At 33.0% G+C, this 130,271-nt stretch overlaps 5 protein-coding genes across 8 annotated transcripts; 4 read left to right on the forward strand and 1 right to left on the reverse strand.

Annotated features, from left to right (window-relative positions):
* The first annotated feature begins 4,546 nt into the window (after nt 1–4,546).
* Nucleotides 4,547–73,444, forward strand: LOC124368092 (oxidative stress-induced growth inhibitor 2-like). Of its 3 annotated transcripts, none has more exons than XM_046825368.1 (9): nt 4,547–4,804; nt 58,632–58,800; nt 60,755–60,912; nt 65,061–65,231; nt 65,421–65,657; nt 67,631–67,910; nt 69,180–69,346; nt 69,484–69,708; nt 70,970–73,444. In XM_046825368.1, the coding sequence occupies exons 2-9, from the start codon at nt 58,728–58,730 to the stop codon at nt 71,177–71,179; spliced, it is 1,521 nt and encodes a 506-aa protein (XP_046681324.1). In that variant the 5' UTR covers nt 4,547–4,804; nt 58,632–58,727; the 3' UTR covers nt 71,180–73,444. The 3 variants fall into 3 exon arrangements, with proteins under 3 accessions (XP_046681324.1, XP_046681335.1, XP_046681330.1); XM_046825379.1 differs by having other exon boundaries at nt 67,631–67,898; XM_046825374.1 differs by lacking the exon at nt 4,547–4,804 and adding an exon at nt 58,399–58,538.
* Nucleotides 31,638–35,482, forward strand: LOC124368085. The gene is made up of 2 exons (XM_046825362.1): nt 31,638–33,082; nt 33,329–35,482. The coding sequence occupies exons 1-2, from the start codon at nt 32,767–32,769 to the stop codon at nt 35,113–35,115; spliced, it is 2,103 nt and encodes a 700-aa protein (XP_046681318.1). The 5' UTR covers nt 31,638–32,766; the 3' UTR covers nt 35,116–35,482.
* A 3,511-nt stretch (nt 73,445–76,955) lies between the features above and the next one.
* LOC124368112 (syntaxin-16) lies at nt 76,956–96,995 on the reverse strand. The gene is made up of 5 exons (XM_046825387.1): nt 96,520–96,995; nt 93,197–93,445; nt 90,845–91,010; nt 82,704–82,996; nt 76,956–81,279 (listed from the first exon to the last, which is right to left on the reverse strand). Exons 1-5 carry the CDS (start codon nt 96,598–96,600, stop codon nt 81,097–81,099), a joined length of 972 nt encoding a protein of 323 aa, XP_046681343.1. The 5' UTR covers nt 96,601–96,995; the 3' UTR covers nt 76,956–81,096.
* Nucleotides 96,996–98,385: 1,390 nt separating this feature from the next.
* On the forward strand, nt 98,386–101,185 carry LOC124373690. The gene is made up of 2 exons (XM_046832068.1): nt 98,386–98,537; nt 100,612–101,185. Exons 1-2 carry the CDS (start codon nt 98,386–98,388, stop codon nt 101,183–101,185), a joined length of 726 nt encoding a protein of 241 aa, XP_046688024.1.
* Nucleotides 101,186–114,079: 12,894 nt separating this feature from the next.
* LOC124368120 (DNA-directed RNA polymerases I, II, and III subunit RPABC5) lies at nt 114,080–120,728 on the forward strand. Of its 2 annotated transcripts, none has more exons than XM_046825404.1 (3): nt 114,080–114,230; nt 117,329–117,431; nt 120,470–120,728. In XM_046825404.1, exons 2-3 carry the CDS (start codon nt 117,337–117,339, stop codon nt 120,576–120,578), a joined length of 204 nt encoding a protein of 67 aa, XP_046681360.1. In that variant the 5' UTR covers nt 114,080–114,230; nt 117,329–117,336; the 3' UTR covers nt 120,579–120,728. The 2 variants fall into 2 exon arrangements, with proteins under 2 accessions (XP_046681360.1, XP_046681353.1); XM_046825397.1 differs by lacking the exon at nt 114,080–114,230 and adding an exon at nt 114,329–114,504.
* The last annotated feature ends 9,543 nt before the right edge of the window (nt 120,729–130,271 follow it).

The following is a 130,271-nucleotide window of genomic DNA, read 5'->3' on the forward strand; positions in this document are numbered from 1 at the left end:
ACTCACTTTAACACTTACTTGACCTGGGGACCAACAGCATAAATACGGCTTACGAACCACCACCAATGGCCGAGCAGGCGGGCTGCTTCCCTCAGCGGTCACCCAGCAACAGCCACGCTCGACGTTGCTTGATTCGGGTTTATCATGATAACCGCCGTTGCTAGCCACTACACTGCGCCGTTGACATTTATAAATATTATAAATATAGTGGTTAGTGTTAGGTTTAAATGTTCTAAGAACTATTCTGCTCTGTTGCCATGGTGAAGTTCTGGTTTATGTCTTAATACAGTTTTAAGATATTTGTTGAACAGGTTTAACTGACTTCAATTTCCGTTCAAAACTGTAATTGTGTCGCCCTCTTATCTTTTAATTATTATTGCGTTGGTAAATTTATTTTTATCAGATGGAATAGATTCATTTTTGAAACGGATGAGGTACACTTCTGAATGGATGCTGGACATTGGTAAGCCCATAGCTAGACCTCTGCCCGTAAATCACAATTTTCGTTGAAGGTAAAATAATTTACATCAAGTATATGGAGTAGATTGGTGAGGTCATTAAAAGCGTCAATGCTCAAATCAGAGCAATCAAATTTTCTCCGATGATTTCCAAAGTCTAGCATGAGCCTTAAAATACCAATTACTATACAAATCTTAAGATTGAATGTGCGCCTTCATACAAGTATGTGGCAATTCATAAACACTTGTTGCTTCTGTACCTACACGGGTGTTGGAAGGAGCTTTAGAATAAGCACAACCCTTGATCATAAATCTTTCTCAGGAGGATTCATGATCAAGAAGAAAACACACTATTGTATAAGATTTATCAATTAACCCTAAAGTGATTACAGTATTACAAAACATTTCAGAATTTGTAATAGATAGCTTATGAGTATACTTTGATCTCTGATAAGGAAATTGACATTATATATCTTACTCCGACGTACTTTTTTCCGTCCTAGTACTTTTTGATGATATCCTATTGTGTTGTGTTTTTATCTTTTTCATAAGTAAAACTAAATGACATGAATTATATTGAGTAGAGTTCGCGTTATTTTGAATTGCGGTCTTAACTTAGCCGTTCAGAATTGTCTGAGAATTTGAGTCATAATAATCACAATTCCAAATGTTGTAGTAATCTATGATTAGGCGTGCCTGTAGATTTTATAAAATTTATCGGTATGTGGTAAAGTGTCAAACTACCCATTTCAAATATTTAAGACGGGTGTAAAAGGTCAGAAGATTGCTCCGAAAGATATTCTTATAAGTGTTTACAACAAAATCTCAAGTGAAGAACATTTAAAAGATGGTTAAGAACCCAAAAAGCACCTGGTTTTTGTATGTATTCCTTACCATGAAATTATATAATATGAATAATTTTTCTTTTACAACTCTTCATAACGGTACGAAGATTTCTCTCCATTTTAAAGTTACGGTACGAATATTAAGGATTTGCATATGTGTGTGAGGGAAATGAACCACCTGAAATTATCCATTAGAAATTAATTGTGGTTTAAATTTCAAAATACTTGAACAATTTAACTAATGTGTAAATAAAAATACACTTAATCTGCTGTGCGCATTATTATATGTACACAATATATTATAAAACAGTTCCAATAATGAAAAACATTTGAACAGTAGCTAACGGAACACTTTCAATCAGAAACCTATTTCAGATATTAAATCATATTTTACATACATTTTGAGATAAAACATATCTGTCCTAACATGACAACCTCGTGTTCAAGACAAGACCATAAACGCAGCAAATGACAATACCATCCATCTACGTGCCATATTATAATGACAATCAAAAATGTTATGAGATTGGTGTTTTTGGAATCACGTAAGTAAGTATTTGAAATTGACATTATGTTTATATCAAAACGTTTATGAACTCTAAAAAAATGATTTCGCAAAACCAACCAATTTGATTGAAAATAAAAAACTGAGGGATGTTTACGATTAGCTCACCTATTGGCTTAATTCTTAAAAATAACAATTTATTTTGTTTATGAGTACATTAATTAATGTCTCAGCTAACTCTTTAACCTGCTGAATAGAGCGGACGTACTGCCACGTCCACCGTTGCCTGACGTGCCCCAACCCCAAAAAAGTTAATAGAGAAGGTCATTCATCAGGTTTCGTTATTTTTGTAATATGCTATTTATTACATAATAACATGTTTATATAAACATTTCTGCTAAAAAAGTTCAATTAATGTCTTTTTAATACAATAAGAATAGTACGTTTTATGAATAGAAACACACAAAAAAGTAAAATTGTAATAACAATTTTAAATTTTAAATACTTATTACATAGTTGTGTCAATTAAGATTTTTAAAATACAAAGTTGAATATGTACAGCATATTTTATATTTTGACGAATCCTAAATGCACAATAAATGAGATTTAAATCTACATCAAGATCACAACTCAATTCAAAATTAAAAGTCTCCATTTTTTGACTAAAATTTTGTAGAATTAAGGGTAAATTTTACAACACTATTTTCTCTATGTAAAAGGAAAATAAATGGCATAGTATACCTGGACATATGCAGCACTTACCTGAAGTTGAAGTTTCCCTTTTAAACATTATGAAGTTATTACAATTACAGGTCTGAGAACCACGTTTGGTGGTTGTGCAACATAACAATACTGACCCTCTCTATAATGGTTACGACTGGTAGGATTTATCAGATTAGGGGTAGAGAAGTCGATCGAAAAAATATTTAAATTATACTATTGGACTGTTGATAACTACTCTAAGAGGGTAATAGAGAAGATTGTAATCGGCTTTCATTTTTAAAACAGCACCGTCAGTAACATACGGATACTTGAGTATGAACCCTTAGGAGGTTTCATAATACAGCGTAATAGGTTCTTACATTGTTTACTCGCCAAGAATAATGGGCCACGCGCCTTAATCTAATTTAACAAGACAAAGATAGTTGATTTGACTACGTATGACGTGCTGTGCTCAATTTTAGAAAAACTTCATAATACACGTCAACAGCTTTGGAATGTGCAATAAAAATTAATGATGTGTTACTTACATAATGGTTTTTTAAAGTAATTCTTGAATTAAAATGTGTTAAGACACAAACAGCCCGAGAGTAGTTCCCTGTGGAACACCATGATTTAGTTGTTTTTGAATACTCTTACATAATGAATTTTCAATCTTATGTTGCGGAGTCAATTCATAGTAAATACAATTAATCTAATTAAAAGATTAAATATTACATAAAAATTAAATTGTTACTCACTATACGATCCACCCTTGCATCCCAGTATCTCAAAGTTTGCGGTTAGTAATGTGCCACTCCTAAACATCTATAGGATTGTCCATATGTTTTAAGGGTTTTGTCTGTACTCAGTAAAGGTTCAACTGTTATATTTTTTGTAAAACTAGAAACTGATTTCATGCTGTAAACTGAAATCTCGTAATTCCACAATAGAACGCTCAGAACACAGCGCACTTGTAAATGTTGTAAGATGCATTCGATCGTCACAAGAACCGAGCTCTTCTGAAGAAAAGGAGATTGGCTTATCAGGAAAATAGATCTGCTGAATCAACTGTAACAATGAGATAACAAGATGAACCTCATCAGTCACAAACGTAAATCATATTACTACAATCATTGTCTTTGGTCAGGAGAAGAAATTAATACAGCTTCTGATATATGATAAATTTCGAGATATCTCGCCATTCAAATGAGGCTACCCGTAGTTATTTCATTAGCTGCCCTTTGTTATCCAGGCCAAACCAAGCAGAGATTGAGCATATGCCCTCTTATACAGAAGAGCAAACAGATTTATACAATCAGAAGTCAAAGATAAGGAATAGAAATAAGACCATCAGTATATTGTGAAAAAAATTAAGAATTATTGACATAAGCTAGGGACCAATATTGTACCTACAACTACGCATTTTTATATTTTTGTGAGAGTTATTATTACAGATCACTCTGTTCACGTTTTCGTTCGCGAACAACCACGCTCCACTTCTCTTTTCTTCTTTTTGGAAGAGGTTGAGCTAACTCCTATATTTTGTGATACTGATGTCAATATTGGTAGTTCAAGATTGTCCAAAAATCTCTTCCTAGATCTGGTTGACCTACTAAGGCAATAGTATCCTTGGTGCCACTGCTGGTATGATATGGTGATTTTTTTAAACTATATTTTCCTAACATTTTGCTTCGGTTCGTAAGTGCTTCATAACAGCACTATTTATTTAGATCCTTTATGGATATTAAATTTATTTTAAACTGATTCTATGTTATATTCATAGATCAGAAAATTACACGACAGAAAAATGTTAACCAAGCAACGGTAGTAAATATATTTTTAAGTGTCGTTTGTTTAGTGCGTAATGTTAATGAAAATTGCTGCAATTGAAAATATTGTCTGTCTGTTAGCAAGGATCCAGTTAGTTACAAATCAGTTGCTGTTATTTTTCCGCTAAATTGTCAGTCCGAGCATACGATAATTTAGTTTTTTAGAGTTGGCAACGAGCTAGGTTGGTAGCAATGAAACTTCGATCGCAGACAGACACCGGCTCAGTCGTCTGGTAGCGTTTGTGAGGAGTTTGAGGAATTTGCGTGGTATACAGTTTTTGTTTCACGATACTCTGCAATTTTGCACGCTTTTGTACTCACCAGATATAAGCACAACAGTTTTTATTTTAGCTTATTTACTGTCGTGACACAATTTATCAAAAAGATCCCAGGAATTCTGAATTTCTTAGTGCGAAAGATCTGAACGATTTTATTTTCTGATTTGTTTATATTTTTATAAAAAAGGTAAGTCTTTATATTGTAACGGTATAAATAAATAATTAGGTTATTAAGAATTGCTTTCACCTAAATTGTAAGTTTATATTTAGAATTTTAAATATTCACTGTACTCGTATTATATATACCGACCATGTATTGCTTTTAGATAACATTTTTGTACTATGCAGAATACATTTGTTGCTAACAGCTTATTTGTCGAACAAATATTTTATTTAAAACACACCTATTCCAAAACAGGTAATTACATAATTATCGTTACAATTCATAATTATATTTCAAGCCTGGAGTCAAGCCATCTTGTATAACACGTCCGACGAACTAAATTTAATTCCATGAAAATGAATTGAATTAATGATAATTGCAATTTAGTGATTTGCAATAATATCAATATCTGGAAACATATCCGAAAGTATTCTTTATGTTTTGGTTTTTAATCCAAGAATAAGCATAAGAATAAGAAGTGTCGTGCGTAGAACAAGTTATTGATGTCTGTTTAATGTACTACATATACGTATAAATTGAATGAATACATTATAATGTATTAGATATAGAACATTAGCCTATTTTAAATAATACGATTGATAACAAATTGTATTACTATAAATTAATTGTTATTAATTGGCAATTTATGGTTTTGTCACGTTTGAAATGAAGTATGCACTATTTTTAGTACTTATAAGCATCTCAATTATATTATATATTATTTTAGTTTGTTATTGTTGTTCAGATATGCGAATTATAGTGATAAAATATCTTTAACAGCCAACTAACGAGATGCTAAACTTGCAGTCACAGGGGAAATAGTAAAATACTACCTTATCATCGCATGCTATAATGTCTATTGACTATCTTGCATGCCTTGCCTGGCATTTTACCAGATCCCAACTAGCTTTCTAGTTGTTGTTCCTCTTTTTCTCCTCATTTGTGTAGTAAAGACAGTTGATAGGAACTTTCACAATCAGGGACGGGTAGGAAGCGCCAAATATTGCATCCCACAAAAATGTTTGTGTTCTAAAAATGTAACACTATAGTCTTACACCTTTCTTCCTTCTATTTTATCATAAATCCAGTCAAGTATATCACTTTAAACAATGTATTCTTCCGTTATATGGTGCAATATTTGTTTAGATATAAAAACTCAAGTTATTATAAACGTAATCATACAAATACATACTACGAGAAGCCACTGTAGTTCATATATCAAAGTAATGCAAAAACTTTCATTGTGATATTTCCAATTCAAAACTCTAAAGACAAAAAAATTAGGTGACATTTTGTATGATTTTTCCACGACTAATTACATACTTTTTAAGTAAATAGTTTTCCAATTCTGCAAAAAAAAATTTAAAGACCCAAGTAAAAATGCCTGAAGAGAAAAATGTGAAATTTGTGCAGTACGTACGTGCCAAGGAAGTGGAATGTTTTTTTATTAATTTTTGATATAAGGAAATTATATTTTTTAAAGTAAATTTGAGAAAATAATCTTTTAATAATTTTTTCTTGAACAAAGTAAAACCCTTATAAATAAAACATAACTTCATCCAGTGATATTTCATGTAAATGTTTGTAAAAATGTCTAATTCTTATATTTGACCATTTTTCTTTGGACATGATTATAAAATTTCGTACGATTCTGTTTCAATTTCCTGTCACTCTTGAAATAATAAATAAAAGTAAAGTAAAGATGTCTTATTTTACCAGGCGAAAAAATAAGAAAATACTTCCATATTTCCTATCTTCAGAAATAGTATATTTAAGGGCTGTGACTAAATATTCTAAAACCGATTGCAACATAAAACTTAAAGCCTACTCTCCATACTCTCCTGTGCATTTGCAGTATACCTAAATACTTAAATATGTATAAACATGTAATTTGTCAAAGACGTTTTATATATTTGTCAGAATACTTGTTTTACAACTCACCCGAAGCTTATCTTGCTCGGTTAACTTCGGCAGTAAACAACTAAACATAAAAATTATCAGAGTTTCTACAGATAACCCATTGCTTAATTTTAATGGATTACGTTAACAAGTTGAGAGACTATATTTATGTACGAACTGTACTCTGTGGTTATCCATATCCAGATTAGTAAACAGTATAAGCATAATCTCGTTTTTATGGTTGAACTGTAGGTCTACTATTCCAAGAGACTATATTTATGTACGAACTGTACTCTGTGGTTATCCATATCCAGATTAGTAAACAGTATAAGCATAATCTCGTTTTTATGGTTGAACTGTAGGTCTACTATTCCAAGAGACTATATTTATGTACGAACTGTACTCTGTGGTTATCCATATCCAGATTAGTAAACAGTATAAGCATAATCTCGTTTTTATGGTTGAACTGTAGGTCTACTATTCCAAGAGACTATATTTATGTACGAACTGTACTCTGTGGTTATCCATATCCAGATTAGTAAACAGTATAAGCATAATCTCGTTTTTATGGTTGAACTGTAGGTCTACTATTCCAAGAGACTATAGTTATGTACGAACTGTACTCTGTGGTTATCCATATCCAGATTAGTAAACAGTATAAGCATAATCTCGTTTTTATGGTTGAACTGTAGGTCTACTATTCCAAGAGACTATATTTATGTACGAACTGTACTCTGTGGTTATCCATATCCAGATTAGTAAACAGTATAAGCATAATCTCGTTTTTATGGTTGAACTGTAGGTCTACTATTCCAAGAGACTATATTTATGTACGAACTGTACTCTGTGGTTATCCATATCCAGATTAGTAAACAGTATAAGCATAATCTCGTTTTTATGGTTGAACTGTAGGTCTACTATTCCAAGAGACTATATTTATGTACGAACTGTACTCTGTGGTTATCCATATCCAGATTAGTAAACAGTATAAGCATAATCTCGTTTTTATGGTTGAACTGTAGGTCTACTATTCCAAGAGACTATATTTATGTACGAACTGTACTCTGTGGTTATCCATATCCAGATTAGTAAACAGTATAAGCATAATCTCGTTTTTATGGTTGAACTGTAGGTCTACTATTCCAAGAGACTATATTTATGTACGAACTGTACTCTGTGGTTATCCATATCCAGATTAGTAAACAGTATAAGCATAATCTCGTTTTTATGGTTGAACTGTAGGTCTACTATTCCAAGAGACTATATTTATGTACGAACTGTACTCTGTGGTTATCCATATCCAGATTAGTAAACAGTATAAGCATAATCTCGTTTTTATGGTTGAACTGTAGGTCTACTATTACTATCAATACGAAGAAAATTGTTCCACAAACTACGCCACGCACAAGGTTGAATTTTATCAGAATATTTTAGGATAAAACATTTATAGATTATTTTTAATTTTGTTCATATTTGTTCTTTTTGTTCATGTCTCATTTCGCACTGTGCCCACAATTGCAAATTTAAATGCTCTTTCTTAAAAGAAGAAAGAATCTAAGAATCTTTCTTAAGATTCTAAAGCTCTTAAGCTTTAGAATCAATCGAATAAAAAAACACTATTATTATAAAATTGGTAATTAATGCGGACATCTTAATTTAATTCAAACACGATTCCTTATAGTAAATATTTCTACAGCCGCAAAATAATGTTTTGTATGGCGAATATTACAAATACAATTTACATTGTAACAATTTTAGCAAGGAAATAGATAATATATTCAATATTTTCCGTGAGATAAGTAGTAGATAACCTTTTGGGGCTTAAGCGAAATTCTTTAAATGAACCGTTTAAAAATCTCAAAGTTTAATTACATACATTTTGTCAACATTTCTTTCTATTCATACTAAATTTGCAGTAAATTAAAAAATCTTAATTGCATAAAATTCGGTTTCCTTATTTTTTTAAACCTTGTTTTCCCGTTCCTTGACATTGTTATAACCAAGCACGCTTGAGTTGGTTGGAGCGTGTTGGAGTTGTCAGATCTTAAGAACGTCACTGCATTTTTCTAAACCTGCTTAGTTTGAAGCTTATTCAAGTTTCGTGTATGTAGTACTTTTGTAAATACAGCACACTAGAGGAAATCTTAGCTTCTTACAATTACTCTTTTATTTAAGTAGTTATTTGGGTTACTTAAGTAATAAATGATTTTTTTTTTTATTAAAATCAATTTGTTTCTTACAAAACATTTATAGTATACTCTAAAGGAGAAGAAATCCCTGGATTCAACTAATTAAAATGTAACTTTTCGTAAGAAAGTTAGGGTTTTGTTAAATAACTTTTTCTTGGCCAATGCCAATTGGAATGGACAACTTAAATACGTGTTTCTATTCAACATTATGAGCAACAACACTCTGTGAGTGTAAATTTGACTCTCTAACTTTGTAGTTTGTTACTCTACCACGTATGTACCAGATGTTCACTGCAAGTATGATTTGCAGATGTAATAAATAGATTAAATTTATATACTCAGAATACCGAGTATATAATATATTATTATATAATATATTATTATATAATATATTATTATATAATATATTATTAATATAGTATATTACAATAGTAATGAAAAATCATTAATTTTTGTTTTGAAGAATAACGCTTAATTATATTGGATATCAACCTTTATTATTTCATGAGGTTTGAATACAATTTGAACCAATCGTACCATTTATATTTAAATCCCCTTAATTGTCGGGGATCGTAGAATATACTTGCCTAAACCATCGCAGGTAGTTCGTTACCATGCACGTAATCCGTGTAGATAGTGTCGAATTTTGTGATTTGTGTGTAGGATCTAACAATCTATACATTTATATGGTTTTGGCTATTGATATTTTACTGCGCCAGAAATGAAATCATGATTTGCACATTATCATTGATATCCGGAACTATCCGTCTCGGAGCCACAGGAAGTGATGGATAGTTCCAATTGGAAACTTTCCACGATTCATATAAAATATTCAACAACTTGCGTAACACATGTTAACATCAGCGTGAAAGGACCACCCTTTAGTTTTCAGCGAGTAACCTAAGCCCAAGGCTTCCCTTCATTATTACTGGTATGGACCGATTACTCGAAACACAAAGAAGCCTTACTACAGCCCTTGTAACCAAAATAAATCCTTCATTGTAGCGCCTCAACGCGAATAAGGGTTTGTTTGTACTTAAACATCAATACATCACTTGATCGTCAGAGGACTAGTCTCTGATAGCTGCAGGATAAAAATTAGTAGTGTTAAACTCTGTGTATTTATTAGTAAATAAATAAAAATAATTGTTATGCTTTTAGTATCTTTGAAGCTTGAGCCTTTTGTGTCTTTTCAGACAGACTCGGAACAGAAACCCCTATCAGTAAATTGCACCCGAAAGATTATTTTACTTCTATGGTTTTCATAATCCAACAACAACTACTGTCACTATTACATATGATATTAACATGGCATAAATGATGAAAGTTTACAATTTAGCAGAAAAAAAATATTCAGATTTAAGTATTTCCTGTCTGATACAATATTCTCTGATCGATTCTATATAAAGGCCGTGTGACAACTATTTCCCATATCATACATACGTCAATAACTTATCCGAGTGTTCAATCCGGTTTAATTCAAGTCTTGAAATATTTCTCCATTTCCAAACTATTTTTTTTATTCCAAAAATCCCGATTCGTTAGGTTTTGGTTTTCACGCTAAAGAAAGCAATAGACTGGGCATTCTCATTCTAGGGGCATTACAGTAGTTGAAGACGAACCACGCCGGCTTATTGGAGAAAACTTTGAACCGATGCCTATGTCTAAAGCTGAGGCTTTCATCGCATTTCTTTAACACTGCCGTGAAGCATAGTTACAATGGCGATAACATTCTGAAATGTTGTACTCGTGAAGTATACTGGCATAATAATAAGCATTTTAGAAAGTCTAGTTTGCTTTTCATTTTTATTAAAATAGGTTGTAAATGTTAGTAATAAAACTTTCGTAATTACAAAATATCAAGATGTCTTTTTGTGAGAGAAAGTTATTGTTTAACCAGGCGATTTTTGTCAGCGAGAAAGTAGGTGGATAACCCTTATATATTTGTACAAACTCCGTAGTTTGGCTAGAAATGAAATCGGAAGTAAGTTGGTCACCCGTGCCATTCTATAATGCCACATCACTAGTATTGTAGGCCTACGTCTATAAAATTGTTATCAAACTAGCCCATAAATTCTTATGAAATATTTTTTTAATAATTCCATTTGCCATTTAAGTTAAATATAAAATCTTTAAATGCTAATGTGGTATATATAGTTGTATAAGACTACATAAATTACCGATACAATAATAAATCTGTTGAAAGAGAAATTATATGATGAGAGTATTGTTTTACTTAACGTACTAAACAAATAAGTGTATGCATTTTCATGTTTTGAAGAAGGACAGAACAAATTATATTACGTCCAACAACATTACAAATTAACAAATTGTCTCTTGTTGTATAAAATAGTTAAAATAAAGCCATGGATTTGGCATGCACTTCCTCCCCACTTCTCATTTGCCGTTCAATATGTTTCTTTCTTTGGTCTCTCGTTTGTTAGTGTCCACAATCGAATGATCATCAAACGCTCCCACTATACAAAACTGTGAGTAGGTGTATACTATTAGAGTAGATGTTCTGGAATACATGAAATAATGATTTAATCAAGGACAGTAAAAGATCGATCAAGATTCTGACTATTTAAATGAGTAGAACTTTCGAAAGAGTTCACTACATCGTCTGCAGGTCCTTGGCACCGTGTCACGGACCTGGCGACATACCAGACCTCCTCTGTCTCTGCCAGTCGTAGAACCAGCCTACATTTACATACACAATCCCATCTGCAATTCCTATGTGTCACTCGCCCGTGTTGTAAGTTGATTCAGTGAATTTCCAAGTGATGAATGCAAATAATACTTCCGCGCAAACGTTTGTTTTCTGACGAGCAGATTAGGTCCAATGATAATTTTAGATTTCTTATTTTTAAGGAGGTTCAATCGATTATGGGTTGGAAAAAAATTGTATGTTAAATTCAAAACCCTTTTTAATTTCCCTTACTATGAAAAGTATTAAACAAGTTTTTTTTTATCAAATTACGTGACATTGCACGCATTGAAAGTAGAATATTTAAGACAAGGTGTAACATTTCTTTTGTTATAAACTGTTAATTTACTTAAGAAAACGTTTAAAACAGATAGTTAAAACAATTTAATTTAATTAAAACACATTATTTATCTCCAAAATACGATTGCACCGCCTAAAATGGTTCCCGCAACAGTTACGGTACTCGCTGTTTGTCTGCACGAAAGTTTTGATTGAATGTTCTCTAAATGTTACACGATTCCAAAACTTAGTCTCTTCGTGTCTGATTATTAACCCGTAACCGAGCCCACGTACTGAACTGAAGCCCTCGTTTATAACCGGGAACACAAGAATTCAAAATTACAATCAGTCTTTTACACACAAGAGTCCCTGTCGTGGTTGATTTAATAGTGATAAGGGAACGGTTTAAATTATAGAGGCTAAGTTCAATAACAAATTTCAACAAAGTTCTCATTCAAACAAGGATATCATTTTATCGTATATTGAATGGTATACGATAATTTTTCAATTTCTTTTCGGTACAGAATAATGTACATCCTAAACATTGATTTGTAACTGATACCTGACGAGTTTGTGACAACAATCGTAATCAATTTTTAAATTCTCGAAAGATTTCCAGATTCTAATCGTATCTAAAAAGTGAATTTCTAATAACTTGTTCACTTCCCAACCAACTTAAAGTTGGTACATATAATGAAGTGATTTTTCATGTTCTCAAAACTTTGTAGTCTTGAGAGGTACATTACACTTTGTGTAATCATATTAAAACAGTTTCAAGAGTATTTAAAAACTTTTCCAACAACAAAGCTAAACCTCGCGCGCTTTTACAACCTTATTTTTAATCGTAGCGGGATGATATGTGTCTTTGAAGATCTTATCCAAACGCTTAGTGTTATCCATTACCCATCCAAACGCTTTTTAATATGTCTTGTAAAGTGTATACTTTGTTATTGAAGAAGTTTAATTGAAGAAGTACAAACAAGTTTGTACTGTATTCTCGAAAATACTAAAAAGCGATCAAGACAAGAAATCAATATTAAGAGACATAAATTTATATAAGACATCTCTCATAAATAACTGACTAAAAGTTAGGTTGTGAATATGGATATGTTTTGCATTGTTCTTATGGGGTCAAATAAAACGGTTGCCACTACAGTTGCCTCATAATGTGTGCGATTCCATTATAAGATTGTAATTAAAAATATAGTAAATCTGATTTTGAGTGTTGTTTCAATAGTAACTTTTTGATCCAGAATTAACTTGCAAATTATATTTCGAGTAAGTGTCATTATGTCGTGTGTTGAAATATTAAATCATATGTTACATAATGGAGGTATTTGATTGTAAAATGGTTTCTTTAGATTATGAAATCCTATTGATGCAGTAAGTAGTTTGTAGTGTGAACTTAATAATAAATTGCAATGTTGCTGTATGTTTTTAAACGTTATTTTTTTATCGTTTTTTCATATTTAAAGTGTAACAAAATGCATATAGACATTTCATAAACTCGTCTTTTAAAACTTTTCCAAATCAACCACTAAAATAATAATAGCCATTTTTATTGATAAATAAAAGGAAGGTGTGTAACCAAGGTTGTACATCAAACATTTTTAATATGCCAATTTCATATAAAATGAAAAATGAAAATAACTATATAAACGTTTTGCTTTCAGAGTTTATACATTGAGAGAGTTATTGTATAAATCCGACTCATCTTTATGACATATGGTGTATATCTAAATAAATTTAGTTTGCGTTTTTAATAAGGTATAAAATATATAAAAGCAGATTTAATGGCTCTCTACTGAATTCTTTTCTCTAACGACGGAGTTTTTTTTTAAACGACAAGCAGTATCTTTAACCAATTTTTAATATAGTTGTGTAATGGGTTTCTCATTGCTTACTGCGTATATGCCAGAAGAAACTTTTAAACTCTCTGTGATGAGGTGTTCCTTAAAATGTAGATCGCAGCGAGTGTTAAAGGAAGTATATCAAACTTGAGTATAAAGAAGTACTATACAGTATTGCACAATACCGGGCTGCGTGTTGAGTACCGGGTGCGATATCACCACGACGCGACGCGACGCTTCACAAGTTATCAGCTGTTTTCTCAATTCTCTATTTTCGCCAGATAATTTTAACTCTTGATATTTGACCTGACCCTAATCGCGGGAAAATTACCAGCAACATTTTGTTATCTGGACCCCCAAGTCAGCGTTGGCACCGGAATAAAAAACTCTGACCTTTTGTAACTGATAAAGTCCAGCGATTTAATTATTGTGTAATGCAAATATATAGTTGACTGTGTCCTCGTATTTTTGAAGGAACGAGCTTTCAACTTTGTTTCCTCAGTTTTTAGCTCTTACAATGAAGGTAATGACATATTTATGAGGTAGCACATAATAAAAAAAATGCTAATTTACTTTGCAATCAATATTAAAAACAACTCTCAATACTAAATTATTAAATTGTTTAGTTCAGTGTTTAATACCTGTATTTTAACTTCTGCGAGTACATCATCTATCGTCAATTTTAGAATTGACAATTGACATATAATTTACATGTTACAACATCTTGTAGTTGTCGGATTCACGGAATCGGATTTACGTACGCACTACTCAATTTCGGTTTGTTGTAGACGTGTATCAAATTTAGTACAATGTAAGAATATTTTACTTAAGAATATTCAATGATAGAAGCATTGTTACAATTCACACATTTTCATAAGATGAACATATTGCAACAATTGTTTGAACCTTATAATGGCGGTTCGTTTAAGTCAGTATAACAATTTTCCAGCGTTTTAATTGTCCCTTTAAATACATTAAAACTCAAACTAAAGATATGAGAATTTGATATTACTGCTGAAATAGAATTTTAATAAACATATATTATGTTACGTTTGAATTTTTGTGCGCGAGTTCCCCCACACAATAAACATTTATCAGAAAGTCGGGGTAAATAAGTACTTGTTAAACTCCTTGTGGTTTTAAAAATATGTTTTCAGCTTTTGAACACATATCTCGACACTATTTAGAATATTCACAGGTATTTTGCTACTAAAAATTATATAATATTTGTTGATTAGTCAACGTCTCTAGTGATTCTGATTATCAACAACTGCGGTTTGAGCTTCGCTTCTTTATATATAAAGAATAACAGTGGACCGAGTACAGTCATGAGGAAGTCCTCCGGTGACAGGTTTCCCCAGAGAGTCATTATTGTTTGATATATTGACGACGTCTATAGAGATATGTTCAGCCAGTTACACATATTGATTGGACTAATTTGCTGTTATTTAGACAGAACAGAATTGTGAACAATCTTAATTTTCATTTAATCAAAGGCTTTTAAAAGTAAAATGTTGGGGCATTTTTGTGTTATGATTTGTGTACGAATTCGGCCTAACTACTTGGGTAGAGATCTGTTCATTGGGTTAAAAGAGGGAGTAAACCCTTTCATGAAATTTTCCTTTTTTTATATATTATGACAGCGAAATAATAAAATACCGATTTTTCTAATTGTACATGAGAAGAGTTTGTCTGTGGTGTAAGAAAAGAATATAAGGAAAGATAAAGAGGCCGAAAGTGATCTGAACGGCATATCTGAACGGTCTCGTGATTTTTTAACAGATGCTGATGTGATTGTTATTTAAGTGGCTAACTACTAATAACTTTTAGGCTAAGTGTCATGTTACACAAAAATGACCTGTAAAATCATTTCATCAGTTGATATTTGTTAACTAAATTCGCTATCCTTCCATTTCGACATCTACCAACATTATTGAGCTGGCGGTCGATTCCTTTTTTGGAGGAAATTTCTTTGCCGATTTCTGGAATAACAACTAGACTTTGTTTTTTTAAATCCAACCGAGTTATTGTCATACATTTGACATACGCGGATTTTCACATAATAGGAAATAATGTATGCAGATGTATCAGTCCTAAATCCTTACTTTTAGGTTTTTAATTTTAAAACAGAAAATATATGAAACATGCAATATGATTTAATACTGAGATTGTAGTATCCCCAGACGATTTTGGTACAAATAGATTTTTAACTGCCAACCTTATTTACTATTGTTAGTATAATATTTTACAACGTAACACAATGTCAAGCATTTCTGAACTTTTGCATCTTTTATTGTTGCAGTTACACTTTCCCTGAAATTGCTATTAACCACACATGTGCAGAACTAATAAACCAATTATTATCTAGAGTGTAGGTGAGCACTATCATGTTTTATAGGTTTTCTGTCACAGTAAGTTTGTGTGGGTGTGGAGGTATTACATTCTGATAAGAAACCTAATTCGCGTGCAAAACCACGAGAATTTACTATTAGGCTACAGTGGTCTTCTTTATTGAAGTTAAGTAGTTTTTATAGTTTAAAAATTGTCAAGTAATTCGTGTTTAGTTTTAAAATTGCAGAAGTATTCACACTTTTCTATTATCAGACAACAAAACTCTACCTATATTATTATAATATTGTGATATTGATTGAGAGGTAAGTCAAGAACGTGATTGCAGACAAACGGGGACGTGAAAGAACTATGCGCGTAAGCTACCTTTTCAGAAAATTGATATTAGTCGTATGTCATTACATTTGTTGTAAAAGTTGTTCGAGCTTAAGGAAGTGGGGCTATTAAAAAGCGGAGTTTTATTGATAACAAAATGGCGATCCTCTTGTCGTAGTAGTTATGGTTTAGGTAAGTGGCTAGCGTGATTAAAATAAAACATTCATAAAACGTTATAAAAAAAAATAAAATTACACCAACAAGTACAAAAATTGAGGAATTGATTAATTGTAGGCTACAGTTTAGTTTTTGTTTAGTTCTAACATAAATTCCCGTGCATATTAATCTGTATAGCCTACGTCAGCTAGGAATCCCGACTTCCCGGAACAAAACATCAACCTCCGTGAGTCAGGTTAGTCATTGAGTTGTGATACTGTTAGAATCAGATGTGAAACATTTACGTGGCCACTTTTCTTTGGAATTTCAATGTCTACACCATCGTAAGTAAAACTCATTTGTAAGATATAAATGAAAGGCTAACTACAAATTAACTTTTAACTATTTGTAAGTTAATAAAATATGTAATTAACATGCGGCGATCATTGTGGCGTTTTAAATAGAACTACAGTCTGTTTTGGTATTGTTTCCCGTACTGTTTTCAAAAGGTTTTGAAAAGTCATAAAATATGGAAATATCCTACTAAAAACTGTTAGCTAATCCTTTACTAATCCTATAAGTAAAGGAAAGGTAAAGGATAGGCCGAGCCAGCCTCTGAAATTAGACGCCAGTTCGTGTCCCCAGATACTCCGTTGTATCGTTTTATTATGAAGTAATCTTAGTTATTAAAAATAATTTATTCAACTTTATTAGGGTGGCGCAATCGGTTTTCGTTGGCCATATTTTTAACATCTCACAATTTCTGAAGACAGGAAAATAGGAAAATTCTGTTTGATCATTACAGATGGAGTCGTATAAATTACAAGAAGAGTTTTTAGGGACGTCTGTAACGCCCTAAGAAAAAATGTTTATGCAAAATATAAAAAGTATTTACTATATGGGCATGGAAGATGGCTGGAAGGTATGATGTATTTCTATCTATAACAAATTAATTTTTCAAAGTAACGTTCTACTAAAACATGTAATTTCCTTAAATATAATTTAATTAATCATAATTCAAAACACTTGCGTGAAGCTATAACTCGTGTACACACTGTTAAAAATTCACATTTTTATCCTCAATCGTGTGCATTTGGGTCTTGTTACAAAATTCCCTACATTCCCATTTTAAATGCCCTTAATTCCTCTTAGAGTGCCGAAAACTATTTCTGTCTTCTGGGAAGTTCTTTTAAAGGCCAATACGTTAAAATAAATAAAAATATTCCAATCAAGGATCGATTGCTCTGCCTTAAGGTTTTAAATCACTTCCAATGCCCAATATGTGTTTGAAATGACGTTGAATGTTGTTTTAAAATCCCTATCAACAACTATTTTATTGACTATTCATATAAAACTATAACAATGTTAATGACCGCATTAAAATATGACGGAAGAATTCTCCTTCCGATTTTGCCAAAAAGAATAACATTGTGTCTTAAAATACATCATTAGATAATGCGTATTTTCGCAGGAGTGTTATTATAAAATTGTGGTAGATAAGGGGACGGCCCTCACCTTCCTGATAACTCGGCAGTGATAAGGGCCGCACAAGTCGCAAGTCACTCTGTGGAGATGTGTGGTGCAACTCGTTCGTCACCACTCGACACTAACAGCACGATACTACGTCTGTGTACCGATTGGATCGTGCCACTCGTGTGCAAATATTCGGGTTTATGCAGATTATTGAACTTTTCAGTACAAATACGCGAAGTTCCGTCATAATCATGGGAATTGCTAAATAAACCGATACAGCGTATCGAAGGACTCGACAGGAGGTTACGTAAGAGTTATCGGATAGACGCACGGACTGCCCTTTGAACTTGAAAATCAATGGAGTTCTTCGTTAGGCCAAGAGGACCATTTTATTCCAGCGACAAGAGGTTCTTCCATATATCAAGTTCCAACTTATGATAACCTTTGTATCAAAAGTCATCACACAGACAGATAGATTGTCCTTGAACTTCTGGCCCCAATATCAGTAGGATTCTTCCTTGGATAAACCTTCTTTTTCAATTAATTACAATTTAATTTAAGGTAATTTTTATTACGTTGAAATCTCCCTCCATGTTTTGTTAACATGTGTTTATGTTTTTGCATGGATAATTAACTTATAAGTTATAGATCATATATATCTCTTTAGTGGGTTAAACACCTCTTTAAATATGTCCAAGAACGTTAAAAATCAATTTTGAGATGTTACCCCTACCTGCATTAGGTAGGAATAGGACTATTGGCGGCCATCTTGATTTTAGTCTCATAAGAACAATGTTAAATTCAAACATTTTACGATTTTATTTTAAGTGGTATACTCATTTTCAAGATATAATAAAATTAATACGCATCCAAAAGGTTTTTAATTTTTGTGATGTTGTTATTGTTCGGCCTACTTAGAGAAAATCTCAAACTTGTTTGCAAGTCCAACGTTAAGATAATAAAAAATTTATATATATATTATAACAGAAACGAAAAAGCGTTTGGATGTGTATTATTACTCATATCTTTAAAATGAAATCCCTTTCAAACTACAAAAAGGACGTAAAAACCTTATGGGCAAAATTTATGATCGTTTCGCAACAGCTTAGAATTAACCACAATTTTGAAAATTTCTGAACATATTATCTTTATTCTATAATTCGACGTACATATGTGTAGCATTCATTATTTTGCTTGGCAGATCTTTTTCAGTAGTGATCCCACATATCCAACTCCCAGTAAATGATATCGTGTAGACTGGTTCCACAATGTAGCATGTCTAGACAATAATCTGTATCGATGTTTGACATGAATATGACTTGCTGGACAGTTTTAGTTCAGGTACCACCATCCTCGCCGTTTATTCGACTAACCACAACATGGTGTTTGTTTACTTTTACATTCCCTCAATGTTTGTCTATCTATGTTTGCGCTTGTTCCATCATTTGCATGGTAATGAATATATCGATGTACTGACGTCAAAACTCGATTCTGTTGGAATGCACCCACTAATGCATTTGTATACTTATGTAATGCGCTCAAGTACATTTGTAATTATAATTAGTTCAGAAATGTCTATTTCCTTCTGTTTCTAAATAGCATTCTCAGTCCTGTCCAGACTATTCCTGTAGCAAAATTATTTATGTAACTGTCAAGTATCTCACCAATATTCAACGTAAATGGATTGCCAAATTGTATCAATATGTAGGCCTAGTATATTACGCTAGTTAGTATAAGACGTTCATAATATTTTGTTATTTTGTATTTTTGTATTAAGATGAATCTTTTATTTTAAACTAATTATTTTAACATACGAGAATTTCAAAATATTGGTAAAAAATAAATAATACAGTCTACAAAGTAAATATATGTTTATACAATCCAATTACAATAATTTATAAAAACACTGAGTATAAAATAACCTTCTTGATTATCTAAAATAAGCGTGATGTGACTAAAATGTAGAGAAATGATAACTCAGGTGGTTTGACAAATTTGTCTGCACCTGTTTATTATAACTAAGAACTAGAATGTCAGAGCGATTTCTCTCAAACCGTGTAAGCTTAACTTTCAAATTCTGTATGCTTGTAGTATGTTATATGTACAGACAATCACCTTATACGACCCTTCCGCACAAAAATTCCTGCAGGGAGATAATAAGGAAAAGTATGTCAGGAATGAATATAATCATGTCAAATTATGCATGTGATGGAGTTTAAAACAAAACAGTTGGAAACAAAACCACTATCAGAAGCAAAATGTGGACAGTCTCGAAGAAAATAATACAGCAATATCAATTGTAAGCCTACCTAATAAAAACCAACTTCTATCAAAGTATGACTTATAATTGACCATAAGAAAGTAATCTAGCGGGTGGTTATCTCATGTTTGTACTAAAATGCTAAATGCAATTTACTTTAAATTGTAATGTAACGTGTTTTAAAGATCTTTATAAAAAGTAACCTTATTTAGGTGTTTGAGTGCATATAACAATAAATCTAATAAAGATAAAAAATATATAAGCTTAATTTATGTTATACCATATTTAACTCAATTACGGAACACTGGAAGTATTTACAAATTAATCACGATATCGTGGAGCTGGGAATCACATACCATTATGCTTTAAATGTAATTTTCTCTCTGGACACTATCGTTAGTAAAATGAATACTATATTTGTTAAAATGTTGATTATATCAAGCTTGTGTAGACAGCGGAGTGTAGCAACCTGGAGCACTGTTAAAAATAGCCAAGATATATGATGTTGGTAAATAGTGCCTTGTATGAATTTTATAAAACCTACAATATTTGTTATGAAAGATATAAAAAATAAATAGTAGGAACAAAAAGCGTAAGGAATGGATATCTAATAACTTAATAAATCTTATACACTGGAAGAACGTCTTATATATAAAAATTATTGTAAAAATAAACTTAATGTGAAACTGAAGGAGGAGTACAGTAATTTGGCTAGGTTTGTAAATGGATGTATAACTCTCATGTAACTCTCAATTAAAAATGGGGATTCCACGTAACATAACTGGCAAGGAAGCTGATGAAAATAAATTATGCGTTGTACCACATGAAACAGTTTTTGAGTACATATTATTAATACAGTTATACATGTCATGCTTCGAGAACACAATGGGATATGGGATCGTACACTATGGTGGTACCTTTAGCACGGTGTTGCAGCCTGTGGTAATGAGTAAGACGCATGCTTTGCGAACGGTATTTGGCCTTCGGCGTACGGACAGAGCTAGTTACTTGTTCACTGATAACCATATCCTAACTTTCAAACAATTGTATGAGTTAAACGTATTGATGTATGTTTATAAACAGTTGCAGGATTATCCCATTAAAATGACGTACAGGGAAACAAGTGCTGTTAAAATCACATCTCTCGATGTACCAAATTATTTCAAAGAAATTTCCAGACATCAGTTTTTCTACACTGGTCCAAAATTTTTCAATAAATTTGTTGAGAGATATGGCAATGGTATATATTTTGAACGAAATCCTAAATTTAAGATGAAATGTTTAAAATTTATAATGGAGAATGAATTGAAGTTTAATGAAATGAAGTTTGTATCGGGAGTAAATCTGGAATTTGATCTGTTTTCTGTCCAGAGACAGTAAACAAATATGTCAAAAATAAAAAATAAATATGTCAATAACAGATTATTGACTTATTTTTTTTTTTTTATTCATTGCCATGTGTAAAAAATGTGTGTGTATGTGTTAGATTATTATTATTATTAAAGCCATTTGATTTTCTATAAAATTATATATACTGTTATTGTTATTATGTCAATTTATTGCTGTTATTTGTTGATTTGTTTCTATGTTTATACCTTGTTACTTGCTTATATTATTTATTCCTTGTTATATGTAAATGTGTGCATGTAGGTGTGTATATGTATGTAGATTTATATACATATATAACCTTGTTACTAATGTATATATGTATGTATTTATACGTGTTAGGTGTTAGTTGTTAGGTTGTTAGCAGTAGCATATTGGAAAACATGGTGGGCTCAATTACTTTATATTATGATTAGATTACTATAGTAAGTTTCAAACATGCATGCATGTAACTGGAATAATACATTTCTCTCGAATATCTATTTGTAATGTTTAAATAGAATAATTGTGAGTAACTTGTGCATATAGAAGATCTAAAATGAACTATTACAAGTAAAGGGATGACTGTCAAAATAAGTAATGTAAATACTGTAGCCTACCTTAGTAAGCCAACTTTACTTCCCGCACGCGCCATTATAGGGGCATTGCGAATGTACGGCAAAAAATGCATGTAATAATAGAAATAGAAATTGCGTGTAATGTTAATGTTTTGCATGTATTCAACTTTGTAATTCTCAGAATAAAGATCTTTTCAACTTGAACTTTGAACTATATGTAATGGTTTGAAATGCTCATCTTTTTACGGAGTAAATACAAAAAGTTGTGTAAGCAAAAATTATCAACACTTGCTAAAGCCACACAAGTACGATAGCATTTTTTTTGTAAAGTTTTATTACCAAAAATCACGGTTGAAAACCAGATCAAAGTTTAAACAAGATGCGTTCAATTAGTGTTTATAATATTTAAATACATAAAAACGCCTTTTATTTAAGCGTTGCTCATTACATTTTAACTGGTTTACAAATAGGGTGACCAAACGTCCCGGAAAACCGGGATTGTCCCTTTCATATGGCTGCATGACATAGGGCGTCCTGAAAAATTGTCTTCCTGGATAAATAATCTAAATATGTTAATATTTCATAATTATGTTAACATCGCATTATTATGATTGTACTCAGCTTGTCTACAAATTGATTGATTCTGCTATTTTATCATTGCTGTCATTGTTACCCATAAGGCCAATGTAAATTTATTGGCTGAACATGTAATACCCTCTCTTACAATCAAAATTGAAAATAGAAACATTACCGGAAACGCACATTCGCCTTACCAGAAATTAGCCCTCAAACTGTGGAAGGTGTTAGGTACAACTTGCGACTATAATATAATATAGAGGGATGTGTCTGGTGCTATTTATAGATTCAGACGTTTTGCTGGATGTGTCTGGGTGCTATTTATAGTTTCAAACGTTTTGCTGGATGTGTCTGGGTGCTATTTATAGTCTCAAACTTTTTGCTGGATGTGTCTGGAGTCTTAAAGTCTAATAATAGATTCAATAGACCAACATTACAACGAAATATGGAATACCAGGCTGTTCCATTGTGTACACGTTGAATGGTTTGATATATTTAACACCAGTTTACTTCTGTAAGTTTCTCATGAAATAATTTAACTACGGTAAACCTACTTCTTAAGGGGTGGACAGTGGGTCCACGGTCCCGGCCTGGGACCCACTGTCCGATTCACGGGTTTCTTTTGACGAGGGGTTGACAAGGGATCGTCGTACTCACACTGCAGCACTTGAATGTATGTTTCGAGATCTAAAAATGATATCTGCTAAATAGTTTTCAGTGCACTACATAAGACAGCTGCAAAAAGAATGAAACGAAATTATATACATAAAAAAAAATGGATGGTTGCCTGTAAAGTCGGTTTTTACGGGCGAAGATTTTACGTGACAACGTCTTTTTCTCGGTAGAATATTTATTGATATGAATATTATTAAATTGCACAATAGGAACAAGGAATTGAATGAAAATAAGAATTGCACAAATTTTAACTATAGAAATATATTTTGTTTACTAAAACATTGTACATAATTTGAAATTAATTAAAATTTGTTATTGTAAATGGTAAAGTTGAATAAAACATTTACTAAAATTGGAATTTGAAATTCTTGCTAAACACAGTTAAATTCTAACTTCACGCGTGGTGATTGGTCGGTTTAGTTCGTTTGTTTGGTCGCACTGTTATGACAGGTTAGAGGTTATAATTTGTTATTTTAAATGTTTGACTAGCAATACGCGCTGTTTCTTCTCAAGCGACTGAATTACGATTGATTGCAGAGTGATTTAAACTAATAATTTACTTAACACTATCAACATTTGTCAATAGTATGACATAACCTATAAACTCAGTTTCTCAACTTTTGTGTCAATCTAACAATTAATCAATCAATCATAGTTTACGATAATGAAATATCAGTGTACAATTATTTACCTTTATTGTTGTAGTTGTTGTAAATGACGAATCTAAGCACTCCACATTTTCACGAATAAACATAGTTATCTGCTTTATCCCGTGCGGCGGACCCACAGTTATCTGCTTTATCCCGTGCGGATCCCGTGCGGCAGACCCACTGAACGGGCATCGTAACGTTACCGGGCGTTACACTTTTTCATGAGTGACTCCGAGCCGCAACCTAATTTAAGACGTTGTCACGTCAATAAAGTCAGGTTAGTTACGCCATTTCTAACTTAAGAATGTCTGTAACGATTAAAGTGGTCTTTGTTTTATTGGATACGTTTTCGCTCCGACTAGGAGGGCAACGATTAAAATATCGTAAGAATGCACAAAAAATCAGGTAAAGAGAACAAGTCATTTATATAATACTGTAAGAGCCTGTTAACTTTAGTCAATTGTTCTGTGTAGACATTGTTTTATAGTAGCACAATCATAAATTACCTTACATTTAGTCGTAAAAGCATAGAGTACGCTTGATAATAACAACACTTCTTATTTCAAACTTTTTTGCGACCACTGTTGAGTACAAGTAAGACAAATATTTGTAGATAGGAAAACTAAAAGTTTTATTAAAAGTCTACTTTTAACTGTACACTTTTGTAAATATTGAGTATGCATGATGAGTACTGTATGCAGACATCAAAGGAATGTACTATATAACTTTTATATAGTTATAAAATGCATAGTTTATTTGACTTTTGACAGAAGTAGGCTTCTCAGAAGTTTATATGTACCTTATTCGAGAAAACAAAGCAATATTAACTAGAGCTTTTTTATTAACTAAACACCAAATTTTAAAACTTTTAACGGTTAACGGTTTATTTTAAAGGGGAATAAACTAATAGGGTTTAAGAATAAATTTAAGAATTTGGAGCGTTCTAAGTCGTTATAACTGCTAGTAATTAAACATGTTATCTCCTGTCGTTCCGGGATCACTATTTGAAATAACGTTAAATTTTTTCGCAGTAGGATAAAGCGATGAATAGCAATGGGAAGTTTGAATGAAACTAGACAAATTTTTTAGCAGTTCATCGAATTCCTGTTCGAGTGATATTTACAACGTATCGTTAGCGGCATAAGGTCACTATTATGTAAGTTAGTATGTCTGTGTAGGCAGATATTTTGTTTACTGTTTAGATTATATGCCAAGAGCCACTATTTAAGGTAATAAAATATTTTGTCTTCGTATCTATTTAACTTAATTTGGTAAAACTTTAAAAATGATATATTAGATATGAACTAAATGGTTATTTTAACTATTAACAATGTTAATAAAACAATAAACCATCAATTTCAATTAACGTGTACTACGAGTAACGTGTCTACTGGTATATACAGTATTATACAAACGATGGTCCAATAAAAGGAATAACTAATACTAACTTTCTGTAGATGTTTGTGATTCATTAGGACAATGCGAAATTAATCAGATAGTAATATAATGCTATATGGAATTCGTTAAGATATAATCCCTATTATTAATCCACTTCATATGTGATAGCTTGAGTAAACTATTGTTAATATTTGCTGCTTTAGCAGTACGCTGTGCGAATGTAGTGGAAGCATCACTGACCAGAATAAAGAATAAGTGCAGGTAGAAAAACTAATGCACGGCCAGATCAGTTTTGAAAAGTAGGACAGTTAGTCCACAGGTGTCGGCGTGGACTAACTGTCCTACCCTGCAGAAAAGTGACGTCAGCCACCCTCGTCAAACTAGGCGTGGACCTACAGTCCTACAATATTTAACAATTTAACTACAGTACTCTTGTATCAGCGCACCTTCAGATTCACATACTTACAGCACCATACGTTATCAACACACCTGTATTGACACCGTATGACGACTACATTTATTTAATTATATTATACTTGAATATTCTACACAAACAGGAGCTTATAATTGAAGTATTGCTTGTGAACCACATTTATATAGGAGTGGAATATGTTTTTAGAACGGCTTATCACTATCAATGCGATGAAAATGCGGGAATTTCAGTAAAATAATTCCCTATGTTACAGCAGGGCTGCAAGTGTTCACCTTTAGGAACACAGATTCCTGTGTCTCCCTGCATTTTTCTGACAAACGATTTGGCACCGTCAAGGTCAAAACATGACAAAGCTGAGGAAATCCAGCAGGAAACGGAAATGCGGTCATCCACACAATATAGTATCAAATACATTTCCTTGGATAACAGTTATCATTATCATAAAGCCAAGCCCTATCTGTTACTATCAGTTAAAGAGAGCAGAGAAGATTTCCTTACTTCTTGGTGGGGATTTATCCCGCAGAGGAAGACAATTCCCTTCTAACTGCACAGGTAACTTTATTCACGACGCTGACGCCATGACTAGTGAATAAATTATCGAAACTCATTTTAATTAAATGGTTATTGCTTTTTTTTATTAATCATTACGCCTAAGGGAGTTTACCAAGGGGACCCAACCAGTAAATGTGGTGTTTTTAAACATAATGCTTCATCTGTTTATTATATTATATTATTTCCATTAGGCCTATCTTAATTTTTCTTATAAAGTCGTACACGTAATAGTTTATTACAAATTATAGCTGAACAAATATCTGCACTGTGCTATAAAAATCAATCATGCATATATTAAGGTATATTAGGGTGTAATTTTCCGTTGTTTTGTACCTATTTTCCTTGTACGACCGAACAATACTTAAAATGAACTCATTTATGTTACCTGGAATCTCTTCATCCCCGATTCTCATGTAGCCTTTAATATCCACAGTATTATATCACAACTTTTCGCTTTTGCTCATAGTAATTTATATTTGTTCATCAATAGCCGAGACGTGGGCTACAAAATTTACAATTTTTATCTACAAACAATATAATCTGTAGGCCAATTTTATTGATATGCTGAGATATACACATAAAGCTTTAACAATTGTTCATTTAAAATATGAACTTAAAGATTAAAGTAGCTTGTTCTTTACCGGCTACCTTCTACAACTGAAGATCAAAGTGTTTACTTATATTAAAAAGCTCTGTAGTAACTAAAAACTTCACAAACATCGTGTACGCCAGTAATACAATGTGTAATTAATATACTAAACGTTGCAAACATTCACTTGCAGGTACGAAAGAATTTATTTCCATATACAGTATAAATAAGGGAACTGACCTTGATGCATATTTTGTAGTATTCCGGGATGATTCTGTAATGTGACGAGGAAAACAAATAGCGCAGTATAATGACAACGTGTTCAAGTTTCCAAGTAAAGGTTGCGCGATAATTCAGACCAGGACAGTCAGGTGAGACAACGCGAAGGACGACAGTTCAAGGTCAACCGATTGTCCTCAACAATGAACCAACCCAGCCAATGAGAGCTTACTATTCGTGAGCTCCACGAATCTCCTGTTAGCATTCCTGCCTATGAATTTATTGATATTCTTAGAAAAGTAAACGTGTTAATTTGACTAGGTGCCGATTTCCTTACTGTAGTAATTTTAGTATACAAGGGCACTTAAAATACAAATTTATTGCAAATATGCAGCAGATAGATTAGTTAACAAAGATTCTAATAGCAATCATTATGTCACATATAAGTATGAAATTCTGTTAAGGCTTACAGAACTTAATAGGTATTAAGTATTAATTTAATACCTTGCACATTTTGGCTCCAAATTAATAATTATGTAAACATAATTTCGAATTGCTAATACTATTTTTTGGTTCTATAAATATTTATGAACTCGTTTCAAAACACATTTTTTTGACAACTTTGCTAATTTATTTGTACAGTATTGATAGACGGAATCCTAGCAAACACCTAGTATCAGTTAGACCTGCTATAATTAATTAGTTTAACATCTGGTTTAGTAGATTGTGTATACATAATTGGGCTAGGGCAATAAATCCTACTCATGGTAGCACCTACGTATAATTACTACCGAAATTTATATAACGTAACTCCCAGTTCCACATTTTTATATCTATCTATATCATCTCTCTTATTAACGCAGCTTGTTGAAACGGTAGCTGTCCCTCATATATATATATATATATATATATATATATATATATATATATATATATATATCGTGGCTAAGTTCGTCTGCCTGATATGCCATTTCGTTTTGGTATAGCGCCCGTTCAAACTAAAAACTGACGATTGCGTTATTTACCAACGTAGAGAAACAAAATAAATAGTATTCTGTAATGCGTATAACATTCCTAAAATTTCCTAAACAAGCCTAAACAATTCTTTTTATATCTCAAACGGTTTTCTAGACCTCGATTACATGTAAATCCCCAAAGAAGTGGCGAAATAAATGCTAAAACAAATTTGGTATAAAAAGTAATCTTATAAAATAAAATATGTCAGATAACTCATTGGCGAGCTTGGTAGTAGGGCATTTCGTTCCAACAGGAGGCCTTTCCAACTTACAACATCTCAACTCCGTTATTCATGGGTTTAGTAAATTATTGCTTATGTATAAATAAAATTGGGACCCTGTATTTATACAATAAACCATATTAATATTTGGTTGTAACACAATATATCTACTTCTGACTTAGCCGGAAGGACATTTTCATCTATAATAACATATTCTAGGTATTTTTATGCATCACGTATTCCCACTTTTAGGTCCTAATTTCGTTGCGGAACTGGGGAGAGAATGTCGTGAAAGTATAGGAGTAACTTCGCTCAACTGTACTTAAGCTAAAATAGTGCAAAAATATCTAATTCCAAAAATAAATACAATTAAGAAGTACTTACAAATTAAAGATTGGTGGTTAGGTGCTTTGAAATTCGTGGGAAATGGTTAATGCGACAGTTCAAACATACAATACCGATTTCTAAAAAAAATCTTAGGCTGGACCTAGCATGTTTTAACAGACATTTATACATGATATACAACAAAATCTACCAGATTTAAACGACGTTAAAGTTCGTTTCATTAAAAAAACAGTCTAGAGTTGTAAATGAATCGCTGTAATAAAAACATACGACGGTTTTATATAAGTGAAGGCCTTACGGCATATAGAAGACTGGCTATCCGAAAGTTTATCAGAAGATAAGTATTTTTGTTCACTACTACGGTTACCAGAGTGGAGGGCACTTGTACGAAGGCGTTTCCGTTTCCGTCCACCCTTGGAGCCTTTGCCAACTAGAGCACCAGTCTCACACTGCAGGGCGATGGTGGGCGGAGGCTGTTTACAATTAGCATCCTAACAAGAAACACTTGTTGTTACAGTATGTATGGATGACGCACAACATAGCATAGTAAATGAATAGAACAGATTTATCTTACAGTTATATTTAACTGCATTCACCGGTGGTATACCGGAGCTGGGCGGAGGCTGTTTACAATTAGCATCCTAGCAAGAAACACTTGTTGTTACAGTATGTATGGATGACGCACAACATAGCATAGTAAATGAATAGAACAGATTTATCTTACAGTTATATTTAACTGCATTCACCGGTGGTATACCGGAGCTGGGCGGAGGCTGTTTACAATTAGCATTCTAGCAAGAAACACTTGTTGTTACAGTATGTATGGATGACGCACAACATAGCATAGTAAATGAATAGAACAGATTTATCTTACAGTTATATTTAACTGCATTCACCGGTGATCTACCGGAGCTGGACGGAGGCTGTTTACAATTAGCATCCTAGCAAGAAACACTTGTTGTTACAGTATGTATGGATGACGCACAACATAGCATAGTAAATGAATAGAACAGATTTATCTTACAGTTATATTTAACTGCATTCACCGGTGATCTACCGGAGCTGGACGGAGGCTGTTTACAATTAGCATTCTAGCAAGAAACACTTGTTGTTACAGTATGTATGGATGACGCACAACATAGCATAGTAAATGAATAGAACAGATTTATCTTACAGTTATATTTAACTGCATTCACCGGTGATCTACCGGAGCTGGACGGTGGCTGTTTACAATTAGCATTCTAGCAAGAAACACTTGTTGTTACAGTATGTATGGATGACGCACAACATAGCATAGTAAATGAATAGAACAGATTTATCTTACAGTTATATTTAACTGCATTCACCGGTGATCTACCGGAGCTGGACGGTGGCTGTTTACAATTAGCATTCTAGCAAGAAACACTTGTTGTTACAGTATGTATGGATGACGCACATAGCATAGTAAATGAATAGAACAGATTTATCTTACAGTTATATTTAACTGCATTCACCGGTGATCTACCGGAGCTGGACGGAGGCTGTTTACAATTAGCATCCTAGCAAGAAACACTTGTTGTTACAGTATGTATGGATGACGCACAACATAGCATAGTAAATGAATAGAACAGATTTATCTTACAGTTATATTTAACTGCATTCACCGGTGATCTACCGGAGCTGGACGGAGGCTGTTTACAATTAGCATTCTAGCAAGAAACACTTGTTGTTACAGTATGTATGGATGACGCACAACATAGCATAGTAAATGAATAGAACAGATTTATCTTACAGTTATATTTAACTGCATTCACCGGTGATCTACCGGAGCTGGACGGTGGCTGTTTACAATTAGCATTCTAGCAAGAAACACTTGTTGTTACAGTATGTATGGATGACGCACAACATAGCATAGTAAATGAATAGAACAGATTTATCTTACAGTTATATTTAACTGCATTCACCGGTGATCTACCGGAGCTGGGCGGAGGCTGTTTACAATTAGCATCCTAGCAAGAAACGCTTGATGTTACAGTATGTATGGATGACGCACAACATAGCATAGTAAATGAATAGAACAGATTTATCTTACAGTTATATTTAACTGCATTCACCGGTGATCTACCGGAGCTGGACGGTGGCTGTTTACAATTAGCATTCTAGCAAGAAACACTTGTTGTTACAGTATGTATGGATGACGCACAACATAGCATAGTAAATGAATAGAACAGATTTATCTTACAGTTATATTTAACTGCATTCACCGGTGATCTACCGGAGCTGGGCGGAGGCTGTTTACAATTAGCATCCTAGCAAGAAACACTTGTAACAGTGTGTATGGATGACGCACGACACAGCATAGTAAAGTAGTAGGACGGACTCATCTTACAGTTATATTTAACTGTATTAGCCGGTGGTATACCGGGAGCTGGGCGGAGGCTGTTTACAATTAGCACCCTAGTAAGAAACGCTTGATGTAACAGTGTGTATGGATGACGTGTGTCACAGCATAGTAAGAGAGTGGGACGGATTCATCTTAGGGTTATATTTAACTCCATTTACCACTGGTCTTCCAAACGGTCTGCTGACGGAGCGGAGTGGCGGCGATAGTCATACAATAGATCTTACACGTGGTCGCTCCCTTCAGACAACTGTTGACCCACATTGTTGTAACTGTTTGTAATTGTTTTGCAAACATTGTAGTTTTTTAATAGTTAAAAATTAAAATAATCCGTACAAATTAAGAGATTTTAAAGGTTTATATTATTAGAAGGTTACTAATAATTTAACAACTAATTAATTACATAACACACATTGGTAATTACCTAATAATAATAAAAATAACACTAATTGAAATGACCTAATTAGGTTATCGCACGAGAATAGACCTGAAATAGTGCTAAAATATAAAAATCAAAACCATTGTTAACATTAAGAGATTGTTTTTGAGTAAAATACAGACATATTGATATATTTGGGACAAAGTATTATTTTCTTACAACAACCAACAGTAATACTTATCATCCATACATAGTTGTAATCGGAAGTTCAGTTTGTAATATCAGTTAGTATCAAATAATAACTTTTGAAAACCTTTCCTAATTAATAATTAATGTTAATTGTCAGCAGTGCGGAATAAGTCATTTTTAGTTAACAAACTATATAACATTTGGTACAACTAAAAATGTCATTCGTAATTGCAAATAGATAAACGATATCTAAATTAAACTATTCAAAGATACAATTCTCCATTTATTACTCGGGCCGGCCATGGCGCGTTTATTTATGAACCAATCTGCCAAGTTTATCAACAGTAATTTAATAATGGATAACATAATGGATCACATACAAGTGACGATGTGCACAGACTATCGTACAGTAAAGTTAAGTAGGTGCACAGATTATGGTGGTATACAATCCCTTTTATAGTTGTCAGTAATTTTATGATTACAGTAATACACATTTATTTTGAGTTTACACTGCGCCTGTATTTTTTTATGATGTAGTAAGCTATCTCACTGATTCTTATTTCCAAACTAGTATGTTTTGACTTTAAACTCGGAAAGTTGGCAACACTATAAGCAGAGTATTTCGCAAAAACTATTTGTGTTTAAAATAGTACATCGCAACGGAGTCATGTTTCCTGACATTGAAAACTATTATTAATTATAAAGAGAATTCAAAATAGGTAAAAATCTAGGGCTATGAAATATACGAATTACGATTTTTTAATGATAGAGCGTACAAGGCACTGCCGGCAGGACGTTACGTTCTCATTTGAGGACGTAATTCAACTGCTTACACGAGGACGAAAAATCCTGCTGGCAGGACCGTTCTTGGTCCCATTAGAAAGAGGGAAATGTAATGAATTAGCGCATGCAAGTCTGAAGTTGGTAGCTCTGACCGTTCAGAAATGGCGGCGATTATAGGAAAGGGTGACCGTGTGTATGTTTTCGCTACTTATTTTGATACTCCAAATAGTGGAAATGCATGGAGTCGCTCGTTATTTGGTAGTAGTTATGATACCACTAAGTGTAATGGTACTGTAATTAAAGTTACGTGTAGTTGTGCAACAGTTCTGTGGGACATTGACAAAAACACAACTAGATGTTTGCTAAAAGACTTGTTCTCGAGTGATGGTCGAGCTGTCATCGCTGTCGGTGTGACGCCTGCTGCCAGCGCCGCTATAGGCCTACCCCGCCAGCTCATATCACCTGCAACGCTATCAGGTAAGAGAATACTTTTCACTTTCTACCATTTATAATAGTTGATAAATTAAAACTGGGTTTCTTAGTATATTTTGGTCGTACTTGAATAGTAACGGTATTCATTACCAGGATAGTTTCAAAGGGGACAAGTATAGATGACGGACTTTTGGCACACGTAAAACTCGTAATATTTGTCACATTAAAAGTTCGGATAAATGTTTGTTTATTATTAAAAAGGCATCATGTGAAACAATTTATTTGTTTCAGATGATGCCCAGAAAAGTAAAAGGAGGAAGACTACCGTTCAACTGACCAGTGCTGAAAACAGTTCGTCGTCATCATCATCCGATGAATCTAATGATGAAGATGAAGACCTTGATAGCGGATCAAACAATATTATTGATTTACCTGCAGATGCAGAGGAAATCTATAATAATTCAAACTTAGTTTTAGTTAATGACACTGAATGGGACATTGGTAAACATGTAAATATTGATCAATTCAAGGACCATCAATACAAACCTCGTTTTCACTTGCTCAATACTAATCGAGAAATTCTATCCCTCAATGAAATGGATTTTTGGCTAATTTTTTCCCCCATTGATGATATAAACCATATTTTAGTTTGTTCAAATGCTCATTTGAGGGATAGAAGAAAACCAATTTCGAGACATGAGTTTTTCAAGTCAATTGGTATTTTGTACGCCATGAGTATAAATATGTTAGCGGTCCGCCGCAACTACTGGTCTACGGAAACCGACGGCCTCTTTCCTGCTTCAGCTTTTGGTTCTAGGTTTGAAGAAATTTTAATGGCAATGGCATTTGCCATGCCTGAAGATAAAAGGAATGGAGATAGGTGGTATCAAGTTAGGCCTCTCATCAACATGTCCGTAACACATTGGAGGCAGAGTTTTCCCCCAGGTTTCAAATTAACTGTAGATGAATCCATGTTTGCTTGGTACGGGAAAGGCAACTACCGTGAAAATGGCATGCCTGCTGTGATGAAAATTAAAAGGAAACCTAAAGGAGTTGGTTGTGAAGTAAAAACTATTTGTGATAGCACATCAAGAATCATGATTGGGTTGGAAATCAATGAGGGGAAAGAAGAAATGAAAAATAAAAAATGGCAAAAGGACTTTGGTGCCGGAACTGCAACAACGCTACGATTGACTGAACCGTGGCATGGAACTGGTCGAATAGTTGTAGGAGATTCTTGGTTTTCTTCTGTAAAGACCAGTATTCAGTTAAAGGAAAGAGGTTTGTATTTTTTAGGGATGGTTAAAACCGCCTATAGAAACTATCCTCTAAAGCAAACTGTCCTGAGGTCCCTTAAGGAAAAGGGGTCTTTTATATCAGCTACAGCAAGCTCGGAAAATGTAGATCTTATTTGTGTAGGATGGAGAGACCGTAAGGTTCATACGTTTGTAGGTACCTGCTCTCCAACTTTACCTGGAAAACCATGTACAAAAAAAAGATATGATGACGACGGAAAACCTTACACCAAAGAAGTAGCACGTCCAAAACTAGTAGAAGATTACTTCATGGGAGCTCCTGCCATAGACATACATAACCACATTCGCCAAGATGGACTAGCACTAGAAACAGTGTGGCAAACTCAACAGTGGCATCATAGAATGTTTGCTTGTATATTTGGTATTATGGAAACTAATGCCTTTTTAGCATATAACCTTCACAGACCTGCCCTTGAAAAGAAGTCTCACACAGACTTCACTAAGGCACTAGCCTTGCAATTAATAAAAAACCAATTTGGCCTTCCACCAGAAACAAGACCTGCAGAACCTTTGTTAATCGATGAGGTGAATTTACCTGTGGAGGTAATCTCGCACGTCCTTGTTAACCTTTCTAAAGAAGACGAACGGAAGCAAGTTCAAAGGAAGTGTCTAATCTGCTCGAGAGTGCACGGAAAGCAAATGAAAGCAAGCTACTTTTGCAAGAAATGCGGACCTAATGCTGTCATGTGTAGCCCACAAACTGGCAGAAATTGTTTTGAATACCATATAAAAAATGGTATACCCTTACGTCGTAAGAACTAGATGTGTATTGAAAAAGATGACTATGTAGCTATCAAGATAGAAATCATACTTTTTTGAATTTAGTTCTTTGAGATAGCTAAACATATTAGAAAATAAGTCCCAAGATTTTCAATATCTTTCCTAAGTATATGAATACATAATGAATTTTACTAATTAGTTGAAATACTTAATAAAGTTTTCTTGGGTAGATCTTAATTTTTATTACTTATTATATACTTTTAATTTATTCATGTATTCTCTCTCTGTTGTGTAACGGAACAAGTTTATACTTCGTATGTTTATACATTTATTTTACATTTATAAAATAGATTACAAGGCAGTTGTTGTATTAGTCAGTAAGAGTCATATTAAACAGTTTTACAAAATTTACAGTAGTTTATTGTTCGCCCAACACCATATCTGAAGTATTACTGCCACTAATGCGCTCTGGTTACCAAAAGTACTGCCGGAAGGACGCGTCCTGCTGGAAGGACAGTTCAAACATTCGCCATAAGTGCCTTAAATCCTGCTGGCAGGACGCAACGCTGCGTACAAAAGTACTTCCGGAAGGTCCTTCCAGCAGGACGTGGGACTGTACGCTCTATCATTAAGCCACAGTTATAACAGTCTGAATATTTTTTCTTAAGTTGTATACACATATTCGTACATAACTATTTTAGAGTATATATTCGTTGCTAATTTGATATGTCTCAAAAAGTAATCAGATACAACGATCAAAACACATACGTTACTTTTAGTGTAGTTTATGCATTTCTGTAACTTCATGTACAGGGGGCTTCATATAAGGTGTATAAAATCGACTATAAAACAGACTGTCGTATAATAATTAACTAAATGGCCCAAATAACAAAAATCGAAATGATGACATATCAAAATTTTCAAGTGCAAATATAAGGTATTTTTACAACATTTTGTTTGTATATGCTAACCAAATATTGCATTTGCACTTTCTAAAGCTCTTGTAGTATTCACATTAAAATAAAAATATGTTTTTGCTCAAATAGTTTTAGCTCATGTCTTTCCTTTCTTTCAATCTGTGTTTTTCATTTTATAAGAAAATGATATGGCGATTAAAATTTGGTAAATTAAGCCAAAGTAGTTCAAAATCAAAGTAATGTTTATTTGAGATAAATATTACTTTTATTTTTTATATAATTAATTGTACTCCAATACAAAATTGCTTGTGTCATTTAGCCGCTACGAATAAACAGATAATTAATTCCTTAGAGTTTTATGAACGTATTTAAGAATTGTTGAATCTGTTTCAAAATACTAATTATCTTATTAATTAAGGGGACCCGGAAACCCAAAAAATGATTTTTTTCAATTTTTATTTTATATTTTTTTATATGGCTCATTCTGAGTTCATTGATATATAATACTTCTAATTATAATAACATATTTACCTCACAATAATTAGTTAAAATATGTTTGCACAAGACGTTTTGCTCAAATATAAGGGTGCGCATCAAATTATTGCCTGTGTAAACTATTAATAATGTTAAATAATAAATATTAATGGCATAATGCTATGCCAGAGGCTATAATGGCTGCAATAAAGCTAACCTTCAGGGCACTCGTTGACCAAAACCTACTAAAAAAATATTTACATGGTAAGACGCAAAATGTCAACGAGAGTGTTAATAGTGTCATATGGGCTAGGATTCCAAAAAATAATGTTGCTACTCTAAAAATTCTTGAATTTGGAGTGTATGAAGCAGTTTCCAGTTACAATTATGGACACATTACAAAATGCAGAGTCCTACATGAAATGGGTCTTCAACCAGGTATTCGCACAATAACCGCGTTGAAATTATTGGACTCTGAACGTATCCGAAGTGCTGAAAAAGCAGTGTAAGACTTTGTTTGGCAAGCTAGAAGGAAGAACAAGCTAAATAAAAGAAAACTTGGACAAGATAAAGAAGAAACACCAGCTTATATGGCTGGAATGTATTAAGGTCATGAATAAAATAAGTATTTTCAGTTTTTTGCCGTTTTCCGAAAATTTAATTTTTTTAACATAAAAGGAACATAATCTCATAAACTATTGCAGATATTAATTTAAAATTTTTACACAGCGTGTAGGTTGCTATGATACATATACTGAGTTTTTTTCACTGGATATAGTTAATATTTGTGTATTTAAAAAAAATATAATACAAAAAAAATTTCAAAAGCGATATTATGAAATAATTTTTTTTCAGTTATGCTAGCACATACACACCTATAAAAACTCAACATATGTATCAAGAGTTACTTAAACAGTGCTAAAAAATTCAAGTCTGTACTACATACAGTTTCTGAGAAAATGTTCCTTATATTAACATTACGAAGATGGGCGTTCCAGGTCCCCTTAAAATCAGCTTCTCATAAAACTACAATAATTAATATTATTTGGTGATTATTTAAGAAGTGTTATTTTGTCTTTCAAAACAGTTTTAATTGTTCTTCAATCGTTTCCCGTTAGTCCTAGACTCAAAACTACCTCAAGTTTCTACTACAAATCTTCGTAATTTCTCGTTCAGTTTCTATTTTTATAACGCCGAAGGTTCATTTGTACTTCTGATCTTCTGGTTCTGGTTTAATTGTTCTTCAATCGTTTCCCGTTAGTCCTAGACTCAAAACTACCTCAAGTTTCTACTACAAATCTTCGTAATTTCTCGTTCAGTTTCTATTTTTATAACGCCGAAGGTTCATTTGTACTTCTGATCTTCTGGTTCGGTGACATGTTTCAGAAATCCGTTATTAAAGAAGGCTTGTATAAAGTTCCGTATCAAGTTTTCAAATAAAAAGTCCTGTTATTCTCTTGCTGCTAAAACTGTTGTTCGTTTATTGTGAGCACATGACAAAAATAGAGTAGAATCTGGGTAACCAACACACAATGGAAGGTTTGAATATATTTTCTTTGAAGGACACGAAAAAGTGGTTGCCATAAGACACGACAATCACAGTAATAGTCGATTTAAAGGGAGCAACAAATTGAGGACTAGAATTTCAAGATAAATTAATGCCCGTATAATCAATCCGGTCCAGGTGGTGATAATCAGTGTAATATATAACCGGTTCGGACTCCGGTCGCGGAAATCTGGGAAAGCCAGCAAGGAAACCGGACCAAGGTTTACCACCGCTCTTTCTTCGGACTGAGGAACGTATTGTAGCTACGAGCGGGGAATTCACTGTGACGCCGAAGAGCTTGCAGAAAGGATATTAAGGCACATTGTTTTTTCTAGAACTCAAATAATCTTGCAATTTAAAATGCGAATTATGTTAGTTTTACTCGTGCAGTTATGTTTTGCTAGTTGTTTTGTTCAGTCTTTATTGAGTCACAACAAATTCACCAGGAACCAAAAAGGAATTTACGAGTAGGCACCTTTTCAGAAAGTGTAGACAATCTGCTCCAACGTAGGCCTCAAGGGACACAGCAATGATATAAATAAAATGGACCTGCATAAAAACCTTGTCTGGACGGCCTCTCTCTTTTTATAAGAATATATCACAACCGTTTACTGTATTATCCGCAGCTGTGTGGTTATTGGAAGAAATTTAACACGAGAATAAAAGCCAGATTTACGAATCACTCGTAGACTAAAATTCAGTTTCCGATGTACTCGCGCTATCCAAGAATATCTCAACTAGGTTTTATCGTGTCTTAAATTTAGCCGAGTTAGATTTACTTTCGCGCCTCAATCATAATTTGCGTCAAGTAGATGGAATATGTTGATGCGTTCGAAAATAGCTACCACTCCCATCAGCTGAGTAACCCGCCGAGTGATCCGTCCTGACACCCTGTGGGTTGTGCTCTTCCACCCTACTACACTACTGTTCATTGTCAGTTCTGGGGACTTCTGGACAGGTTGAAATACATGTTCGATTAAATGCCTTTCGGTTTATGTGAAGGTTTATGTTTACGTGAATGATTGTGAAGCCCTTTCCAAAAATAAGTCATCTGGAATTAGATTTAAAATCTTTAAATGTGAATGGTACCAAATCAAAACCAATGATTTAAATTTTTGGGGAGGACAGATCTCGCAGAGGGTGGAGGGAGGTATAGGATATCTCACATTGCAGTGGTTTCCACACTATAAGTGCGACTCCAATTAAGCTCTCTTCCAAACTATATCAGCTTCTAACATTTTTTTAAAATAAAAATTCTTATCAAATTAAATAAAGTAACTGTTGTATTATTATAAGGGACACATTATAAGTGAACAAAAATTAAACATATTTACAATAAATTCTTGGAGTCTATTCAGTGGAGACGCATTTTGATTCGATGTTATAAATCTTACGCAGTGGTCCAAATGGTCTGTTGTTTAACTCCATGTTTGAGTAGCTTCCATTTGGGTTGTGTCAGAAATTGGTTAAACTGTTTGGTTAGTTTTGCCTTATGGAGTTTTTTAATATGTGGTACTCGATAGGTATTCATTCTCATTTATTCTTATGGGTGTATTGAGTTTGTGTACCAATTTATTTATTCTTCAGTTTTTTACATCGTGGTTATCTATAAGAACAATGTAAAACTATTCGCTAACGCACAGCCAAATCCCATGCAGCGATGTACCATCATCGAATCTAGTGTTCCACTATATAAAATAAGCTTCATGCACTATTTCAAATCTATAAATCAGTTCTTTTCGAGATATCGTACGCACATGCAGATAGAAAGCCAGAAATTACATTTTTCAATCCCCACGAGTTGCTTCGCGATATTTGGGCCGATAACTTAAACAACCTTGTGTTATAGTTATTTTTATTATATTATTTAAATTGTTACATTACTTTAACTATTAAAAACTGTTATAGATTTTGGAATTATCTTTTAATTAGGTTCTCATAAAAACTACTGAAGATAATAATTATACGATTTTTTACAATATCTAAAGTGTAAGCACTCCCATAATCCGTGATTTAAACAAAGTTGATCGTATAACAACTATAGGAAACTTGTATCGGTGATTCCGAAACAATTATTCAAAATATTTTAATGTACTTACAGTCTACCCTATACAGGGAATATTTGCTGTTGTTAATAAAGAAAATAATAGCTATTTTAATCGAACTAATCGAATTCGAATTGATGCATGCACGTCTAAATTAATATAACACTCATATTGGCCATAATTGATATAATATTTTCAAATTTGCACGGGAACGATGATGACGTAACGCCGGGCGGTGCGGTATATCTGTGACGTCATTTGACCGCCCAGTTCTCCGAAGTGCGTCATTTCCCTACACACGAGTAGAAAGGTATCTACTGTAGGCTTTTAACAAGGGTCAGATAAAAATAGAGGACTCGGTTCGTCGCGGGCTCGGAGACACAGGTCGGTCGATGGCCTGAGACACAGTTTACCGAGGCCTAGACTAATTACGTAACAGAAAGTCTCAATGATAAAGGACTAATGTAGCCTTGACACGTTACGTAAGGTACAGGTGGATGTGATTGCAATAAGTACATGTTATAGCAACACGACTTCAAGGCTGCAGAGGCGTGATCAACAGATCCTCGAAAATTAATATTCTCCGCAAAGTCAAATTAAACATACTGTATCAATATAAATACTATATTAACAAGGGGTTTCAATAATTACAATTTTCGTACAATTTTGTTATACAGAGCAAGTTTTACACCTCCCTCTACGTTTTCCCAATATTCAGATGCCGCCGATCATTGTTTGGAAATAAATAGTGGGATTTTTCTAATTTTACTTTTTCTGGCACCATTTTATATTTGATATGTAGGAACTAACTTTTCAAAAGTAATTATCGTGTTGCAACTAACAGTTAGGACTACTGTTCTTCTTTATAGCTGAAAACGTTGATGCAAACAATTTTTGTTTATATTATTCATTCTAAAGATAGGGCTTGTAAATGTTTAAGAACCAACTGAAAAGAGTCGAGTATTTTGTAACTTTGTACTTTTAAGGTAAACTTGTATGCAATTTTGTACATATAATTTCTGATTTAAAAAAAATATTATTTTAAATAATGCAAGGTAGAAATACGTCACACCACAACACGTGTCGTAATAGACTTTACTGAGTTGCATGCTAAATGATAAATGTCAATTGCTCATTGTCTCCATATGAAATCTTTCTCGTCATATTTCACATGATATATTCAGATTTTTGTTCATTAAATTGGGTAATTGGGTTTCATATCATTGTTACCTATAAGACCGTTGTAAAATATTTGCTAACGAACAGCCAAATCCCACGGAGTACCATAATCGAACTCAGTGTTCCTCGGATATACACGAATCTTCATGCACTATTTCAAGTCTATAGATCTGTTCGTTTTCAAGATATAGTGTGTACAGACAGACAGATAGACATAATGAAATTTATCAACCCCCACGAGTTGTTTCGCTAAATCTGGACTAATAACATACACTTCTTAAAGTTATTGTTATTATATTATTTTAATTGTTACATTATTTTAACAATTTTAAAACACTGTTATATATTTTAGATGCATCAGAAAAACTACCAAAGTTTTTGTAGTATATTATTTTTACAGTAGCCTATAATTTAAACATAACTGGTTGACATGGTTTTATTGTCAAGCATTTAATAAAAACTTAAGTGCCTAATATTTTATAAAAATGTATAATTTTCTAAATTACATTTATTTATAAACACAATTTCTTTAAATCATACATCACTAACACGTAACATTCCCATAAGTCATAACTCGTTTACATTCAATAAAAATATCAATTCATATCTTCAGACGTTTTCCCTTGATACTGATTACAAAATCCTTAATTTAAATGCTTATAAATATCGTAGTGTGGTATAAAAACTTGTTGTATTTTCAAAAGTTATTTAACAGGGAAATTATTTCAAAATAAAAAATAATACACTCAAAAGCCAATTAGGAGCAATAACTAATCTTGATTTAACTTATTGTTGATACGTTGTTATACATCTAATTGGAATTTACTACTCCAGTGGAAAGTTATTTGCCCGTTAACGACCTTGTTGAATAAGTGACTCGCCGGTTGCTGATGACCTGGCCTTGAATTTGATGAACGAGTTGAGTTTGAACTGGGTATATCAGTAATTGCAAGTCATCCTATAAATCTTCCACGGCCAACGAAATAGTTGCTCACTCACATCTGTGTATAAGTCCTGCGCAAGCGAGGCGGGCTTTATTGTAAAAAAATAAGAGTAATATAAATATTCTATTTCGTGATATCTCGACTGTGTCCACAACATAAGGATTTCGTCACATAAATAAACTTATTGAAAAATATTACATTTTGGATCTCCAATTCGGGTAAAGGCAAGAAAGCCTACTACAATATTTTTAACTTTATGTTCTTCAAGACATCAGAAACTAAAAATGATCACAATTAGATCAAAAATTGCGGACTGAGCATTTTGTAAACATAACAACAAACGAGAATAAAAGATAAGCATGTAGGCTAATTTTTGTTACATAATTCTGTTTTCAAACTTTTGGTGGCAATTATTATCTGTAAGGACACAAACAAAAACAAAGCAATGCGAAACAGTTCAACACATCCAAAGTCAAATGTTAGTCTGTTGTACTTTTTTTACTCATACTAGATTTGTTTTCTAGTTAGATTTTGTTAACTCTTTCTACAAAAAGAGTTGTGATGTGTAGTATTAAATTTTAAAACGATCTTAAAATTGTTCTATTGTGTCATAATTGTTAATGTTGTGTTTTAAATTATTAATCTTATCTCATCAAAATCTTTAAAGTTATATCAAAGTTTATAAACTTACGCTTGCATTTGAGACGTTTTCAAAGAATCCTTATGATGATGGTACAAACAATTTGCAAGTCATACTATGAACGTTCGAGTAGCTATTAATGTACTATTTTTTTAAATATTAATCTACTCTTGCTACCCCTAACTTTGAGTAGAAATTAATCTATTAAAATATGAGATCTTCGAAACTATCATTGTAAGTAATCAATACAAAATCGTTCAGGTACTTGTACACGAACTTAACAGTGAGGGAGATGCGATGTCTGTATCTGTCGACAGTTCCATTCAAACAGTAAGTGACCTTACAGGAAATATTGTTGTGGTTGTGGTGTCGCCGCGACAACCGCTATTATTGTGAGGTATTCCACCCGAGGTCTGCTATGGGTAATGGTAATAGCGCTGGGAATGGAAAGTTGTAAACAGTGATTTGTCACGCGTTCGTACAGTAGGCGGAGTTGCTAGGAGACTTGACCTAGCCTACTACCACCACACCACAGAGCAGTGCTGCCCCTGTACAGCTCCGCGTGTGGCCGAGGTCAAGGTCTGACGCGACCACGACTCTTGCCGTGCTCTGCAACATTGGCGTGTTGGTATCATCGTGTTGCTCATGAGATACACGCCAGTGAGCCGAAACCACGATATAATTACTATTCGATGTTAAGGCAAAACTGTCCATTTCTATCTACAAGCATAGACGTCATAGTCGAACGTTCTTTATATTGACGTGACAACGTATATGTTGTACACAGCACTACAAAGCGTGCCACTCACACTCTCAATCGGCCATACAAATCTTAACTTATACAAATATGTATAGACTTTCTGCACAACCCCCTCTAGTTGGGCCAGATGTATTACCCATCTCCCAGTTGTAGAAGGTCGGAGAAGCTGATTGACGTTTTAACCAAGCTTTGAACGCTTTCGGCGTATGAGAGTCGGGAGACTGGTGATAAAAACAACACCGGCCGGAGAGGGCAAGCGTGTAAAAACTACCGTCTTGTGTTGTCAACTTCTTATGTTATCCCTACCTCTAGTATCGTGAGTGAGTACGTCTTGCCCTCGTACGAAACTATCTTTTCTCACACAGTAGAGCTCTCTGCAAGCTGGCTTGCACGACTCAGGAAGCCAATAATATTCAAATTTGTAATATTATACAGTGGGTAGTGACTGTCGAGCTGATTAAATTCAACACGTGGGGAGTGCTCTATAGAAAACTATTCATCCGGACTAGAAGAATTAAGAAATCACTAATTGTTATTGATCTCACGGTAATAGTATACCTTAATAAGGTGAGCAAAAGGCATGACGGTCTTGACATTTCGATCAACTTATTCATTATAATCTAGTTTTGAAAGAGAGGTTTAAAATTACTGCAGAGTTTAAATATTAGATAAAAATGCAATACTTTACAAACAATCTAATAAACAATTTTCCACAACAGAGCTTATATATCTGTACTTGAAATCTGTATATAAACATAGACTTTTAGTAGATTGATCATATTTTCAAGATTATACATTTTATGAGATAATTCTAAGTGTTTATTGGACCGTATTTAGTTTGGTTTGTGCTTTTAAATAAGCTTATTTGAAAAGTATTTACCGAATTGAAGTTAGTAGTAGCTCAGAATTACAGAAACATATATAATTGCATAAATCGTAAACGTAATATGAGTGCAAAACAGACGGTTTCAAGTAAGTAAACCAGTTATAACGAGATTTTCTAAGTGTTTATTGGACCGTATTTAGTTTGGTTTATGCTTTTAAATAAGCTTATTTGAAAAGTATTTACCGAATTGAAGTTAGTAGTAGCTCAGAATTACAGAAACATATATAATTGCATAAATCGTAAACGTAATATGAGTGCAAAACAGACGGTTTCAAGTAAGTAAACCGGTAGTAACGAGATTTTCTAAGTGTTTATTGGACCGTATTTAGTTTGGTTTATGCTTTTAAATAAGCTTATTTGAAAAGTATTTACCGAATTGAAGTTAGTAGTAGCTCAGAATTACAGAAACATATAATGATTGCATAAATCGTAAACGTAATATGAGTGCAAAACAGACGGTTTCAAGTAAGTAAACCGGTAGTAACGAGATTTTCTAAGTGTTTATTGGACCGTATTTAGTTTGGTTTATGCTTTTAAATAAGCTTATTTGAAAAGTATTTACCGAATTGAAGTTAGTAGTAGCTCAGAATTACAGAAACATATATAATTGCATAAATCGTAAACGTAATATGAGTGCAAAACAGACGGTTTCAAGTAAGTAAACCGGTAGTAACGAGATTTTCTAAGTGTTTATTGGACCGTATTTAGTTTGGTTTATGCTTTTAAATAAGCTTATTTGAAAAGTATTTACCGAATTGAAGTTAGTAGTAGCTCAGAATTACAGAAACATATAATGATTGCATAAATCGTAAACGTAATATGAGTGCAAAACAGACGGTTTCAAGTAAGTAAACCAGTTATAACGAGATTTTCTAAGTGTTTATTGGACCGTATTTAGTTTGGTTTATGCTTTTAAATAAGCTTATTTGAAAAGTATTTACCGAATTGAAGTTAGTAGTAGCTCAGAATTACAGAAACATATATAATTGCATAAATCGTAAACGTAATATGAGTGCAAAACAGACGGTTTCAAGTAAGTAAACCGGTAGTAACGAGATTTTCTAAGTGTTTATTGGACCGTATTTAGTTTGGTTTATGCTTTTAAATAAGCTTATTTGAAAAGTATTTACCGAATTGAAGTTAGTAGTAGCTCAGAATTACAGAAACATATAATGATTGCATAAATCGTAAACGTAATATGAGTGCAAAACAGACGGTTTCAAGTAAGTAAACCGGTAGTAACGAGATTTTCTAAGTGTTTATTGGACCGTATTTAGTTTGGTTTATGCTTTTAAATAAGCTTATTTGAAAAGTATTTACCGAATTGAAGTTAGTAGTAGCTCAGAATTACAGAAACATATATAATTGCATAAATCGTAAACGTAATATGAGTGCAAAACAGACGGTTTCAAGTAAGTAAACCGGTAGTAACGAGATTTTCTAAGTGTTTATTGGACCGTATTTAGTTTGGTTTATGCTTTTAAATAAGCTTATTTGAAAAGTATTTACCGAATTGAAGTTAGTAGTAGCTCAGAATTACAGAAACATATAATGATTGCATAAATCGTAAACGTAATATGAGTGCAAAACAGACGGTTTCAAGTAAGTAAACCGGTAGTAACGAGATTTTCTAAGTGTTTATTGGACCGTATTTAGTTTGGTTTATGCTTTTAAATAAGCTTATTTGAAAAGTATTTACCGAATTGAAGTTAGTAGTAGCTCAGAATTACAGAAACATATATAATTGCATAAATCGTAAACGTAATATGAGTGCAAAACAGACGGTTTCAAGTAAGTAAACCGGTAGTAACGAGATTTTCTAAGTGTTTATTGGACCGTATTTAGTTTGGTTTATGCTTTTAAATAAGCTTATTTGAAAAGTATTTACCGAATTGAAGTTAGTAGTAGCTCAGAATTACAGAAACATATAATGATTGCATAAATCGTAAACGTAATATGAGTGCAAAACAGACGGTTTCAAGTAAGTAAACCGGTAGTAACGAGATTTTCTAAGTGTTTATTGGACCGTATTTAGTTTGGTTTATGCTTTTAAATAAGCTTATTTGAAAAGTATTTACCGAATTGAAGTTAGTAGTAGCTCAGAATTACAGAAACATATATAATTGCATAAATCGTAAACGTAATATGAGTGCAAAACAGACGGTTTCAAGTAAGTAAACCGGTAGTAACGAGATTTTCTAAGTGTTTATTGGACCGTATTTAGTTTGGTTTATGCTTTTAAATAAGCTTATTTGAAAAGTATTTACCGAATTGAAGTTAGTAGTAGCTCAGAATTACAGAAACATATAATGATTGCATAAATCGTAAACGTAATATGAGTGCAAAACAGACGGTTTCAAGTAAGTAAACCGGTAGTAACGAGATTTTCTAAGTGTTTATTGGACCGTATTTAGTTTGGTTTATGCTTTTAAATAAGCTTATTTGAAAAGTATTTACCGAATTGAAGTTAGTAGTAGCTCAGAATTACAGAAACATATATAATTGCATAAATCGTAAACGTAATATGAGTGCAAAACAGACGGTTTCAAGTAAGTAAACCGGTAGTAACGAGATTTTCTAAGTGTTTATTGGACCGTATTTAGTTTGGTTTATGCTTTTAAATAAGCTTATTTGAAAAGTATTTACCGAATTGAAGTTAGTAGTAGCTCAGAATTACAGAAACATATAATGATTGCATAAATCGTAAACGTAATATGAGTGCAAAACAGACGGTTTCAAGTAAGTAAACCGGTAGTAACGAGATTTTCTAAGTGTTTATTGGACCGTATTTAGTTTGGTTTATGCTTTTAAATAAGCTTATTTGAAAAGTATTTACCGAATTGAAGTTAGTAGTAGCTCAGAATTACAGAAACATATATAATTGCATAAATCGTAAACGTAATATGAGTGCAAAACAGACGGTTTCAAGTAAGTAAACCGGTAGTAACGAGATTTTCTAAGTGTTTATTGGACCGTATTTAGTTTGGTTTATGCTTTTAAATAAGCTTATTTGAAAAGTATTTACCGAATTGAAGTTAGTAGTAGCTCAGAATTACAGAAACATATATAATTGCATAAATCGTAAACGTAATATGAGTGCAAAACAGACGGTTTCAAGTAAGTAAACCGGTAGTAACGAGATTTTCTAAGTGTTTATTGGACCGTATTTAGTTTGGTTTATGCTTTTAAATAAGCTTATTTGAAAAGTATTTACCGAATTGAAGTTAGTAGTAGCTCAGAATTACAGAAACATATAATTGCATAAATCGTAAACGTAATATGAGTGCAAAACAGACGGTTTCAAGTAAGTAAACCGGTAGTAACGAGATTTTCTAAGTGTTTATTGGACCGTATTTAGTTTGGTTTATGCTTTTAAATAAGCTTATTTGAAAAGTATTTACCGAATTGAAGTTAGTAGTAGCTCAGAATTACAGAAACATATATAATTGCATAAATCGTAAACGTAATATGAGTGCAAAACAGACGGTTTCAAGTAAGTAAACCAGTTATAACGAGATTTTCTAAGTGTTTATTGGACCGTATTTAGTTTGGTTTATGATTTTAAATAAGCTTATTTGAAAAGTATTTACCGAATTGAAGTTAGTAGTAGCTCAGAATTACAGAAACATATATAATTGCATAAATCGTAAACGTAATATGAGTGCAAAACAGACGGTTTCAAGTAAGTAAACCGGTAGTAACGAGATTTTCTAAGTGTTTATTGGACCGTATTTAGTTTGGTTTATGCTTTTAAATAAGCTTATTTGAAAAGTATTTACCGAATTGAAGTTAGTAGTAGCTCAGAATTACAGAAACATATATAATTGCATAAATCGTAAACGTAATATGAGTGCAAAACAGACGGTTTCAAGTAAGTAAACCGGTAGTAACGAGATTTTCTAAGTGTTTATTGGACCGTATTTAGTTTGGTTTATGCTTTTAAATAAGCTTATTTGAAAAGTATTTACCGAATTGAAGTTAGTAGTAGCTCAGAATTACAGAAACATATATAATTGCATAAATCGTAAACGTAATATGAGTGCAAAACAGACGGTTTCAAGTAAGTAAACCGGTAGTAACGAGATTTTCTAAGTGTTTATTGGACCGTATTTAGTTTGGTTTATGCTTTTAAATAAGCTTATTTGAAAAGTATTTACCGAATTGAAGTTAGTAGTAGCTCAGAATTACAGAAACATATATAATTGCATAAATCGTAAACGTAATATGAGTGCAAAACAGACGGTTTCAAGTAAGTAAACCGGTAATAACGAGATTTTCTAAGTGTTTATTGGACCGTATTTAGTTTGGTTTATGCTTTTAAATAAGCTTATTTGAAAAGTATTTACCGAATTGAAGTTAGTAGTAGCTCAGAATTACAGAAACATATAATGATTGCATAAATCGTAAACGTAATATGAGTGCAAAACAGACGGTTTCAAGTAAGTAAACCGGTAGTAACGAGATTTTCTAAGTGTTTATTGGACCGTATTTAGTTTGGTTTATGCTTTTAAATAAGCTTATTTGAAAAGTATTTACCGAATTGAAGTTAGTAGTAGCTCAGAATTACAGAAACATATATAATTGCATAAATCGTAAACGTAATATGAGTGCAAAACAGACGGTTTCAAGTAAGTAAACCGGTAGTAACGAGATTTTCTGAGAACTAGGAAGCTGCTTATTCCACATAGACCTGTTAGTTTCTTGTTATATGTAAAAAAGTATACTCACTGTATAAATTGAGTTAATAAAAAAATAAAGGAATATATCTAATTAAATAAAAACAATATTGTGAAGGATAATTTGTAACCGGTTTCGGTAGAGGGAAGAGAGTGAGAACATAAGTCAGGAAATGACTTGACCTACCAAGGTCATCCGTAAGCTATTTGCTATAATCGTGTTGGATAAACTGTAGATAGACGCGTGGTAAAAGGGTTAACTAGGAGATTTTTACTATAGTACATAATTAAAGATAAGGCGGTTGTTTACTATTGTAAAAAACTTTCCATTCAACACAAGGTTATTGAGCGTTATAGCGTGTGTGCGAATTAATTGTTACTTGGAATACCAACCACGACTCGCATTAATTTTGTGTATCTCGATTTTGGTAGCTAAAGTTTCTTGCGTGTGGTAGTCAATTATTATTTGGAGATGTCATACAAATATTTTGGAATAGGGTAGGCCTATATCTCATTTCTGGTTATTAATTTTATCTCTCTAAATGTTTTACTAAAACAAAAGAGTCTACAGTTTCTCGGTTAATTATTTTTAATGTAACCATTTAATGCCAATTTTAAAGATTCTTTATCCATTGGTGAAGTGGAAAAATGGGTGGGTGATTTGTGAAACACCATGAAATTATACCGAACTTAACGGTGTGCATCAAGACAAGGCTTGCAGTTATTGACAAATATACTTGTAAATTGATTGCGCAGATGTTCCATTTGACGACATATGTTCAAGAATTAACATTGTAGTTTCGTGTGTTCAAAAGTCTTACCCCATCCGTAACTATTTAATTGTTTAGAGTTTTCAGACCTTTGGAAATATGTAAAAACATCACCTGAGAGTTATTGATGGATTTCATAATTACTTCCTTAAAATAGAGTGTGGCGGCCTACTCAGACATTTTAAATATACTGGCCTATCGGGTAACCGCAAATAAAGTTTTGACAAGATAACACTAACGCCTCAAAAACTCCTATTTCTTACCACTCTGTCCAAAATGGCAGCCGTGAACACAGGTAAAAGTCTAACTTCAGTTGGACGCTTTGTTGATTTGAACTGACCCACATAATCAGTACTCTTCTTCTTGTCTCAAGACCTCTTAAATAGGATATCACTCGATGTGGAGTTGCTGTTGAGAATCTGTTACCCCTCCCCAATGATAAGTGTTTGTAGTGGTGTGTAGAATGTGTTTAACAGTAACTGCATCGAGTAACATAGATATTGATAGAAAGATATGAATGGTGATAATTAGACATCTTTAAGTTGACTTCATCCTACATAACGTCCATTGATGTCAGAATTTTATATTTATTAAAACGTTTCTCATTTTGGATACAGTCTTTGGGAACTGGATTCCGGTGTCTTTAGTTTTCTCTCACGAGGATGATAATCCGTTGTGAGTTACTCTACTACCTCATTATAAGGGAAAGATAGGGATGAGATTTTGAAATTCGTCAAAAACGTTCTCAGGTGATATCACAAGTTCCCAAGTCTGTTTTTAATAACTATTACCCATTCAAAAATTAAGGTGGGGGAGTGAACTTTAGGGAAATCTGGTTATATACTTACATCGCCGTATACAAGCGATATCATATAAAAGCTAAACATGATTATTAAGTGTAAAATAATAGTAATATATCAGGGATTAAAATGTGAGTAGACATAGAATTTGAAGCAGCCTACGGTTTGTTGACTTAGATATCGACTAGGCAAAGAAAAAAGTAACATGTGAGTTTGAGTCAACACTTTTATTTGCTAAGCTATGTACATCCCTGTAATTAAAGCTAACAGACCTACACCAACTGAGACAAGTCAAGGTCAATTAATTGAACCAACAAGTCCTCATTTGACTACTCAGTGCAATTAAAGTCAATTAGGGGTCACCGAACTAACAAATTAGTGAACGTGTTTAATTGAGTTACTAGGGCCAGTGTGTTATCTTAAGGTTTGAAACTGAGAGCACATGATGGCCATGGTTCAGAATGTCAAGGGGTTACATATTACAATTTTATTAGTTTACAGATTCTTGTATATTTCTGATGCTTTTGGGTAGAATAACCTAACTGTAATAAAAAATGCCTTCGAAAAGCATCATTCCTTAATTGAAAAATCAATAACAACCCAACGTGTTATCAAAAAGAGATGACGAATTGATAATTTAACTCTTCTAACCGCGACGAATCTACTGGTTCCCACCGATGAAAAATTAATGTAGCCTAAATTATTCATATTTATCAGAAACTAACTTTGACTTCGTGACAGTACTACACGTCCATGTCATGCCTGGTTCCCACCGATGAAAAATTAATGTAGCCTAAATTATTCATATTTATCAGAAACTAACTTTGACTTCGTGACAGTACTACACGTCCATGTCATGCCTGGTTCCCACCGATGAAAAATTAATGTAGCCTAAATTATTCATATTTATCAGAAACTAACTTTGACTTCGTGACAGTACTACACGTCCATGTCATGCCTGGTTCCCACCGATGAAAAATTAATGTAGCCTAAATTATTCATATTTATCAGAAACTAACTTTGACTTCGTGACAGTACTACACGTCCATGTCATGCCTGGTTCCCACCGATGAAAAATTAATGTAGCCTAAATATTCATATTTATCAGAAACTAACTTTGACTTCGTGACAGTACTACACGTCCATGTCATGCCTGGTTCCCACCGATGAAAAATTAATGTAGCCTAAATTATTCATATTTATCAGAAACTAACTTTGACTTCGTGACAGTACTACACGTCCATGTCATGCCTACTAGGCTACTTGTGTTATGACTAGTCATGCCTCCATTAGCCCAGGACACTCTGCGGTCACCCATCCCCGCGCTTATCTTTGCTTGACTTGTGATAGCTACCGATAACCGCGGTACCCACCAGATTAAATAAAGCCATTTGCAATTGAATCGTTCCTGGCTACAGTTATCAAAATGGCATTGAGCTGTGGCGCGTCGCTTTATCAAAATGTGTACAGTGTTTATCAATCAGAAGCCCACGATGCTCTCTCATGACTTATAGCACCAAACAGCGAGACTCTCGCAGATCAATTTACATCCTTGACGCACTTCCTGTTGCATTAGCATGATTTATTTCGTATTCAGTTACCAGATCACACGTTGGCGCCTGCTCCGAGTTTTGTGGCCTGTTCAGAGTAATGGTAGTGTCACTCCATTTGCGATTCAATGTCAATTTTCTAACAAACGAAACGCATACTGGATACCTAACCTCACACATTGTTTGATTAAGGTAATAGATACAACGCCAAGCCGATGTTGGAGTGTTAAGTACCCATTGTAACGTGGTAAGAATAATGTCAATCGGAAGTCACAAAAGCGGAGTTGTTAAACAAAGCGCGGCTTGTAGTCACTGCCACCTCAGTAAACACTTAAATCCGTTATACATCAATTTCTATAATTTTAAAGCTCTGACACGGGATATATTGGCTATCCGAAGATTGAGAAAATGCGTTATTATTGCTATGATGGCTTATCTATGTGTTATGAATCTAATGTGCTTCTTAAATTAATTTACAATGAACAATGAATGATTTTAGATTCGGAAATTAATTGTTTTTTATCACGAGCTAATTTTTCCTAATAAATATGTAATCTCTGTAAAAGATCAGTATCATTCAAATTTAACTGCCAAATAGTACGCGGCAAGATCGGTAAGCGGGAGTTATCGTGTACCACAAACAGCTGATTATTACATGTAAGACTTAAAATAATTAATAAAACAAAAGATAAGTCAACTTTATACTGGAATTCATTCGAGTTATAGTATAATTACAATGATCACTGAAGAAATTGAAAATGTATTGGAGATATTAACTAACATCAAGTTAAAACTTATTAGTTTGGGTCGGAGGTTGAAAGAGCTCACAATTTCCCATCTGTGGACCAGGGCGGTTGTAGCGCATTGCTGAGCTTTCTCCTTGCCTGGTCTGTTAATGGGAGAGGACGTGTGTCGGTGGTCCTCGTGCTAAAAAGCACATGTTTGTATAAAATGTTATTTCATTTTCTGTCAGACCTTCTTTGATCTGATCATAATGTTGTATAGAACAGTAATCCCTCCTCGCCAATCACACGGCCTCATCCCACTAACGTTGAATGTGCTGATTGTACATCTTCCGTCAACAGTAGATATAAGAGTGCTAATCGAACCTGTGATGCTATTGTGGATTAGCACTCATCTAAACTTGAAAGTTGCTTAAAAAATAAAGATTTAACGACAGCTCGATACTCGATTTTGTCCATTTTCACAAAACAACTCACATCACCAATCTCTCACTCGTTCTGAATGTCCATCGATTTGTTCATCCATATTTCAAGCTAATGTTACAAATTAAAAGTTATAAATGGTATGTCTTGGAGTTTAGATGTCTTTGGCGATAAATGTCCAACCACCTACATGATACCTAACAATAACTGCACAAATCGCACTCTCCCACCTGCGTGTTTGCTATCACCGTACATCTTGCATGAATTATTAGGTCCACGTTTAAGTTTACGTTTGATCTAACAGTACCTTATGCAAAATTTAAGTTTGGGTTTGATCATGTCACACTTTCATGAAAGAAGAGGGGGAGGCAAATGTAGATTAAACCATTAAATAAAAGTTACTTACATTTAAATAAAGTATTTTTAACATTACATGTTCACGCACGACCGTACATTCCTCCCTGCTATGTTGTACGAATAATGTGAACTAATTATCATATTTACTTTATTTTATACTCAACTAGTGGTGAATGTGTCCGGGGAAACTCAGGATTCGGGTCCAGCAGGAATAACAATTCTTAACTTAAACGTATTTTACGTTACTAGAGTAAACTTATAGAGAACTGGAGGGTCAATTTCAAGTTTTGAAACGATTTAGCTAATCACAATATTATGCATGTTAAGAAAATCCTTTAATTTTCAAATTAGTACAATGAAAGGACATCATACTTGGTGTGTATGGTTTTTCTTGATCTTGTTTCAAATAGGCTTAATGACCGTGTTTGTATTATATTGAAGAAGTTTCAAAATGCGGTTCGTGTAAAATATTATTACTAAATGTCCACAGAAAGTGTTCCTAACTACGAAAACAATTTGGAAGACATGAAGGATAATAGTACGGATTCATAATTAAATCAAAAAAATAATTCGCTAGTATTCTTGTATGTACTGTATTTTGATAATAATATATGTAAAAAGTTACTTTTCTTACAATTTGTTATATATACAACATCATAATTTTGTGTGTACTGATTTGTGAGAAGTTGAATATTCATAAGACTGGTAAATGATGTTTTATTGGTGGACTGTTAGCGAAGCCTATTCCTAAAAGAACTGAAAAAATCATTCTGTATCTCTATTTGTATGTCTGCACACGATATCTCGATTAAGAACTAATCTATACATTTGAAAATTCGCATGAAGCTTTATTTGTATATAAGCAACATCTAGATCGATGGTGATGCATGCTGGGATTTGGCGGAGCGTTTGCGAACATCTTTGCATTGGTCTTATTGGTAACCATGGTAACAACAAGAACATCGCAACATCGCAGAATAAATAAATTTGTAAACAAAACTTGAGTACACTCACATGACATTTTAACATGTGACATAGTTAGAGAAAGAATTTATCAGTAGACTCTAAAACTGTTCATGAAACTCTTTTTCTATGATGGTGCAAGTCCATCCATCAGATTGGCTGACTTAATTGAAACTTATCACTCAGTAGGCTGGCACAAGTTTGCCGTGGGGATGTATCGACTCCTATTATGTCTGATTGTCTGTCCGCAGGATACCTCAAGAATGTTATAAGCTATAGACTTGACAGTTTGTATACAACTCAGCGACGTTTGCTACGCCACACGTGGTACGGCGTACCTTGTTTAAATAATTTGTGTATAAATAACGTAAATAATAACACAGAACACAACAGACTTGTAATATTAAACGGAAAAGTTTTTTGTACCACTCATTGTCCACTGACTTTAATGAACTGACATTATTTAGGCTGTTTACATTTTACAACAGGGTGTTACAACCAAGCAATTCTCCTTTTATGACATTACCACTTGAGTCAGTAATCAGTCTAGAATGCAGTATGGAGATGTTTATATGACCCGCGTATAATAGTTATAGTGGTAATATAGTAGTTGTGATACATACCTTTGATAATCACAGCTCGTGATAAATTAATAAACTAATTATCACCTAGAGAGGAAGCGAGCTTTATCGTGGTTTACGGGTTTGTCACTATCGCAGTAAATTACTGTGGGCGTGGTGGCTGTACCCTCTGATAAGAAAATGTTATTCACACACAATAACGCGGGGTCTACTAAGATAGTTTCTATATTTATATTTGGAATTGTTCAGAAATTTTTGTTTACTTGTTAATATTTTGAAGTCTACACTTTATTATTATAAGTACGAGTATATTATACGAGCAAGCAATGGGCAACATCATATTACTATCTAATTGTATTTCTACATTTGATATAATATCGTGTTAGAATGTTTATAGAAAGAATAAATAGGGGTCTGACAGAATCATTTAATTTATTATACTGTATTAGTACTACTATGATTGCTTCCAAGTGCCACGTTTCGACGCAGGGACTAACTATCATGTTGATAGAGTGTTAGTCCTGATCTTAAGGTCGTATGGATAATAATAACCAAGGCAAATCTACCACTCAAAATCGAGTTGTAAAACTGGAAAGGCACAAATATTGTATGTGACATCGTCTTTAATTCAAATAAAAGACAGCTACATCCATACTTGAAGCAGCTTTCTCTTTTTTCTGAATAGTTTTTCATCAAACTCGTAATCTACCACAGATTTTTTCTACCCCTTTAGGTGTTATTCTTGAGCTTACATAACCTGCTAAATGCAATTTCTTTAGAAAATTTTTTAGTCCCAAATTGATTGTTATTGAAGTTAGAACTTATTAGTAAAAGTGTACCCTTGTTATGAGATAGGAGATATTATATTTCTCGTGCGATTTACTCCGCTGAATATTAAAATAAATAATTTCCATCAACTTCACAAGTTGAAGCTCGATCTGCTATTGATACTCGTATTCTCACAGTTCCGACAATGACATGTCGATTTTCTCGATCCCCAAATAAGTCTCTACCCGTATCTGTCCTCATGTCTGCAGTATCTCATTGCTGAAATTACAATAAAACGTGCTTTATGAATTAGCCGAGATACATTTTGGCAACATACAATAATTCCTTTCATTTCAATGTGTATTAATTTAATCTAAAAATAAACACACTCTAAATGAATCCACTGTACGAGCTAGGTTAGAAAAAAAGAACAAACATCTAGTATATCTGCGCCAAAATAATTATTTAGCTTGACCACACACAGACAAATCTATTATCTTACAGATTTCTTAAGTTTTTTTAACGTAATGATACTTGTCAGCCAGTTTTACGTACATCTAACCGAGAACTTACGTTCGGTTAGCCTACTCTACGTATTTACAGTAATCTTAGTTGAAATTAAATGTAAGTTTACTTTCACAATTCTCATATCGATACATTGGTGCATACAAACATGTCTGCAAAAAATTAATTTGTCAGCAAAGATATTAAAACATTGTAATTTCTGAATGTATATTTTATCGGAAATTAGCCTACATGGGCAAGCAGCTTGTGTGTAGGCTAGAGACGATGTCCTTTACAGAAACTAATTTCAGTTTGTTTTGCACGCTAAGGTATAGAGACAAACGAAATAATAACAATAATTTAATTAACAACTTAAATTAAACTATCCGGCACGCGAAATATATTTAATTGGCTCGAACTACTAATTTGAAAATGGAGATGACAGGTGGTGTGGTGGAAGGGGGGAAAGGAGAAAGTTATTTCTAATTAGTTTGATAAAATCAAATAAGTCTGTCGTGTCGTATAAAAAATTTAAAAAGCCAAAGTATATTTTAAGAAATTTGTCTTAATCAAGTTTTAACTTAGTAATAAACCCCAAAATAGGACACTGATTGCCAAAATGTACCTACAAGTAGGCGTGCTTGTCAGTTTCACGTGAGGCGTCATTAAGTGAAAGAATAATTGGCACCAACACACAAAAAACCTTTCAGATAAGATTGAATACGTAGGTTACTGTACACGTAAGTGGAATTTTCCGATAGGTGTGTAGAGAAGCGGTCATAAGTTTACTTTAAAACGGTACAGTCATATCGCGGTCACGTGTCAAAACAAGTGTTTTGTTTTGACAGTTTCGTGAAAATATTCAACCTCAAAATTATTTTTCCTTATTTGGTCTTGGTTGTGAACGTATTAAGATTTATGGATAAGTTCAAATAGATTTCTTATCCAAATAAATTATGTAGATAAATTAAATATATAACATATCGATTATAGTTTTTATGTGCTACAATGTGTTTGTTGTTAACAGTAGCAGGCATGCGGAAAGTTTTGTGTGATTATAACTCATTACTTTAATTAGCTATACCTGCTAATGTTCCTTTTGATTGTTTTACTAACAATGTAGCTGCACTTTACAAATAAGCTGTACATATTTACTTATTTCTTCTTATATTAAGATCTCTTGTATCCTGTCTATAAGTTACTTATGTTCTTGGGCGTGAAAAGATTACTTATCAGATTTACGAATAACCTGTCATCCAACCTGTAGTACATAATTATTTATGTAGTGAATTATCCAATGGAATATATAATTTGTTTTAAAATTAATCATCTCCCTCTAACCTTTTTATGTACACTCGAATGTCAAAATTTTAATTGAGAATACTCGTATATAATAACATAACCTGGAACAATTTTAAAGTTACCCTTCCCCGAATTTCCCAACATGGTAGATAATAGATCAACTCATAAAGGATGGCCCATCTTTAATTTTGATATTACTAGTTTAACTTTGATGCAACATAACATCGACGCCAGCAAAACCTAACAATACTGCCCTTATTTGGTATGTTATAAACATAGGTACAACTCTAACATTGATTGGACGCTAAGTTTGATAGAGTCAGCTTAAAGACCCATAATTTTAATCATTGTACTTGGTATTGTTTTGTTATTCTTGAATTAACAGAAGTAAACAATCTCGAGGTGAGAAAATACAATACGATCAAGGAAGCATTCGCGTGCCACAGGCCTTCAAACACATGTCAAACTAAATAAATAACGCACGTCAATATAGCCAACGTTTGTTTACAAACCAGCCACCAAGTCACAAGACAAGACAATCCCAGTGATCACATATCTGCAGTAAATTACAATGATGTCATCAAATACATATCTACGTGATTGAAGCACCGGACCCCCACCCCAGGACGCGATATGAGTGGGGATATAGCAATTGCACAGATAAGATTAGCAGTAGTTTTTAGTAGCTTACTGCTGATATATGCTCATTCCGCCTTTCTCTCTGTTACAGGTTTGCTCTATACCCACTCGCTCATCCCGAACCCTTGACTTATTTGAAAGCATCTGTGATATTTTTTACATATAATTTTAAGTAAAGTAACAAAAAATGAGAGACTTGAACGGTTGCGCTCACTCTACCATTTCCTCCGATGCCATCTACAAGGAGGTCGTCGTCGTCGGTAAGTAGGATAGGCAGTCAACTCAGGATTGCACAACAAGGCCTAAATGACTTGCACAATACTTAATAATACCTGCCTATATATTAGTAGTCATGTCTTCTTTACTGACCGTTTACTTTAATCATCAGTTTTTTTTTAATCATAAAAAACCTTTAAAAAGTACAGTTGATGGTGTGGATATTAAATTTTATTTTGCATTTCCTCCAATACTTAGACTAATGCAGGGATAGGATTTTTTTTAATGTGGAACTTTACATAAATGTCCTAATATCTTTTTTTACACAGTAAAGCTATTTAAAAAGTTCAGGGAGTTTGCATTGTGTAATTCCTGTATTTATTTATGTCTTACAAACAACAGCTTTATAAGCCAGATAATATACCACTTAAGTTGTGTATTAAGTGAAGTATTGGAACAATATGTAATCAATTTTATCCAAGCAGAACACATAATTTCATATTGTAATATACTTTTGAATTTAAAGAATTGTTGATTATTAACAAATTCTTTCAGAGATGATTTATAAATGTGTAAATTTTCTTTAAGTAGAGTATTAAATTATTTTCTTTCCGTGTACTGTAGAAATTCTTCTTCATATGAGATAAGTAATACTGAATTGCAAAAATGGTTATTTCAATGACTTGTACTGTGTTAATTAGCTAGTTAATTGGTATTGAAATACAAAATATTTTGTTTTACAAAAAGTAAAAGATACAATATGGTATAGTAAAGAATTTTTTTGTATCTTACATTTAAATATTCAAAACTTTAATTTATACTCTTATTCTTGAGAAAAGTAGAAACATTACATGTCACAAAACATAGTCCCAACATTTTCAAATATTTCTACCAGTGTTCAAAATAATCAAACTCCACCTATAAATATCAATGTATACAATTAAAGAAGGTTTAACTTTTAACAGACTTTTTTATTTTCTTTTAGAGTAATAGCTAACAGCTAAAACATATTCATATCAATACCAGTTACTGAAAAGCCACATGGAAAATGACCTGCAGAATATGTTTTGAGTTTTCATTCACTTGTAAGTTTGCAAAAACAAACAAGAAAAAATTACAATATTAATATATTTTATTGTATTTAATTTTTTCATCATAAAGTAAAACAAAAATAATAATAAATTTAAGGTATAAAATATAAATTTACAAATATTTAAATTGGAATTTATATCAAGTACAATATACAGGATGTAAAAATATTCCTTGATAAAGGCTTGATAATTCCCAAGCGATTACAGGTAAAGCAATAAGACTTGGTAAATCATTACTGCACCTATAAGTCTACTTATTGAAGTAATTATTATTTTTTGTCATGTCAGGGGGATGGCTCGTTAGGAGTCAGAAGAAAATCTTAAATGAAGCATGGGTCCAGTAGTACATCAAATTAAAGGTGTCTATTAGTAGAGTACAATGCCACAAATCCGATCTCAAAAGGTTCACTCTTTAAAAAATTATGTTGGTTTAAAGTTCGAAACATATACAATGTACGTCCTGTTCTAAATGGTTTAATATTCTTGTCTTGGCTGAAGTTGTGAAACTTAGTAAATGTATACTGGACTAAAGAAATAATTTTTAAGGTAGTTAGTGACTCTTCACACCTAATGGAGGATAATCTACAAGGAGCTGGGGGGAAATTTAACGTAAGCATAGCTCAAGATGTAAATTATTTTAAAATTGTTAGACTAGTACATTAGAACAATTGAACCAGTATGATATTTATCTGTTCACACATGGACTTTGATTATCAAAATGGATATGTGATAAGAAATTATCTAAATTTTAGTAAAATAATTTATGAATATAAAGTGAGGATTTTGTAATATAATGGTTTGCATGCTTAGTGGTCCAGTGAAAGCCTGGTTTAAAGGCCCACTAGCAAATATTCATAATTTTCTGTATCAGATATTATTTGATTCTGTGAATAGTGAATGCTCGCAGGTAATGGACCATCTGGCCTGGGCCTGTCATACATGCTGGCAGGAAACTGGCCCTACTACAATAATCTTGCCCACCCTGACGAGATGTTGACTGCCCGTCTTCACTCTTCACGACACACTCGCTCTCTCATTCACCAGGATCTCAAGTTTTTATCTCAGGTTGGTATTTGTTAACAAATGTTCATTTCAGTCACTAAAATATTTTAAATTTTATAACAAAAACTATAATAAAATGAGTACTGTTACCCTTTGAGTGCCACAGCGTCGCTAATTTTGACGGTATGAAAAGTGCATAAAGTGCCAGCGTCGCCAATTTTGACGTTTCGTATTTCGATAATATTTTATATAGTACAAGATTATTTTGGCCAAATAATCAGGCGGCTGTATTCAATAGGTTTCAAACTATCAATAAATACGAGTTTTATGTTGTTTCTCTACTATTTTATCTGTAAAACTTATGTTGTTTGGGTACTTATCAAGAAGCCACTATTTTTGGACGAGTTTTCCTTATCGGGGACAAAATAAATTATAGTATTAAGAACAACTTACTTTATTTAATCTATTTTGGAATTTACAAGTTATTACGACAATCAATTAAATCAAAAACTATAAGAACAACGTTTCATTATTCGAAAATGTCAGGTAATTCCTGTGTTTATTTGAAGACGATTTGGAGATAGGAAGTATGACTCATCGAGTATTTTTAGATTCTTTATGGAAGAAGGAACGTATAATGAAGTTTATTTTGATCTCTGATAAGGAAAACTCGTCCAAAAATAGTGGGCTGTGATAATTACCTGTGCGATGATTCTGTCTTCCAGTCACGCGACGCGACGTAGCGGACGAGTACCGTGTTGCGTAACGGCATTTCTTGTTGTTTATGTGCCGATAACCAAGCATTTGAGTAAATACAAAATAAAATAGTAAATTATACAGTATTTTACTGTATTTCTTTACAAAAGTAATGTATGATTTGAGTTGTGTTCAAGCGAAAAAACGTGAGTTTTCAGTGTAAATATTATTAGTTTTATTATTTAGTAAATGTAAACTTTTACGTAAATATGTTAGGAAGTATTTCTTTTTAAATTTACTAATCATATTTATTTGTGTTGTATTAATGATTTATTAGATTTATTGGGAAAACTAGATCATTACTAAGTAATTTCTGAACTCTGACAAATGAAATACAGTTTATAAAATGTCGGTACCTGGCAGCATTTTGTTAATACATATAATGCCATGTTTTAAAAATTCTAGAATAAGATATTACACATGGGTTTTATTTAGAATCATATGGCCTTTATCATGGTATAAAGAAAAAAAATCTTAAAAATACAGTATACACGCAAATTAGGTCGAAACTTAACTTTTTATACAAAAGTAAAAAACTTTTTTTATAAATACTGAAATTTTTATATTTTTATAAATCAAATTTTATTTGTAACGATATGTATCATATTCTGCATTTTAATAAGAAAAACAACAACAAAAAAATTATGGAAATCTGTTTGGTAGTTATTTTACAACAGCTTTTTTCCCAAAAGCTTACAAATATGCGAAAAACAGCGTGGCACTTTATGCATATGCCTTCGGAAAATACCCGTGGCACTCAAAGGGTTAAGAAAAAATTACAAAAACCATTACAGTATTTTTGTTTAATTATGCAAAGTACAGAACAGCAATTAAAATACACTAGGATAACTAATAAAAATACTTTGTTTAATGACTGTTGTTGACAATAAATAGTTTTAAAAGATAGGATTTTGTATGACAAATATAAAAAATCCTGTTATATTAATAAAAACAACTAGCAAGGCATTTGGTATTCCAGAGACAGCTGGAGAGTTTTTATTCAATGTAATATGTTATGTGTTATAAAGCAATTAATACAGTAAAGTTTTGATTTTTAGTTGTTGGTCTGCAACATAATATTTCCAATAGTTACCAAATTAACTCTGATGATACAAGCATCTGCTTCAACGACAGCTATCTTATGACCCAATTTCCTGATTCTGCACTGACTTTTTCCAATGTCTTTGGGAATTTCCTCTAATTTTCTGTACTAATTTTTATTCCAATGGAAAATTCCTAAAATATAGTTTTTGTTTATTTTAAAAGTAGTCTTTGTACCTGGGTGTGTTAATATTGTTTATTGCAATAGATCTAATACTTTACAAACTGTGCTGTTCAAATAAAATACATACACACTAGTTATCAGTAGAAAATACCAGTAGAGTAAAACTTTGAATTTTTACATATAGATTTACATACAATGTATAAGAATATTAATACCTAGTATAGTGTAATATTTCATAATACAATAATTGGATTTAAAATAAACTTACAGAAACTATTATTATTTGATATTTTTCATGCTAAAGCAATTTCAATTGCTAAGTACAAAATCAAATGAAAGTTTTCTATCAGTTGAACCGCTGATAATACAAATCATGCACCTCACCAAGGGTTAACAATCTTGGTTTGTGTATCTTGGGTGCTATATATGTTTAATCAAGATGTGTGTTAAACAGGTACATAACCACTTTAGAGATAAGCAATCTATCTGTCTCATACTGTAAGTGAGATATGGTTATATAATTGTCTAGATTACAGCTGAAATTGGTCTATGTAGTTTCCGTTTCACAATCAAAACCCAAAAGATAGATTAGATTAATTTGGTCAGAGTCATTTTAAATTTCTTTGCATTTACAGAAGACTGAGGATTCAGTATTAGTGGTATTAGTATTAGATGTGACGACTTTCACCACCCCTGTTATGCTCATTGTCACATGAGTCCTAATAAAATGAGACTTAATTTTATTTCATGTACATTTTTCAAGAAGACAAATTTTATAGCTAAGACCACACTTTTCAAAAGAGTCAGCACACCCAAAAAGAAATTAAGAAAAGTAATTTAAAATATTAAATTAAAGCATATATGCAAGTTGTGAGATTTTAAGAAAATGTAAACAATTCGACCTTAGAGTAACATATTCGTATTATACCATTTGTAAAACACACACACACACACACACACACACACACACACACACACACACACACACACACACACACACACATACACACACATACAGAGAGTTCACAAAAGGGTGTCACAAACTTCTGTTACTGATAGTACTCATCATTGCAAACAATAAATGTCACATAAACATGGTCAAGAAATACCTCGTTTAGCCGCCATTTTGTGTCTTTTATTTAAAAAATTATTATCTCATAAGATAGATAAGCTTTGACACATAGGTATAAATAAATAAGAGGAAAATTAAAAAAATGTTGTGTTATTTTCTTTAATAACAAAGTCAACTAACATAATAAAAAACCAGTATAGTTATAAAAAATTTACTAAATGCTAACTATTTCAGCAATTTTATTACAAATCCAAAGGTATTTATTTCAACAAAATCCGTCAATGCATAGGTGAACACAATCACTTTAAATGTATGCTTGCACAAGCTGGAAGCAGCAAACATTTTGTCTTTTTATAGGCATCAGGTGTTTTACTTAGGTTATACACATTTTTAAAGATACCAACTATTTTGAAATTTGTATAACAATTCCAACTGTACTTATTTCAACAAAATCCCTTTACCCATAAGCGAGCATGACCACTTTAAAGATACACTTCCACAAGCCGAGAGCGCCAATCATCTCACACACAGAGAGAGGTATCAATTATTTGTTGCAAAAAATCCTGTTTTGAGGGACGGATAAACATAGTTTAAAAATAACACCATTACATGGCATATCATTTTAAATTTCTTGATAAAAAAGAATTTGAAAACTAAAGGTTTTAAAAGCATACACAGTGGCTTCAACAATAAAGTCCAGATACCGTACATTGTTGTATTAAGTGAAAGGTCAACTAAATACATAATGTTTACCACCGTAACATACTGTAAGCGTTTGTCTGACTTTATCAAACATAACGTTTAATTAAATTTTAAATTTGTTTAAATGGTGCTTATTTTGAACAGGGTGATCAAAAGACTGATTTCTCAAGTTGGTCTCAGCAAGATATTTAATTTGGTGCCTCACTTGATGGGTCATCCCGTTTCAAATTTTTTAGTTAATTCCTCACATCTATTTTGTATGATATGCATGTCTGAAGTCCACCAAATATATTCTGATTTAATGTTATTACATAACCTACAAATTTTTTAATTCTCAACTTTAGGGTTATTAACGTAATGTTGATGGACTGCCTAATTCACCTGTTATCTGAAGCAGGACTGGACACGCCACAGTTGTTGACGTGCTGGTATAAACGTGTATGTGGCATGTTACAGGGTCTAGAGGGACGCTCTAATAACCCAGTATCAGTGCTGGTGGACTGTCTAACTCACCCAGGTGCTGATGCAGGACTGGACACGCCACAACTGCTGAGGTGGCGCCCTCATGCTGATAAGGCTGTAGATCACATTGTATTGGGCAAGGGTCCTCCTGGTGGTGCCTGGCAGGTAACCTCATTTTCTTTTATTTCTGTGCATATATGCTATAAAGTTCAAAGTGACGTAATGTTATATTTCAGTTGGTAGCGTTTCATATGAATTTAAGCTAGCTTTGAATCCATTTAACTATGGTAACAAATTTTATATAGTTCCTATCAGAACAAGATTTACTTTCCTTACACGCTGTCTCTCTTACAGGCAATGGATGGGAATGTGTTGACGATAAGTCTCAATTCATGGATGGAACTCCCTGGATTGGAGTTCCGGCGTTGGGAGGCTCGCAACGGCAGCCCCGTGACATCCACTCGCCGTGTACCTGTGGCCTCAGTTGCTGCCTACTACAGAGACTATGTTAGGCTCATGAGACTCTCCAAGTACTTCCGCAGTGGAGTGGTTGTTACCTCTGTTCGCCCAATTGGAGGGCTTGCCTCTCAGGTGTATATACTATCCAAACCACGTATTGACTACCACTGTGTATTATTAAAATACTCAATTAGTCTACATTTATTCTGCTCAATACTTAAATAGGCTTAAGTTGTAATATCCAATTATAAACAATAAACAGTACCTAATCGCATCACTCTACTGCGTTACTCTGTATATTCAATTTTATTTGTTCTTTGGGCATTCTTTGCAAAGATTGTTATCTTTAGTAAGAGGGGTAAGATGAATTAGAGGATAGTTTAGATAAAAGTTTAATTATGAAGAGATTAGGTCTAACCTGAAGAGATTGGTCAATAACCTGTCTCAGATTTATTATTGCTTTAGTCTCTTTATTATGGTTTCGCTGATCAGTCAAGTAAGGTACTGGAATGGTAAAATATGGGGAACAGGTTTGCAAGACAGTCATAAATTTCTTCTTTCAAGAGAAGTGAGTTATTGTACTACTCTATTGTGAGCTATTGTATCGTATTATATTCTTGTATAACTGACTAGACGATATTTGAAATTATTTACTACAATATGGTTACTTATGAGAATCCACAGTAAAAGTTGAATACCAAACAATGTTCCCAAACAAATACTATATTGCATCAGTCTACAACAATGAATTATTCTATAAAACTAAAATTCATCTTTCACGCAATCAATCAATCAATCAATCAATCAATCAAAATGCTTTATTTACAATTTCATCAAGAAAATGTAATGGCGTCAAAATACAGAATTGTCTTCATGCTTCTTGCTTTACAAAATTAGTAGGTTTGTGTCATGGTGAAGAATTCCTCCAATGTGTATAGCGGTCGTTCCACCAGCCAGTCCTGTAGTTGTCTCTTCAGTTGTTGGGTGTTCAGGTTCTTCAGTGATTCTGGTAGTGCATTATACAGTTTACGTCCGATGTACGACGGCTTCTTGCTGTACTGTGTAGTGTGGTGTAGTGGAAGTATGTAGTCTTTTGCTCGTCTCGTGTTGTAGTGGTGGATATTCTCCCCTCGTCTGTAGTCCTGCTGGTGTGTGTGGGTAACAACAGTGTGGATATAGAGACTTATCACTGTTAGAATTCCTAGTGCTTTGAAAGATTCTCTACAACTCTCTGTTGGTTTTAGATCAGCAAGTGTTCTTATTGCTTTCTTTTGTAGGACTAGGATTCTATTTAGGTTTTGTTTGGTTGTGCCACCCCACACTATCAAACCATACCTAATGTGGGATTCAATCAAGGCGTAGTAGGCTGCTTTCGCTATATCGAGTCCTCCAATCCACTTCATTCTTCTCACAACAAAAACTCCTGATGCCAGCTTCTTGCTCAAATTATTGACATGAGTAGTCCAGGAAAGATCAGAGTCTATGGTAACTCCCAGTAATTTGGCTTCTTTTTCTACCAAGAGATCAGGAATTTTTGGTATCTCGTCCAGTCGCCTACTAAAGTTTATGCAGGTTGTCTTTTTTGGATTTATTACCAGGTCGTTTTGGAGACAGTAGTGAAGTGTTTCTTGCGTTGATGATATTATGTCAGAGTGGAGCTCTTCAGCAGTATTTGTGGTTAGAAGGAGAGTAGTGTCATCGGCATACATTACAGAGTTATAATTTATGGAATTTGGAAAATCATTGGTAAAAAGGACAAACAGAAAAGGGCCCAAAACTGAGCCTTGTGGTACTCCTCTATTTGAGGGTTGAAAGGTGGATTTGAAGGATGTCTTCTTACCATTTGTTGATGTTTGTAATTCTACAAGCTGTTGGCGTCCTTCTAGGTAACTCGCTATCCAGTTCCCCGACCCTCCCCTGACACCTAATATAATTTTTTAGTGGGGGAGGAGGCGAGATAACTCGCAGTTTAGAGATTAAATATAATTGATGTACTCTAAAAAAACTCAAACAAAATTATTAATATTTTGGTATAGCCTAGAGTGTAAAATTATTATGATCTAAATTCTAATTTGAATTAGGTTGAAAATGGTGTGTTTCCACAGCCAGGGGAGATTGACTCGGAGGCGGAGACTGCCACCTGTCACTGTCACTGTCACTGTCACATGTCTGCGCGGTGGGCAGTGGAGGGCTACGACACAGTCACCAACGCACCATTCTTATATGTCTGTCGCTCAGTCGTGCTGGCCACAGGCTCTACAGATCTGCACAACTTTCTAAACGTTCCAGGAGAGCTCTCCCATCCATCCTGGGTCTTCCATGATCTTGCAGATTTTGAAAAGGCATTGATTGAATTGGTCAAGGAAAACCCAGGTATTAAAGAAGGTAGGAGAGTAACCAACAATTTGGAATATTTATTAAGATAATATTAACCTACCTATTGACACCTAAATATTCTATGTTTGCAAGAATTGAATTTTGAATTATGCATAATGTAAATGGAACAAAATGGTTGAGACACTACTTAAAATGTTAAGATTGTACTATCAGGTAATATGAAGCATATTTTCCTTCTTCTTTGTTTATTACCATGTCATCAGCAGCTATTAAAAATCATTCTCTTGCCAATGTGACTCTCTATTTAGGTAGATGATTTGCAGGTTTTGATCACTTGCTTGCTGGAAGTTTGTCATGGTAATTTCACGTACTTAATTTGTTTATATGTCATTGGTGCTATGCTTATAGCCACTAAATAATTATTTCAGAGTCAATTAATGTATATTTTGTTATTTTCCTTCCCATCATGCAGGATTTCTATAAGTTCATTTTTATAATAAGCTAAAAATATTTTTTATTACATTAGTACTTATTTCACTGAATAAAGGAACATATATTTCTATTTTTGGCAGCATGAACACCTAGTTTTGCTAATACTTGTTCTACCAAATAGTTTGAAGCTTAACAAAGGTCCACAACATCTTAATATTGATTACACAACTTGATATTTTTATAAGTAACATAATATATGAATCAGATACCCAATATTTATATTTTCTCAAAATACTACATATTTCAAATATGGTTTACAATTTTATACATGAGTTCAAAAATTAAAATTAAAGCGCAATTACAAAAGTTTAACGATTTATTTTGTAGCAACGTAAATTTAAACTTTCTTCTGAATATTATGAATTTTAAAATACAGAAACCTAAAACAGTCTTATGATTTTTGATAAATGAAATAAGGTATTTAAAATATCATAATATATTTGTTTTAAATTCCAGTGCCAGTAAGATTTCTCAATTGGGTCCTAAATTCAACAACTGTCCAATCAGTTAATTATAAAAATTCTGTGTTATTGAGTAAATGTCAGGAGAAATGAAACTATCGAGATAATTGATATTGAGTAAGAATTTAATAAATTAATTTATGAATGCTTCTTTTATATAATAGTTTCAAAATATGTTGTAATAGAATCTATGTTTTAAACCAACAACCATTTAGTAATGATGGCACAACGGTTTAAAAATGTACATATAGCAGTAAATATTGTTATAGTGCTCATATATTCAGTCCAACTCAAAGATTCATTTTGATCAATTTTAAATTTACAGTAATGCAAACAATAACTCCATTATACTCTGTGCTTGCAGGCTATCGGACAGTGGATCCAGTGTGTATTGTGGGTGCTGGACTCAGTGCTGCAGATGCAGTTCTCTCCTCGAGGTTTCATTCACTCCCAATCATCCACATCTTCAGGAGAGCTGAGGTCTCCCCGGAGAGGACTCTCCCCGAGAACATGTATCCTGAATATCACAAGGTAGAATACTGTCACAATCTTAATTTGCTCAAAATGAATTTTACTAATATGACTAGCAGTTTTACTTGAATGGGTTTTAACGTGATAGAAGTAAATAGCAGAATAAAACTGAATGTAAAAACAATGATTTATTTTAGGTTCACCAGATGATGAGATCGGGTGGAGAGGGATATCCTGAGTACTCTGCATTCCCTCAACACAAAGTGGTTGACATCTCGGCAGGAGATGGTAAGAAGGTGACTACTGTTTCCCCTAGTGGTCTACAAGTAGTACACCAGGTTAGCCTCATGGCTGTACTCATCGGTTCTCGACCCGACCTCTCCTTCCTGCCTCCAGAGTTTCAGGATGGCCAGACATTGGCGGTGAGTCTGGTTTAATCATTAATGCTTGCTATCAAACGCATTTGTCATTTATTTTGTTTAAAGTACCTTTGTTATACCTGATGTTTGTTTGGAGTATATTCTTAATTTTCTTGCAGGTACCTAGTGACAATAAATAATCCTAGTTTTTTTTTAGGAGTTAAACAATGTATAATCCACTGCATCATTAATCCAGTGAAAATTAGATTATTTTCATTACTTTATTTATGACTCTTAAATATTTTTAACTAAGGCAAAATCATAAAGAACTTTTAATTTGATAATTTAAAAAGTACATCAGGTGCTGACTAAATTTACTATGTAATAACCAGAGTACAAGCAGGTGATACTAAAGACGGAGTCAGTCCAACCAATGCTTAGGTGGCCAAACTAACGTTAGGGGTTTCGTAACCCAACCAATGTCAATTGTTTTGGTATCATTTGTTTCACCTCTTCATACTCATACGTATGGACAAATTTTAATTTGCTATTCAGAAAGTGAAAAGTAACAATACGAATAAATAGCTCTCATCTAAAGAATCAAGAAGTATATTGTCATTAAATACACAAGTGTACAATAGACATTGTCATGAATATAGTAATCGTGTACTATAAATAAAAAACTATATTACAATACAATTATTTTCCTTTAAGTGTTTCATTTATTTGTGATCTGAAGGTAAACATTATTCTAGTGTTAAAAATTAAAAAGTGAAAGTACCAGCAGTGTGACTAAAAACCTTCAATGTACCATGGGAGGGGTTTCTTAATAATGTTCGTTCTCTAAAAGAAAAAGTATTAAAATTTTAAGCATGTGCTTGCTTTTATAATTTTCACCTAACCTCTCCCCAGAATGTTAGTGAAATACTGGATTATTCAATGAATATAAAAATACAGAAGATCTTTATTAAACTTATGTTATAACATTTTTATAGTGCAGAAAAGAAAATAGACTATACAGAAGAAATAAAATGCATAACTCACCAGTGTTAAATGAATCCAGTGAAATAAGATATAAAACATAACCATAGCTGACATACAATTTAAAATATGGGAACAAATTTAAGTTATTGTTGATGTTTTAAAAGATTTATATCTATACATTAATTTTCCAATTTTTTGTATCTAAAGTTTTCAAAAAAATTGTAGATCTACTAATGCATTTCAATTATTGCTCTGCAATGAACTACCACAGTTAGTTAAATTTTCTATTTCTATGTAAATAGTTTATATACACCTAATTGATTAATTATACTGTTCACAGGTGGACCCCGAGAGAACATTAGACTGTCGGTCAAATCCAATCTCAGTGGATCCCTGGTCTCACAGTGTGAGTGGGGCCCCGGTAGGGCTGTACGCTATGGGACCACTCAGCGGGGATAACTTTGTACGGTTCCTGTTGGGTGGGGCTCTCGCTATCGCAAGTGACATATATAGTGAGAGGAAGGAGCTGTCTCCTCCTCACTGCATCTAACATACATGTATGACAATAGCAGCCTTCACCAACCCAGGCGTACATTCACTGATGTCACACTTGAAACTGAACAATAAACAATACAAACAGAGTTCAATATGGGTTCTTTTGATTATTCTCTCTTGTAGTTTGTACCGAGATGATTTACAAACACGTATTTTATAAAATAAATATTAACAATAGCTAAAATTAATATAAATTGTAACATAATAAAACATTAGTTTAGTTTTTTGGTAGGGCTGTTTGTATGATAGTAGCATTGTAAATTTTTTCACTAAATACTTTTATTTAAAACTGATTCCAATTCAGTAACAAAACCCTTTGGACATCCCAAGAATTGAACCAGTGACTTTCTAGCTCGAAAGTGGTATTTTTACATAGGCAACAAAGCAAGCCTCATAAGGAAGTACCAAATCATGATCTCATCCAAATAGTACTTTGAAAATTCTCTTCTGTTTTAGAAAGGACAACATAGTTTTGTATGTAATTCACCTTAAATTTATTTTAATCTTCTTATAATAAAAAAAAATAGTAACCTTTTATAAGTTCTTGCTCAGTGAAATAGATATATTCTTATGAACTACGAATTAATCTCGTGCTTTTCTAAGATAATTTATAAGCATGTATCTGTAATTAAAATATCTCAATAGTTTTAAAATTTTAATTTGAAATATTTTTTTATATCTAGGGAGGAAAAGTCATTAAGTAATCTTATAACAATGTTCACTTATGTTTAACTAACTACACAACTTTCACATGGCAAAATCGTTTAGTTGATACCTACCTACAATACATGTTAAACCATTAAACTTTCTAAATTCATAGCTCAAAAATTAATTTAATTTAATTTTCAGTAATGAAAAGGAAACTGAAAATTTTATTACAGAATGATTAGTTTCTTGTTACTAGAAAACAATAATAGTTTCTTTTGGCTTTCACCAAGTTTTGAGTGTGACTAATTTGAATGTACCATTGTAATCCTGTAAACTGTATATAATAATATAGACTAGATGTACATAGTACCCCTCTTGCCTCTGTGATATAAACAAACTGACACGTTACATTAATGTTGTTTAAAAAGTCATATAATAATTTATTGGTCTCTGTTAGGATAACATGACTATTTGTTAGAGATAAACTGATTTGTTATATTTTTTATCTTGTAAATGTTTATATAATTTTAAAAATTGTTTCAAAAAATGTTTTGGTGATATAAACTGCTTTAACATCTGGGCACATGACAATATATATATTATCTACTTGTATTTCACTTTCAGAGCAAGGGTGATGCTTAATTGTATTTTAAATGCACATATAATATAAATGCTTTAGAATTTTGTTATATTTTAGTTTCCAATAGCAATTAATATATATTATTAACATTATAAGTGAAGCAAACTTGAAATATGTGTATACTTTAAAATGTTTTTCCAATACTATAAATGCTCCCAATTAATATGCTATGTTATAAAATACACAATTTGTTGACAATAATTTTAATGTTGTTTTCAAATAGAAATTCATAATTTTAAATGCAAAACAAATTCAGTACAATGTAATTTTTTATTACAGTTCATATTAAATCATTATAAAAAGCAGATACTAAATATTTGCTCTCTATTAAATGACTTTTCAGTATTTTTAGTAATACATAATTTAATAATGAAAACATATTAGGATTCAATGTCTCTTTATTTTATCTTTTAAGAAACTAATTTTAAACCACATGATCTGTTGTTGTACTCTGCTAAGGTTTAGTTGTTACATACAAGCAAATAATGCATACAAGTCATATTGTTGTTTTGTTAAGTTTTCATTTATAAGTAACTGGTTACTGTAAATGTGTAATTTTGTTTTCATACAAAAATACAAGAAGATATTTTATGGAACTCAATATATTAAGAGCATTGTAATTTAAATAAACGCATGGTTTACCCATGTCTACAAAGTTTGTTTTAGAAAGAACAAATATTTCAAATAACACTACTGACTTTAATCTTTTATACTCGTATTACAATAATATCTACTTGTTTTAAATATACAAATAAAAAACCAACAAGAATACAGAATCTATTAGTGCATTTACATATGGTCTGATATATGTGAGCTAGAGCAACATTCCCATATAGTGCCCTGGAGCTTGTGATATGATACTAGATAGTCTGGAGTGGAGATTAGCATTTCATTGTTTAAATACTGAAGTAATTTGTTTTATTGTGTAGTCTATGCTTTTTTATTATTAAATTTTATTTTTTTAACAGAAAATATTGTTTTATTTCTTACCTAACACACCAAACTGTATTGCAAGTCATATTTATTGAAATGGATGATATAGCAGATACACTTTTCATTGAGATTTGGTTATTAACAAATTAGTTTTATTTCATTAGGGAAATAAAATAACCTTGATATTCTATTGCTTTCAAAAGATGTATAATTAAATTACACACTACTGTTTATTAGTTTTAAATATCTATGAGTGAGTGGATAAATGTTATTTAATGAAAGAAGGTACCAATCTTAAGGAACATTACTTATGATAATCTACTACAGAAATGTTACTTAGTACCAACATTGATTACAACATAATTAAGAATAATACGGTTATAAATTTGAAAAAAACCATTCACCAAACTAAAACATTCTTCAATGCTTTTTTGAAGATATATTAATTATTATACCAATAAGAATACCTCACAACTTGAATATTAATATGCTCCATAAGCAAGAACCAAGAGGAAAGAAAGGAAGTGACAAATCCTCTTCTAAAGGGCAGCCTATTGCCATGCACTTAAGCCTCAATGGCCACTTTTTTATTTAGAGCTATCCGTAAACCATTCAAACTCCGCTGGTGGAAGAGGTCTTTTTCCCTCTGACCAAGCTTCCCCAGAAAGTATCACAATCCAGAAAAGCGTGTCAAAGGAAAATCTTTGAGGCATCTGATCAGAGACATGTGCAAAGCATTCCCTTGAATCAAGATGCTAATTTTGCAGTGCCTCCAGTTGTAACCCAAGATCAATCAAACCCCCACCTGCTTAAGACGGTAGGCACTCCTGACTATACCATGAATGACAATGTCCAGGAGGCGAGGTTGAGACAGCACTCTAAGCTGTACCCGGTGCACTTGGAAAGGTCCTAGTGACAGCAGCAAGCCATACGTTGTATACTAGCGAGACTAGCTACCGCTATCCTGGTCTCCGTTTTTGGCCACCAGACAACAGCCCCAAACATTAGTCCAGATCTAACCACAGAGACATAAAGCCATTACAGAAAGCAACAGTTACAGAGACTTATATCTTTGTTTGCTTGATAATGGAAACAATTAGGAGAGATTTATAAAGGTTCATGCATGCTCGGATTTATCGTTAGACCTACTCTAGGAAACTCAGGTTTAATCAATGACAGCTGTCTAAACAAGCTCGGCTCAAATAAGGGAGGGATTTACCTGTGGTCAAATATTCAGTTGCTGAGAGACGGTCTATAAAAACTTGAGTTTATAAGAAAAACTGGTTGTTAAGCTTGTTTTTAGACCAGAGACAGCCTTAGATTGCTTATTTCAGACCCCTACTTAGACCACCTGCAGGCTGGTCTAAGATTGAATATACGAGGTCTGTCCAAAAAAAATCCGACCGCCGACCAGTAGGCGGCCGCGGTGTAACCGACCGGCTTGAACCGGTTATTGGAAGGGAGGGGCGAGCCTACTCCTTCCCATATTAGGCATTGAATACATCTGGTCACTCAGTGAGTCACAGCGCTCTGTTCCGTACAGTACTGCGTATGTGTGCGTCGCATTTCAATATGACTGAATGTGTTGAGCAGCGCATTTGCATTAAATTTTGCCAAAAACTTGGCCATTCAGCATCAGAGACGATTACTATGATACGGAAAGTTTATGGTGAAGTGTCTATGGGCGATACACAAATAAAAGAGTGGTTTAAAAATGGCCGCACATCAGTGGAGAGTGATGACCGATCTGGCAGGCCTTCCAACAGCCAGAAACGCTGAAAATGTTGAACAAGTTCGTGCAGTAATTAATGAAAACCGTCGATTGACTGTCCGAGAGCTGGAAGAAGATACCAAAATCGTCAGTTTGTAATATTTTACATAAAGATTTAAAAATGAACCGTGTTTCGGCAAAATTGTTCCTCGGCTGCTGACAGAAGACCAAAAGAACTGTCGACTTGAAATCGCACAGGACAATCTGGATTTGATAAAAAGTTACCCAGGGCTATTTAAAAAAAGTTATTACTGATGATGAGTCATGGGTTTATGGCTACGACCCTGAAACAAAAGCTCAATCTTCATAGTGGAAAACTCGCGAAGAGCAACGGCCGAAAAAAGCAAGACAAAGTCGAAGCAATGTCAAGACAATGCTGACAGTATTTTTTGATCAGGACAACGTTGTTTATCACGAATATGCTCCAAGACGCCAGACAGTGAATAATGAGTATTATCTTGAGGTCCTAAGGCGGCTACGAGATGCAGTATGAAGGAAACGACCTGAACTGTGGACAAGCCATGACTGGATCCTGCACCATGACAACGCGCCAGCTCATTCCCCAAACCTTATTCAGAGTTTTTTGGTCAAATACGACAGCCTCCCTACAGTCCTGACATAGCTCCTTGTGACTTCTGGCTATTTCCGAAATTAAATATTCCTTTGAAAGGAAAAAGATTTGACGATGTTGAACAAATAAAACAAAATGCTACGAAGGACCTGTCAGCCATTCCGCAAAATGAATTTAAGGAGTGTTTCCGGAATTGGGAGGAGCGTTGGAATAAGGTAGTGGCTTGTGAAGGGGAGTACATTGAAGGGGACCAGATTGCCGTTGCCGCCGAGTAACGTCAGTTCAAGCCAGATATTAAGGTTGGATACTTTTTGGACACACCTCGTACAGAAATCAGAACTTCTCACTACTCAGTGTGAGATTTATGTATTTATTCTTTATTTGAAAAATCAGTTCACATATTTTGTCACGCTTAAGTAAATGTATGACATGTCTTAACAAAATATAACAATGTATAGCTTAAACATAAATTCATAATTATAAAATTAAAATAGGAGTCAGCTAATTAAGGTACTGATTTAGTTAAAATTTTGAATAAACTGTCTGTTACTGTGTAGTAACCCTGATCCGTGGTGATAAGTGAATTCTAATAACTTTTAAGTATGACTTTTAGCAAAGTAATATACACTCCCTTCTTATAGCGAGCCAATAATGAACAGGATAGTGCAGAGTTTCATGTTTCAGCTGGCTCTGATTAGTGATTTGATAATTTTTAAACCTATTAAAAAAACAAAGTATCTCAAAATAAATATAAAAATATAAATTGAAGAGAGAGTTGACCTTTCAACCTTTTAAAAATAGGATTTGCATAACTTTCACTGTTAAATATGTCGCTAGAACAAAAAACTTTTTCACAAAATATGAACTACCTGGTGAGCGGTACCCACATTCTAGCTTTTGCCCAACAACTCTTAAAAAGGAGCATGGAAACAGAAAAGTTAACACTTTTATTAATGTTATGTGCTGCTACCAAGGAGCTTTGAGGTGCTGACTTGGAATTCACTGCTATTTTTGCAAGGTGGATTTCCAATAATGCCCTCCCAGAGAGCTGAGTTAGTCTGACAAGCAATAGTGTGGATGACACCTAAGTACAGGCTGCTAAAGCATGGTTTCTACCACATGTCATGTGGTAATTCTTACAACCATTAGTCTTATTTATGTGACATAATAATGGATAAAAAGATGTAAGTAAAATAAATATAATGGCATATTTTGAACAAATTATTTTATTTACAAAAATAATTAAAAATTAAAGCATCATTATATACAATACTGACTTCTTATAACTATAATAAACAACAAATATTATCTGTATAATAAATAAATATTTCTATCACATTTAAAACTACAACAATAGTCTTATTAATTAACATACTCGTATATGGTTTGTTCTGTAAGTTATGTCCACTTACATCTGTTTATTTATGGATTGCAATATATTTTAGCAATATCAGTATTTTTTGGACAGTAAATGACCATGAGTTTTTAACCTCCGAGGACCACAGACAATGGTAATGGACTAGATTGTGGCTGGGTTAAAGTTTTTAAAACTAGGTCACACTATTTAATTTTACCACTATTATATTTTAAACTGAACACAAAATTAGTTCATTATTTTGCCTAAAAATACTTATATTTTTTATTACTTATATATAATAAAGTAACCGCTATTAAAGAAACCTGCGCAGAAGCAAATTTCTAAGCAGTACCGCGCAGGAGGGGCCCCCCTCCGAGGTGGAGTTGGGTGGGGAGTGGTACCAGCACCTTCTTGTATCTGTTTATCAGCTGTGTGGATTGTGTCTCGCTCTAACAGTTTTGTTTACACTGCAGCTACTTTACCTGTTCTATAACTATATATTTTTTGTGTAGGCATATACAAGTGTCGAAGTCTAAGCGTAAAACATTAATTGAACAGATTAGTGTAGCCATAGATATATTAATCGCTTGCATTTTGTTTTGAGGTTAGCCGTGCAGTGGCAGTGGCCATTAGAGATGTGTCGTTCAATTCGAACAGGCCAGTCAGGTGCACGAGTGATCCGGATCAGAGTGTTTCAAAAGACCCGTTTACTTTGAAAGTTTTGTTCAATTTTGCCAGAAACTGAATAAATTTGATAATTTTTTCCAAATCAGGTATATAAAATGAAATGAAAATGGTTTATTTTCCCAAAAATAGTACAATAAAACATATATACATATACACGAATTGCAACAAACGTATGCACATACATACAACGTCTGAAACCAAGTATTAGAGTGTAACAATACGGTACTTATACGTAGTTAATTATTTCTTATTATATAAACCTTGTAATAATTCTATTTAATTCAATTAAAAGTTTAAAAAAGAAGAGTAGTATAACTGGGAAGAGCCTACATAGGCCTAGGGCCTGTGCGTAGGCTCTGATCATGAGCATACAATTTTTTTTTTTTTTTAATCAGTTGTAATAATAATATATATTTACATTTATTAGATTCCTGAAACAATACATTTATTGTTATATTTATCCATTCTTTGTAAGATATGTTGTTTCTTCCTCTATTCGAACACTTTTTTGCAAGCGGATCCTTTCATTCACTTGGTCATTCCGTTCAGTTGTTCATTTTGTTGAACACGATGACCGTTAAAACATGCTCTAGCGGGAAGGCTTAGTAACTCTGTATTGACCGGTTCAACTGAACGGGTCGCAGTAGTGAACGATACCGACTGAGCCGGATTAGTCAGCTGATCAAATAGAGTAAGCGCCGAGCAGTGGTGGGATACTTGGAGGGGCGCCGGAGGAGTATTTACCCCACCCTGCGTGAATTTAAATCAACCAAGGTTTTTTTGTAAGCGGTTTACCTATAATTCTATAGTTATTCCTTTTTTCAACATTTTGCAACAATAACACTTAAATTCATATAAATACTATATGAACAGGAAGTAAATTAAGTAAAGAACAATAACTTTGCCGGCAAAACAGGCTTAAAACACACACATAGAGTACATAACAATAGTATGGTAACAAAATTTTACTTGTTCAGTATTTAATTTCTGATGGCTAAATAATCAAAACAAAACAAAATTCAGATACAGTATTAATTGTCATTGTTTGGCATTGTTTTATTTACACATTTAAATTAAATAACAAAACCTAAAAAACTTAGCATGGTACAAAAACTACTTCACCCTAAGCTAAGTATAAACGGGAATTAACTTTCAGTTTCAACTTTCAAATAAAGACAACAAGTTTAGGGTTATGGAGCGGAGAATATAGAAGATAAGAAGGAGAGTATTCATAAAGAGTTGGAAATAACTGACTTACATACACTCTTCTCTCTAATGTTTCAAGAAATCGATGTATTGAGATTTTTGAAAAAAATAATCTAATAATAGAGTTAGAGGTATAAATAAACTATTAATTTTCTCTCTTCACACTAATACACAATGAGTACAAATTGAAAAGTGGAGTTTTGGAAATTCTAAGAGAAATAATAGTGAAACTTTGTGTAAAATAGTTTGTTAATGGGAGAACATTTTCAGCTTAAAAATGACTTGAAATGAACACTAGTAAATTTTGCTTGTTGTAAAATTTGTCAAGACAAATTTCCTTATTAATAACTTTTGCAAATAAGCAACTACTGAGTAACCTTTGATATAATTATTTACTTATTGTGTTATTCAATTATAAGGCAAGTGTCTGCAGAAAACGGTTGCACTTTCATTTCGGTATATAGCTAATCAAAACATTAAAAATTAGTTTACAAAAGCAGAGGCTGATACTGAATAGCCAAACATCCTGCTGGTTATCTTTTTTCTTAAAATGGCAAGTGGATTTTAGTGACTATAAGTTTTTCGTAACAATCATTGCTCTTCTCTTATTGAACCTATAATGTTAGAAACATTACTGGTTCAAGACAAAGGACTAATTCTTACGGAGAAAATGATTTAAAAAGTAGGAATACTGTTTTCCTAAATGTTGGTAACACATTTTTAGGAAATGCTTTGTATTTAATAAAACCTTAAATATAAAAAAGTCTTAGAGAATATTTCGCTTGGAAATTACCAAGAATCTTTTTATAAAAATTGTAATTGTGAATAAATGATAAAAAACAGCAAAATTAAAAAAAAAATTATATAACTAAACTTTGGTATTTCTTGCATAAATGTTATTTTTGTAACAAATTACAAATATGAAAAAAGAACAAATGAAGAGTATTGGGGTTTTAGCAACAAACATTATTTATTGTTTTTACAAGAAATAAAATTCCAGAATAAATACTCACAATTCTGATAAACATATTTTTAGCTAGAGTATTTATATAGAGGACACACATATTGTAGTTTTAAAATGTACTATTAAATATTTCAAGATGTTAATGTTTTCTTAATTACTGTTTTTGTACAAACTAAAAACATACAACTGCCAAAAATATAAAAGTAAACAGCTATCAGAAATATAAACATTAAATTCCTGGTAAAATATACAACATAGTTTATAGAATGTTGTGTTAGTATAAAATAATTGATCTTCATCTGTCTATTGGTACTAGTTTTTATTCAAACAAATCAAAAATAGAGTTACTAAAAGAGTTAATATTGCAACAAGTTTAATGCATAAAAAAATCAACTACAGCCGGGTAAAGGCGTTAATACTAACATTTCTGAGGGATGATGAATATTTGCGTGATAACTCATAAACCACAGTAACTGGCTCGACAATTGGCTGTATATTGGATTTGGGTAGGCAGAAGACTGTTTTTATTATTACTATTACGTCAATTAACCATTGCTTATTATATAAATACTTTTAAATACCAAAGCCAAAATACAAAGTTTAGCTTTTTATAATGTAATTCTGTTTTTATTTAATTTACAAGAAAATACATTTGAACGAGTTTTAATAAAGGATAGGAACAGCTACTTACAAAAATTAAAGGAGAAAAATACAACTAAGTTACAATAATAGTACATTGTAAGTACACTGTGACAAGTACAGGGGGAGGGGATTATTTATTTGCTAAACAAACAATTTATAGCTTCAATTTTAAAATTTAAAATATATTATGTAAACAATTTATTTAATTATTATGTAAAAAGTTAATAAGCACAGATTAAGAGAATTTATAAAATGAACCAAAACATGTTTTCTAAATAATAATAGACTATATTTACAACTAAATAAAAACGTTTAATATTTTAAGTTTGATTGATTTTCAGCCATTACATATTATTATTTAAAATTGTTTTCTACAGTGATCAACACAATACATACAAGTTGTATAAAACATTTATTACAAAAGCTAACATACTCTAAAAGCATACTTAATATCTTATATATTTACACGTAACGCCCAGCTCAAGTACACCTCCTAAAACTTGGTAATAATGAGTATGAAAGTCAGTAGCATTGTAACAGCACTCAGGATGAGGATGCACATCATCTTTCTGTTCTTCCTGTGGTACCTGTCAGCTTTCTGGAGCTGTTGGTAGCCTTCGTGTACTCGAACCTGTGTCTGCTCTATGTTGTAATCTATCCTGTCCAAGACCGTACCCTGGAACAGATGACAATGAAAGTTGATAACATGGTAACAACACTGATGATGAGGATAAACATAATTTTCCTGTTCTTCCTTTGGTAACTAACAGCCCATTAAAGGTGTTGGTAACTCCCATGGTCCCGCACTTGTCCACTAGTCCATTCTGTACAAGACAGTGCACAACAAGATGTGAAATTCTAAACAGTTTGGCTAAGCCTTACATTCACTTTGTAAAAAATTCAAATTGACTTCCAGTTGACGTTTCCAACCTTATGTTAAAAGATGACGCATAAAAAAATTAAGAGGCATTCCAGATGTGAATGGTACTCCTTCAAATCTACTCAGCTATAATATGTATTACAAATTTGTATATCAATCAATTATTGTTGTTAACATTTTTTTATAATGCATCACATAGATAGCTTAACGTATAAGATTAACATATTAAAAAGTCCACATCATAAAATTCTTGTACATTGACCAGACATGCATTAATAAAAATGCTCTTTATTGTTATTTTTCAATCCAAGCAAAGGTAAATTCTTTATACCTGAAGGTATTTGAAATCCATTGGAGAATGTGCTGTATTTACGGAGTAAACATCATGAGTGATAGTGTTGAGTGTGAGTCGCGTCAAAAGTTTAAAGATGGCCAAATGTCAAAATCAAGGATCAATTCGAGAAATGTCAAAGCTGAAGCCATTTGCTGATTTTTGTTATATCAGTCAATATCTTTGGCTTTCTACAACACTCATGTACAACACCATCACTCATAATGTTTTCTCCGAAAACACAGCATATTCTCCGATGTATTTCTACTGAACTATTCCCTGCTGCTTGCCTCAATTCATATTTGGCAGGAGAATCAATAGGGACAGCCATGTTTATGCAACTGCAGCTTAGCGCAAACTAGCTACTTGAACTTGGCAGTGACAAATGTAATGAGGAATATGCATGATCGACTACTGCCAACACCGCGGACCTGCCATGTTTCTGGCCATCATGGTGTGATATGGGAGGTTGAAAATAAACTGTCCTAGTAGTTGGAATGAACAGTAAAATCTGCATTACACTTCATCATTTACATATTAAAAAAAAATAATTTAAACTATGAGGAATGTTTTTCTGGTCGAGTCCAGCACTTATCCAAAATGAAAGATTTTATCTAGGGCAACATTGTATTCATATTTCATGTCTCAGTCTCTATTTGGAGTACTTGGCACTGTAACATATTTCTTGTTCCTTTCTTATTACATTGGTACTTTGAAAATTAGGTTTTGGTTAACTTTAGTCCACTTTAACGAGTTTATGAGAATAATTAAAAAGACATAGTTCAGTAATAGTGGTTGATTGGAGCTAATTGTTAATTAAAAAGAAAAAACTGAATTTATATTAATACTCTTTCAACACATAACCTAAGACAAAAAGAACCAAACATACCTGATCGGCAACCATGTGGGCGAGGTCTTTAAAGATATCGTTGAGGTCGATGATAGACTTGACAATGTGTCGCACCTCTGACTCACGGTGCTCCGCTATCCGTGTATTCTCCTCCTCCAGCAATAACAGCTGTGCCTGTGTCTGTGCTAGCGCACCACCAGTTGTCGACTGGCTGAAGGCTCTGTCTAGGTTGTCAATCTCATTATCCATCTCCCAGTCCAAACTATGTTGGGGTGTCACAGTCATTTCCGTGTCGAAGAACAACCGAGAAGTTTCCTCTCGCATATTTATTTCTGTTAAAACAGTACGTTTTATTAAAGGAGGAGCTCTTCTTGAAAAAATATATTGTAGGAAAAAGAAATTACAAAATTGTCCATTGAAAAATCATAATTTTTTCTAGTGCAATAGTAAGTTTCTTGTTTTGTTTTAATTTAAGAAAACCAACACTATTTTATCAATTTTTATGAGAGGCAGTTTAGATCAACTCCATCATCTGTCCTTAGCTTTTCAAGAATACATAATGGAGATCTATCTATATAGTTTAGAAATGGAATTAAGCATATTTAGGTACATATTATGTCAATATTCATGGTTGAAAGCATTAGGTGTTAAGTGAAATTGCTCATTGCTCTTATTTTAGTCTTTGTGTGTGTATGAGCACTTCTAGTTTGAAAAAATTACATTTCCAACACAAAGTTTGGGTTTACCTTGATGTCATGATCAAGAAAATATGACATAAAGCATCTACTTTCAGCCATTAATTTACTTAGTTAGTACATTTACATAATTTACTTCCAGTCTAAGATATCTCTGGTGTCACAGTTAAGTTTGCTTTGTTGCCCTGATCAAGATATACAAATCCAGTTCTGAAAAACCTACTTCTGCCAAGAACAACTATGGTGGGTTTTATGACTGTCTTTAAATCTGTATTAAACGTTAAATAGTAATTTTGTCTTCGATATCTAATCAAGCACTGCATATTTAATATTTGTTAAAATGCGGAGTTAAAATTATATTTTAAATAAAACTTCTTGATCTTATCTGGATATATTCTGTATCATCAGCAAGTGCAGAAAAGGTTGAAATAAAAGTGTTTTAATTTCAAGCCTACTCTATGCCTTCCAAGACTATAAACGTAAACAAATTTAAAATTGTACTGAAATTACTTGAACATAAGACTGTGCTGTCACTTTACAATATTTACATATAACTGTTGATTATATTCAACAGGCTCTTTCTATTGACTTAAGCCGTGCTTTTGACTGTGATGATCATAGCTTGTTGCTTGAAAAGATGGAACAGTGCGGCATCTGTGGATCTGCAAAACAATGTTTTAGATCTTATCTGTCTAAGAGGAGTCAAACTGCTTATCTTGATTGTCGGTGGTCTTCCGCTAGGGAGCTTAAATGTGCCACAGGGGCCTATATTGGGCTCTCTTTTGTTCTTAATAGCAATAAATGATTTACCTATTAATATTCAACAGTCTAGAACTTGTATGTATGCTGATGACACCAATTTTCTTTCTATTAATTAAATTTCATTTATTTACAATTAAAAGTCAATAATACTTTAGAACTAGCTTCAAATTGGTTTTCAGCTAACAAATTACTTTTAAATAATGACTAAACTAAATCAGTTCTGTTTAGTCTTAGGCCTGTTACAGATGATATTGAGTTTGATAATTGTGTTAAGTTTTTTGGTGTGTACATCGATTGTAAGTTGTCATGGACAAAGCACATTGAACTATCCATTAGGCTACCTTGTGTGATTTATCTAGGACGCCTTGTGAGTTGTGTTTCTAAACATTACATTTTTACTGTTTACTATGGTCTATTTCAGTCAATAATTAGCTATGGTTTGATTTTCTGGGGCAATTCCAGTAACCTTAAAGATATCCTTTTGATACTGTAGAAGGCTGTTCAAATAATTACCAAGTCTCACTACGTGGCTAATTGTACACTTAGAAGTTATGATGACCATGTCGATTACTATATGCCTATAGACAATAATGATTTTCATTTGATTATTTCTTAAAACGTTCACGACCTTGTGTACCTCTTTGGATACACGCGTTCTTCCAAAACTGACATCGTGCACACGATGGGGTACACGTTGCTATGAATTTTCCTGATGAGTTTTTATTTTTTACATTCTTAGGAGTTTGTTAATTTTGATCCCGCGCTTAAATAAGTACACTTGTGTTCTCCGTTCAGTGCACAATTGCTTAACTTTTAAGGTATCCTTTGCGGTACATGGAGAAACATTGAAAAACATATATTTTTTTGTTCAAAATTGCGAAGGCTACATACATTAGTTGTTATACTTAGACATTTAACGTAAAAAAAAGATTACGGGTTTTTGTCATCATTATTGAAAAATTCTACGGCAAATAAAAATGTCTAGAAAAAGGGGAGGCCAGTTCTGAACCAGCCTCTCCAGTCAAAGCAGGCAGGGGGTGGCCCACCATTGTTGAGGCCAGCAAGAACCTCTTATAGTTAGGGCACGAACCCCACCAAACTCCAAAAGTCATCTCCCACAGTAGACTAGACCTATCGAATTGATATTTTTTAAACAGAAATAGGTATATATCAAGTAGGGCTACAAATTTTTCAGTAATCAATTTTGAGGATCAGAGTGTAAGCAATATTGAGAGAATCAGAATCAGAATCAGAAATTTATTGTCACATAACGTTACATAAATGTAGTAGATAAAAATCACTACATGAACAGGTGACTCGTCAATATAGTTTAAAATATACTAAAACCTAATTAAAAAAAAGTTATAAACATAATTAACAATTCATTGATAAATAATCAATATTAATCGCACAAAACAGTGATCCAGTATATAAAACAGTAAACTCTAATGATACAGGTACAGATTATAATTCATATTAAAATTAAAATAAAGATAGATGTAGCTATTATTACACTAAAATAAAAATAATTTACAAAACATAAAACACATTTAAAAATAATTAGTGATAAAATAAATACAGTGGAATTAATATATATACATCAAAATGTTTTGATACGGTTGGGGGGTAATTTAATTAATGAAGGTTGCATCATTTAGAAAATCAGCTTCTGAATAATATTCTTTCTCTATTAAAATATGTTTTAATTTTACAGAGAACTTTTCTGGAGGCAAAGAGGATAGAGATATTGGAATTTTATTGTAAAATTTTAGTCCTTTGTAATAAGGGGACATTTCAAATAATTTAGTTCTATGGATTGGGTATGTAAGTCTGTCTCTCTGTCTTGTATTATAATCATGATCTTTTGTGGTGATATTATTAAGTAAGTTTTTTATGGGTATACATTAAGACCTCATATATATAAAGTGATGGAATGGTCAATAAATTTAACTGTTTAAAATATAGACCTACAAGATGATCTAAAATTTAATTTTGTTATGATTCTCAAAGCTCTTTTTTGCAATATAAAAAATAGAAATTGCTTTGGGGGAAGAACCCCATGCCAATATACCGTATTTCATGTGAGGAAAAAAATAACCATAATACACTGTCATCATCACTTGAAAACTCACAATATTTTGTAAAACTTTTAAGGCAAAACACGCAGAGCTCAGCTTATTTTCCAATTTTTCAATATGATGTTTCCAATTAATGTTTTTGTCAATGTATAATCCTAAAAACTTTACTGTATTAGAAACACCTACCGATTCATCATTGAAATTCACGGTCTGAAGAATAGATTTATTTTGGTGTGTTTTAAAATGAACAATTTCTGATTTTTTGCTGTTTAAAAAATAAACCATTTAGATTGAACCAATTATTTAATTTTAAGATAAGTGATGAGATTTTACAATGCAAACTTACAGTGTTTAGGTCTTTTACTATTGCTGTTGTATCGTCAGCATACAATATTAAACCTTCATCTGTTACTTCCTGTAGGTCATTTATATAAATTAAAAATAATGTTGGGCCTAAAATGGATCCCTGAGGCACCCCCTTACTTACAGACTTCCATTCAGATTCATATTTTATGCTTCCAATTTTAATCAAAGTTTTTTGTTTCCTAGATTGGAAATAAGACCTAAACCAGTTTAATTCTCTCACACCATAAAATTCCATTTTTTAATAAGATTGTTATGTATAACGCAATCAAAAGCGCTAGATAAATCGCAGAACACACCAGCCAGTGGCCCGCGACTCATCCAAGGCTTGAGAAACCTCATTTACCAATGAGCAAGGGCCCCTTCAGTGCCATGACCTCTCCTAAAGCCAAATTGATTTTTATGAAATAAGTCATATTGTTCCAAATATCCAGTCAACTGAGAATTTACAACACTTTCAAAAATTTTTGAAAAAAAACTATGGGAACTGAAATTGGGCGATAGTTTTCAATGTGAGCTCTGTTTCCTTTTTTAAATATAGGTGTTATCACCGAATATTTCAGTCTGTCAGGAAATTCGCTCTTCATAAAAGAGAATTAATTAATGTACATAGTTGGGTGCAGATGTAGGGATTCACTTTTTTTATAAGGAAGGTAGGAACATCATCCCATCCTGTGGAATTTGTATTTTTTAGAGTGGCTCTTAATTCAGGTTTTGTGCTTGTATGAGCGTTTGTGAGCGTGTGTATTAGTTTCTATATTAACATGATCAGTATCATTTTCACTACAATCTCGTAGTTCCAAAATAATACTTCATTATCATTGTCATTATATTCTAAAAGTAAAATTGAAACTTTATAACAACTGAAATACAAAATAAAATTCTGGAATAAAATCTTGCTAAATATCTTGTAAACAAAGCTTGTATTGTTTTTCCATATGTCGTTGTACTTATGTTTTTATTGTTTTACATTGTTACAATAAAATTTTTCTTTTAAAAAGCCAATTAATGGTTTTAACGTTTTTTCAGAAAATATTTTATTAAAATCTGTTTTTAGGTAATTTATTGTTTACGTGAATGTAAGGTAAAGGCCCAATGTAATTGAGTAAAGGTTTTAATTAATCAACAGAAAGACAAATTTTCTTCCAAAGTTAAATTACACTACGGCTTGTTAGCTAGAAAAGATCTAATCAATTTATTTTTAATCCTTTTTTAAATCTCGTCAGATGAAAGTAGTAGTGAACTGGAATAGGAATTAATATTAACAGTGCTGAAATTCAATTTAGAATGCGATGAGCTTTAAATACTGCTATTAAATTATGTAGTAAGCTATTTTACGTTGGATTCATTAAATAAATTAGTAGTTCACAGATTTATTGAAACCAAACCATAGTCCACCAAAAGACAGTAACATCTCATTAGCACGCCTGGATAGCCACTGAGCAGAGAACAAGTTTGACACTGTGACGTGAAATGAAAGTCTTTCCCTTCAGCTAAACATACATCCATTACCTGCCAAAAGATGTAGTCAATTCAAAATATTGCCTCTGTATTGGACTGTAAAGTGTAAGAAAACAGGCGATTTACAATTTCGTCCTTATCTGAAGAGTTTCCTGCTGTCTCAAGGAATGTTCTTTATTACATTGTGTCCAAGCGTTTAAATTATCGGTGCTTGCACAAACCAGGAGTAACAAACATGTCAAAACATCTGATGCCTTTCAACTGATAAAATTGGTAATTGTTGTTCCCTGCTTAAGCAAACATACTTGTAGTAAAAACATTAGTTAGAAGATGGGAACTAGCATACCAATGGGAAACAAAATCAAGAAACCCTCCAAACCTGAGGTAAGTCTCCCTCCACTCCCTTCAGCAAACTAACAGTTTTCATAGATAATTAATATAATACGCAATACAGTGTCAACAATTATGAATTGATAATTTTCTACTGGTTGAGAAAGACTGCAGTGCAATCAAAAATATACAACTATGTGTAAATATATGTACTTTTATGCGTTTTTTTCAATTAGTGGACCTTAGAAGACAGTTTTCAAGGTAAGTCTGCTGATCTTCCTATCAAATAGTAACAAACCCGATTTCAGCCCTATAAATTCAAACCATACTTGAAAATACTTTGCGATATCATTGAAAATGACAAGTGCTATCAATGTTATTAACACTTTCACTGCCGCCTCCTAATTTTGACAACTTTTTTACACAGCCACCCATTTTATTAATTTTTAAACAAATATAATTTTGTAACCAATTATAAGAAAACCATAAGATATACATTTTTTAAAGCTGAGTTCTTCTTTTTCTACACAAATGCTCATGTATAAATATTTTCAAACCGAGTCTTGTTTTAAAATGTTTTTAGTAAAAAATAAAAAGTTGACCATAAAACATCACCATGTGCTAGTTTATAATATAAATATATTTCTCATTATTATTTGCTGTATTTAGCATTGTAATTTCTGTCACTATAGCTACACATATTTACAATTGAAATTCGCTTATGTTTAAATTTTTTGTGTGCGGAAAGTTACTGTTTTTCACTGTTACTCGAAAACCTGAGGAACTCTTCTTGCACTTGATTGTCTTCAATACTCTCACAATACTTCAACAATACTGCATTGTATTTACTCAATGCAGACAATGAATTAGCAGAAAGACAACAAACGACCAACACGACGTGATGATGAGTTCGTAAACATACCAATTTTTTTATATTACAGATGACTGACAACATTTCATAGATCATCTATATATATATAAATGAAACTGTTCGTGTGTAACAGCATCACTCACAAACGGCTGGACGGATTCGCCTAATTTTTTTTTAATTTGTTCGTCTTGATCTGTAGAAGGTTATAGGATACTTTTTATCCCTTTCCCGATTCAGGATTCCGCCCCACTGGTTACAGAAATACCCGTAAGAAATGCATTGCAGCAAACATATGTTATTAAGTGAAAGAGTCTTTTCAAATTTTTAATCAGCTGTTCTTTGTAAACATATATAATGCGACAAAAAATATATTTATATATAAATTTCTTTACACTTATAGTTTTAAAGCATAGAGTAAGCTTAAGAGAAACGACAAATTTTGTTTAAACTGTTTCTGCAATCATAATATATAAAAATGAATGTTTGTGTGTTTGTCCTTTATAGACTCAGAAACTATTGGACCGATCACTATGAAAATTTGTATTTTTCTATGTAGAAGGTTTATACGCAATGCCCATTGATGTAACTAACCACCAGGATGTACTGCAAGATATAAAAGTTATCAAAGCGCCTGCACATTATAAACTGCAATTACAACACAGTAGTTACTTATATTAAAATATCCAAACACTATTTGAAGGCAAAGAAATATACGGGCAAAGCTTAAGAGACGCGTGCGAAGCCGCGGGAAACAGCTAGTACTCCATAAAGGAAGAAATAAAAACTTGGAAATAGCAAATGACTATCAATCCTGAAGTCCAAATACATTTAAAAGCATTTTTATTACCGTAAAAGTTGGTGCCATCAAATACATTGGCTGCAGAGACTGTAGAATTCCATGCACAACATCAAATGACATTGTCGGCAGTGAAAGTGTTTAATTTAATAATAATTTATACAATAAAATATAATTTAAATTTAGCAAATAAATTTAAACTTCTATAAAACAGAACAGAATTAGAATTTTATCCTCTCTCTCTCTCTCTCTCTCTCTCTCTCTCTCTCTCTCTATATATATATATATATATATATATATATATATATATATATATAGGAAAAAATTCTAATTCTATATATATAATTCAATATATTATATTGAATATGCAATCAACAAAGTTAAAAGTTTGTACAATATAAAGTCCCTTGTGGTAGTTAAAGAAAACCTGAACTTTCATAGCTAAATTAGCTGCTTTTAGTTTGTTCTAATTTTACTGGAAAAATTTTATAAATAAATTTTTTTTGTACAGTGGTTATATATGTAGATTTTTCTTTATATCAACCAAATAACGATACGTAAACTAGGGAAAGTCAAATCTTAATGGTTTTGTAAAGGGTTTCACATGATTATATTTCTGTAACACTGCTTATTACAAATATACAGCTCTTTCTCGCTTAATAAAGACCTTATAAGAACTAATTACTGCTCCACAGTGTGATGCCAGAGTAGAAACTGTATTGATGGCCTAGCTGCCACTTTAAGATCAATTCTAACATCACACTAGCCTGCAGTAAAGTCTAACAGAAAAAATAGTGCTCCTAAAACAACACAGCCATACTTACTTTTCAAGTAGGAACTCTGGAGTTTTCTAAATGTAGTAGAGAGGTCTTGCAGCGAAGCCACGAGAGAGGCCGTTACATTGTATGAGAGTCGCTGTTCCATCTTGGATGTGGCATCACCACTCTGCTGGTGGATCTGTTGTACAAGACGGTGCGTGGCCGCAAACATCTGCAGACATAACATCCACCAATTTTCACCCCTCTCCTACACCATTTTGTCTAACTCTTTTTCTTTTCACAGGAAGAAAGGTTTTTTTTAACTTTAAAGTATAAAATAAAAGATCTAAAAAGAAATAAAAACAACTTAATTCTAATTTTGTTCAAGCTAGGTTTCTTATACCATAAGAAATTTTGTATAATAACACTCAATGCAAGGTGTACACTAATTAAGAATTATAAAGTTTTATTCTTTCAACCTAGGCCTAATATATCACATTGTTTATCTAGAGAAGAAAGTGCAAATTAAAGGTGTGCCAGATTGTTCTGGAACTGGAACTGTTCCGACTGGAACATTCCAGTCTCGGAAATTGTGACACTTTCAGTCCTAGGCGTTTTATCCCAAAAATTCTTGTTTGCATTTTATTTCCTGGCTAATATTATTCTGAAGCGATATAGTACATTGCTACATTTCTGGAATGCTTTCATATTATATTTGAGATTTAAGATATTCTACTACACAAATGCTTTCATGATATTTACAAATGAATTTTAAACACATCTCTGCCCAACTAGTTTTCGTCCACTACAGATATTTCATCTTGATATATAGTATGTAACATAAATTTAAATTTAAAATTCCTTCATAAAGTTTTTGACAGCATTGGTGGCCAAAGTTAACTAAATAAATCAGTTATAAATAATATTTATGAATTACTGGATACTCCCAAGTATTTAAACCACCATATACAATACAAATCAGAACAGAATATAATTAAGTATTGAGAAAGTAAATTAAACTAAAAAATTAATAGTAATGTTTAAGGATTAGTGATCACTGTCAAATTCAAATTAATAGTTCCTCTAAATAGTCAAGTAGAGCAACAGGTTGCAACTTGAAATGTTGTTATTAGCTGTAAATTAAATCAGAACTGGAACAATAGCTATAATACGAAACATATCAATGCAAGCCTGGGTTGTGGCGCGGTTTTGCCAGCTGTAACATTAGAATAACTAGTAATGAGATAATCGGTTGAATTTAACGATCGAGCAATCACTATTACTTATCTTTACTTTTCACCTATCTTCCTAAATCTTTTATCTTCATGATGTAAATTAACACGTATTTACACTACGAACACAGAATGTGAATAAAAAAAAATAATAAAATAAAAACATACAGAATGATCTAATGCCAAAGAAAAAAAGGGATTTAAACAACTGTAACAAAGCGAGACGTCGTCGTGTAGCCTCATATTGAGAATCAATGGATGTGACAATGAGGCAACACCGAATGGTGAGAGGGTAAGAGGGGTGCGGTAACTACCCATACGGCCACGATTGCAATGATGTGTCTTGTAGCATATCTCAGTTGTTCTACTTAACAGTGCTGGAACATATTGGTACGACTAGTGAAACATTTAGATGGAATAGGGAGTTCCAAAAAAGTGAACTGTTTCTGTTCTTGGGCACAACTCTAGTGCAATTATCTTACTGAAAGCCAAGTCTGTTTTACAGAGAATCTTTATAATGTCAAAGCTAGGTTGTTAAATTTATAACTTACAGCACAGCTTTAGATAAAGAATATAAAAAGAGACAAAGCCATGAAATAGAACGTAAGGAATCTCAAAAGGGACAAGGAAATTTATTATTACATGATCTACTGAACTATAATAAACAATGAATTTGTGTTAAAAACAAAATACTAAGCATTTTTTACGGCATTGATTAGGTCTGTATCTCTAATCCCCCTACTGGCCATCAACTAGAATTTAAACAAATGAAGTTTTAATACTGGCCATCAATACTAGTCAAAATATTGCTTTTGTTTCATCATGGAATACTCCTTATGTGTTTCTAATGAAGTACATTACGAAAAAACAGGTAATTATAAGAAATTTTAACTAAGCAAAACATTTATTCTAATTTGGTGCTGACCACCATGTTGATGCAGTATTTCAACTTTTTTGTCATTAATCCTGAAAAACCATACATTATAAGTATAATTTTAAGTAAATATTTGAGTAAAACACTCTTCAAAGCTACTTTTTAACCACCCAAAATATGCCTGCCAACTTGTAGGAAAAATAATAATCAGTTTTTGGATAAAGACCTGCCTTGAACCCACAAATAACCTAGATTTTACTTATTGAACCTCAAATCTGAATCAGAACTGTCAACATTATTCTAGAACCTCACTCTTGAAATCTCCTGTGTCAAGATCTCAATCTGTTGTTCCTCATCAGAAGAATCATCAAGTGTAGGCCTTAACACATGTTTCTCATATAGTGCTTCCAACTCCTTCAGTTTATTCCGGAGCCGAGACATGGCATAGTGGCTCTCCTCCAAACTATCTGCCCATATTGGAGGCAATCGAGATGAGTCGCTCCTTCGCAGCTCCATTCCACCTTCCACATCCCCCACCAAGGCCATACGATCACTAAGTTGCTGGAACATACATTATATGCTGTTAAATTTTAAGATTCCTCCTGATTTTTCTAATTACTACTATTAATCTTGTAAAGAAAAATGAATTGAAACTTGTGTTACTAAGTGTCAATCTCGGGAACAGCTGGACCAATCTGGCTAATTCTTTTTATAAATATAACTCACTGAAGTGCCAAGAAAGGTTTTTATAGAGTGAAAGATCAAAAAGTTTTCCAGAACATTTTAGAGTTCAGTAAATTAGTGATAATATTTAGAAAACATAATCCAATTTTAACTGATAGGAAATAGCTGTTGAAACTTTCAGTTGAATTTCATCAAAGAGGCAGAAACATTTGTTTACACTTAAATTTGAGAGGATATTAAATATAATATTGATCAGTTGTGTCACACAGATTGTAAAGACAAAAATAATATCTAATTTTTACTATATTGCACAAATGACGACAATGTCTTCATCACCTAAGTAGTCCAAATTTTCTTTAAAATCTCAGATAGTTTTCATCAGTTGGACACTTGTCACAGTGGCGTAGCGTACAATGAGTCATACACAAAGAATTTGATAAGGCCATGTTTCTTCAATTTTTAATAGCATCTAAAAGAAGTTGTACATTCTGGTAGATACTGCAAATGCACACCTAAATGTATTCCTGACAAATCAGCAATACACCGATTTGGTCTAAATGCAACTAAAAATATCTATGACGAAGAAGATGCCAAACTTCTCTTCCTTCTCCTTCCTAGACCAGCGGTGTCATTCTTTTGGTCTCAGAGAGAAGACTGTTGCTTTGTGCATTAGGATACTGTGTAATTTATTATCAGTGCACCCAAGACTAACAGTTCTGGAAGAACAAACTACTCAGCTGAAAATGATCTAAAATGTACAGAACTGTATTTCCCTAAGTGGATTAAGTACATAGTAGCTACATATAAGATAGAATATTACATCTTAAAGAGACTGTTGCTGAAAAATACATTTAAAATCATGTACATGTAAGTTAAACAAGTATCCTAAACCATAATATTTAACTTTCAATTCATACCATTTAAATGTACCATTTTAGAAGCACTATGTAACATATGAGTCTTAATCAGCACGAGTATATTTTGTTACTAAAGCACTGTGTACAGGTAGAAGTAGAAATAGTAAGAACTATCCTCATGCTTTCTTGATTGCTGCATGACGGATATTTAGGATTTAGAACAAATGTAATTATTATAAGTGTAGTCTATTTCGTATATTAAAATAGTTATAAGGTTTGAATTTATATATGTGGTTAAGATTTATTTAAAAGTTCCAATATAAATGTTATTTTTAATGAGAATAGTCTAGGTAAACTATTCTTTTGAAATAATATGCTCTTGGGGGGGGGGACAGGTCATGTTTGTCATCCCCCCCCCCAATCTGGGGTAGAGTACGATAAGCGGACCCAGTTTTTTATATAAAAATTATCAAATGTAATTATTACACACATTGATATAATCAATCAATAGTAATTAATCTGAACAATAAATAAATCATCTGCATCCAATATATACACATTTTAATATCCTAAACATAATTTTCATATATAAGTAACTTCTTTTAAATAAAAAAAATAGTTCACTTTAGAAAACTAAACAAAATAACACTTAAGATGATGCACTGTGTCTTTATCGGTTTCAATATGTTTGTTTTCTTGTTATACATTTTCTTGATTATTTAAATGACATTTTTCCTGTCACCTGTTTTAACCTTTCCCACGTTATTGACACGGATCCGCGGAGGGCCACTACAAGCTGAAAACGTTATTGCCGTGGATCCGCGTTTTTGCATTCTTTATTTTCTTACTGCTATGTTAGTTGAATATTTTGCGCTAGATGGTTCTAGTAGTCATGCGACATACAGACGGGTTGCCCTGCCTCAAATTCTATTACAATGGGAGTGGCAGTGGCTTCTAATTGGCCAAACACTGTCTAGCCGGCATGGCCCCGCGCCTTTCACAAAGTCATTGACAGGAGCTCCCGTTAAGGCATCTAGCCAGTTAGTGAGAATACATGTATTTCGGTTATCGCTAATTTTCTGTTGTGTCATATTCTTTTTAAAGTAAATTATTAATATTATATACAGCAGTGTCCAGTGTTTATTTAGTGTTTTTTTACCATTATTCGTGTGCAATGGCGAATCCAGACGATTTGGAATTTGTAGATTTGATAATTCTGAGCAATAAAATTACGGTAACTTAACTGGTCAACCCAAAACTTTTTCATATTTTACTACGGTCATAAGGATGTTCTCAGAAAGCAAGAAACATAATTAAACTATAATTAAAGTTTAATCACTGCCCCGCAAGGCCGTCCTACAGGTTGCCGAGCGATAAGAAGGTTCAAAGTCCACGCAATAACAGTGGCTTGTGGGAGACGCGCGGAATGCCAGTTGTGACCACCAAATAAACACTCTTTGTCTACTTTTGTATTTTTCTAATTTTATTAGTTTGTAATATAGTATATGTTTATCTGTAAAACTGTTTCATTCCCCTACTTACTGAATAAATGATAAAAAAATTAGTGACAACTATACTGTTATTCTACGATATTCTCAAAAGTTAAAAATTAGCCTAGGAAATACAAAAAGGGCTAAACAAATTTTATTTACCGTTAAATAACTCTATTTTGACATACAGAAACAAAAATAAATTTAACTTTACACATTGGAAATTAAAAAAAACTGTAACTTGATCAAAGATCAGGTCTAATTTTTCATGACGCTTAAAGGGTTAATTTTATCATTTGGTCAATGGTTATGGTTCCTTTGGTATTTGTGATATTGCATAACTGTTTTTAAAAACTATTTCTATTAATTTGAAATGTGTGACTTTAATTTAGTATTTCAGATAAATCGATAACAATTGATTTAATTGTTCTTTTATTAGAGTTATAAAGTATCAATGATTGTAATAAGCGAAATAAAAACAGAGTCCACATATCATAGGCCTACTCTGCCCCATCTCTGGTAGGCTTAACATACTAAATCAACAAGCAATATCCCTACACTTATTTTTAATCTTATATTATAGAAGGAAAAATGCTAAACTTACTTGTTCTGAATAAATATGACGGTTTTGGGATGCATTGTTTCTCATTAACACAAAAACATCAGTCAAAGACCGAGTTGCCATAATAAAAGCAGTTGATTAAGGTACAAGTCAATGTTACTAAGCAAAACTAGATTATGAAATACACATAATGTATCACATGTACTGTAGGCTAAATTAAGTCTGTTTGTAATATGTTATTTTATAGGTTTAAAGCAAGGAAATGTTTTACCGTACAGTTTCACTGAAGGCAATTTTTAAAATTGAAAACAGTAGTTTCAACAAGCATATTTTGCTTTCAAACACAATTGGTTCACTCATGTTACTATTATATAATACACATTCATAATTTCAATTTAAACATTTCAAACAGAAAATATCTGTCAAAATAGCATATACACAGTAAATCCTAACCATACACTTTCCGACAATTCAGATCAGCTCAAAGATTTACATTTGCAGGAACGCTGCACACAGCTGTTTAATCTTCTGCTTTGCACATTCGATTAATATTCGATTCATATGGATGGAACCAGGTTAGTTTCAAAAGTACAAGTGTGGAAACATACGTATTATTAGGAACAATATGCTAGCGCAAAACGTAAACATGTAGTATTGTTTAATGTGAAGTAAAAGCGTTTTAAAACCCTACAGTTTCAAATCGTAAAGCTGTTATTTGAAGAAAGCTAAATATGTGACTGTTTCAAAAGATAAGTATAGTACAGTCTGTGTAAGTGGTGCTAATGATTATTTTGCTCCTATCCAAACTTAAATTTATAACGAAAAACGTATTTTTTTCTTTTATATACTTTGGAAAATTGTATTTTCAATGAGTTTAAATTACTTATAACTGGCCTGTTTCAGAATCTGCATTTTTTTAACGGGAATCAAAATCAAGCTACGTGGTGCATCACGCACATTGCAGATACTATCAAACTGTCGAACGGTGCACTCTTAAACAAGGCGCACTCGCGGCACCGGCACAGTAGCCCCAAGAGTCGACCGAAGCAGGGTAAGTCGAGCCGTGTAAGACTCGGCCGGAAGAGTGGTGGTGGTATAGTGGGTTTAGGAGATACCCCTTGTACATTGTCTTTTTTACCTGCCTAGAGATTTGTTCACTCCCCAAACGATCCTACAACAGTGCAGATCGTTAAATTTGCGCTTTGAGAAAAATGGCTAGTTGCGTGTATTCAGACGGAAAGGTAATGAAAGAATGCGCCTGAAACATAATGAAACATTTATACAATCCAGTACATAAGATTATCATGATTCAGAAATGAAAGAAAACTCGTGGGAGGAGGTAGTAACTTCACTAAATGCAACCGGTTGGTTCCAACATTATTCCAACTTTTAACCCTAAAATTAGTCATCTATTTCTATATTGCTGGTACACAAGTTCAGGCTGATTCATTCAAGTTTCTTTAACCTACTTGGAGGTATGTTGGCTGAACTAAAAATTATACGGCTTGTAGTTAAATGGTTTATTTTTTGCTCGTTCCCCTGATTTTTCTTGTAAATTTTCCGTTCCACAATACCAAGAGAACACAATATTGGTTACGTTATGTGCGTATATATTAATAATTTTGAGCATACAAAATTATTGAATTATACCCGATATCACTATGAATATAACATACAGGATATATAAAGTTGGTTTGCCGCCCTCAGATGTGCTTACCAGCGGTATTCATGTATTGAGTAATGGAATCCGCGAACATCAAACAGTTAATCATATTTAACAAAATCTTATAATAATAACATCCCTAGGGTTGGAGAGAAAAATCGTTCCTTAGTGAGTCTCTACGTACAAGATATAAATATGTACCAAAAGTAATAATTTTTGCTGGGCGTTGATAAATCAACGTAACAATGGCTGACCGGGTCATAGTGGGTGGGTATATCTGGCAATGCGCGGAGACAGACCGGAAAACCAAAGTGGGCCGGGCCGGACTGGGCCAGTCCGGTCACAGTGGGCGCCGTCCTTTAGTTCTTGCATTTGAGATAGAGCAGATAACTACTATGTAGCATAAGAATAAGTAATTAAAGTATAAACATTATTTATTAGTCAAACTAATTAGATTTATAAACGTAATACTAAAATAGTAATTAGAATAAAACTATTTAATTTCTGATGTGATATTTTGTATAAATATCAATTAAGTTTTAAGAATTAGATTTTTCTTTTTAAGCACACAGTTCAAATTAGGATAATTTTGCTAAATAAAATAAAACATAAACTAATCTGTGAGAAATGAGACATGTCGTCCAAGTGTTGTACTGCCTATTAGGCAGTATAATTGCTTCATCATTTCAAGAACGCTGGAACATCACAGTTATATTCAGGGGCAATTTTTATGGTCATTTTATATTACCTTTAAAATTGCCAATTACTATTACACGCAGCTTCGCTACTGATATCTTGCTGAATAATATGAACTTCCTAGGCACTTGTAATGGCATACAAAAAACTCCTCATATAAGTTCTGGTTACTGGAAAATATTCCAAACTCATCATCAATTTTAAAATAATTACTATTCTTTCAACTAAGGTCCTATCGATGTTGATCTGGGAACATACTTATTTATGATAAAGATATATAGCATTTAAAGATAACTAGAACATACAAAAACAAAAATACCTTTATCACTACACTTACAGACATTTAAAGTGGAAAATTTAAACAGCTATGTAATCAGGCAAAAAAATAAAAGCCACTAAAGAAAAAATGGGGAAACTTTACAGTATATACATAGATTATATCTTCAGGAAGTGGTATATTTTATAGTATTGGGTTTCTAAACGAAACTGAAGTTTTTACAAATTCAAAAATTTCCTAATATTTTTGAGATTTCACGTGGGGTGATTGGAAGAAATTTGTACTTTTACTGTATTTAGGGAAATTGTCTTAAAGGGCTATACAATTAAAATATAATATTTTCCTATATCAAAATCTATAGCAAGACTGTACTTTAAAAAGTAGTATTTTGTGGCTCTGAAGTTGGAATGTGACACGGTGTTTATTGGATAATTCCAACGATTTCAGTAACTTCCGTAATTCAGAGTGAATAGTGACAATTTTGAATTTTATTTTCAAATAACTTAGTATCTATACAATATTCCCCCTAACCTATAGGCTTAAAAAAAGTTGGTACCGTAATTTGGGGTGAATAGGGACAAAAACTGGGAAAATGTGTTTTTAATTGTTGCACGGATATATTTTTTATATAAATATTAACTGAGGTGTTCAAATTTAAGTGTTTATGTCCTTGTCCTCCTCCGTAGACTAATGGTTATAGTCTCGGCTCTCTAACTGAGAGATCACGGGTTCAAATCCCGGGGAGGGCCAATCATGTATAGACACGAGATAAACCAGTGAACATCGAAGCCTACATAGCTGTGTAGCTGAGGCTTAAAAAAAGAGAAAAAAAAAGAAAAAAAGTTATGTCCTACATTATAAGTCTATGACTGTGCAAATTCACTGAATTGTTTTACTCTATGTTGGCAGGCATGTAGTTCATGTACCTTTCCTCTCCTTTTTTTTCTTAACCTCAAAAATGTGATCTAGGAAATGAGTTGTGTAAGCTGGTGTGAATCTGGATTAATATGATCCGTTTCATTATATTAGGCTAAGGTGAGTAAAATAATATTTTGCAACCTAACCTAATTTAAGTTTTCAGGATTTTGCAAATATGTAAACAAAAACATGCGTTTCTTAGGTACATGTGGTGTGAATAGGGGACATATTTGTGTTTATTGGGGGACTGTTTTGGTACAGTCAAGTCAAACCACTTCTAACCTAAATTAATTTGACATTTATGTTACTTCTGTGTAAAAATTTTTCAATCAAAAGTTTTTATTATTAATATTTAGCTTGTGTTACAGTATTTTTATAAGACAGCCTAATTTATGATGTTTAATTTCAGATGCCAAAGATTTATAAAAGTGAGCCGCGGGCTAATAACCATTGATGAGAAAGTTACAAAAGAGGCAATAAATGCTGTTGCTAGAGGCATGGCAATTAGTGCCAAAGATTTATAATGAGGCTCAGGATTTTTAGGATTTTAGGATTTTTTATTCAGGATATTTATCATTAGGCTCAGGATAATCCAGGACGAAAACTCTAAACTAAAAAAGGGAAATGCCGAGCTGCGCAGCGCTGTGTCTAATCTGGAGGTTAGAGTGAGGAGTATTGAACAATATTCTCGAAAGCAAAATATAGAGATTGATGGTATTTCTGAGACTCAAAGAGAAGACATCTACGCTGTACTAAATGACGTCGGAAAAGCCATCGGAGTCGAGTTGAAGAAAGAAAAGGTAGTCGCCGCTCACCGCGTTCCGACCTTCAACAAGAAGAGTATGCCCCCAAGATTCCTCCTCGTCGTGAGATTTACTTCATACGACGAAAAGGATGAGTGGATCAATGGGTTCAAGAGAGTGAGACCTCTGATGGCTGACAAGATCAACCCCAACTTCAACTCGTCAACCAGAGTATTTGTCAACGAGCACGTCTCGCCGGAGAACAAACAACTGCTGTCGAAAACCAAGGAAGCTGCCAGAGAGAAGAACTACAAGTACGTGTGGAGCAGAGACGGGAGGATCTTCGTACGGAGAAGTGAAGGGGAGAAATGTAAGAGAATAGACTTAAGTTCTGACTTAGAAAAGCTGTGAACAGTCTAAGGGTATAAAAGGAAATGTTATTTTTAATTTTCTTATTGCTATTAATTAACACACATATAAATATCTACAATGACTCGCACATTTAATTTTTTAGATCAATCTTTTTTCCCCCTCAGTAAACACAATAACTTAGCCTTCATTCATCAGAACATTAGAAGTCTTAGGAAAAATTTCGATTTACTATTGATTTATTTTCAAAAATTGGAACGTGAAGTAGATGTAATAATTTTAACAGAAACGTAGATTTTTAACGATGAAATAGCACATTATCAACTTCCTAATTAATTACACATCTTTTTTCAATTGTAATGAATCTTACCGATCAGGAGGAATAGTAGCATATTGTGTTACTAATACTGTAGATTAAAATGTAGCTTAGTAGAATGTAACATGAGATCTGCAGATGTTATATAGCTGCAAATATATTTTGATAACCTTACAATGACTCTGTTCGGTGTTTATATATTTCACAATTTCTCAGTTTTAGACTTTCTCGACGAGATAGAACCGCACTTTGTAAGTTTTTAATCGAATTCAATAGTCATGGGCAATTTTAACATTGATATTAAAAAGACTACCCTTGAATCAGAAGCTTACCTCTCTTTATTTTACAATAATAGTTTTAGCTCATTGATAACAGATTACACGAGGCCGACCGTCGAGCACTCTTCATGTTTGGACCACGTATTTGTAAGAAATAAAAATCTATTAAAATTTAAATCAGCTATTTTTCAACTGAATATAACTGACCATAGTTTAATAGCACTAGTAATGAACAATCATAATATCTATAACTTATCAAATAATGAACAAACAGTTATTAAGAAAGTTGATTTTGAAGGTGCGAAATGCTGTTTGTTAAACACTAATTGGGACAAAGTGTACAACACTGACGACACTGACATAGCGCTTATCATTTTTTATGATATATAAAATGGATGTATAATTTCGAACCAGAAAACCAAAATTATTTATACAAAATTTAAAAAGGCAAAGTTTAAAAGTCCTTGGATAACTGAGCTGAAAAAAGTTGATAAAATGAATAAGTTATCAAAGATTTTAAAAACAAGACCATACGATACAGTTTTTAGTACTTACTTTTCGAAATTTAAAATTAATCTAGATCTGGAAATAGAGAAAGCTAAGAACAATATTATTACCACAATTTAATTCATATTAATGCAGGAAACTCTACAGAGCGGTGGAAAATAATAAACAGTCTAATCGACAAAACTGATAAGAATCTTAATCTTAAGATAAAGCTAGAGGATGGTCGCATTGTTGAAGATCCGGAAACGATAGCCAACGTATTCAATGAGTATTTTGTGTCAATCTCCCAACAACTGATAGCAGGCCCCCCCTTACCCCCCCGCCACCTCACCGATACCCTCGCTCATTGTCGCCGTCAATCTAACACTATATTTTTGAGCTCAGTTACTCCTTTAGAAATTTCAAACACAATTAACTCATTAAAAAATAAAAAATCTACTGGAATAGACAATATTTCGGTACAGTTCATAAAATACGTAAAAGACACTATCTCACACGTTTTGAGTTACATCGTTAATCTGAGTTTTGAATCTGGCAAGTTTCCTACTCAGTTGAAACAAACTATTTTAGTTCCTATTTTCAAAAAAGGCGTTAGGGAGCAGGTGAAGAACCACAGACCGATTGCTCTTTTGTCTGTAATATCTAAGGTGTTTGAGAGTTGTATGAAGTTTAGGCTAATTTGTTTTCTCAATAAAAATACATTTTTTCTTCTAAACAGTTTGGATTCACCAAAGGTAAAAGTACCGAATCTGCAATCTTAACTTCCATGGAGGGTATAAATAATAACAGTAAGGTCTCAGGTTTATTCGTTGATTTCTCTAAAGCATTTGATCTTGTTGATCACGATATTCTTTTAAACAAGATGGAGTGTTGTGAGTACAGAGGAAACGCATTAAATTGGTTTAAAAGCTTTTAGACGGGAAGAACTCAGCAAGTTAAAATTAAAAATTGTTTAAGACATTCAAAACCTATATTGCAATGTGTACCACAGGGGTCTGTTTTTTCAGCAACCCTGTTCATAATTTTCATGAATGATTTATTGAATCTACCCTTTCACGGAAAAATCATAGCTTTTGCGGACGATATTACCCTTCGATACGTACAGCGATCATGGAAAATAATTTGGCAACATATTAATGCAGAGTTACAGGCTCTAAGCTCATGGTGTATTAATAACAAAATGATAATTAACGCTGATAAAACTAATTTTGTAAATTTCGACCTTAAACAGTTTTACTTTAAAGATACACTGAAATTTCACACTTATTTTAATTGTTTCAAAACTCAAAATTGCCTTTGCCCAGAAATTAAACAGATGGCACATGTTAAATATTTAGGTGTAACTGGATGAAAATGTTTCTTGGAAACAACATATTAATCAGTTACAGGCACAATTACGTAAGAGCATAAGAACATTCTATTTTTTACAAAATCTCTTAAATGACGAACTACTCCGAGTTTTATATTTTTCCTTAATTCATTCAAGATTGATATACGGTATTGAGGTCTGGGGAGCAGCTGGCAATGTCTCACTGCAACCAATAGAAGTAATTCAAAAACATTTTGTAAGAATAATCACACGTAAGCCTCATAGAGAATCCTCTCCATACCTTTATTCCGAGTAACTAACATCCTCCCTCTCAAGCACCTTTTTATATTTAAAGTTTTGAAAATATTCTACATCCGAAGTGGAAATGATGGAAATAAACTATTTCAACTCTACACTCGTGCTGCTACCAACTCTGTTTACATAAGACCAAAAATAAATAAAGCTATGTTCGGAAAAACTTTTATTTATATAGGCCCAAAGGTTTTTAACATGTTACCCCACAGTATTAAAAACTCCAAAAACTTAAATTTTTTCAAAAGAAAAGTTAAAAAATGGCTACAAGAAAAAGAAGACACAGAGGTTTTTTTGAGATTCTGCACTGAAGTTTTAAGGTTTTTAGGAAACCTGAATGCAATTATTCTTTTGTTTTATATTTTACACTACTGTATTTTAAACTCTTACTATACACAAAAATATATTAATTGTATTGTAGAATACGTAATTTCTGGGTTTGTAATAATGTTTTGTTGCTAAGTGTATTTTAGTATTATTATTTATTTATATGTTATTTTTATTTAGTTGCGAACACTGCGGTGGACCGCTAGGATTTAAGTTTATTTAGATTGTAAGAGACTTTTTTTGTCAATTTCGTTTTGTGCTAGCCATCTCTACTTGATTCGATTGCTAGAAATTCCGAGCCAAATCTGTATTGTGTACATAAAACTATGTAAATAATCGAAGGAATAAATTCATATTCTATTCTATTCTAATTAGGAAAGGCGAAGAACAGTTTAAGATTTTCAAATCGGCCCTTCACTGATACACTAAACAAGTTATGAGTGGGAAGGAGTTAACTTTTACGAAGAATGGCGGGAAAATCATCCTTGGTGTTAAACTAGAGGAAGAAATAGCGGCTAGCCTAACCAAGTGTGGTGAACAACGAAGTAATTCGTTGGTGGTGAATGGGGTTATCCCGTGAGTGCATTTGATGTAAGATATTTTGTTAAGTTTCATTTAGACAGAGAGGTAAGAACATTCCTAAATTTAAAAATAACTTTCCCGGTCCTGACTAGCCAGTTGGTTTTCTAACCAGATATGAAGCTAAACTGCCTCAAATAATGTGTCAAAACATGAAAAGAAGTAGGCCACAAATATCTACAAAAGTCATTAATGGTTATTTTGACGAGTTGGGAGAAGCTATCATATATGTTCTTCCCATATGATTATCAACTGCGATGAGACGGCATTGGCCGACGACCCAGGCCGACGTAAGCTAATTTTTAAAAGGGGGTGTAAGTAGCCAGAGAGGGCAATGAACCAAAGCAAAAGTAACGTGTCTGTAATGTTTGCTGCCACTGCATCTGGTACAATGTCGGCTCCTTACATCATTTATAAGGCCACTAATTTATACGAATTTGGTGCCAAGGTGGACCTCCTGGATGATTTTACAACCGCACTAAACCGGGGTGGATTGACTGAAATACTTTTTTGGATTGGTTTCAGAGAGTTATGATTCCATATTTTCGCAGATTGCAAAATATGAAGAATATGGTAGGAAGGTTATTGTAGGTGATAACTTAAGTTCACAATTGTCACCTGAAGTTGTCAAACTTAATGAGCAAAACAACATTCAATTTGTTTTCTTCCCGGCAAATTCGTCATACCTGGCAACCATTAGATGACGCGGTATTTGGTCCTTTAAATACATGTTGGCGTCAAGTTATGGAAGAAGCAAAATTTAAAGAAAGAGAGGGCAATGTTTTTGATAAAAAATATTTTCCTTCTCTTGTAAAGAAAGCCCTAGTAAAACTCCAACCAAACTTGGAGAAAGAAATTTCTGCTGTCTTCGATAAGGCAGGAATTTTCCCCCTGAATATAAAACGCGTCTTGGACCAACTGCCACCTGAGGATAAGGATGAAAATGGTAACCAGTCAGACACCGGCATCACTACAATAAATGACAGTATAACAACTTTCCTTAAAAAATGCTCTATTGAGAAGGCACAGAAAAACAATCATCAGGCCGTAAGAAGAAACTGAATATTCTAGCTGGCCGCAGTGTGACCCTTGCAGATTTTGATAACCCTATAAGTAACCAACAAGACTCAAGCTCAGAAAGTTAAAATTATTTAGAAATGCAGACACTTCATTATAATGGCGAGAATGAAGAAAGTTTGGAGGCTGAAGAGGATGAATAATGTTCTGAAAATTTGCTGGAGTGTAAGGAGGGAGACTGAGTTAAAGTAAAATTTGTATATGATAAGGGTTTACAAATTTTTATTGGGAAAGTTTTAGGAAAAAAGGGTGATAAATTTCTTGGATCATTCCTTAGACAGTCAAGCAAGTGACAAAATATTTTGTTTTCCTCGTGTGTCTGACGAGTGCTCCTTTGAAAAGACGTCATCTTGGCTATTCTAGATCCATCAGTGGTACGCAGAGGCCGGTATATTTTCAAACATAATCCATTAGAGTAGGCTACTTAAATACTTTTAGTTAAAATATAATTTTGTTACTTTATAGGTTGATCATTTCATTGTATCCTGACATATGACATTTTGTTCTTTTACAATAAACAGATTCTTTTATGCAGTTATTATTGTTTTTCCTGAATTTTGAGGGTAGTCAGTGAATAATAGTTAAAGATCATGCCAAATACAATAACAATAATTAAGCATATTTAAGATATTAAAATAAATCATGTGTCCCCATACTGACACATAATAGGCATTTATGTACAAAATAAATAGCTGTCCCCATCCACACCAACCTCGGGATGAATAGAGACAGCAATAAAAAGTTATTTATTTAAATAAATGTTATTGATGTGGAAGGGGGAAACGTGTAAATATTTAGCACCAGTAACGTAATAATTGAACTCAAGTAAGCTCATTTGAGGTACATATTATTTCAGTGTTCATATACAGTTTTTAACCTAATTATAAATAGAACAGTTCGCGTGAAAAATAGCAAACATCAAAAATATTACATTTACGTTTAAATACACTAAACGAGCACACACATGATTGCTTCACAAACCACCTGGTTCCAAAGTCTTTTCAACCTCGGTATTTTTGTTGGAAAGTGTGATATGTATAACTGATACAACGCTATGTACGTCATTTCTTTCCAATCTCTTAGATGCTGACTGATAAAATGGTTTATATACTATAGATGAAAGCTAACTACTAACTAACTAACAGATCAAAAATAATGGGAGTTAGTAAATTAAATACTTAGGGCAAATGACAAAAACAATAACTTCATTTTTCATAACTAATACAACAGAAAAGTTACCAATCTTTTACCCCATCAACAACACTGTAAATTTTAAAATTCATAACTCGGAAACTTGTGATATTATTAACACCAAATTTTATACAAGGTAATCAGGCTACTGTTTATGAGTTTCAAATTTTTGAATTATTAAAATATGTTGTTAAGAAATTACCGTATTATTGGCCGGATGGTTAAACAATCGTTGGTTACGGAGCCCTTAAAATGTTCAAAACTAGTTTAACTGAGCACATTTTCTTTAATGTTCCGTGCTACAAGGCTCTGTGTGGTATTTTAAACAATTACTTGGTTATAATTCAAAACGTAGCTATTACGGCCTTAAAATTAATTTTTCCTGTATATCTTTGTAAACCAGGATTATTTAATGCAAGTTTATTATTTTAGAATATTTTATGACATAAATCTTTATTAAAACACATATAAGATTGCGCTTCAGCAAATGTGTTGATATTTCATTAAAGGCTCGTTCACACGAGGCTGATATTCGCTGCTGATTTGCCAGCGCTAATAAATAAGCGCCATGTGAATGCTCCACCAGCGTCAAAGTCAACCAGCACGCTGGTATTTATTCGCGCGCTGGCAGCTTTAAGGCTCGTTCACACGAGGCTGATATTCGCTGCTGATTTGCCAGCGCTAATAAATAAGCGCCATGTGAATGCTCCACCAGCGTCAAAGTCAACCAGCACGCTGGTATTTATTCGCGCGCTGGCAGCTCTATAAACATGTTTAATATTATCAGCGCGAATGAGGGGGGATTAGGTCACGTGATCACAAGCGCTGGTAAATCAGCTCATAACCAGCGTCGTCTGAACGAAAAAAACTTGATTGTTGCTCTCAGCTGGCGTGGTATATTTCGGTAAAGTAACTGCTACTTCTTTACTTTCTTTACTTTGCAGTGGTATATTTTTGAAGTACAACTGCAACTTCAATATGTACTTTACTTGCAGTTGTACGTATTGACTCGCAAAATGTCCGAGTTTAAGTGGAATATTGATTCTGTTATTAAGTTTTTGAATATTTTTAAAACCTACTCTTGTTTGTGGGACCCATCAGATGACAATTACAATAAAAGAGACGCCAGGGACGTAGCGTTGAAGAAGTTAGGTTCCCACCTTGAATCCGAAGGTTTTGGTCATATCAATAAAGACCAGCTTAAAATTAAAATTAAGTCTTTAAAAGACTCGTACAGAGTGGAGTTGAATAAAGTAAAAAAAATCATTAAAAAGTGGTGCTGGTGCTGAAGATATTTACAAACCAAAACTTGGTTGGTTCTCAGTTGCCGATAGTTTTTGGAGGACCGTTATGATGGGAAGAGACTCATCATCAAATTTGGTAAGTGCTCACATTTTATTATTTATATGGTAATTTGTTTCAAAAATATATTCCACCTAACCATTTAAAAAAGTATAAATTATTGTGGAAACAGACTGACTCATTGATTTTTATAAATATTTTATTTTGAATAACATTAAACATAGTATATAATAATACATACAATTCGGTAGTAGGCCCACCAGTTACTTGATCAAACTATGCTTTCCAATGAATACTTTGCATTTGCCAAGGTACTGCACATTCATTCATAAACGCTTGTGCGTATCTATTCCGAACTCGTTTAACTTCTTGACTGTAATTCTTTGCCGAAGATATCACCTGAGCACTTAGCAATGGAGTAATTTCTTCTCGCCAGGAGCCAGGTATTATCTCACCGATGTTGCAATCTTCAACATCCACAGCAGACGGAGGAAAGTAAGTCCTTCCAGCGGTACTTCTAAGCCAATTGTGCAGGGCGCATGCAGCTTTTACCAAAATGTCTGTATGTGTCACTGATATTCCTATCGATGTAGTAAGAACCCTAAATCTAGACGCTAATATTCCAAAAGCGTTTTCAGAAACCCTTCTTGCTCTTGACAGTCTGTAATTGAATATCCTTTCATTCAGCTGTAAATTTCTGTGGCTAAAAGGTGTTAGCAGATTGTGACGAAGGGGAAAGGCATCATCACCAACACATAAACCATTGGACGGCCAATTCAGGAGATTTTGTTCTAACGCTATATTCAACTCCGACATTTCGAAAATGGAGCTATCATTGGCTCTGCCATCACGACCAACATCAATGAACTTGAAGTTATAATTGGCATCAACCATAGCAAACGGTACGATACTATAAAACTGTTTGTAGTTGTAAAAAGTAGATGTAGAATTAGGTGGCCTTTTAATACGAACGTGTTTTCCATCAAGCGCCCCACAGCAATTGGGAAAATTCCACTTCAATTCAAATTCTTTTTGAATGGTTTTCCATTCTTCAATTGTAGTTGGTACCTGAAATTAAAACAATAAAATAATTCAAGCGGTCAAGTTTGCTACTTTTCTTAACGGTTTATTTTGGTTCTAGGATCTTTCACAACTGGTGGAGAACTCGGAAGAACAAGGGGAACCTGTAAGCCTAGATGAACCCACAATCATGCCAGGAACCAACAATCGAAAGAGATCGCCGGCGAAAATGCTGCCACCTGCACCACCACATCGTTCTGCTAAGTGCAGTAAGAAAAATTCTACAAAATTTGAGAAAAGCGTATCTCAACTCCAAAAAATAGCTGAGCTTACTAGTGTCGATTTAGAGGATGAACATGACAAATTTGCTCATTTTGTTGCTGCCCAGTTACGTAAAATGCCTCCTCGCAGTGTAATCTTATTACAGGAGAAAATTCAAGGGCTGATAACTGCCGAGAGGCTTCGACTACTAGACTCAGTATCTCCGCCCAGTTCTACTAGTTCTCTAGTGATACCATGGAGTTCACCCTCCGTTAGTGGTGCCTCGAGCTCGATCCATGATGATGAGGACAGTCTGAACGCTAATCAAAATAGTGCTGATATCTTATCAAGTTTTCTTAATTTTGAGAATTAATTGTTATGTTTAGTATTTAGGCCTAAATCTATATATATAAAAATGAAACTGTTCGTGTGTAACAGCATCACTCACAAACGGCTGGACGGATTCGCCTAATTTTTTTTTTAATTTGTTCGTCTCGATCTGTAGAAGGTTATAGGATACTTTTTATCCCTTTCCCGATTCAGGATTCCGCCCCACTGGTTACAGAAATACCCGTAAGAAATGCATTGCAGCAAACATATGTTATTAAGTGAAAGAGTCTTTTCAAATTTTTAATCAGCTGTTCTTTGTAAACATATATAATGCGACAAAAAATTGTTGTTATTTTTGACAGTAACTAAGTAAACATAAATATTTTTGACGTTTCTATGTAAACAAACATTTTTTGACATTTACAACGTGTCACAAATGTCAAATTTTTGATAAACGTGATTTGATATCTTTTTTACAATTTCCAAGAACAGTGTTATTTTCCATCAGTAAAAGGTTTAAAAAAATAGGCAAGTATTTTTGTTTTCTCATGTAAATATTCTTTGAAGAATGTTTTTCTCAACATTTTTTTTTACAGAATTCCTTTGAGCAGTTTTTTGACGAATTTGTGTGTTTGTCCTTTATAGACTCAGAAACTATTTGACCGATCATTATGAAAATTTCTATGTATATGTATTTTTCCACGTAGAAGGTTTACATGCTATGCCTATTGATGTAACTCACCACCAGGAGGCGCTGCAAAATATATAAGTTATCAAAGCGCCTGCATATTGTAAACTGCAATTTCGAGATAGTTGTGTATAATAACCACACACTATGTGAAGGCGCTAAGTTTTTATGGATATTTGTCTTTGAAATGAATTTCTGTTTGGCCTTATAGCTTGAATGTTAGATCACTATTATTAAGTACATGTACGTGTACAATGGCTATAAACATACACTTTTGGCAGATTTTCTTGATAGTGTCAACAAGATAAACTCTACATCGGCGTTGACAATATAATTCACTTGAACCAGAAGTGCTCATACACGAGCAAAGCTTACAAAAAGCGTGCGAAGCCGCGGGGAACAGCTAGTACTTACTAATAATTAAATTCAATACTATGCCATTTGAAGTATTTTTTTGGTAAAGCCTACAAATTATATTATAATTTAATGAATTTGACTTGTAACTAAGCAAACATAAGTACTATTAATAAGTTTGTAGTAGTCCATAATTATATCTTAGATTTATTTTAGTTTTAATTTTAAAACATAACTATACAATATGTCTTTTATTGGATGTCTGAACAAAAAGATAGCTTACTTACTTTAATGAATGCTTCCAGTACGTTGTATATTGCTTGAAGGACATCAGGTATCATTAAGGATATGGTGTTGACAGGTACTCGAAATAAATACTGCAATGAGGAAAAGGAGTCTCCCGTTGCTAAATATCTTAGCGTTATTTGAAGTTTCGTCTTTGGAGGAATGGCCATTCTCATGACAGTATCTCTTTTTGTGATGAACGGCGTGACTAATTCCAAAAGCTCTTCAAATTTTAAACTTGTCATTCGCATAAACTTAAAATATTCAGTGACATCCTCTTCTGCTAGTTCTCTTAACAGTGTGTTAGAAGCCCCAAGTTCTTCACGCCTATTTATCCACTTTCTAATCCACAAAGTACGTCTTTTTTTTCTTAACTCGCGCTCACATAGTTCCTTCACTCCCATCCTTAACACTTGCCTCAGCATATTTCGCTTTATCCCCAGAGATGACATTTTGTTTAGCTGAAACAAACTACTTCAACGTTTTAATTATTTGAGACACCGTCTCCAATGGCCACACTCACCCTAACTAGCGCTAATAACCAGCCAAGTGTGAATGGCATTTCCACGCTGATACATAGCGCTGGTGATAGTAGCTGATATCAGCAGCTGGCAAATCAGCCTCGTGTGAACGGGCCTTAACGCTACTTATTAAAACGTAATATTAATTACACATTAGCTTAATATTGCTTAAAAACAAAATATTTTAAATGCTAGGCTACTCTAAACACATTTTTGAGAGATAATGCGTTATAGGTTTTTATAATATTGAAAAAAACTGTCCTAATCCGTAACAAGGCAGCACAATGTATTTATAATTAATCCTGTATGATGAATTTTACTTTATCTGAAAATAAGCACGTCAAGGACGTAACCCGGTGTTGCTGAAGGTGCTCTAGCACCCCCCGAAATTGTCATCAAATCATGTTTACGCTTTTAACAATGACTGAAAGAGGCATCTTTAACCTAAAGGCCTACTTAATAAACCTCGGTGTTGCTGTCTAGTGTTACACTTGGGTATTTTATTCATGAATTCAACATATTTAGCTAAAATACAACTGCGCTTATTTATCAGTGGAGTGAGCGAAGTTAGTTGGCTTGGACTGTACGTAACACGATACCTAACACCTAACATAAATATTAACTTTAACTATATAATTGATCAATTACACTGTAATAAGCTTTCTGTTCCACTTCCAAGCAATAATACAACTTAATTTTTTTGTTATTTTGTCTTTTGCTTTTAGAAATTTTTTTATCTGTTGCCATCCCCCAAAGCCAAGTCTTGAATGTATTAATGCTCAGCACCCCCAAAATAAAAGCCTGGCTACTTCCTTGAAGCACGTAATGTGGGTCGGTGTGTGAAACAGGAATAGCAGCAACATAATTATATTTAAAAATAATATGGAATCAATAATGAAGTTATTAAACCTATATTATTTTATTTTAACGTATATTACATAAAAGGAGACAGCATTACTTATAGTAACATGTGATCACAGGTTTGATTGTGTATTAAAAAAGAGTGAATATATTTTAAATGTAGATTGGTTTGGTTGCATTTAAAGGTTTGCGGAGTATTTATTACTAGATTTATTTTATTTCATTGGTATTTTTATTGGCCAGTAACAGTATTTGTACAGCATTTCTTAAAACCCAAATACCAAACATTCTTGTTTTAATTTACATATAAATAAGTTTTGTAGTTTAAATTTGTCGCTTAACATGGATACAGTTATTGTTGGGTGCAATATTATTGCAGGATATTGTGCATCTGCAATATGCGTGAGGCAACATTTACAACAATTGTGGAACAAATAATTTACTGTGAAACTTAAATTTGTGCACGTATCCAGTGCCGGCTTTACATATTTTCAGACGCTAGGGCAAATTTTAGTGATATACCTCTACCTCTTGTGTTATCTAAGTTTAATTTTGTTATTATTTGAGAATATAAATATTTACTTACTTATTTACTTGGGATGACTTATTATTAGATTTAACTTAAAATAAATCTTATAGAATAAAAAGCGGCCATCCAGCTCAGTTGAATGCTACTAGACAGTCAAATTTTCACTGCAATATATTTCTGATTGAAATTTTAAAGCCTAATTACAACATAACAAGAGAAAGTGTGGGGGTAATCACTCTATCACCGCGCAATAGACAATGATATTTGAATTCCATATACATATGTGACACCTATGTTTACTCTCAGCCCACGGGCCTACTGGAAATTCTGGCGTTGCAATTATATCAAAATCAAACTTAAATACACACAAAATTGAACATCAGAGATTTTAGATCAAGACACGATTTCGCAATTTCAATATCACGGGTAAAAACAAATTTGACGTTCGATAAAACACATTTGCTAAAATAAAATTGTTAAAATTTATATATAATAAACTATACTGCGTTCTTTAACATGTTTACTGCAACTGCGAGACTCTCGTTTTAAGAGTTTAAAATTACAATTTCATGACTTGCACGCAATCCATTATATTACGCTCAGGAGTTTTTGAAGGCAGAAATATAATGTTGATACCCTTATATATGACACACAGTAAAACCATACATAGTATGTCAATTATTTAGTTTTTAATAAACTGCAATAACAGCATACTTGTTATTTAATCTAAACTATTTATAGTAATAAAATATGTCTGTCGATTTCATATATTTTATCAATGCAATACATTTTAAATGTACTATTTCCAATAAGAATAATATCATTATTAATCTGAGATCAACGAGGTTGAATGGAGAAAATAGTTTCCTAATAATTGGCAATAACCATCTATGTGGACACAATGAACCCGCATCATACCAGTAGTCTAAAATCGATCTACTGAGTAGATTCATTTACTGAGTAACTAATCAAGTATTCAAAGAAGTAACTACAGACTAATAGGAAATTAAAAGGTCTATGTAAAATATTGTTAGACGTTTGTAAGTATATTGTAACTCTGTCCAATCAATTAACACCAAAGAGCCATTAACCAATGTATCTCTAAACTTTGTGAATAGTATCCTAAGCCGAACATTTAGCGAAATAAAAAAAAGTCATATGTCGGGTGTTGTTTAAAACTATCTGCTTCATGTGTTATTTTAATTTTACGTTCACATGCTTCAGAGGGGTTTGAAATAAGTGTTGAATGAACTACAGGAGTATTATAACTTAATTAACAAAATAAAATAAAGAAGAAAACTGGGGATAACACAGGTACTAATATTTTCTGGTATTTAAGTCAATACTGTTAGATTATTCACAATATCAAAAATTAATAACGAGAATTTTAGTTAGAGATGTATCCTTTTAGGTTAGAGAATTTTAGGTTATGATTTAAAGAAATTCCAATTTTGAAAATTTAGAGGAGTTTAGGTCTATGAACGTTTTATAATTTACATAAACAATTCATAGTGTAATTTGGTAAATGTACCTTAGCCACCTTACAATACCATATTGGTTGTTTTCAAAAGTAAAGCTTTTAAGTAAATTTAAACAGAAAACAATTAAATGTTGGAAAGTCTGAATATTAAAAAAAACTTGTAAAAAGAACTAGTAATTGAACAGGCTGACAGTAATGTCTCTGGCCAACAGTGCGGGCTATGGCAGTACCGAAGCCTCACACTGATTGTGATAAAGGAAAATAATCAATCAAAATGGTGCTGAAGGTGAATATGTCAGTCTGGTTGCACTTAAATTTAGCCAGTCGGGTATAATAATCTTAAACCACTTCTATCAATTTCTTAAAATAGTATGTTTTCACTCTCAGAAAAAATTTGTAGGGGGTCGCAAGGCTGAAGTATAATAAGCGGCCACCAACACAATCGCATGATTATTGAATGATATAGAATCATCAATATTCATGATCATCCAAAGGACTGGAAGCAAAATGTTGGACTAAATAATGTAATAGATATATCAAAGACCAATATGGTTTGGCTATTTTTCAATCTTAGAAAATAATGTATAAATATTAATATAGTTTAAAAATTAAAATGTAATATAGGCCTTATTACAATAAAACAATAACGGTAATTCTAAGCAATATATGGGTCAACCTCGATTTTTCTCATATTACAATATAATGTTCCAATAGTCAATTAGAAAAGGAAATGACTAGAATTTCTTGCTGGAAAGCAGTTATAGGGAGCAGGCAACCGCCAGACGGTCATGTGTTTTAAATTGTTTTACATACATTACCTACATTATATTGTAATATGTAATAACAATTTATCAGTAATTTTTAATAAAAAAAAGGATCACGCACGATGCCAGCCCGCTTCGCGCTGCTTGCTCTTTTAGAAACAAAAATTAACTCGAATAGTTTCAAATTTGAAGCCCAGATCACGTCAGTGCCCCTGATCACTAATAGGTAATTCTAAGCAATATATGACCGTCTGGCGGTTGCCTGCTCCCTATAACTGCTTTCCGGCAAGAAATTCTAGTCATTTCATTTTCTAATTGACTATTGGAACATTATATTGTAATATGAGAAAAATCGAGGTTGACCCATATATTGCTTAGAATTACCACAATAACATTTACTTACCTTATAATACATTTACTTACTTTCAAGAATAAACGTGACTGCTTGTGAAAAAAAAAACACATCAGTGTTCCTGCCGCCATTAGGCAATAACGAAATACATGATTTTAATTCTGAATTTATTTCCAAACACATTTTTACTTTGAATAAATTTTGTACAATGATGTTGAATTGAATTAAGTTTTAGGCTTTGAAAATGTTAATGTAGAGAAGCTATAGTTTTATATGAAAAAGAAATGAATTTTTTTTTTAAATTGTATTAAAAGTACTCTTGAGCTGCATAGTACTAACTACTACTTCACAGGGTAGACATGTTTGATAGCATTTAAAACATGCTCGAATGGATCACCACCAATAATCGTGATTTCTCATCAATACATATATTATGTAAGATGATCGGCAATGCACTCACTTCTGTGACTAGTTTTTAAAGATTTCTTTTTTTATAAAAACATTTTGAGCCAATATTTGCATATTCATCACCATTGTTCTTGTCATTGTCACCAACCTTCTCCTAAATAAACGAAATAACAGCTGGTAATGACATCACTAGCAACAGCTGGTAATGATGTCACTAGAAAAAGCTGGTAATGATGTCAGTAGTCTAAATAAAGAAAGCTGGCAATGATTAGTTATGAATATCTATAGGTCAAATGTCATATTCGATGGTATCATTATTTAAAATTGATAATCATCCTCTGATTGTGGTGGCCATTTGTTATACTGTAGCCGGTCGCGATCCATAATTGATACATTTCCAGCTGTGAAGTTGCATACTTTTTTTACAACAGTTCAATAGCAACTGATAAACTTGTTTGTTATTGTTGTGAATCGTGAATGATGTGTGGTTTACTGTTTGTGGTTTGTTTTAGTACTTTATTTCTTTCTGATAGGTAATTTGAGTTTATTTCCAAGTAGTATTAGTTAAAATTCAAGTACAACTATTCTATGTCTACTTTTAAATAGAGTATAGTTAGCTATGTTTTGTGTAGTTTTTACTAAAATATGTTCTCAGATCTGAGAATAATCAATATATTATCTTTTGAAATTGTTTTCTATTCTCTTATATTAGATATTGCGAACCCTGAATAGGTTTATGTACTCATAATCAGTCTAGCCCAACACTTAGCAGAAATGACAAAATTATGTTTAAAAAAATTTGTATATGTTAGTAATAAGTAAAACTTGATGCAACAGTTTATTTACAATCTGCAATACCCGTCAAACGGCAAAAAGACACAAATACATAAAATTAAAAAATGTATATATAAATATCACATGTGATTTTTAGAAATTATTTTACAATGTTTAGTTTACATCAAAAAATAATTATAAATATTAGGAACATTAGGATTTAGGAAATACAAGTGGAATAGTTAATTTTATGAATTAGACAGCATTACATTTTTTATTTAAAGAAGAAGAGAAAGTTATGTAATAGCAATGCAATATTCAATCAACTAGTAAAACTTATGTGATTGTGTACCTGTACAGTTTCGGAGATGATTATACCAGTGAGGTGCTTCACTTGTGGCAAAGTGATAGGCAACAAGTGGGAGGCTTACTTGGGACTGCTGCAAGCTGAGTATACAGAGGGGTGAGTTCTCTTATTCATACCTCTTCATGTTAACCCAAAGCTTTTTACAAATGCATTTCTGTTGGCAAGAAATCATGCCATAAAACCTTAAATACCAGACATTATTAATTGTTAAGGTAATAGGGACTAGTATCAAATTTAGTAGTGTACAGTGAGAAACTGATGGCCTAGTACAATGAATTTTCATAAAACACAACTTTTTGCAGTTTTGATTGAGTTAACATAAAACACATGTTTTTGCCCATTCATTCTTGTTCTTAGGCTATGGGTTATGAGACTTATATATTGTACAGGACAGTGTTGAAATTGAAGTTGGTAAATGAATGGGCACAGACAAGATGTCAAAGTAGGCTATAAAGACAAACCAGTCCCCCAATATGTTGCAAGCCACATAGACTTCAATAACCGTTTTAAATCCACAATAGTTAAATCATTACCAAAAGACTGTAATCCCTGACAGTTAAAACGATGGGAACTAGCATACCAATGGGTAACAAAATCAAGAAATCCTCCAAACCTAAACCTGAGGCAAGTCCCTCCCACCACTCCCTTCAGTAGACTAACAGTTTTCATGGTTTTCACATTCAATATAGTACTTAATACATTGTCAACAGTTATAAAGTAATAACAGTGCCTATAAAAAGAGAATTGGACACACTGCTTCCCACATTGACTTTGCAACCCAAAGTGTTCAGACAACTAGAATGTACTCTACTGGTTGATAAAGATTGTAGTGCAATAGAAAATGTCTAATTATGTGTAAAATTGTGTTCTTTAAATCAGTGGGTCCTAGAAGATAGTTTTATAATGTAAGTCTGTTGATCTTCCTGTCAACTAGTAACAAACACAGTAATAATGTGGGCTTGATTATAAATACTTTATCGGGAAATGTGTAGTAGAAATTATTACAAGAATTGTACATAAATTTAAGTTCATTAATTTTAACGAAGCATACAGTACAATAGTATAAATAAGAAAAATTAAATAATAATTGAGAAAGTTATATAAATACAATAAGTTTATAAAGTACAATACTACATATATTCAATGTGTAATATGCTACTGTAATTTAGGCTTATGTAAAAGTTACAGAGTTGGCAAAATTTATTCACTGATTTAAAAATATTTGAAATTTTATTTGTCTATCTGTTAAGTTACTTTGTCCATTACGTTGTCTAAAATGGATATAAACTGGATCATTTTGTCATCCATAGATGTCTTCTTTTGGAAGAATCTTCACAAAGTGTTGATGGAACACTGGGCATTGCAAAGGGTGTGGTCAGGTGTTTCGACTTGACTGTCGCGGTCATCTTTGCCATCCTAGTCTGCACCGTCTTCTACACTCGTATCCTTGGAAATGGATGCATTAAATGTCTACTTTGCTTAATTAACTGCAAGTAGCAACCTCGCCATCGAAAGTCACAAAGCCTTTGAAAGACAGTCCTTCCAAATTAAGAGCCCGAGTCACTTCTCTCCTTAGTTCAGGACTGCTAAGTTCATCGTTATTCATTCGATAACCGAATAATCTTCTTCAGCTCTTTCCTAATTGTTGTGAACTTGCTGTTTAAAACCACTTTTCTTTAAACAGTTCGTGATGGTATTCTTGGTGACATTATCCCACGCCTTAGATGTCATACATCTTGCATCAAGTATGCTTATTTTTGTAAGGTTCTTTTCCTCGAGGTCATGAAGGAAAAGCAGCACAATGCTAGAAAATCAGGTTTATTTAATTACGCAGCAAACTGAGCTGCTTTTTCTATTAAAATTGGTCCACTTACAGGAAGTTAAATATCGCGGCAATGTTTTTAGCAATGAAAGACACTTCATTTATGTCCTTCTTTCGGGTCCTTTTATTCTCTTGCACAGAGTTTCTCAGCGGTTACATTTTTCAATATGCTTGAGTATTTGCTGGTATATCAAACTCTTTCCAATGTCACTTCTTTCTTATTTCCGACATCCACAGTCTCTATAAGTTGATAATATAGAGTTGTTTGTTTTGCCATTGCACTTTCACATGAAATACTTCCACAGTCAAACATTTTAAGGTGTACAGTTCATTGTGTTAACTTAAATTAACTACTTAGTTAAGTTAAATTTGGATTAGTTAATGTACAAATCAAACTGAAGTAGGTGAAGTGGTTATTCACCACTGGCGACAATAGAAAACAAAGGAGTATCGTTGGTGGAGGTTTCAAGTCTTGACTTAAAAATACGGTGCTGTACTTCAGTTCGTTGCACTGATAAGTTGAAACTTTGATACATAGAAGTTAAAAGTTGGCAAAATTAAAGGTAAAATATTGATATGTTGAGGTTATTTATGTCAAACTTTCTATATACAGAGGTAAAATTAGCATTGAAGTACACAGAACATTCAAGAGGAATGACAAAACTTCGATTTATCAAGGAATTCTATATATTAAAGTTTGATATATCAAGGTTCATTGTATTACTGATTACCATATTGATGAGATGTATTATAGTTGTATGATTGCCTAATGGTCAATAAATGTCTTGATTTTTTTTTTAATCTCGGTCTGAGGCTACAGATAATTGACTCACGAGTTTTATTGGTTACGTGACCATAGAAGGATTAGTAAGAGATAACTTCACATTAAAGGACACAATTATTACAAGAAATGTTTTATTTCATGTGTAATGGTCTCGTCAGCAGAACATGAATATTGTGTCCAAAGGTTTCAGTCTACTTATTTCAAGTATGTCGATTGTATAAACATTCCTCTCATTCTTATACAGTGAAAGTGAATAAATCAAATACTGGATATTATATAACAGAATAATATATTAATTAAGTGTGTGGGCTAAATTTTGTGCAGCAGAGATTGAGAGTAATGACTATATGTTTGGAAATGTTCTCCAATCACATGAGTGTTTTTTAACTGTACGGTGATTTATTTAAAATTATGAAAGCTCTGCAAAGAAATCCTCTAAGTTAACCAATACATCACCTCAAGTATGAGTAAAATTAAGGATGTACTTATACTACTAAAGAAATGCTTCTAGTGTTAAAATTTGTGCAGGGATGCCCTAGATGCACTGGGATTGAAGCGCTATTGCTGTCGGCGGATGCTACTGGGCCATGTTGATCTCATTGAGAAACTGCTAAACTACGCTCCCCTGGAAAAATAAGTGGCAAAACCTACATCAAGGTTGATATGGAGAGAGATTATTATTCAATTATTCCAAGCAGCAGATGAAGAGTGATTTATTATATTACTTAACGTTTGTAATAATGCATTGTGATACATTAATTAATTAAGAATCTTATTAAGTCTGTCATTGAGTTTTAAATATACTTTTTAAGAATAAAAAATGTCTTTTGTATTAAAACCTAGTGACTTCCATCAAGAATACAAAGCAGAAAATGAAATACTTTTTAAGGTCATATTTTTTATTAATTTTTTATTAAAGTCTTTAATGAAATAAAGGATTTAAAATTTCAATAAATAGTTTATTTAAAAAAGTCAATAAATAGTTTTGCTGGATTAGGGAGTGTCTTATTGGATATTTTATAACTCTGAGAATATACAAATAAAAAAAGAAGTATCTGTAACTTTGACTTTACTTAAGTTTTGACATTGTGCATTACAGATGTAACTTTTTGAGATTAAATTGAAGTCTCTCAGAGGTTTTTAAATTAAATGTAGAGATTCGAAAAGTAAAATTTTACATTCCTAGTTCATAAAGATCGTAAGATACATTGCTGAATCCTAGAAATAATAGTCATAGCGAAATCACTTTATTCCATCATATCTATAAGGTACCTTTGTAGAATAGCATCACTACAATAAAACTAAATACTAATATTAATTTAAACATACAAATAAAAAATAGTAACATTAGTTTATTTAAATAATAATATTTAACATTCAAGTAAACCTTACATCTTACAATTATCTTCAACTCTGTTTCCATTATAAATTTAGTTGGTAAATTATATCACGTCTGTAATGTTTTCTTTTTTTTTAATTCGAGATTGTGTTGATTGATATGTCTATTAAAACGAGTATTATTGTATGTTTATTAGTCTTTAGTATAGGATCAAAAACTTGTTTTACATAAATTATTGATTCAAATATGTATAAATCATATAATGTCAGAATTCTAAGTTCAGAAAAAATATATTTAACAGAATTTGTAAATCTTAAATGTTTCATGACTCTCAAAGCTTTTTAAGGACCAATAGCCTATCTAAATTGTTTATTGTTGTTGCTCTAGAAATGCTTATTCCGTAAGCTAAATGTGAGTGGATCAATGAGAAATATATTAATTTAAGTGTATTTAAATTACTAATTTTTGCCATTTGTCACAATGTATATAGACCAGTAGACATCTTATTAGTAACATGATCTTCATGTTTATCCCAAGCTAAATTTTTATCTATTATAAGTCCTAGAAACTGTGTGGGTTCTACTTTTTTCAGCTTATCATTGTCTAGAAAAATGTCCCAATTGAAATTTGATCTGGATAGCTTTGTAGAAAAAGAAATATAATTTGATTTTTTTACATTTAATAAAAAAATCCTCAATCCTACTTAGACCAATATATGATGAAATTTCAATATTCTCAAGCATCTGACCAGAAAACAAAACATTTCAACCATCAGCATACAAATATATGGCACCATCCAACCCCTCTGTCACCCCTAACCTCCTATACGGGGTCTGTCCATAAAGTATCTGACCGCCGACCAGTAGGCGGCCGCGGCGTAACCGACCGGCTCGAACCGGTTATTGGAAGGGAGGGGCGAGCCTACTCCTTCCCATATTAGGCATTGAATATGATCCGGTCACTCAGTGAGTCACAGCGCTCTGTTCCGTACAGTACTGCCGTGTGTGTGCGTCGCATTTCAATATGACCGAACGTGTTGAGCAGCGCATTTGCTTTAAATTTTGCCATACGGAAAGTTTATGGTGACGTGTCTATGGGCGATACACAAATAAAAGAGTGGTTTAAAAATGGCCGCATATCAGTGGAGAGTGATGACCGATCTGGCAGGCCAGAAACGCTGAAAATGTTGAACATGTTCATGCAGCAATTAATGAAAACCGTCGATTGACTGTCCGAGAGCTGGAAGAAGATTTAGGAATACCAAAATCGTTAATTTGTTACATTTTACACAAAGATTTAAAAATGAACCGTGTTTCGGCAAAATTTGTTCCTCGGCTGCTGACAGAAAACCAAAAGAACTATCGACTTGAAATCGCACAGGACAATGTGGATTTGATAAAAAGTGACCCAGGGCTATTTAAAAAAGTTATTACTGATGATGAGTCATGGGTTTATGGCTACGACCCTGAAACAAAGGCTCAATCTTCACAGAGGAAAACTCGCGAAGAGCAACGGCTGAAAAAAAGCAAGACAAAGTCGAAGCAATGTCAAGACAATGCTGGCAGTTTTTTTGACCAGGACGGCGTTGTTCATCATGAATATGCTCCAAGAGGCCAGACAGTGGATAAGGAGTATTATCTTGAGGTCCTAAGGCGGCTACGAGATGCAGTGCGAAGGAAACGACCTGAACTGAACTGTGGACAAGCCGTGACTGGATCCTGCACCACGACAACGCGCCAGCTCATTCCTCAAATCTTATTCAGTGTTTTTTGGTCAAATACGACATCAACCAACTATGACAGCCTCCCTACAGTCCTGACATAGCTCCTTGTGACTTCTGACTATTTCCGAAATTAAAAATTCCTTTGAAAGGAAAAAGATTTGACGATGTTGAAAAAATAAAACAAAATGCAACGAAGGACCTGTTAGCCATTCCGCAAAATGAATTTAAGGAGTGTTTCTGGAAGTGGGAGGAGTGTTGGAATAACGTAGTGGCTTGTGGAAGGAATTCTTTGAAGGGGACCAGATTGCCGTTGCTGCCAAGTAACGTCAGTTCATGCCAGATGTCAAGGTCGGATACTTTTTTGACACACCTCGTATAACAAAAACAATAGAGGTCTCAGGATAGACCACTGGGGCACACCATGCCTCAGTGTCTGCAGCTGTGATATATGAGCCCTCTACATATTATTTCTATTTGTTAAACAGAAATCAAATCATGCTTGCTCCTTTCCACAGGCAACCAAGCTGTTTAATTTCCTTATTAACTTTACATGACATACATTATCAAATGCTCTGGTAAGACTTAAAAAAAACCCAATTACTTTTCCTCTTTTATCAACTGAGTGAATAATGGACTGAATAAATTCTAGACTGGCCATTATTCTTGATTTTCCATGATCAAAGCCACGTTATTTGTCCAACAGTTCATTAGACTCTAGATGTTTTTTTAAAAGTTGATCATATACCACTTTTTCAAATATTTTAGAAAAAACTGGGAGCGATGCCAATCCCTAAGCATATTAGATCAGTCATATCACCTTTATTAAAGAGAGGATTCACTCTGGCAAATATCAGGAAATATTCCTGAATTAAAGCAGAATTGATAACAATGACAAGAGGTTTTAAAACAAGGTTAATAGATTTTTTCGCAGTATTAATTGGTATATCATCGGGCCCCACAGAAAAATTAATTTTAAATGACAAAAAAATTGTTTTTAACAGATATTCAGACACCGGTTTAAATCTGAAACATGTCGTAGCACAAGTCAAATGTTCACTATTGATATACATGGAGTTGGAGCTGAGCAATGTTAGGTAATACTAGTAAGTCAATGGCTGTCACAAAAAAGTCCTTAAAAGTGTTTCCTACATTGACAGGATTTGTTATTATTTTTCCATTTGCAATAATAGTTGTGTTATGATTTATATTGGATTGTTTGTTACCTCATATTTATTATTTTCCAAGTTGTTTTATAGGTCTGTTGTCAGAGTATAGAATTTTATCATCAAAGTATTTTTGTTTATCTCTATTCAGGCACTCTTTCAATATATTTTTCTTTTTTGTTACTTTTAAATTTGTGTTTTTGGAAACTATATTTTTCTCAAGTTCAACTATTTCATTCTTTTTAATTTATATATAATCGGTAATGCAGTTTTGTTCTAAGAAATGTTTTTTAACACTTTTAATTAATTTTAGGAAAATGTATTTAAAAAATATAACTAAAACACTATGTAATAGTTGGTATTTCATATCTACCGGTGCTTGATAAACTTCTATCCATGTCTCCCTTGTTATATCTCATAAAAATATTTGTGCTATTTAAGTAAATTTTCTACATAGTCGTTTTATATTAATTTTACTTGAATCAATACACTTTAATTCTAAAATTCTAGAACTTGAGCATCATGATCGGATATTTGAGTTACAATACCTGATATATTTAATTTTATATAATCTATATTCATGATGAAGGTATCTACAGTTATCTGAGAATCTGATTTGACTAGTTGGGAAGTCCACCAAATTTGACATATTTTACACAATTTTACTAAACTTAGTGTAAATTATGTATTAAAAAAGATACATTTCATATAAGCAGCACTCAAATTCTTTTTCTCCTACGAGAGCTTCAACTGTTGATAATTTAATATTTCTGAAATTGACATACTCTCAGGATGGCCACCCGACTGGGAAAACCGGGAATAAGCCGGGAATTTTTCTGAGAATCAGGAAAATGACAAAAACAATTTTTCCGTCTCCAAGAACTTTCATATCTTTAAAATTTTCTAATTACCTACATGAAGGCAATTTTTGTATGGCTTTGTGTAACATCTAGGCTAAACTAATTTTAGAATGTGCAAGGCATAATAATGTATGTAACATACATTACCTTAAACTTGTAATCCAATGTAATAACTGTATTCTGACAATAAAGTGATTGATTGATCTATTTCACATTCACTACTTACAGTTGTCATCTGTAATGGCTATATATTGTCTAATCAGTTTTCCAAAAATATATAGTGGTAAAGAATTAACTCACAAATTATTGAATTGCACTAATATTATAGACAAGGGGAAATAATTTAATTTTTAAAGGGCTAAAATTTGATCAGAAGTCTGATTGTAAACAGGTTGTCAGGATGTTTTGTGTGGACACGTTGGGGAGTGGTGACGGGGTGTGGGTGAACAGAGCCCATCAGCTAGGCCGAGACCGCAGCACTATTATTGCTCATATACCGGACGACGGGGATCTCGAGTACATAATGTCACAGGTGAGAACACTAAAGGGCACAGGATTCGTCGTCCACCGAGATTTTCCTCGAGAAATTCGAGAAAAACGGGCCAAGTTGGTTGCTGTGCGGGCGGAGGTAGAGAGAGTCAGTGGGCGGCGCAAATTGCCTCTCGCCTTTGACTACCTAACCATCGAGAGTGTGCGGTTCACCTGGGAAGAGGGATGATTGATGGCGGGACGTGATGACGGGAGCCAGAGACTCAACGAACTGCTGGGTCATGACTTCTCCGACTTCTTGAGAAAACTGCAAGAGGAGCAACTTCGAGCTAGAACTCGCGCACCAGGAGTAAAGGGGAGAACAGAGAGCCAGGGGCGACAACATCAGCCGACATCGGAGGGTGACATCAGTGCGAACAACGCAGGCTGCGGGCAGTGAGGAGGACACGCCAATTCCATACCCCGGACGAGGCACCAGGTCAACATTAGTGCAGATGAATTCGGTGGAGCAACAGAAGAATGTAAAATTTTAGTTTTTAATGTATGTGGTCTAAAGAATAAGGTGAGTGATGTTGGATTTAAAGAAATGATTAGAAATTACGATATAATTATATTTTTGGAAACTTTCATAACAGAACACGACAAAGATTTTATCTCAAACCATTTTAAAAATTATAGAATTCACTTTGATTATGCAACTAGAGTAGCTAATGTTGGTCGTTATAGTGGTGGATTAATTATTTTGTTCAATTTAGATTCAAGATTTAATTCAAAAATACAGTATATTCAAATAGAACACCTTAACTTTGTACAAATCAATATTGGAAGAAAAATTATATCGATTCTTCCACTTTATTTAAACTTTAATGGTTGGGAAACCATTTTTCGTAATGTAGAGTCTTTCTTTAAAGCAAATTTTATCAGCAATTTAGGTATTATGGGAGATTTGAACGCTCGAATTGGAACTGAACAAGATTTTAATATTTATGAAATGTTCGGATTGACTAACTACAGTTTAAATGAAAGTAGAAATTCAAAAGATCGGTTAGTAAATGTCAGAGGTAAAAAATGTTTAGAACTATTCGATAATTTGGGTTTAGTTATTTTGAATGGGCGATCTGCGGGTGATACTTATGGGGAATTTACTTTTGTGGGACCAATGGGGAATTCAGTTATAGACCTCGCGGCGGTTTCAATTAATTGTCTTGATATGATTAAAGATTTCAGAATTGTACCGTTCCCTAGTTCTGACCACTTGCCAATAGAGGTAACCCTCAGTGTGGACGCTCCTGTTGCTATGGGAGGGGCGCGAGTGGGGGGCGAAACCCTACCGTTATTGCCGAAACTCAAATGGACACAAGGTGACGAGATTCATTATCGCGACAAAGTTGGTCGGGAAATTGCTCAGGTGCAGCTTGTCAATGACAATCAACTTAACATAAACAATATAATAAAATGTATTATTAAATCTGCTCACTTAAAAGAAACCTCGAACACATGCACTTTTTTCAGGGCTAAGCAGCCTTGGTTTGACCATGAATGTTTCACTGCTAGAAAGAAAGTATTCCGTTTACTTAATTTATTTAGAAAGTCAAATTCTATACAAGTTAAACAAAAATATTTAGAAGAAAATAAAAATTACAAATTAACGTGTAAAAATAAACATAAATTATATCTTGATAATATTATATATAATTTGTATAATGCATCTGATTCCAAAACATGTTGGAATGCAATCAATAGTTTTAAAAATCGAGAACCAAAGATAATCGGAAATTTGTCCCCTAACGAGTGGCTCGGACACTTCAGAAGACTCCTTAATCCGCCTCTGTTAGCTGCAAGCGTCAGCTATGCTAGCCCATATATTGCCGACGAGCTTCTCGATTGTAATTTTTTCATTGCATGAGCTGGAAATAGTTCTGAAAAAGGCTAAAAATAATAAGGCGCCTGGATTAGACAGAGTGCCATATGAGTTTTTTAAGAACTCTCATATCAGTCTGAAAAACAAACTTTTGGAAATTTATAATAATATTTTTAATACGGGTGTAGTACCCGATAGTTTTAAGAAGTCTATTGTTTTTCCTTTGTACAAAAAGGGCAATGTAAATGACAGTAACAACTACAGGGGATTGTCTTTTATTGATTGTATTTGTAAACTATTTACCAGTATGTTGAATAATAGGCTATACAATTGGGTGAAGAAAATGCTAACTGAATATCAGGCGGGGTTCAGAAAAGGATACTCTACAATTGATAATGTATTTAACCTTTCGAACATTATTAAACTCCAGCTATCAAACAAAAAAGGAAAATTATACTGCTTCTTTATTGACTTTTCCTCGGCTTTTGACGTCATCGACAGGAAAGCGTTGCAATTTAAACTATCGAATATGGGTATTTCAACGAAAATGTTAAATGTTCTAACTAATTATTATGATGGTACAAGTGCGAATGTATGGTGCAAAGGAGATATAACTGAGAGTTTTGATACCAAAATAGACTTAAGGCAAGGCTGTATTCTCAGTCCCTTAATGTTTTCCCTATTTGTGAATGATTTGCCCGAAGCGGTGGAGGGGGGATGTAGTTTTGGGAGTACACGGGTAAATACACTCATGTACGCTGATGACATTGTTCTCATGTCGCCTTCTGCTGCAGGTCTACAGCATATGATTAATAGACTAGAACATTATTGAGAAGCTTGGAATTTGAAAATAAATTTAGCTAAATCTAACATATTGGTTTTTAGAAATGGCGGAAAACTAAAATCTAACGACAATTGGACTTTAAAAGAAGAACGAATTAAAGTCGTCGATAAGTACAAGTACTTGGGTATGCTTTTTACAAGCTCCTTATCTTGGGGACTGCATTTTCAAGAAAAATTGACCATGGCTAAATTTGCAATCAATTCAATTTGGCGAAATTTGATTCTTTCTAATAAAGCTCCTCTGAGTGCAAAGATTATCTGCTTCAATTCTATTATTAGATCCATTATTTGCTACAGTGCTCAGGTATGGGGCTTCACAGAATATGATGCAATAGAATCAGTTCAGAGAACATTATTTATTAAAAAAAATGTTACGTCTACCTTATAATACGCCTAACTATGTTTTATATTTAGAAACAAATTTTGAAAAGATTGTTACATACACTAAAAAAATTAGCTCTGGTTATATTTGTAAAATTTTAAATTTAGAACACCACCGTTTGCCCTACATTTTAGCAGCAAATAATTTTGAAAAACATCTATTGGTGTAAACAATGGAAATTGTTGGGTGAAAAGTGTGGAGTGGAGGTGGATTTCTCGACCGAAGACTTGGGCAATCTACGCAACCAGCTGATAAGAGGTGGTATCTGGAATGAGCGCTCAGTGGCGGGCAGAGTGCGAAGGCAGGGCCCGCACCGCGGTCAACCGCTCACAGTATTTAACATTGGACCTGACCCTCGGTGACAGGAGTGTTTTTACTGATCGTTATGATATCAATACAATATCGTGGGCTATCAAAGCCAGGGCAGAACTAGTTGACTTAAATTACAAACCATGGTTACCAGAATTTAATTATAACTGCTCTTTGTGCAATTTAAATGAAGCTGAATCCGTCTTTCATTTCGTATCAGTGTGTCCAATTTTGAGGGAAATTAGAAAATACTATTTTGGTAAATCAACATTAAACAAAAATGAATATATACATTATTTAAACGGTAGGAATTGGCGGGTTTTGGGGGGTTTCATGAGCACCGCGTGGAAGTATAGATGGCAATTAATCCAGGAATTCAATTTTTAGGGTCGAATTTAAGGTAGGAAAAAGGGGAAAATATTTTAATTACAACATTTGTATATTTCAGTCATCACCTTGTTTTTTCTTCCATTTATAATGTAATTTTGTTTTAATTTTTCTGAGTTTAAGGTGTTATATGTGTATAAAATGTGTATACGTGTATGTGTGTGTGCATGTATGCTGTTCTATTGAAAAAAGTTGTGATTAGTTTAAAATTGAGAAATTAAATAATTTTAAGTTAGCCTTATTCAGTTTTTGGAAAAGTGTCCCAGTGTGTTGATTTATAATTTTAAATTATTATTGCCATTTAACTTGACTTTTGTTATTCTTAGATTAGTACAGTTATCATTCCTGCTAACCACTACAGACGGCATTCAAGCCATTGTAGATGTAGTGATTTTTTATTGTATGTATTGTATTATATTTTGGTCAAAAATAAAAACACTTTTTCATTCATTCATAGACAAGGGGAAAAACTTTTGTGGCAACCACCGCAGATCAGGTCTGCCAACCCTCAGTTGTACTGTTGTCTGCTAGATAGCAGCACTGTACAGACTGTGAATTGCCCCTAATTATACATCATATAAGGCTTTTGGTTCTGTCAATCATAACCTATTGATTGGAAAATTAAAAAATATAGGCATTAAAGAACCGATTATAGATTAGTGCAAGTCATACCTCACAACAGGTCAGAAACAAATAACATTTGCAATAGAAAATTATATAAAATATTTTTCACAATAGAACCAAATGAGTTGTTGTGGTCCTTGGGTAATAATATAGGACAATTACTATTACATATTTATATAAACAATTAACTTTCAACACAATACTGTATATTGATGTCACCACTGCACTAGTTACAAGCAATACACAGTCAGCATTATCAAAACGGATTACAGAAACAATTAAGTTTTTAGGCAATGGATTCACTCTAGATGATACAAAATCAAAATTGCAAAGAGCAGCTGTTCTTGGAT

This window comes from Homalodisca vitripennis, chromosome 1, assembly GCF_021130785.1.
Source record: "Homalodisca vitripennis isolate AUS2020 chromosome 1, UT_GWSS_2.1, whole genome shotgun sequence".
NCBI lineage: Eukaryota > Metazoa > Arthropoda > Insecta > Hemiptera > Cicadellidae > Homalodisca > Homalodisca vitripennis.

Bases quoted from the DNA above. Each gene is read 5' to 3' on its own strand.
- LOC124368085 (XM_046825362.1), top strand. From the start codon at position 32,767: ATGGCGGCGATTATAGGAAAGGGTGACCGTGTGTATGTTTTCGCTACT. The intron at 33,083-33,328 runs GTAAGAGAATAC...TATTTGTTTCAG, and splicing joins ATCACCTGCAACGCTATCAG to ATGATGCCCAGAAAAGTAAA.
- LOC124368092 (XM_046825368.1), top strand. From the start codon at position 58,728: ATGAGAGACTTGAACGGTTGCGCTCACTCTACCATTTCCTCCGATGCC. The intron at 60,913-65,060 runs GTTGGTATTTGT...GGCATGTTACAG, and splicing joins ATCTCAAGTTTTTATCTCAG to GGTCTAGAGGGACGCTCTAA. The intron at 69,709-70,969 runs GTGAGTCTGGTT...TACTGTTCACAG, and splicing joins AGGATGGCCAGACATTGGCG to GTGGACCCCGAGAGAACATT.
- LOC124368112 (XM_046825387.1), bottom strand. From the start codon at position 96,600: ATGGCAACTCGGTCTTTGACTGATGTTTTTGTGTTAATGAGAAACAAT. The intron at 93,446-96,519 runs GTAAGTTTAGCA...TGTATGTTCCAG, and splicing joins GTCATATTTATTCAGAACAA to CAACTTAGTGATCGTATGGC. The intron at 91,011-93,196 runs GTGAGGTTCTAG...TTATGTCTGCAG, and splicing joins TGACACAGGAGATTTCAAGA to ATGTTTGCGGCCACGCACCG.
- LOC124373690 (XM_046832068.1), top strand. From the start codon at position 98,386: ATGGCTGACCGGGTCATAGTGGGTGGGTATATCTGGCAATGCGCGGAG. The intron at 98,538-100,611 runs GTAGCATAAGAA...ATTTATCATTAG, and splicing joins ATAGAGCAGATAACTACTAT to GCTCAGGATAATCCAGGACG.
- LOC124368120 (XM_046825404.1), top strand. From the start codon at position 117,337: ATGATTATACCAGTGAGGTGCTTCACTTGTGGCAAAGTGATAGGCAAC. The intron at 117,432-120,469 runs GTGAGTTCTCTT...AAATTTGTGCAG, and splicing joins CAAGCTGAGTATACAGAGGG to GGATGCCCTAGATGCACTGG.